The sequence below is a fragment of the Phacochoerus africanus genome, chromosome 10 (assembly GCF_016906955.1).
Source record: "Phacochoerus africanus isolate WHEZ1 chromosome 10, ROS_Pafr_v1, whole genome shotgun sequence".
NCBI lineage: Eukaryota > Metazoa > Chordata > Mammalia > Artiodactyla > Suidae > Phacochoerus > Phacochoerus africanus.
In genome coordinates this window covers 30,673,009-30,817,187 of record NC_062553.1, presented here as the reverse complement: position 1 = coordinate 30,817,187, position 144,179 = coordinate 30,673,009, and the positions used below count along the sequence as shown (strand labels likewise).

The 144,179-nt window shown below is 40.7% G+C and overlaps 2 protein-coding genes, 1 long non-coding RNA gene and 1 pseudogene across 4 annotated transcripts; 2 read left to right on the top strand and 2 right to left on the bottom strand.

Moving 5' to 3' along the window:
- Positions 1–24,439: 24,439 nt before the first annotated feature.
- SMIM14 (small integral membrane protein 14) lies at positions 24,440–99,416 on the top strand. 2 transcript variants are annotated; one of them, XM_047798481.1, is made up of 5 exons: positions 24,440–24,566; positions 54,693–54,802; positions 84,062–84,110; positions 92,893–93,035; positions 96,276–99,416. In XM_047798481.1, the coding sequence occupies exons 2-5, from the start codon at positions 54,728–54,730 to the stop codon at positions 96,306–96,308; spliced, it is 300 nt and encodes a 99-aa protein (XP_047654437.1). In that variant the 5' UTR covers positions 24,440–24,566; positions 54,693–54,727; the 3' UTR covers positions 96,309–99,416. The 2 variants fall into 2 exon arrangements, with proteins under 2 accessions (XP_047654437.1, XP_047654436.1); XM_047798480.1 differs by lacking the exon at positions 24,440–24,566 and adding an exon at positions 35,370–35,485.
- LOC125138099 (60S ribosomal protein L37a-like) lies at positions 38,020–41,207 on the bottom strand (annotated as a pseudogene).
- Positions 99,417–104,630: 5,214 nt separating the features above from the next.
- LOC125137850 (uncharacterized) lies at positions 104,631–105,218 on the bottom strand. The gene is made up of 2 exons (XR_007137522.1): positions 104,924–105,218; positions 104,631–104,746 (listed from the first exon to the last, which is right to left on the bottom strand). It is a non-coding gene; the product is annotated as an uncharacterized LOC125137850 (long non-coding RNA).
- A 17-nt stretch (positions 105,219–105,235) lies between these two features.
- On the top strand, positions 105,236–139,341 carry UGDH (UDP-glucose 6-dehydrogenase). The gene is given in 13 exon segments (XM_047798954.1): positions 105,236–105,541; positions 111,781–111,949; positions 123,019–123,120; positions 124,682–124,882; positions 124,995–125,192; positions 126,324–126,471; positions 130,152–130,246; positions 132,831–132,961; positions 133,190–133,323; positions 133,746–133,837; positions 133,953–134,063; positions 138,204–138,222; positions 138,225–139,341. Coding segments are annotated over 12 exon segments (1,482 nt in total). The 5' UTR covers positions 105,236–105,541; positions 111,781–111,787; the 3' UTR covers positions 138,314–139,341.
- The last annotated feature ends 4,838 nt before the right edge of the window (positions 139,342–144,179 follow it).

Below are 144,179 nucleotides of genomic sequence, written 5' to 3'. Positions count from 1 at the left end.
TTTATTTTCAGAAAGTCTTTCTCCATTGTTGCCCATAGCCGCTCTGCACGGGTCATGAAATAATAGCCTGTAGGTATGAGAGTTTTAGAAAACAGAGATTAAAAGCCCTGGCTCTGAAGTCAAAAAGTTGGAGTGACATTATATTTCTTAGTTTTCTCATCTATAAGAAGGTGATGTTATCTATTGCATTATTATGAGAATTACACGTACCATGAGAACTGGCCCATCAAAAATGCTCAGCTATTGCTGGCTAGTGACTATTAGGTTTTATTTTAGACTGTCCCTGATGACCTATCTACTCTGCTTAAAAGTAATTGGTGGACAGAGTCATCCATAATTTAATGGCAGTTGCTGCTTATGTGATTTCCAGTATTTGGGTGGAGAACTATTCGTCAAAGCCAAGGACTCTGTGTTCCGTTTCTGTGTCATGTTTATTCAGTCATTAAGTAACCACAGTGTCTGTCTTTGACCTTATATTACTCAGTATCTATGATTTAATTGTTGAAAATGATATCTGGTCCCAAATTATGTTTGTAAGTCATGTCAGTCTTCCAGTGGAGAAAGCAGGCCTCCACCCATATAGATCATTCTGTTCAGAAAGCCACATCCTCGATTTTGTCCCTGGTTCAAATACAAATGCCTTGGTTCCTATAATTTTAGGATAAGACTACTTTGTTTTTACATGGAGCTTTCAAACCATTGTCAAACATAATCTCTTTTTCATTCTTATCATCTGGATCTAACTGATCTTATGCTGTCTCAAAACTTTTGCCCTAGCCCTAGTTAGGTTATATTCAAGAACTGAAAATTCTATGGAGGCCTCTGTTTCCAACTTCTTCCCATTTCAACTTATGTTGGATACTATAAAGTATCTCAGCAAACATACCAATCTATTCATGAATAACTCTCCTTAAACATTCCCAGTCTCATTAAATTAATTAATTAATTAGTCTTTTTTGGAGGGTGCACTTGTGGCATATGGAAGTTTCCAAGACAGGTGGCCTAGGCCCCAGCCACAGCAATGCCAGATTCTAACTGTGACCTACGCCACAGTTCATGGCATACTGGATTCTTTAACCCATTGATCGAGGCCAGGGATGGAACCCATGTACTCATGGATATTAGTCGGATTCTTTACCACTGAGCCACAACAGAAACTCCCCAGAGTCTCATTTTAGACATGAACCATGATACCCTTAGCTTGAACTTAGGAGAGACTCTAGGATTGTATGTTTTATATTATTTTTTGTGACCTGAGCCACAGCAGTGACAAACACTGGATCCTTAACCTGCTGACCACCAGGGAATTCCTAGGATTGTATGTTTTAAATATCATAAACTCATTTGTTAGAATCTGATCATACTCTTGGCCACCTACACTGTGAAGATGAAAGTTTAGTCAAGTATTTAATGTAAAGTAATCTAATTTAATTTAATTTAATTTAATTTGCTTTTTAGGGCTGCACCTGCAGCATATGGAAGTTCCCAGGCTAGTGGTCACATTGGAGCTACAGAGGCCTATGCCACAGCCACAGCAGCACAGGATCCTTAACCCACTGAACGAGGCCAGGGATAGAACCTGAATCCTCATGGATCCTAGTCAGGTTTATTAACTGCTGAACCACGAAGGGGACTCCCAAGTTTAGTCAAGTATTTTAATTGAAGATAAACTTCTGGAGTTCCCTTTGTGGCGCAGTGAAAACGAATCTGACTAGGAACCATGAGGTTGTGGGTTCAATCCCTGGCCTCTCTCAGTGGGTTAAGGATCTGGTGTTGCCGTGAGCTGTGGTGTAGGTCGCAGACGAGGCTCAGATCCTGCATTGCTGTGGCTCTGGCGTAGGCCAGTGGCTACAGCTCCGATTGGACCCCTAGCCTGGGAACCTCCATATGCCGCAGGTGCAGCCCCAGAAAAGGCAAAAAAAAAAAAAAAAAAAAGATAAACTTCTATGTGTTGAAAGTGGTTCTAACTAGAATTGGAACAGCCAGTTTTGACTCTCCTCTTAAGTGGCAGTGGGTCTAGAGTCGAAATATTCTATTATTTTTTCTCCTAAATTAGGTAATATTACATCTTTTTCTCATCCTTCTTTACCTTTATTTATTTTTATTTTTTGCTGCTGCTGCTTTTTTTTTTTTTTTCTTTTTTTAAGGGCCACATCTGTGGCATATGGGAGTTCCCAGGCTAGGAGGCAAATTGGAGCTGCAGCTGCCAGCCCACACCACAGCCACAGCAATGTAGGATCCTTAATCCACTAAGTAAGGCCAGGGATGTGGGTTTGTAACCCACTGGCCACAATGCGGACTCCCCTTCCTTACCTTTTAAACAGAGCCCCTGGTGATAACCTTCATGGCCTTATTGTCTTAGACTATTTTATTTAATGTATAATATCTATACATGCAGTAACAGTAGTAGTTAAATAGAGTTTGGTTGCTAAAGAAGACTCGAAGGACTCAAAGTGACAATAAATGTGAGCTTATAAATTTACTGTTTATTATAGGAAAAGAATGTATCGGTGTCATAAAGTAAGGATTGCATCATAGCAAAATCTGCCTCACTGTAAGGGGCCCAGAGAGGCCAAGTTGGGCTGTTTTGTTCACCCGCTCCAAGAGCTGAGGCCAGATGCACTTTCTCTCAGATCAGGAACCACTGACGTAAGCATGGAATACCATGGAAGCTGAAAGTCCAAAACAGGGTCTTAGGTAGAGTGTTTTATATTTGCTTGTCACACTGAGATATTCCTGCTAAATACCCAGTTTCCATAGCAGAGCTGAGACCAGGGGTAGACCATTGATCTCAACGATATTAATAATCTATGTTGACAAAGCGGTACAGAAAACATTCCGCCTGAAACTCCGCAGATCCATGGTTACACAACATCACTGTTCAATATGTTTCATGCCTTGACTGGGGTCAGGGCCATGCAGGAACTTTAGCAAAACAGTTCAGGGTGATTCCTGGCCTGCTGGAATTAACTGTCATACAGTACCATCAGCCACCCTGATTTGTGGTGAAGTTCTTTCTATGACAAAACAATTATTCTTAGATTGGTAGAAATTAACTTGCCTTAAAATTGAAATGCACGCACGGATTCTAAACATTTGCAATAACCAGTGAGTGGGTATAGATTTAAACAGAAACTAAACTGTTCAATATTACCAGCATAATTTTTTTCATATTTTATACTGACTTTATAATTCTTTTGTGTCCCTGATTTATAGCTATCTGAACTTTAAGTTATACATCTGCTGAACCTTTTTTTTTTTTGGTCTTTTTTGTCTTTTTAGGGCTGTACCTGTGGCATATGGAGGTTCCCAGGCTAGGGGTCTAATCGGAGCTGTAGCCACAGGCTTACATCAGAGCCACAACAACATGGGATCCGAGCCATGTCTGCAACCTACACCACAGCTCATAGCAATGCCAGATCCTTAACCCACTGAGCGAGGCCAGGGATCGAACCTAAGTCCTCATGGATGCTAGTTGGATTCGCTAAGCACTGAGCCATGACAGGAACTCCTATTTTTCTATATAGTCATAGTTAGAGCTCCCCCTTTTTTTCATTCATTTTGAGAATGTAGACCCCTCTGGAAGTTTGTTTTTCATTCAGCTCACATCTTGGCTCTTCAAAAGAGGATAAGGTTTTGTAAGTGTCCTTCTTCCCAACAAACATCCAGAGTCCAAGCTAAGACAGAATATTATTCTCTTGTTCTAAGCCTCACCAGAATTGTTGGAGTTCCCTTTCATAAAACCCATTTATTGGCTCCTTTCCTCTCGGCAATAATTTCACCTTTCTCTTTTCTTTTTCATTCTTTCTTTTTCTTTTTATAGCCATACCTGTGGCATGTGGAAGTTCCCAGGGTAGGGGTCGAATGAGAGCTGCAGCTGCCAGCCTATGCCACAGCCACAGCAATGCCAGATCTGAGTTGCATCTGTGACCTGCACTGCAGCTTGTGGCAACACTGGATCCTTAACCTACTGAGTGAGGCCAAGGATTGAAACTATATCCTCGCAGACACTGTGTCGGGTTCTTAACCTGCTGAGCCACAATGGGAACCCCCTCATTTTTTTTTGTCTTTTTGCCTTTTCTAGGACCACTCCCAAGGCATATGGAGGTTCCCCTGCTAGGGGTTTAATTGGAACTGTAGCTGCTGGCCTACACCACAGCTCACAGCAATGCCAGATCCTTAACCCACTGAACAAGGCCAGGGATCAAACCCACAACCTCATGGTTCGTTAACCACTGAGCCACGACGGGAACTCCCCAAATGATTGTCTTGAGCTGAATACTATAAGCAACAAGAGCTCATAAAGCAATGATTAAATAAGATAACTTCTAGACAAACATTTTGAATTAGGGATGGATGTTGCATAGGCCATTTGACTCTCCATTAATTATACCATTAGACTTCTTTTTTGGGCCACATCTGCAGTACATGAAAGCTCCCAGGCCAGGGACTGAATCCCAGCCCAAACTGGTCACAGATGTGGTGATGCTGGATTCTGTAATCCACTGTGCCAGGACAGGGATCAAACCTGCACCTCTACAGTGACCTGAGATGCTGCAGTAGGATTCTCAGCCCATTGCACCACAGTGGGAACTCCTGGACTTCTTATTGATAGGAAGGATTCTCAAAGATTGTGGGTGTGTGAAGGTGTAACAGGATTTCATCCAAGAAACAGTACTACTGGGAATAATAAAGTGTTTGTTGTAGGGATTTGACCTTACACAACTGTGGAAACTGGTTAAATAGTTTATGCATAGTTTTTACTTCTATGTCTAATGCTGGACCCGATGCCAGCATGGCAGGAAGTTGAGAAGGAAGGATGGACATGAAGTGGGGAAGAACAAAGACAAGCTGGAACTTCAGAGATGCAGGTGACTTGCAAGAGAAGCTGGTATCTTTCATTATGAAGCTAAATGTACACCTGGCCAGGGAGCAGAGTTGGAGAAACTGAAGGAGAAGATCCAGCAGGAGATGGATTGCTGTGGACTCAGCTGTTGCCTCACACCTCTAAAGCGAGTCAGAACATCAGCAACAATGTGCATGAACTGCAACAATACCTGATGCCCTGCACTGACCCTTTGAGTGTAAAAAGATGACGACAGTGGTGAGTTGTATGGTATGTGACTTATGTCTCAAAAAAGCTGGGTTTAAAAAAAATTTTTTTAAAAAAACATAGCCACTATTTCACCATTACCTTCTAAATCTTGCACAAAATGTCTTTTATGGCCCAGGCTAAGCTGTAACTATGCAGGATCGGTAATTGCTGGGAATCATAGCTCCTGTTTAATTAAGTCAACACTGCACAAATCTACCACAAATGTTTTCTGTTAGGTTACATAAATGTTAAAAATGTTAACTTTGAAACCAAATGGAGAATTCATATTCTACATCTAATAAAGTCATCACTGAATATAAGTAAAAGATTCCCTATCAATATCTTTGCACTTAAAAAAATGGTGTTTATAAAGAAACTAAAGGATTAAGTAACACTGCAAGAGTTAACTAGTACTAAAAGTTACACTGGTAAATAGTTACACTTTTTTATCTCTAATAATAAAACAAGCTATTTATTACTGACCCGGAATCATTATTTTCCAAAAAGCAAATACAGTTTACATCCTGGAGATCTTTCAGAAGTCAAAGCAAATTAAAACTATGAACATTCAAATTCAGGTCATGAGATAACAAATAATTCTGGTAGATATTAAATAAGTATGATGATAATGAGTTTAGAAATTAAATGATGCATGAATTTTGCATAGATGTATTTCCCAATCAGTTACTTAAATTATTAAAAATATGGGGAGAAATAGCCTTTTCAGCAAATAGTACTGCGGCAACTGGCTTTCCACCTTCAAAGGCATTAACTTGGAACCCTAACTCACACATTATAAAAATTAATTCAAAATGGATCAGAGATCTAAATATAAGAGCTAAAGCTACAAAACGCACCAAAAAATATAGGGGCAAATCTTCATGGCCTCAGATTTTTCAATAGTTTCTTAGGTATAACACCAAAAGCAAAAAAGAAAAAAAAATCATACATAAACAGGACTTCATAAAAATTAAAACACTTTGTGCTTAAAAGGGCACTATCAAGAAAGTGAAAGGACAACCCACTGAACAGGAGAAGATATTTGCAAATCATATATCTGATAAGGAATATTTTATCCAGAATATATGAAGAACTCTTAATTTCAACAATAAAAAGATAATTTGATTAAAAAGTGGGTGAGGAGTTCCCGTCGTGGCGCAGTGGTTAACGAATCCGACTAGGAACCATGAAGTAGCGGGTTCGGTCCCTGCCCTTGCTCAGTGGGTTGATGAGCCGGCGTTGCCATGAGCTGTGGTGTAGGTCGCAGATGCGTCTCGGATCCCACGTTGCTGTGGCTCTGGCGTAGGCCGGTGGCTACAGCTCCGATTCAACCCCTAGCCTGGGAACCTCCATATGCCGTGGGAGCGGCCCAAGAAATAGCAACAATAACAACAACAACAACAACAACAAAGACAAAAGACAAAAAAAAAAAAAAGAAAAGAAAAAGTGGGTGAAAGATACCAATAGACTTTTCTCCAAAGAAGATATATAAATGTCCATAAGCATATGCAAAGATGTCCTGCATAAATAGTCATTAGGGAAAGACAGTCAAAACAACATTGAGATTCCACTGCATATACAACAAGGGGGCTAAAATTGAAAGAAGAAGAAAAGATAGTAACACTTAGTGAGAATGCAGAGAAGTTGGAATTCTCATACGTTGCCAGTGGGATATAAATGTTACAGTCACTTTGGAAAACAGTTTGATAGTTATTAAAAATGTTGAATTTAGGAGTTCCCATTATGGCTCAGAGGTAAAGAACCTGACTAGCATCCATGAGGATGTGGGTTTGATCCCTGGCTTCACTCATTGGGTTAAGGAACTGGCGTTGCTGTGGGGTGTAGTGTAGATTGCAGAGGTGGCTCGGATCCTGCACTGCTGTGGCTGTGGGATAAGTTGGCAGCTGCAGCTCTGATCTGCCCCCTAGCCTGGGAAATTCCATACGCCACAGATGTGGCCCTAAAAAGAAAAAAAAAATGTTGAATTTAGAGTTACCATATGCCCCAGCAATTCTCTGCTAGGTTAGGATAGGCAAATCCACAGATACTAGAAAGTATAGGTTGTGATAGAACATATTAAAAGATAATATGAGAAAAAGAACATAAAAACATATATATATATGACTAGGTCACTTTGCTGTACATCAGAAATTGGCAGGACATTGTAAATCAACTATAATAAGGAGTTCCCGTGGTGGCTCAGTGGTTAACGAATCTGACGGGGAACCATGAGGTTGTGGGTTCAGTCCCTGCCCTTGCTCAGTGGGTTAAGGATCTGGCATTGCCATGAGCTTGGTGTAGGTTGCAGACTCGGCTTGGATCCTGCGTTGCTGTGGCTCTGGTGTAGGCTGGTGGCTACGGCTCCGATTAGACCCCTAGCCTGGGAACCTCCATATGCCGCGGAAGCGGCCCAAATAAATAGCAGAAAGACCAAAAAAAAAATCAACTATAATAAAAAAATTTTAAAAAGAAAGTATAAAGTATATTAGGTTGCCAGGAGCTAAAAGAAGGAAGCGAATGGGAAGTGACTCTTACTGGTTATGCAGGTTCTTTTTGGAGTGATGAAAATGTGCTGAAAGTAGATGGTGGTAATGGTCACAGAAATCTATGGATACACTGAGACAACTGAACTGTACATTTTAAAAGGGTGAATTTTGATGGTGCGTGAATTATAGTTCAATAAAGCTACCAGTTAAACAAACTAGTAGAAAGGGGCAGTTAGAGGAAATAGTAAATACTTAAAAGTATGTTCCTTAGTATAAGAGCCAAAACTGGAAAGCTAAAATTTCATGGATAAACAAATTATGGTATATCCATACAATGGAATGCTACATAGCAATAAAAAGAATGAACTATTCTATTCTATTTATTTATTTACTTACTTACTTACTTTGCTTTCTTTAGGGCTGCGCCTGAGGTATATGGAGGTTCTCAGGCTAGGGGTCTAAGTGGAGCTGTTGCTGCCAGCCCATGCCACAGCCACAGCCATGACAGATCTGAGCCACATCTGTGACCTACACCACAACGGCAATGGTGTTGTCTCATGGCAACGCCAGACCCTTGGCCCACCAAGCAAGGCCAGGGATTGAACCCACAACCTCATGGTTCTTAGTTGGATTCGTTTCCGCTGCATGGACCGGGACTCCAAGAATGAACTATTGATGCATGAAACAACAGGAATTCTTGATACATGCCATGTGAAAGAAGCTAGATAAAAAAAAGAATACATATTGTATGACTCCATTTACATAAAAGCCTAGAAAATGAAAAATAACCTGTAGTTTCAGAAACTAAGATCAGTGATTTCCTGGCCAAGAGGGACTGGGATGAAGGGAGCGATTACAAAAGCAACACTTGGGTGTGCTACATAAACTGGTTTTCTTGGTTGTGATGATAGTTTCGTGAATGTATATATATGTTAATTCTTATCAAATTATACTTTTTAAACACGTGCATTTTAAGTCAATTTTGTCTCACTGAGATTTTGTTGTTGTGGTGGTTGTTTTTGGCCCTGCCCACAGCATGTGGGCGTTCCTGGGCCAGAGCCTGAACCTGTGCCGCGGCAGTAACCCGAGCTATACCAGTGACAACACTGAACACCTAACCTGTTGAGCCATCAGGGAACTCTATCACACTAAGATTATTTTTAAAAAATCTTGGATCTTTTTGCACAGAGATATGGAATTTTTTCAGCATAGTTTGGGAAACTGGTATAGTTTTAGTGAGCCTCACTTGATACAACAGATATATGAAAACTTGTAAGCTAAATATGGATAAACAAAGCAACATTTTTTAAGCGTCAAGGAAGCTCTTTATGCAGAGAATTTTTTTATTTCGAATTTTTAAAAAATTTACTACAAAATTGTGTGTGTCTCTTTGTATATGTACATTTCTATGAGATTTTAGACACACATAGATTCTTGTAACCACCGCCATAGACAGGCTACAAAACAACTGAACACCTGAAAGAATTCCCTCCCGCTGCCCCTTTGTATTTAGATCCTTTGCCACAACCAATCTTGGCTACCAATTACCTCTGTGCATTATATCTGTCCCTATATTTTAGCGTTCTTCAGAAAGCCATATCAAATGGTAATATACATCATGTAAATTTTTTTTGGCTGCACCTGAGGCATGAGGAAGTTCTGAGCCAAAGATCAAACTGCTGTAACCAGAGCCCTGGCAGTGACAATGCCAGATACTTTACTGGATGAGCCACAAGGAAACTCCAATCATATAATTTTTTGATATTGGGTTCTTTCACTTAGCATAATGCATTTGAGATTCATCCATGTTGTTGTATATATCAATAATCCATTCCTGTTTATTGTCGAGTGGTATTCCATTGTGTGAATGAACCACAGTTTATTTATCTGTTTGTCTATTGAACAAGAGGAGAGTTTCCCGTTTTGGACAATTATGTATAATAATGCTTATGCAGAGAATTATTTTACAAATTAAAAACTTTTTGTGAAAATTGTTGTTTCCTTTAATTCTTTGGTAAAGTTTAGCCTTTTTTTTTTTTTTTTTTTTAGGGCTGCACCTGCGTATGGGAGTTCTCAGGCCAGGGGTTGAATCAGAGCTGCAGCAGCCAGCCTATGCCACAGCCACAGAAAGGTAGGCTCTGAGCTGCATCTGCAACCTGCACCATAACTCATGGCAATGCTGGATCCTTTAATGCACTGAGCAAGGTCAGGAATCGAACTGCACCCTCACGGATACTAGTCGGTTTCTTAACCCACTGAGCCACAATAGGAACTCCAAGTTTAGTCTTTAGTATATCAAAATTCCTTTAAAAGGATACCTTTGTGTAAATGACACTATGAATACCTAACAAATATCATAGGGCAAGAAAGGATTTATTGTCAGTGATGTGATGGTAAATGTTTAACAACTGGCTGGGGGTGGGGTGGGGAGATTAGCCCTTGATTTGTAGCATTTGCCAGTTTCCACAGTGTAAATATTACAACTGTGCCAATTTCAAGCTACAGATGTGACATTGCTAAACTTGAATTTGGGAAGAATGGGTATAATTGGCTCTCATAGGGAAGGAGCAAATGCGAGTTGGTTCCAGCAACTTAATCCAGCTAAATCAGTCCATCACCTTTTCAGCTAAGGGTGTTAGCAGCCATTGATAATGATAGCCTAGATCCATGATTTCATTAGGGGCTGCAAAATGGTGATATTCTAACTCCATCATTTCTTCTTTATTTTTTAGCTGGAATTGTTTTGTAAAGATCTTTCCTTCAGCAGCTATTTAGCCTGAGGTGTAGTTCATATAGGATAGACAAGATAAATGCTTGATTCTTTCCAATTACTTAATATTTTCAGAATGAGCTAGTTCTCTAGTATCTTCCAAAGGCAACCAAAGAGGTTTTAAAATTTGTTTTCAGTATTAGGAACACATGGATTTTATTATATTTGATATGTTACAATTCAAAAGATATTTGGCTTTTGGATTCTCGGACTGACAAACCTTTGGTCAATAGGGATTCCCTTCAAGTTGCATCCTAAGTCCTAATATAATTTTGCTAGTTTTGACAGCTTCATGGTGTAACTGGATGTTTCGTGCTCATCTTACACCTTTTCTGCTCCAAACTTGCAGGGAACTGTGGTTCCTATTAGTGTGAAATGGTTTTGCAGAGACTTTAATCTGGGTGTATGGCGTGCTTATTGCCACTGAGTTGGTTATTGTTTCTGAGTCTGAATAGAGAAGGTAGAAATTAGAGATCTGGCTACAAGTGGCAAAATATTAGAGATTATGTTATCTTTTCGCCATGTACTATCATTTTGTCCCTTTAGAGATGCATGAAGTCTTAAGAAAAGCACAAATAATTAAGGAATTTTAATTCCTCAGATTTATTTGGATTTTTAAAATGAATTTAAAAGTATGAAATTATTCAGCTGACACTTTAAATATTTTTAAGCCACTTACAACAAACTTCATGGGTAGCAATTTTTCTATTAAAACATTTCTTAAGTTACTATGGAAATAAATTGTCCTATTGTTAAGCTTCAGGCCACTTCTCAGCTCATAATAGCTACCTTTGCTCCCCTTGTCTTCCTTTTTACAATCTCCAGAGATTCATTCAGCTGTAATTTTCTCTTTAAAGGCATTCCCCCAGGTATTGAATGGGAAAGGGAATGAGGGAGTCTTTGGAAATATTTTCTTTTTTTTTGTCTTCTGTCCTTTTGGGGCCGCACCCACAGCATATGGAGGTTCCCAGGCTAGGGGTCGAATCAGAGCTGTAGCTACCAGCCTTTGCCACAGCAACGCCAGATCCGAGCTGCATCTGTGACCTACACCACAGCTCACGGCAACGCCGGATCCTTAACCCATTGAGTGAGGCCAGGGATTGAACCTGAAACCTCATGGTTCCTAGTCGGATTGGTTAACCACTGAGCCATGACGGGAACTCATACTTAAGTTTTTTTTTTAAACTTTTTTCTTTTTTTTTTTTTTGGTCTTGCCACAGCAGCAACAACACTGGATTGATTATAAACCTGCTGAGCCGTGAGGGAATCCAGAGAACTGTGTGTGTCTGTGTGTGTGTGTGTGTGTGTGTGTGTGTGTGTGTCTGTGTCTGTGTCTGTGTGTCTTTTCCAGGGCTGCTCCCTCTGCATATGGAGGTTCCCAGGCTAGGGGTCGAATTGGAGCTGTAGCCGCCAGCCTTTGCCACAGCGATGCCAGATCCGAGCCGCATCTGTGACCTATACCACAGCTCCTGGCAACGCCAGATCCTTAACCCACTAAGCGAGGCCAGGGATTGAACCCTTAACCTCATGGTTTTGGGGGTTTTTTTTGGTCTTTTTTTGCTATTTCTGGGGCCGCTCCCTCAGCATATGGAGGTTCCCAGGCTAGGGGTCGAATCGGAGCTGTAGCCACCGGCCTACGCCAGAGCCACAGCAACGCGGGATCCGAGCTGTGTCTGCAACCTACACCACAGCTCACGGCAACGCCGGATCGTTAACCCATTGAGCAAGGGCAGGGACCGAACCCACAACCTCATGGTTCTTAGTCGGATTCGTTAACCACTGAGCCACAACGGGAACTCTAATACTTCAGATTTTTAATGTGGATTCCCAGTTGTCCCAACACCAGCACTTCACAAAGTGATTTGCTCATAGAAGACACTCACTTTAATTGAACTGAACCAAGACTGCGCAGCAGGACCTGACCTTCTAAAAGCACTCAAGAGGTGTTTGTTATGTTGCTGACAGTGATGACTATTTGTGGACTGTGACCCTTCCTCCTGGTCCAAGAAACATTTGCCTGGAAGTCAGTTACACAATGATTAAAACTATAATTATTCCAAATGATTACTTTCTCTTTTTGTCCTTGAGATTTTTAACTGAAAATTTTAAATTTGGGCAGGAAATGAAACCTAGTTCTTGTTACGATAGGTTGTATTCATGATTTTGGTGTTATCAAAATACTGGTTGTAGATAACTGTGCCGTGATTTCTCTCATTTCCTTTCCACCCTTTCCGTGCTTTAAAAGAGTTTGCTTGTGTCTTTTCCTCCAAGAATTTGATCACACATGATATTCCCTTTTCAGCCCCCAGCCAACTGGATCAGGAGTGGACTAAGCTGGGCCAACTGGCTTTTCTCCCCCCAGAATTTGGAATTGAGATTTAGAAACCCCAGAAGTCTCTTTTGACTGCTTGAACTGGAGATAATATTTAACTGGCATAGGTATGCATTGCATGTGCATTTGTGCATATATGCAGTAACGGGCCACTGTCTGGGGTTCAGCTATGCCATGTAGTACCACTTGACTCTTGGGAACCTTTTTTTTTTTTAGGACAACACTTGCAGCATATGGAAGTTCCCATGTTAGGGGTTGAATCGGAGCTGCAATTGCTGGCCTACACTGCAGCCACAGCAACACGGGATCCGAGCCGCGTCTGCAAACTATACCACAGCTCAAGGCAATACCAGGTCCTTAATCCACTTAGCGAGGTCAGGGATTGAAACTGTGTCCTCATGGATACAAGTCGGATTTGTGCCACAGTGGGAACTCTGGGAATCTTTTTACCATTCCAAACAGTAGAAATGGGAGCTCCTGTTGTGGTGCAGTGGTTAACGAATCCGACTAGGAACCATGAGGTTGTGGGTTCGGTCCCTGCCCTTGCTCAGTGGGTTAAGGGTCCGGCGTTGCCGTGAGCTGTGGTGTGGGTCACAGATGCGGCTCGGATCCCGAGTTGCTGTGGCTGTGGCGTAGGCGAGTGGCTACAGCTCTGATTGGACCCCTAGCCTGGAAACCTCCATATGCCGTGGGAGCAGCTCAAGAAAAGGCAAAAAGACCAAAAAAAAAACCAAAACCAAAATGCCATAGAAATGCAGAGTGCACCGCTACTCAGCTGACATCGCCCTCTCTGAGCTTTACCTACCCTCTCTCTCATGTCTCTTTTTCTATTCCCTAGCAGCATCAGGTCTATGGTTTGGCAATTTTTAGGCCCGAGGCTATCACTAATTCTCAACTTACTGAATTGGCAATGGTTCAGAGGGTTCAAGTACCCTTACTTTATTAGTGATACTTTTGGTACATTTCTCCCTGGTCTTAGAGAAGGAGAAAATTCTCTACCCTCTCACACAATGTAAGGAGAGAGAATACCTTCTCTTCAGAACACTACATTCCCCCTAAAAGGCAACTTTCACTTGTCTCTGTCTTCCCCTTATATGAGGAAGGGAATAATGGTGAGGGTAGTGATGATTTTCTTAACTGGTACCTCTCACTGGGCCCAGTGGAAGGAATAGACTCCAAAAGCTGATGCTTCTTCAAACATAGAGTGTGTAGTCTTTAGCACAGTGTATTCTTAGCTCTGGGCTCAAAAACAGGGTCTCATTTCTCTTAAAAGGAAAAACATCCCTAAAATAGATGATGATATGAGCTGGACTCCTTTCCAACACTGTTTCATGTAATTAGCAGCATACGTGCATCATTTCTGGTAGGAACTTACAAATATGTGTGTAAGACAAAATTTTACAAACTTCAGTACTGTTTTTTTGTTTTGCTTTGTTTTTATTGTTGTTGTTTTTATGGCCACACCTGTGGCATATAGAATTTCCCAGCCAAGGGTTTGAATTGGAGCTGCAGCTGTAGGTGCCACTGCTAGATGTATAGCTGCAGCTGCATCTATACCACAGCCACAGCCACAGCAACATGGGATCCGAGCCATCTCTCTGACCTATGCTGCAGCTTGCGGCAATGCCAGATCCTTAACCCACTGAGCAAGGCCAGGAATTGAACCCACATCCTCACAGAAACAACGTCCGTCAGGTCTTTAACCCCACTGACACACAACAGGAAATCCCGGTTTTTGTTTTTGTTTGTTTTCTTTTTTGGCTGCTTCTTGGCATATGGAGTTCCCAGGCCAGGGATCAGATCCAAGCTGCAGTTTTGACCCAGGCCACAGCTGTGGTCACACTGGATCCTTAACCCACTGTGCTGAGCCTGAAATCAAACCCGTGTCCTGGCACTGCAGAGATGCTGCTGATCCTGTTACGGCACAGTGGGAACTCCCTGGTTAATTTTGTTTTGTTTTTTCCTTATTAGGGCTGCACATGCAGCATATGGAAGTTCCCAGGCTAGGGGGTCAAATCGGAGCTGCAGCTGCTGGCCCACACAACAGTCACATAGCAATGTGGGATCCGAGCCACATCTGCAAGCCATAGCTGGCAGCAATGTGGGATTCTTAACCCAATGAGCAAGGCCAGGGATTGAACCTGGATTGAATCTGCATCCTTCTGGATACTAGTCAGATTCTTAACCTGCTGAGCTACAATGGGAACTCCTCCCTGGTTGTTTTTTTTTTTTTTTAATAGTTTAGTTCATTACTGTTTACAAAACATTTCATATATTTTGCGCTATTTTCTTAAGTGTTTGGGCTGTTGCTGATCCACAATCCTATCCGGAGAGTACACTGCAACCTCCAGAGCATCCCCATTATCCTAATTTAGTTACCAATTACCTTTCCTCCTCAATTACCTTTCCAGACCCAAGGAATTCTAGGCAGAGCTGACGCTAAATTAAAGCCTGTCTCAGGAAAGGAGTATCCTTGTATCTATTTTAATCTCCCATTAATTTGGCAGTTAGATTATTTTTAGCAATTGCATTTGGAATCCATTACGGGATTTTTGTACATCTGCATGTCTACCTTTATCTTTGTTACAGTATGAGAAAAGAGCATATCTTAGAATTTATTTTTTTGATTTTTTTTAAATTTCTTTTGGTCTTTTTGCTATTTCTTTGGGCCGCTCCCTCGGCATATGGAGGTTCCCAGGTTAGGGGTCGAATCGGAGCTGCCAGAGCCACAGCAACGCGGGATCCAAGCCGCGTCTGCGACCTACACCACAGCTCACGGCAATGCCGGATCGTTAACCCACTGAGCAAGGGCAGGGACTGAACCCGCAATCTTATGGTTCCTAGTCGGATTCGTTAACCACTGTGCCACGACGGGAACTCCCTATATCTTAGAATTTAAAGTGTGCATAATAATTTGTTTCCACTACTAAAGGAAAGTTAAATAGGTAGCCTGTGGTAGGTGCCCAGTAGAATTCCTGCACCTTCTCCCTCCATGATTCTATTTCTTCCTCTTTTTAATTTTTTTTTTTTTTTTGTCTTTTTAGGGCCGCACCCATGGTATATGGAGGTTCCCAGGCTAGGGGTCCAATCGGAACTGTGGCCAGCCTATGCCACAGCCATAGCAATGCCAGATCCAAGTCGAGACTGAGACCTACACCACAGCTCACAGCAATGCTGGAACCCTAACCCACTGAGCGAGGCCAGCGATCGAACCCAAAACCTCATGGTTCCGAGTTAGGTTCATTTCTGCTGCGCCATGACAGGAACTCCTTTTTTTTTTCTTTTTTTTTTTAAACTCTTAATAACCTATGCTAGTATGCCATTTGCATTGTGGCCGAAGGTAAAAGTCTTTGGATTTAGCCATATAAAGAGATAAAATTGTGGTTAGGGATAGGAAGAGGCACTTAAAATCCTGGTGTAATACTTGGAGTTCCTGGAGTGGGTTAAGAATCTGACTGCAGGTGTTCCTGTCATGGCTCAGTGGGTTAAGAACTTGACTGGTATCTATGAGGATGTGGGTTTGGTCCCTGGCCTTGCTAGGCTGGTGAAGCACCCAGCATTGCCACAAGCTGAGTTGTAGGTCTCAGATGTGGCTTGGATCCTGAGATGCTATGGCTGTGGTGTAAGCCAGCAGCTGTAGTTCCGATTCAACCCCTAGCCTGGGAACTTCCATATGCCACAGGTGTGGCCCTAAAAAAAAAAAGAAAGAAAGAAAAAAGAATCTGACTGCAGCAGCTCAGTTCACTGTGGAAATGTGGGTTCAATCCCCCAGCCTGACTCAGTGAGTTAAAGGATCAGGAGTTGTGGGATAGGTCACAGCTACAGTTTGGATTCAGTCCCTGGCCCAAGAACTTCCATATGCTGTGAATGCAGCCTTTAAAAATAAAAAAAAAAAAAATTTTTAAAGTCCATATCACATTAGGAGAAAAAATGTCTTGATAGCAGGTGATATATTTGAAACTTTAGAGAAAAAGATTGGGAGTTCCCCTCACGGTGCAGTGGTTAACAAATCCGACTAGAAACCATGAGGTTGCGGGATCTATCCCTGGCCTTGCTCAGTGGATTAAGGGTCCGGCTTTGCCGTGAGCTGTGGTGTAGGTCTCAGACGTGGCTCGGATCCCGCGTTGCTGTGGCTGTGGTGTAGGCGGGCGGCTGCAGCTCCAATTAGACCCCCAGCCTGGGAACCTCCAAATGTCGCTGGTGCAGCCCTAAAAGGGCAAAAGACAAAAAAAAAAAGTAATAAAATTTTACTTTCAGTACGTTAGAAATTATAATAAAATGAAAAACATAGTGAACTATAAAAGTATTTGAAGGAAATATAAGAAATGAAGGGTAGAATCTTTATTAAAAAGCAATTCCATTTATAATAGCATCAAAGAGAATAAAATATTTAGAAATAAACTTAACCAAGGAGGTGAAAAACTAGTACACTGAAACCCAGAAAATATTGCTAAGAGAATTTAAATATAGAAATAAATGCCAAGACATCCTGTGTTCATGAATAGGAAGATTTTACATTATTAAGATATTGAGGCGTTCCCGTCGTGGCTCAGTGGTTAACAAATCTGATGAGGAACCACAAGGTTGCGGGTTTGATCCCTGGCCTCGATCAATGGGTTAAGGATCCAGCTTTGCCGTGAGTTGTGGTATAAATTGAAGACACGGCTCAGATCCAGGTTGCTGTGGCTGTGGTGTAGGCCGATTAGACCCCTAGCCTGGGAACCTCCATATGTTGAGGGTGCTGCCCTAGAAAAGACAAAAAGACAAAAAAAAAAAAAGATAATGATACTACCCGAAGTAATCTATAGATCAATACAATCTCTATCAAAATCCCAATGATTTTTTTTGTTTTGTTTTGTTTTTTGCTTTACCCATGGCATGTGAAGTTCCCAGGCCAGGGACTGAACAACCATACTGCAGCAGTAACCTGCTACTGCAGTGACAACTCTGGATTCTTAACCCACTGCACCACTCTCCAAAGACATTTTTTGCAAAGCAGAAAAATGTATCCTAAAATTCATATGGAATCTCAAAAGACCTTGAAAAGCCAAGGCAATCTTAAGAATGAAAAGAACAAAGTTGAAAATCTCACATTTCCTGATTTCAAAACTTACTATAGAGCCATGGTAATCTGGCATAAAGATGGAGATATATATATATATATATATATATATATATATATATATATATACATACACACACACACACACAAATGTAATAGAATAAAGTACCTAGAAATAAACACTCACATATATAATAAAATGACCACAATCATTCAATTCTGGGGAAAATGGATATCCAGTTACAAAAGAATGAAGTTGCATCCTTACCTTACACCATATGTAAACACCATATGTAAAGACTAGCTGAAAAAACAAAAAAAGACCTAAATGTAATGGCTAAAACTACAAAAATCTTAGAAGAAAATAGGGGAAAAGCTTCATAATTTTGGATTTGGAAGTAATTTCTTGGCTATGACACCAAAAACACAGGCAACAAAAGAAAAAAATAAATTAAATTGGAGTATGTCAAAATAAAAGATAAATTGAACTTCAAACTTAAAAACTTTTTTTAATGGCTTCCATAGCTCAGTGGAAATGAATCTGACTAGTGTCCATGAGGACGCAGGTTCTATCCCTGGCCTAGCTCAATGGGTTAAGGATCAGGCGTTGCCATGAGCTGTGGTGTAGGTCGCAGATGCAGCTTGGATCTGATGTTGCTGTGGCTGTGGTGTAGGCCGTCAGCTACAGCTCTGATTTGACCTCTAGCCTGGGAACCTCCACATGCTGTCAGTGTGGCCCTAAAAAGACAATAACAACAAAAAATTTAAAACTTTTGTGCAAAGGACATTATCAACAGAGTGAAAATGCAACCAACCCATGGAATGAGAGAAACTAACTGCAAATCATACATTTGATTAGGGATTAATATTCAGAACTCCTGTAACTCAACAACAAAAAAACAAACCATCCAATTAAAAACAGGTAAGGCCTTGGACAATTCTCTGAAGAAGGTACACAAATTGGTAACTAGCAGGTAAAAAGATATTCAACATCACTAATTATAAGGGAAATACAAATCAAAACACAATAAATTAGCAATTCATACCATTAAGATGGCTAATAAAAACAAACAAAACAGAAAACCCCAGAAAGTAACAAATGTTGGTGAAGAAGTAGAGGAATTGGAACCCTCATGCACTGTTGGTGGGAATGTAAAATGGTGCAGCCACATGAAACAATATGACGATTCCTCAAAAAATTAAACACAGAATAACCATATGGTCCAGAAATTTCCCTTCTAGGTATATACCTAAAAGAATTGAAAGCAGGGACACCCATGTTCATAACAGTGTTATGAACAGTAGCCAAAAGGTGGAAGCAAGCCAAATTTTCATCAAAGCATGAATGAATAAACAAAACATGGTACATATATACGCCACAACACTGACGACCTTAAATTATGCTAAGTCAAATACGTCAATCATGTAAGGATAAATACTATCCCACTTATATGAAGTACACAGAGTAGTCAAATTTACAGAGAAAATAGAATGATGGTTGCCAGGCACTGAGAGGAAGGTGCAATGGGGAGTTACCTTATAATAGGCACAGTGCTTTAACTGGTAAAGATGAAAATCTTCTGGAGATAGATGCTGGTGATAATTGCACAAGATGAATGTATTTAATGCCATAAAACTGTGCACTTAAAAATAGGTAAAACAGGCGTTCCCATTGTGGTGCAGCAGAACAAACCCAACTAGTATCCATGAGGATGTGGGTTTGATCCCTGGCCTCACTCACTGGATCAAGGACCTGGTGTTGCTGTGGCTGGTCAAGGCTGGCAGTCGTACCTCCAATTCCACTCCTAGCCTGAGAATTTCCATATGCCGCAGGTATGGCCCTAAAAAAAAAAAGTTAAAATTGTGTATTTTATGTTACATATATTTTAACCACTGTTGACAGGCCGACTTGTGTCCACCCAACTTCATGTGGTGAAACCCTAACCCTCATTGTGACCATTTGCAGATAGGGCCTCTGAGGGGGTAATTAAGTTTAAATGAAGTCATGAGGGTGGGCCCTAATCCACTAGGAATAGTGTCCTTTTACAAGAGGAAGGGACACCAGGAGAGACGCCTGTGCAGAAGAAAGGCCACATGAGGACAAAGCGAGATGGTAATCATTGGCAAGACAGGAAGAGAGGTCTCACTGGAACCCAGCCCTGCGGACACTTTGATCTTGGATATCCTCCGGAACGTCAAGAAAATAAATTTCTGTTGTTGAAGACATCCAAGTCTGTGGTAATGTGTTATGGCAGCCTGAGCAGCCTGATACAACCGCAATTTTTTTCAAAAGGAAAAAACAGGAGTTCCTGTTGTGGCGCAGCAGAAAACGAATCCTACTGGTATCCGTGAGGATGTGGGTTCAATCCCTGGCCTCACTCTGTGGGTTAAAGGATCCGGTGTTGCCATGAGCTGTGGTGTAGGTCGCAGACGTGGCTCAGATCTGAAGTTGCTGTGGCTGTGGTGTAGGCCAGCAGCTGTAGCTCAGATTAGACCCCTAGCCTGGGAACCTCCATATGCTGCAGGTACGGCTCTAGAAGGTAAAAAATAAAATAAAATAAAATAAAACGAAAAGTAAAAAACAAAAATATTAATGATTTTGTGAATTGAAAAAATAATGTACTGATATGAAAAAATTCAGACCATACAAAGGGTAAAACGGCAAAAGGAAGACTCACATCACCTCCACTCGAGGAGTAACCAATGCCAAGAGTTATAGGAATACCTTCCAGAATGCTTTCAGGAATATATAAAGCATACATATATTTATAATATACTTTATTCTTCTATAGCAAGAGTCGAAGTAGGATCTGGTTCAGAAAGGGAAGATACCTTCAAGTTTGTTAATCCCTAAAATGTAATTTAATATATTCATCTATTCCATTACCATTGTATATTTAGATTATTTCTAGATTTTTTTCTCTATCATATAAAATGTGATTAACTTCCTTATGGTCATTTAAAATTATCTATCCTCAAGTTTTTTAGATCCTAACATACAATGCAATATTTGTCCTTTCTATTACATTGGTTATGTCAGTTATTTCCCTATTTTCCTCCCCTCATATAAATGTAATTAATATCTTTACAATATTACTCTCTCTTTTTTTGGCCATATCCACAGCATGTGGAAGTTTCCAGGCTAAGAATCAAACCTGTGCCACAACAGTGACAACGCCAGACCCTTAACCCGCTAGGTCACCAGGGGACTCCTAATCTTACTCTTTTAAATTATTTATTAAAATAAATTCCCAGTAGCAAAAATGGGTCAACAGATATATTTTTATGGAACTTGATATATATTGCCAAATTGATTTCCAGAAAGGTACCTGCCAATTCGCATTTCTACCAGCAGTGTTAACAGTACCAATATCAGGGAGTTCCCGTCGTGGCGCAGTGGTTAACGAATTCGACTAGGAACCATGAGGTTGTGGGTTCGGTCCCTGCCCTTGCTCAGTGGGTTAAGGATCTGGCGTTGCTGTGAGCTGTGGTGTAGGTTGCAGATGCGGCTCGGATCCCGCGTTGCTGTGGCTCTGGTGTAGGCTGGCGGCTACAGCTCCGATTGGACCCCTAGCCCGGGAACCTCCATATGCCGCGGGAGCGGCCCAAGAAAAAGGCAAAAAGACAAAAAAAAAAAGTACCAATATCAGATACTTCTATTTAAAAATATCTTGGAGTTCCCCAATGGCTCAGTGGGTTAAGGATCTTGTGTTTTTCACTGCTGTGGCTTAGGCCACCACTGTGTCGTATGTCCCAGGTTCAATCCTTGGCCTGGGAACTTCCAGTGTTGGCATGGCAAAAAACAAAACAAAAACAAAAACTCCTTAAAGTAGTAGTTTAAGAAGGAAATCTTACTTTACTTTGCATTTTTTATTTCTACGGAGATTGAAGATTTTCAAGTATGTATTAGTCATGTATCTCCTTTTTGTGTGTAAACTATCAACTCATACTCTTCACCTATACATGTATTAGGTATTAATATCTTTCATAATGATTGTATGAGTCCTTCGTATATTGTATTATTCTTTTATCTATCAGTATTTATTCCAAATATTTGTCAGTTGGATTTTGTCTTTTGATTTTATGTGTCCATTCAACAATTATTTATTTACTATCTACAATGTTCCAGATATTCTAGCAGGAATTTTGTTATTCTTTAAATTACTTTATGTAAGAAATTACACACATTTACATTCGTCTATTGTTTAAATTTTGAAAAGCTGAACTTTGACCAGGGCCAAAACCTGTATAAGATCCCACATCACTGTCTGTGGATTAAAGCTGGTTCTTTCTATTGAGCATGAGTTTGCAAAGAGGTGTTGGGCAAGGATGCAGTCATCTAATGCTTGATTGGGGTTGCAGGATAAGCCCAGTCAAGGTAGTTCACTCACATGGCTGGTAAACTGGTGAAGCTCTTGGTGAAGCTCTTTGTTCCTCTTTTCCTGGGCCTCTTCATAGATCTGCTTAAGTAGAGTAGCATGGAGCCTAGCTTTCTCCAAAGCAAGCAATACAAGAGAATGAGGTTGAAAGTTTCAATCAGTGCCTTTATGACCTAGCCTTAGAAGTCACATACCTTTAGCTATATTCTACAAGTCAGAATAGCCCTTTTTCAAAGGGCTGGAGGAGTCTATATTTCCAGAGCCAGGAATCACTGGGGGTTATCTTGGAAGCTAGTAGTTACCAAAGATCCTAACTGATTTTCCTGTAATTTATTTTTAAAGTCTTTTTTTTTTTGTCTTTTTAGGGCCAAACCTGCAGGCTAGGGGTCTAATCGGAGCTGTTGCTGCAGGCGTAGGCCACAGCCACACCAGATCCCAGCCGAATCTGCGAACTACACCACAGCCCACGGCAACGCCGGATCTTTAACCCACTGAGCGAAGCCAGGGGTCGAACCAGAAACCTCATGGTTCCTAGTCGGATTTGTTTCCGCTGCACCATGACGGGAAATCCTAATTTTTAAAGTTTTTAAATTTTTTTCTTTTTATGGCTGCACCTGGAGCATATGGAAATTCCCAGGCTAAGAGCTGCAGCTGCCAGTTTACACCACAGCCACAGCAATGCCAGATCAGAGCTGCATCTGCGACCTACACCACAACTTGTGGCAATGCCAGATTCTTAACCTACAAAAAGAGGCCAGGAATGGAACCTGAATTCTCATGGACACTCTGTCAGTTTTTACCCAGCTAAGCCGCAACTGGAGCTCCCCTGTAATTTACTTTATAAAGCAAGTACTGATAATTTTGTGATATCCTGTACCAGTTCGGTTTTGTACCATACTGTTCTCTTAAATGCAGCTGTATTTTCAAACACTTATATGCACATGGATGCATACAAGACTTTCTATTCCACAAATTAAAGTTCCACAGATTAAAGACCCTCTATTACAAGGTCGGCCCATGAACTTCACTAGGGTACTAGAGTCTACTTCAAACCCTCTCAATTTGAGTAAACAGAGTTCAAGACTGCAGAGTAAGGGCCAAGAAGCTTGACTTCTATCTGTTAAGTGTTAATTACCTAGGAAACACTTTCGGTTTTACCAAAAACCTTTCATTTTCTAGAAACCTTTGCCTGCATTCGACGTCCCCTTTAATTAAAAAGCTCTTGCAGATTATAATAATTTACTGAAGGTGACTCAGCTAGTTGAGGTGATTAACCAAATACTGAGATATAAGTCCAGGTTAGCTGAAAAGGTTGAGTCAGTGAAGTCTAGTTTCCTTCAGCTTTCACCTCTCCCGCAGGCTAGGCAAATAGGCACCTTTGTGAAATCTTCGTTTGGAATTCACACTTTCATTTCCCTCCTAGTCCTGTTTTAAGGTCTGTCTACTCATGGGACTAAGAAAACAGAGTAGCCCTAAGTTTTGCCAAATTGGGAAATTTCTTGGGCCCCAGTGGTTTAGTGGGGAGACTGAAAAGGCCAGAAGTGGAAAGAAGGAAGCACCAATTTGGTTTAAAAAGAAGTGAGGTTCTTACACCACAAATAGTATCCTTATTTCAATCCGTAAAGTCAAAGCAAAAAAGGTTTGCGCTGACTGCCTAACAACAGCGCTCTCCTCCAGGTTCGCCACTATCGCTCCATCCATCATACATTCCATTTAATACTCCCCTTGAACTGAATTTTAGCCAGCTTTCCGAGTGCAATGTTAGGAAGAGTAAAAGGGGTAACTGCCACGTTTGACATACTTTTGTACATAAGACTAAATCCCCATCTTCAATTTTCACCTGGCCTTAGAGATCCAAAACAATCTCCACATGTCTCAGCAGACATCAATTTGCGCCAACGCCTACCACTACTCCCGCTAAACACTCCTGCCCAGGAAAGCCATCAGGTTAGGCAAAGGGAGACACCCAGCAGAGGACATTGTCCACATCAGAAGAAACAGACGCTACGCGGGCCGCTCCAACAGACGCGGGGCTTCGCCCCTCCACCTCATAACGCTCGGCCCCACCCCTCCCAACCGGAACTGCAATACCCGCGCCCAGCGCCCCCACGAACAGCGCAAAGCTTGTTCCCGCTCCGCCTCTCCGGACCCACTGCGCAGGCGCGGGGCGCGCGCGTGCTCAGTAGGCCTGCCGCTGGGGTCTGGAGGCGCTGCTATCTGTTGCGCCGACGTCCGCGGGAGCCGGCAGATCCGGGTCTCGTGGCTAAGAGTGACGTGGTCAATCGAATCAAAACAGAGGAGGGGAGGAAGCCGGCGGTCAGGAGCAGCGGCGGCAGCGGCGGCCCGAGCAGCCGCAGCGTTCCGGAAGCTCCAGGCGGTCTTTCTGCCGAGGCTTGGTCCCGGCCCCCATCCTCCCCGCCCCGTCGGTTGTTGTCTGGGCGGGTGAGTGTCTCCCCTTTCTCCCACCGCCGTTTGCTGGCCCATCTTCCCCTCACCTCGGTGTTTCTTGGGGGCTCCTCAGGTTTTCGCGGACTGCGGCGGCTGCGGCTAAGCAAAGCTGCTTCTCCGGCTTGGTGGTTCCTCGGCGGGGCTGGCGACTCTGCACCGGGAGAAACCCGCTGCTGCCGAGCCCGCGTCCCCCGACGGAGAGCGAGGCGGAGAGCCTGAAATTTGGCTTTCTCTGCAGGAAACCAGAGTCGGGACTTGGCAGGGAAGTGGACGGTAGCCACGGGTGGTTTTATTTTTAGGGCAAGCAGTGAACTCGGGTGGAGGCGTATAATGGAGTAAAAAAGGAGAGAGAGTCGTAGCTGGAAAGAAAACCCCACAGACCCTGAAATCCACGCTGTATCATTTACCTCTGTTCCTTAGCTTTTGCCGGTTTTGATGAAGTCACTAGGTTGCATTCTTTGTTGTGATTGATGAGACAAGAAAGCTGCCATCCAGAAAGCGGGTGCTTTTGGCCCTTCTTGTGTTGTGAATTTCAAGGATTCCTTTTTGCTATTCAGTAAGTGGAACCAGAGCTGACATAAAGAGGTAGCACCCTTTACTGGAACAGATAAAGTGCGATAAACTGGTTACTGGAGTACCTGAAGTCCTATGTTGCGTTTAAAGCCCGTTTTCCAAAGTGGCTGTTACTGTATGTGTTAACGATTTCAGCCAAGATGATGTTTGTTAGCTGTAGAGAGTCAGGATGTTTTCAGTTGTCCTAGTTTGCAAAATCGAAGATGTGGCCTTAAAAAAATGTCTTGGCTTTGGGTAGAGAAAGTCGGATGAGCTTCATGCAATACCTGTGTTTGAAGAGACCGTCCAGTTTTTGTATTCATGTCAAAAGCTGCTGTGCATACAGTAACTTGGACAGCGTACGACCTTTCAGGTGTAGCCTTGAGACCCTTAGGCATTCTCGCCGTCCAGTCTGTTGAGCTGGCAGAAAGCTTGTGTTCCTTTCCACTTCAGATGACCAGCCAAGCAGATTCCTCTGGTGTAGCCTGCTTCGAGCCCTGCCACCCTCCCCGTCGCCTTTCAGAGCATGAAGGAGACCAGAAGACCAAACCTCCTTTTTGTCCTAACTTAGTTTTAAAAACAGGAACATTCCCCCCCACCCCCAGCGAACTCATTAATTGAGGTGTTTCTTTAGCAGATGGCAAATAAAAAAGCAGAACTATGTGCCAATCCATTGCAACTTAGCAAATTGAGAAAGAGTTCTTAGGAATTTAGACTACTCACTTGAAGGATACCCTTGTAAGTATCCTTGTGAGTACCCTTGTGTGATCTAGAATGGACCTCTTCATAACAAATTTCTTCCTTCTGTGTGTGCAGCTGAGATCTTTTTTCTTAGTACCAAGGTTGGAATCCTGCTGATTTAAACAAATGAATTATGTTTTCTTGAAGTTCTTTTTTTGACTTTTATGCTAACCTATAACTCAATATTTTGCTTATATGATATAATTTGTGATAATTGGAGGGAGTGTTAATTAAAATAGATAAGAAGTAATAAATCATAAGTAATTCCTGCCATCGAGATCACCAAAATGTCAGCAGTTTTATATCTTTCCAGACTTCTTTTTTTGCATTTATGTGTTTTATACAAAAATGGTATCATACCATGTAAGCTTTTCTATAACTTGCTTTTCTACATAGTAGTACTTCATTTTTGAGAAACAAAATTTAAATATTTGCAGATAGGGACTTTTGGACCTTTTAAGGAATATTCACTATGTGTTTGCTGCACCATAATTGTTAGAATCGTGGTTTTAAAAGGTTTCCTCACATGTCTCTGATGATATTGTAAGATTTAATTTAATGGATATTAAATTATTTAATATCCGTTGTGTGACAGAATAAGGCTTTGCTTGTTTAACTCTTGGGAGAGCGGGCATAGAATAGCCTGAGTTGACAATATGGAAATTTAAAAAGTTTTGCTAATTTATTGATTTGATTCAAGTAAAGGTTTAGTTCTATTCAGTAGCTACCATGTGCTTGAAATGCTGACCAGCTGTCCAGGCCTCTGTCCATAAGGTCCTAAAATATTTTACTTTATAAATCACACAATCTGCTGTGTTAACATTGAGACTTGGATATATGCCCATTCAGTCCAGTGCTTTATCTGTGGTGCCAGAGGAGAAGGAAGTGTCCCTGTCAATTCAGCTTCAAAGGATAAGTACATTCTGTGAAATATCTTAAATACGCTAATAACCCATTTGGGTCCATTAGTCATAAACTTACCTAAAACCCTTAAGTTTTTGGAGTTCCCGTAATGGCTCAGTGGAAATGAGCCATGGAAATGAATCTAACTAGTAACCATGAGGACACAGGTCGGATCCCTGGCCTCAATCAGTGGGTTAAGGATCTGGCATTGCCGTGAGCTGTGGTGTAGGCCTGCAGCTACAGCTCTGATCCAACTCCTAACCAGGGAACCTCCATATGCCACAGGTGCAGCCCTAAAAAGACAAAAAAATAAAACCTTTAAATTTCTGTTTTCTTTTTTAATCTTATGGTTGAACCCACAGCATATAGAAGTTCCTGGGCCAGAACAGGGGCTGAATCTGATCCACAGCTGGGACCTACGCCACAGCTCTAGAAACTGATGGAACCCACATCTCCACAGCTATCTGAGCTGCTGCAGTTGGATTCTTAACCCACTGTGCCACAGTAGGAACTCCTAAATCTCTATTTTCATTCTTCATCTCTTGGGTAATTAGTCCCAGATGCTTACTAATGTGATTTAGTTCATATTCTTTGATTTGCGTTAAATAACAGTATTCAGTATATATTCTAGATTTGTCCACTTCTTCTCGTCTCTACTGCCACCACCTTTGCCAGCTATCACCTAGCCTACTGCAGTAACCTCCTGCTTCCACTTGCTACAGTTTAAGAGATCCTTTACAGTGTAAATCAGGTCGTGTCATCCCTTTGTTGAAAGCCTCTTATCACATTCAGAATAAAACCCAAACTTTTTTTTTTTTTGGTTTTGGTCTTTTTGCCTTTTCCAGGGCCGCTTCTGTGGCACATGGAGGTTCTCAGGGTAGGGGTCTAATCGGAGCTGTAGCCACCAGTCTACGCCAGGGCCACAGCAACTCAGGATCTGAGCTGCGTCTGCGACCTTCACCACAGCTCACAGCAACGCCAGATCCTTAACCTACTGAGCAAGGCCAGGGATCGAACCCACAACCTCATGGTTTTTAGTCGGGATTCGTTAACCACTGAGCCAGGACGGGAACTCCAAATCCAGACTCTTTAACAAAGTTTTCCAGGCACTCCATGTTTTGGTCCTGCCTTCTTGTCTTGTCTTACCTTGTATCTGAATGCCTAGATGAGTACCCATGAACTGGGTCAGTTTCTTCCTGTGTTCCAGGCCCACTAGCATTGTCCCAGGAATTTGCCAGGCTTGTTCCTGCCTCAAGGCATTTGTGCTTGGTCTACCCTATGGTTTCAGTCTTCTCCTAGATCTTCCTGTGGTTCATCCCACCTGTAGTTGAGGTCTCAGTTCAGCTGTTGCCTCTTCAAGGAAATTGTCTCCACAATTATCATTCTCTCATTTCTTTTTTTATCACATCACTGTCTTGAATTTATTTTTTATATCCCATCCCCTATACTAGAAATTAAACTCTGGGAAGATGGGGACCTTGTCTGTCCTTTTCAGTGCATAGTAGGTGCTCAGTGAATGTTGGTTGAATGCATAAACTTGAACACATCTGTATTACTCTCTTTTTTGGCTGCACCCAAGACATACAGAAGTTCCTGGGCCAGGGATCGAACCCAGGCCACTACCATGACAATGCGGGATCCTTAACCACTAGGCCATCAGGGAACTCCCAGATCTGTATTTCTGTATTACTCTTGAACATACTATTTTTTTTGGCTTTTTTTTTTTTTTATTACATAAAGAAATGTTGGGAGTTCCCGTTGTGGCGCAGTGGTTAACGAATCTGACTAGGAACCATGAGGTTGCAGGTTCTATCCCTGCCCTTGCTCAGTGGGTTAAGGATCCGGCGTTGCTGTGAGCTGTGGTGTAGGTCGAAGACACGGCTCGGATCTGGCGTTGCTGTGGCTCTGGCATAGGCTGGCAGCTACAGCTCCGATTAGACCCCTAGCCTGGGAATCTCCATATGCCGCGGGAGTGGCCCAAGAAATGGCAAAAAAGACAAAAAAAAATTATGAATGCTCATGAGGTATCTGAAGATACTAGGAGCTAAAATATAATTATACAAAGTTGTGGAAGATACTAAGATCAAACATAGCAGTCTAGTGCGAACAAGTGCTTAAGTGCTGAAAAATTCATGTGCTAAAATAGGTTTGTCTGAACCTCTGAGAGCCCTTATAAATATATGTTTTTGTTTTCTTTTTTGCCTTTTTAGGGTTGTACCCGCAGCATATGGAGGTTCCCAGGCTAGGGGTCCAATCGGAGCTATAGCTGCTGGCCTACACCACAGCCACCGCAATGCCAGATCCTTAACCCACTGATTGAGGCCAGGGATTGAACCTGCCACCTCATGGTTCCTGGTCGGATTTGTTTCTGCTGTGCCACGATGGGAACTCCAAACATACTGTTTTAAATCAGTTTTTTCTGTGGAAGAACCCTAATTTTCAGCTTTTTATAGGGCTGTACTTTGATTCTCTAACTTCAGTCATTCTTGCTGTTTGAGCCAGAGAACAGTCACATTCTACTTTAGAGCTATAGAATTAATCCCTGGGAAGAATTCACCCCATGTATCTGCATTTTCAACGAGCGCTTTAGGTGATCTGAATGCTTGTTAAAGTTTGAGAATGTGTTAATATTTTAATAGCTTTTCTCTCGGACATTTCTTCTTACTTTATAGTAATGATGGCTGTCATTTTGGGGAACACTGTCAGATACTATGCTAAAAACTCTTACATGTTTTTCACTGAACTGTAGAACAATGCAGATGCAGGCATTCCTACTCTCATTTTACAAATGAAAAAATTGAGGCATAATAAGTAGCAGAAAGCTTAATTTGAACCCAAGTCTCTTTTTTAAATCACTGTTCCCTTCACCACCTCTGAACCACAGGGTTTTAGAACTGTACTCAGTACTTTGGTTTTGATAGGCTGTGTTTTTTTAAGGGCAAAATAATGTTTTCTTTCCCACTTCCAGTTGTGTCCTTAATGCAGTCCATTGTTTTGTTGGTCTTTTTGCCTGAAGTTGCACAGCTGGTGGATGACCTCAAGAAACATTCTGCAGACTCCCAGGTCTTCTTGCTCTGTTGTGTTGTGTTTCAGATCCTACCAGGTTAAAAGTAACGTTGGAGTATTTTCTCCCTTCTGTGCTTTACCTTGCCTTCCACAAGCAAAAACCCATCTGTCACTTTCTGCCGGCTCGTATAGTCATTTTAATTCTTCCTACATTTTCTCCATTGATTTGGGTGTTTTAATATTTGGACTACCATTGAATCATCATGAATTGAATAGATTTCTCACTGCAAGACCTCTTTCCAAATGAGTTAAAAAAAAGTTGAATTTGGTTGATGCATTGATTTGGGGTGGAGAGGGGACTTAATCCAGGGAAACACTGGTTGTCTACTCTCTTCCTAATCTTGAAGCCTGGCTAACTGTTGAAGTTCAGGTCACACGTGACCTTTACCAGAGCTGTCTTGTCTACCTCAGTCTTCTGTAAATAGTCTGTGTGGCTCCCATCCCTCACCTTCAGTATTTAATCATCTGTGGCTGGCCTGTTTGATTGGGAGGCCCATGAGCTCAGGGCAAACCAATTAAGCAATCGGTAGGCTTGTTGATAGAATAAATAAATGAAGGAAAATCTCAACTTTAACTGTGTCTTTAAAAAGCAGTACATTGCTAAAAGGTAGTATTTGTAATGATTTTTTCCATAAAATTTAATAAGACTTAGAACAACACTTTCAATAAAAGACACTAAGTTGTCTAAATTGATGGTAATTAATAGCACATGGGTTCTAAAGATTTTGAGTACTCCCGACTATTTTATTGTGGCTTGTATTAGGACTTTTTAAGATTGTAAAACTTCTTAGAAAAATGCTACTACAGGCTTATAAGTAAAGGTATTCTTTGGGTGTGTGTGTGCGTATTCATATTTTGGCCGACATAGCGGGGTACTAATCATCTGAATGGTTGTTTTTGGGCACGTGTCAATAAATCCTGCATTTAGGCACTTTCGAAGCTATTTTAAGAGTGCTGCAAATTGCGTCTGAAATTTAAAAAAAGTTACTTGTCTAAATATGTAATAATGGCATTTACTATTCACGGAGCATATATGCCAGTCCCTTGACTTTCTTTACATATTTTATGTTTAGCTGAGACATCAGCCCTCCACCTCAGATATTATTATTCCTCATTTACACTTGAGGAAACAGACTTTGGTTAGGTCAGTGGCGCAAGGTAAAGCCACTAGGACAGTTGCAATTAAAACACAATTTTCCCTTGACCCTGAGTTTATATGCTCTGTATTACAACAATGCTGGCTAGATTGGATATGCATGTGTTTTTTGGCCACACCCACAGCATGTGGAAGTTACTGAGGCAGGGATCCAATCCTCGTTATAGCGGTAGCAATGCCATATCCTTAACCCACTAGGCCACCAGGGAGCTCCTGAATATGCATTTTTAATAGTGCCTCCTTTTTTTTTTAAACACAAGTTATGCTTGTTACAAAAAGCCAAAAAGGATAGTAATATTTAAAGCTAACAACAAAAGCTATAATCCTCTTATTCACAAGTTATCTCTGATGTGTATTTCCTTCCAATCTTAATTTTTTGGCTGAGCCTGCAGCATGTGGAAGTTCCTGGGCCAGGGATCGAACCCACATTGTAGCAGTGACCCAAGCCACTGCAGTGACAATGCTGGGTCCTTACTCAATGCACCACAAGGGAACTCCAGTCTTTTACTTTCTAAATTATCTTTGGTAGAAATGAGATGTAAAACTCACATAAGCTTGTACCCTGTTTTGGTGGAGGGGTAGGGCTTTGACATAGTGAGCTTTTTATCTTGCCCTTAGAAACTTTCTAAACTATTTTAACTGGTTGCATTTTGTAAGATATTTTGAGGAGTTCCCTTGGTGGCGGTGCAATGAGATCAGCAGCGTCTTGACAGCGCTGGGACGTAGGTTCGATCCAGCCTGGCACAGTGGGTTAAGGATCTGGCATTGCCACAGCTTTGTCTTAGGTCACAACCGTGGCTCATATCTAATCCCTGGCTTGGGAACTCCGTATGCTGCAGGGCAGCCAAAAAGAAAAAAAAAAAAAGAAATGCTATTTTGAATAAAGTGGTTTACCTTAAGTTTTCATTTAATTTTGGGCATGAATGTAGTTTCCAGTATTATAAGTAATATTGTGGTGAACTATGGCTTTAAATAGTTAACCAGCCAGTCTAATTATTTAAAAAGTCATGTTGAGAAGAACAAAATTAAGTGCTTTTAGCATCTTGTGGTTACAAAAAGACATACTTTGGAGTTCCCATTGTGGCTCAGCGGAAACCAATCTGACTAGTATCCATGAGGACGCAGGTTTGGTCCCTGGCCTTGCTCAGTGGGTTAAGGATCCAGTGTTGCCATGAGCTGTGGTGTAGCTCGTAGATTCAGCTTGCATTGCTGTAGCTGTGGTGTAGGCTGGCAGCTACAGCTCCGATTCAACCCCTAGCCTGGAAATTCCATGTGTCTCGGGTGTGGCCCTAAAAAAAAAAGGACATGATTATGTTTTAATGATTTGCAATGTGATTTTAATCATTGTTTAACAAGTATGTATAGCATACATTTACTTGCAGTCCCAAAAAATTTACATGAAAGTTTTTAATAGAGATTACCTTTAAGGAGAAGAGAGTACCTTTTACTTTTGGGTTGTTTTTTTTTTTTAACTTTCTATATTTGAACTTTAAAACTATAAATGTATATTGCTTTTAAAATAAAAAAAGTTCAGTATTTTGGAAAAAAATATACTTTTCTAAACTGTAACCCATTTTTAGGTGAATAGTAAGGCTTATATGCTTTTATAACATTTTACACTTCAGTGCTTTTGTTTTGAAGAAAGTTTCCTTCTTGTTGCTTATTTTCATAGTTTTCATTTCCTTTTTTAAATTTAGGTCAAAGCACAGATGTGAGTCTCAGCTTTGTAAATATACAAATAAAGCTGTCTTTTTGCTTGAATGCACTCATTGACCAGTTTTACAGGTGCAGCACTTTCACATTTTAACAGCTAAAAAAGATGCTTCACATCAAGTTAGTGTACAGGGTAAGCATCTTGGTAAACCAACCAGACTTAGTGTTATAGTTGTTATCTTGTTTTATCTTACACTTAAAAAAAAAAGGCTTTCTCTTTACGTAGTTTGTATTTTGTGGCTTTGTTACTCTTAGCAAAGTTAATGTAGAGTAAACTGACCTACCTGATGTATTTTTTTTTTTCTTTTTAGGTCTGTATTTGCAGCGCATGGAGGTTCCCAGGCTAGGGGCCTAATCGGAGCTATAGCTGCTGGCCACAGCCACAGCAACGCAGGATCCGAGCTGCGTCTTCGGATCCTTAATCCACTGAGTGAGGCCAGGGATTGAACCTGCAACCTCATCCTTCCTAGTTGGATTTGTTTCTGCTGCACCACGACGGGAACTCCCAATCTGCTTGAAATTTTAAAGACTTTTTTTCCTATGGTGCTTATTCAAGTTTCATTTATCAATAACATTGCTTTTTTTTTTTTAATCATAGTGGTTCTAAGCATTTTTCCAGTCATCATGAATGGCATTCACGTGAATCTTATGCGCAGATATGTCGTCTAGGCTGTAGCATAAATGAGAGAAGCTGTGAGTCACCTGAGTTGGGAGAGCAGTTGCCATAATTCCTTTCTGCTCAAAAAAATATATGGGCAAGGAAGTGAATGGGGATGATAAAAAGTCTTGATTCTGTTCTAGTTTATTTGAATGATCATTCACTGTGAAATCAATCACAAATTTGTAACATTACCTGTGATGTAACTCATAGTTTTCAGAACATACTAGTACTTTGTAATACAGCTATTGAAAACTGGTTTCTTAACATTTGTAAGTATCTTATATCCATTGTGATTTGGGGTCACATAATATGGAATTTTTACATCATCTATTGAATTTTTCTGTTTCTTACTTATGAAACACAGCCTTTTTTCCTGAGTTTAAAAAATTTTATTCAGGAAAAAAAAAAAGCAAAGTTGGGAGACACTGCTTGGATCCCGAATTGCTATGGCTGTGGCACAGGTCAGCAGCTGTAGCTCTTATTCAGCCCCTAGCCTGGGAACTTCTATATGCTGCACCTGCAGCCCTACCAAAAAACAATTTTTTTTTAAAATTCAGAATATGGCTAAATAGTACTGGAGTAGAAATTTCAGAAAACATTTTCAGGATATGAAACTTTTAAGATATTGAATATAAACAAAGATGATTCAATTGGAAAGTTTTCCTTTGTTTGACCATTTATAATAAATATACCCTGGACTTTGAGAGAACCTTTGAGATTGCGTAAGATTAAAGGACAGAGGGGGAGGAGGGGGAAGTGGGATGGACTGTGAGTTTGGGTTTACTAGATGCAAACTATAGCACTTGGAGTAGATGAGCAATGAGATCCTGCTGTATAGCGCAGGGAACTGTATCTAATCACTTGTGATGCAGCATGATGGCTGATAATGTGAGAAAAAGAATGTGTATACATATGTATAACTGGGTCACTTTATTGTACTGCAGAAATTGACAGAACATTGTAAATCAACTATAATTTTAAAAAGTAAAGGACAGGGAGTTTTCTGATGGACTAGTGACTAGGATTCAGTGCTTTCACCTCTATGGCCCAGGTTCAAACCCTGGTCTGGGAACCGAGATTGCACATCAAGCTGCTGCACACTGTGGCTAGAAAAATAATAAAATGAAAAACAAAATTTCAACCTTAAAAAAAAAGAGTAAAAGACAGCTAGGGAAGGACAGGAAATTCTAGGTGAGGGTCCGAGATTCAGAACAGAAGACTTCTTTCTTCCCTTTCGCTTTTATGTGAAAAGAGTGATAGTTAAGCCCCAGGGGAATGCAAACACTCCAAAGCAGTGTCCCCGAGGACTTGGGCTGAGGATTAAAGATACGTTTCAAATCTAAGGACTTAGAGGTGAATTGGCCCAGAACATCTTACAGTTTATAAAGCACTCATTTCAAATTCTTACTCAGTCCTTGGGACAATCCTTTAAAATGAGTAGTTTCAGTTATCTCTCCTGTTTTATACACAGAGAACCTGAAGTCACAGGGAGGCTAATTTATCCATTTCTCAGTAGTGCCATAACTTACATCATCTAAGATGTATTCTCTCTGCTATCCCATGCTGTTTTTAGCAAGTGTTGCCAAAGATGATTCCTACAATGTAGTCAAATACAGGTAAAGAAAAAAAGGGCCATGAAGGAAAGAGAAGGTAATAACTAAGATATAGGAAACACATTAACTGAGAATTTCCAGAAAAGTAGTGGCAGCCCTGGGGTGGACCTTTAACACAGTCCTGTGCTGCAGAGACATGGGGCAGTGGAGGAGATAAATTCTTGATAACCTTGAAGAGTTCACTTTCTAATAAAAATGGGATAGAAGTTAGGTAGTTCTCCTTTTGAGCTTTCTCCAGAGAGATTATCACAGAAGTTGTTTATCTATGACATTTTTTTGGTCTGTTGTTTATATATTGGTGTGTAATTATATGAATGAATTGTAATTAATAATTAACTTGATTACAAACTCTCGGAGGTAGGCCCTGCCTTTTATTTTTTCTGTATCCTCCTCTGAACTCTTCTGCCGGTGACTTAGACCCTGGGGACTTAGCTATAGATCCTTTTCAGGGAAAGGAGAAGTGAGAGAAGACATGGGTTTGAAGCCCACCTCTACTGCATGACTTTGGGTAAGTCACTGATGCTCTCTGGGCCTCAGTTCTTTCCTCTTTAAATGAATGGTTGTGAACTGCTGCATCTCCAAAGTTTTAATAGCACCACTTGTAAAGCCGTGATTTGTTGAATCTGAACAAATGAAGACTTAGCATCCTCTAATCTGTACTTTATCTCTACAGTGATGTCTCGCACAGGCCTCCTGGTCTTTCTGACCTTGTTTCTTCTGTAATTTCCCAATTCACTGTATGAAAAATGAATGTTTTCTTGTCACTCTAACCTGCTTTAGTCTCTTACTTTTGAAGAGTATGCCCTCTGAAAGAATATCTTTTAAGCTTTTTGTTATCCTATAAAAACATTTTATGACAAGATTTTCAGAGAGGGTTTTTATTGTATTTTCTCTCATAAATAAATAGCTAATTCTAGATGGGACTTGAAAAAAAAAAGCACAATGTAAGAGCTATGAGTTGAGTTGATTCAGTGTCTTACTGAGGACTATAGCATAGGAGATAGAGTCCCAGATAGCTCTGAGGATCTGTTCCAAAGAGGTAAGGGAGGAGCTGGTATATACATATGTGCAGTTGGGTAAAAGGTTATTGCTGGTTACAAGGATCAGATACCTCAAATATCTCAATTTTAGTGCTTTTCTGTGCATGGGAAGATGCAAAAATCTGAGGTTGTTGGAATTCTTCCTTAGATAAGTATTTTAACTATCTAGGGGCCCATAAATTCAAAACACAGAATACTTCATCCTAAATTCTTTCAGAGTTTACCTGTAGGTCAGCAACTGCTGTGGCTAATGACTTGATCCTTAGAAAACTGGAATGGTGGGTAACCTTCTTTATTTACAAGCAACATAGGGTCATCCTGTTGGATCAATACAGCAAGTATTAGAAGGAATTTGTAACTATAATTGCTTGGCTGTTAGTGTGAATTTTTAAAATTTGTCATAGAATTCAGGAATTATTACCTCCTGAGCACAGAGAATTATGGTATTTAGAGTATATAATGGAGTTTGTTTCAACATTTAAATTTTTATTTATTTATTTTTTGCCTTTTAGGGCTGCCCCTGCGGCATATGGAAGTTTCCAGGCTAGGTGTCGAATCGGAGCTGCAGCTGCCAGCCAGTGCCAGGAGGGATCTGAGCTGCATCTGAGATCTACACTATAGCTCGCAGCAATGCTGGATCCTCAGTCCACTGAGTGAGGCCAGGGATTGAACCTGCATCCTCATGGATACTAGTCGGATTTGTTCTTGCTGTGCCACAAGGGGAACTCCAACATTTAAAATGACTTTATGGGATGGGTGGGCATTTTGGGGGTCTTAGGGATGCAAACTGTTATATTTGAAATGGAAGAGCAGTGGGATCTTATTGTACAGCACAGGGAAATGTGTGTGATTGGGTCACTTCGTTATACAACAGAACTTGATGAAACATTGTAAATAAGGTATCCTTTAATAATAAAAATAAAATAAATAAAATGACTTCTTCTCCCAGGCATAGCTTTAGCATGGTTTTTGACAAATGATGATTGATTTGAACTTGAGCCTGTATCCTTTCCTTGCCCACTTCCCATTATAGAATCAGAGATGCAAATGTAGTTAAGGGAAAAATATGTCATTAGAAGTATTAGGAAGTCAGTTGATGGTTGTCTAATTTCTGTACTACTCGAAAGTTGTCTTGGTAAGAATGAAATAGTGAAACAAGTATACCTAGTATGATTGGTCATATCTGACAGATGTGGAAGGAGTCTTGGTCAGAGATTTACCAAGACCTTGTGACTTCCTGTCTAAGGTCTGTCTCATAGTGGGTGGATATGTGATCATGGTCAAATCGTTAGCTTATCTGAACCTGTTTTCCTCATTTCAACAGGGATAGGGAATTCCCTGTGGTGCAGCAGGTTAAGAATCTGGCATTGTCACTGCAGCGACTTGGGTTGCAGCTGCAGCTCAGATTCCATCCCTGGCCCAGGAACTTCCACAAGCTACAGGCACAGCCAAAGAAACAAAACAAAACAAAAAACCCCAAAACAAACAAACACACAATCCCCCCAAAAAAACAACAGGGGTAATTTTCCTGCTTTGACTTTGTGAGAAGGGCTGCTGTTAAAATATGAAAGTAGTTAGAAAGCTACAGGCAAAGGTAAAGTTTATTAGATACGGCTCTGTTTGATTGAAATCCTTTTTTTTTTTCTTTCTTTTTTTTTTGGCTGCACCCATGGCATGTGAAAGTTCCAGGGCCAGGGATGGAAACTGCGTGCCAGCTGCAACCTGTGCCACAGCTGCGGCAACGCCAGATCCCTGCTGGCCACAAGGGAATATCCTGAGATCCATTTCTGATAAAAGAATAAAGCAAATGAATATGTTAGAAAAAGTGTGTGTGTAAATTTGAACACCTTATTACATTAAGATATTGGGTCATCTAAAAAGTAATCCCAACTACTAATTGTAGCATGTTAGTATATAGTATAGTAAATGATAATATTACTAAAATTGATAGACAAATATTTGTTTAATATGAAAGGTAGCCAAAGTTTTGGGATAGCTCTGCTTATTTAGTTGACTGGTTTTCTGATTGGCTACTGGGTAAAAACTTGGGATCAGAAAGCTCTTTCTAGGGGAAAAGAACATTTATAGAGGTGAGTGATTACCTTTATAAAGGGAATAGTTAAAAGTAGAGAGAGCAAATTCAAATGTGGTCTCCCTGAATGCCTTGAGGGCAGTTCTAGCAGCTTCTGGCATGTGTTTCACTTTCTTGATTTTATAACTTTGGAGCTTTAATCAATAGCATAGATGCTTTTAAGATAAAGATGCATAAAATGCTTCTTCTGAGGTTCCCATTTCATTGACCAGCATCCCTATCTTCTGTCTTGTGAAAACAGATTGCGTGCATTCTAAATTGTCATTTTGTATTTTACTCTTGCTGTGTGTTTTATTTTTAATTTTTAAATGGAAAGAATTTTGGTATCATTCTTGATCAATATAACTATTTGGCTACTTGAAAAGGTGATTTTAGGAGTTCCTGTTGTGGCTCAGTGGAAATGAATCTGACTGGCATCCATGAGGACACATGTTCAATCTCTGACCTTGCTCAGTGGGTTAAGGATCCGGCATTGCTGTGAGCTGTGGAGTAGATCACAGACGCAGCTTGGATCCTTTGTTGCTGTGGCTATGGAGTAGGCCTGTGGCTATAGCTCTGATTTGACCCCTAGCCTTCGAAACTCCATGTGCCGCAGGAGCAGCCATAAAAAGACAAAAAAAAAAAAAGAGTTTTCATCCTCTGACCTTGAATTAGGCTTGGTTATCCTTCCTTTCTCAAGAAGAGCCCTCTATTTGCATGGGGAGGAGGTAGAGTAGTTTTTTGTTTTTCTACAAATATATATATGTCTTTTTGTTTTAGGGCCTCACCCACGGCATATGGCTAGGGGTCGAATTGGAGCTACAGCTGCTGGCCTACACCACAACCACAGCAACTCCAGATCCCAGATCTGAGCTGCATCTGTGATCTGCATCATGGCCCACAGCAACTCTGGATCCTTAATCCACTGAGCAGGGCCAGGTATCGAACCCATATCCTCATGGGTAATAGTTGGGTTCATTACAGCTGAGTCACAATGGGAACTCCTTAAATTAAATTTCTTAAACTGTAACCATATCTCTGCCATTTCTTAAAGTTTTATTTATTAACTTTTTACCATTTATTTATTGATAAATCTGAGGTAATTTTCCTTATTTTTGTTGCACCCAACATTTTTTCCTGATTTATGCGTTAATATATGATACTGAAAGATAAAATATATAAAATGCTGATACCCAGAGATTGCCGATGTTAGTTTTCGTGTGTTTTCTGTCAACTTATTTATTTATTTATTTTGTCTTTTCTAGGGCTGCTCCTGCGGCATATGGAGGTTCCCAGGCTAGGAGTCTAATTGGTGCTGTTGCAGCTGCCCTATGCCAGAGCCACAGCAACATGGGATCTGAGCTGCGTCTGCAACCTACACCATAGTTCACGGCAGTGGCTAATCCTTAACCCACTGAACAAGGCCAGGGATCGAACCCACAACCTCATGGTTCCTAGTCAGATTCGTTAACCACTGAGCCACAATGGGGACTCCAGATGGCTTTGATTTTTAACATGCCTTGAGAAAACACCTGAAACAAAGCTAGTCTAGTCTTTGTCTTTTTTCCTGTATTTTTCTTGTTTTATGTGTTTTGTTTTTGTTTTTGTTTGTTTGTTTTGCTTTTTAGGTCCGCACTCGCAGCATATGGAGGTTCCCAGGCTAGGGCTCAAATTGGAGCTATAGCTGCCGGCCTACACCACAGCCAGAGCAATGTGGGATCCAAGCCGTGTCTGCGACCTACACCATAGCTCATGAGAATACTAGATCCTTGAACCACTGGGCGAGGCCAGGGATCAAACCCACAACCTCATGGTTCCTAGTTGGATTCATTTCCACTGCACCATGACAGGAACTCCATTTTATGTGTGTTTTTAAAAATGAATTTTAAAATGAATTCCCATTTGTCTTTATTTTAAATTTACCAAACATTACCATAATATTATACCAACATTAGTAATTTGTGCTATATACTTTGTTGTTTGAGTATTTTGATTCTCTTAGTTTTTTTTTTTTTTGTCTTTTTACCATTTCTTGGGCCGCTCCCACAGCATATGGAGGTTCCCAGGCTAGGGGTCAAATTGGAGCTGTAGCCACCGGCCTACACCAGAGCCACAGCAACGTGGGATCCGAGCTGTGTCTGCAACCTACACCACAGCTCATGGCAACGCCGGATCCTTAACCCACTGAGCAAGGCCAGGGATTGAACCTGCAACCTCATGGTTCCTAGTCAGATTCGTTAACCACTGAGCCAAAACGGGAACTCCAGTTCTGTTAATTGTATAGCTTCCACCAGAGAAATGGAGTAAGGAAGGATAGACATTGAAAACTCATTTTATAAAGAATGATTACCTCAGATTTAGGGCAAAGGCTGACTTTAGATGTATCCATTGTATAGTCTGTTTATATATTTGGTCATTTCTCATTGTTAGTTGAACTTGGTTTATTTTATAGCACAGTTGCAGAGTTTCGAATCCCTTTTTTAATGTATTAACTCTAGCCAACAAATTCAGTGTTGATGGAAGGTCACATCGAGGGTTAAGGTAATTTAGCATGTTCAGTTCAAAAGAAAAATTGAGATGTAATTATTTGTCCTTAGAGCTAATGGTTCAGGTAAGAGAAGAATAAAAAAGCTATTGTAAGGTTATTCTTTTTGAAAGTTCATATATTTTGAATAGTTGAGAAGACACAAAACGGTATACAATGAAAAGATACCTTACTACTTGTCTCTTAGCCTCTTAGGCTCACTTTCCAGAAGCAATCTGTTATATAATTATTTTTAATTTTTGTTGTTATTTTTTATTACATAAATTAACCCATCTGTTATAGGCTAGCAGCACTTTAAATGGCCCTTCCTTCAGTTCCCTCAGTCTAATGGCAGGCTTTACTGTGATGGCAGAAGTGGTGTTGTAGGTCCAGGCACCACCAGCTACTGTTTTCTTGTAGGAACCACAGTGCCAGATGCCCACAGCTCGTTTCTTCACCTTGTTTTGCTGTGGAAGGAGCACATGTGCTTAGTATGCTGACTGATTTCAGCTTCCCTCACCATTTCCCTGTGGGAGGCAGCATGAAGGATTCCCTATTTGCCTGAGATTCTGACGTTCTTGTTGCGTTTATCCATGTCACCACAAATTTGTCTGAGCCCAGAGAGGAGGAGGAGGCCCGTAATTATTTTTAAATTCTAAATTCTTAAGGTTTTGAATCATTTGCAAACATCTCCCCATAGATGAGAATTTATATTTATTAATGCAAGGAAGTTAAGCATCAACCTTTAATATTTTTTTTTCCTCCATACGCATGGCATACCAGAAGTTCCTGGGCCAGGGGTTGAACCTGTGCTATAGCAGTGACAATGCCAAATCCTTCACACTAGGCCACCAGGAAACTCCTTTAGTATTTATTTTGGATAGAATCATTTATTTACATATGTATATATGTAATTTGATTTAAAAACTAAAATGTAACATAGAAAATTAGGAGAGCAAGAAAAAAGCATCTGATCACCTCAACAGAACCAGTATCCGTAGGTTAAGATTCTGGGCAGATAGTAATTCTACATACTTTTTTCTTTAACCACAAGAATTTCATGTTGCGCATACTGGATTTCTGATTGATTTCTTATGAAGGAAATTAATTTCTTGATAATATTGCTCTTGGAAGCAGAAGTAGGGAACTAACCTTTATTGAAGAAGAGGAGAAAGTAGAGATTGGCAAGAGTCAGAAAGTTAAATAAGAGTGTTTTTATAATTCAGCCTTGAGAAAAATAAAAGAAAAATTAAGTTGAGGTAATTCTGGGTGCTTAGAACTGATTGCTCTTCTTTTTTCTTCTGTTTTCTTTTCTCTTTTCTTTTCTTTTCTTTTCTTTCTGCCATTTCTTGGGCCGCTCCCATGGCATGTGGAGGTTCCCAGGCTAGGGGTCGAATCGGAGCTGTAGCCACTGTAGCTGCCGGCCTACGCCAGAGGAACAGCAACGCGGGATCCAAGCCGTGTCTGCAATCTACACCACAGCTCACGGCAACGCCAGATCCTTAACCCACTGAGCAAGGCCAGGGATCGAACCCACAACCTCATGGTTCCTAGTTGGATTCGTTAACCACTGAGCCACGACAGGAACTCCTCTGTTTTCTTTTTTAAATGGAGGTGTGGATTTGAGATGTATAGAAGATAAGTTTACATTTTGTTATGTTTTGAATGCTTACGTGAAAGGACAGAAATGTTTAATACACAGTACTCTGCTTCAAATCATAATTAATTTATAAACTTGGTGAAATTACAGGGAGGGCAATCCCAAAAATTTCTGGAGAACAATGAATGACATATGACATACGAACAGTGGAAGTAGTGTTAGCCTGCTTTGTCTCCTCTGGCCTGTGACAGTTTTGTCGGCTTTCCTTCTTCTTTGTCTGCGTCATCTTTGTCTTTTTTTTTTCTTTTTTTAGGACCACACCTGTGACATATGGAGGTTCCCAGGCTAGGGGTCGAATCGGAGCTGTAGCCGCCGGCTTACACCAGAGCCACAGCAACGCAGGATCCAAGCCGTGTCTGTGACCTACACCACAGCTCACTGCAACGCCGGATCCTTAACCCACTAAACAAGGCCAGGGATCAAACCCACGTCCTCATGGATGCCATTTGGGTTCATTAACCAATGAGCCACAACTGGAACTCTTTTCTTCATTTAATTTTTTAATGCTTTTGACAGTTTTGAGGAGTATTGATTAGATATTTTGTAACCCCTCCATTTGGGTTAGACGATTTTTCTCAGGATTAGACTTGGTGTCAAGGTTTTGGGAAAGAAGACCACAGAGGTGAAGTGCCCTTCTCGTCACATCATATCAAAGTGTACATGAGAGTAACACGACTTACCAGTGATGGTGTTTACCTGGACCTTTTGGTTAAGGGAGTGTTTGCTAGGTTTCTCTATTATAAAGTTACCTTCTCTTTCTCAATGCTGTCCTTTAGAAGTGAGTCACTAAGTCTAGTCCACATTCAAGGCCAGGGGAGGGTTAACTTCACCTTCCAAGAAGGATCCATCTATTCCTGTTACTTAGGATTCTGTAAGGGAGATTTGTCCTTTTCCCTCCTTCTACCTTTCCCTCCCTCTGCTGGAGTATTGGAAAGCAAAGCGCAGATGATGTACATCATTGATAACATTTGTATCGTTCTTAATACATAGTGCCAAATTACATTCCAAAAGGATGGTAGCTGTTAAGGGCTAAGACTAGCAGTTATGGAGTTCCCGTCGTGGTGCAGTGGTTAACGAATCCTACTAGGAACCATGAGGTTGTGGGTTCGATCCCTGGCCTTGCTCAGTGGGTTAAGGATCTGGCGTTGCCGTGAGCTGTGGTGTAGGTTGCAGATGCGGCTCAAATCCCTCATTACTGTGGCTCTGGCGTAGGCCGATGGCTACAGCTCCGATTGGACCCCTAGCCTGGGAATCTCCATATGCAGTGAGAGCGGCCCTGGAAAAGGCAAAAATGACCAAAAAAAAAAAAAATACTAGCAGTTATGACTCAATTTTCATGGTACTTTTTTGGTATAAGTTTGCCTCCCCCCCCCCTTTTTTTTTTTCTTTTTTGGCCTCCCTATGGCATGTGGAGTTCCCAGACCAGGAATCAGATCTGAATCACAGTTGTGATCTACACTGCAGCTGCAGTGACACTGGATCCTTAACCCACAGTGCCGAGCCGGTGAGCCAGGGATTGAACTTGGATCCCAGCACAGCAGAGACGCTGCCAATCCTATTGTGCCACAGCAGCAACTCCAAACATTCTTATATTAATTTGTATTTATTTGATTACTTAGTTAAGATGACCTTTTAAAAAGGTTTAATAATTAGCTGTAGCACCTTTTGGTAATTATCTTTTCCTTTGGGCTTTATCTGTTTCAGATATATTTTAGAGACTTGCTATTTTAACTCTTTGATCTCTTAGGGACTTAAGAGATTTATTTTCTCTTTTGCTTATTGACTCTTAATTTTTACTTATCTTCAGAGTTTTGTCTTTTATTCAGATCTCATGACCACATCATTCTTAGTCGTCTTGTATTCTTTTATTTTTTAGCATATGAAAGTTCCCAGGCTAGGGGTGGAATTGGAACTGCAGCTGCCTCCTACACCACAGCCATAGCAACTTGGGATTGGAGCTGCAACTGTGACCTACACCACAGCTCACAGCAATGCCAGATCCCAGGCCTACCCACTGAGCAAGGCCAGGGATTGAACCGGCGTCCTTATGGATACTAGTCAGGTTCGTTACCTCTGAGCCACAACAGGAACTCTTTCTTGTATTCTTTTAAATTTGTTTCCTGCTTCTGTTAACATTTACCACTGATAATGAAATTTGCTAGCCATTGGTAAAGCAAGAAGTTAACAAGTAAGGCCATTTTAGGTTAGAGTCATTTAATGGGAGTTTCATTCAAAATGAATGTGAGAATTCTTGTGTGTTAATTTAGCATATGACTGGATTATTTGCTTTAAGAATTCATAACTGATTATCCCAAACCTTTTATGTTAAAAATACTTTTAAAATGTTTACTATTTTGCAATGTGTTACAAAAATAATTAACCCATTTGAAAATTACTTTTATAGTCTTGAAACCTATGTTGAAATTTTGTATTTTGGATATTTTTGTTACTCATATGTATTTGTGTATACCTTTTTAAAAAAAGAATAGTTTTGAGATTCCTGTCTTGGCTCAGTGGTAATGAACCCAACTAGTATCCATGAGGATGGGGGTCTGATCCCTGGCCTTGCTCAGTGGGTTAAGGATCCAGCATTGCCATGAGCTGTAGTGTAGGTTGCAGACGCAGCTGGGATCTGGTCTGGCTGTGGCTGTGGTGTTGGAGCAGCTGCAGCTCCGATTGGACCCCTGGCCTGAGAACTGCCATGTGCTGCAAGTGTGGCCATTTAAAAAAGAATAAATAAACAAAAAGAAAAAAGTCATAACTCCTCACATTAGTTCCTCAAAGAGTTTGAAAAAAGAGTTTGAAAAGAGTTTGAAAAAAAAAAAAAAGAAATGTAAGTGCTAATAAATTGGAAAAGATGTGCAGTCTCATTAGAATTAGGAAAGCAATGAGACATATTTTGGGGGCCTACATTCTGGCAAAAAAATTTTAAATTGAGTATATCATATATTATGTAGTATTAATGATAGTAATAATATTGTATGTAATTACTATGCTGTGCAATTAGTAATAAGTACTATGTGCTATTGATAAAATTAAAATTGGTTAAGTTTTTTTGTGACTGCCCTTAGACCTAAGATTTTGTACTTAGTCCTACAAAAAGTACAGGCACAAAAATATATGTTGCAACATTATATTAACAAAAAAAATTGGGAGGGCCCTAAGTTATCTTCGCTAAAGAAATTCTAAAATTGTTAATATTTTGGAATATTATGTCGCCATTAAGAAAGAATGAAATAGAGGGAATTTGCTTGTGATGCAGCGGGTTAAGGATGTGCCATTGTCACTGCAGCAGCTTGGGTCGCTGCTCTGGTGCAGGTTCAGTTCCAGGCCTGGGAACTTCTACATGCCATGGGTGCTGCCAAAATGATAATGAAATAGAGCTTTATATATTGAAAGGTCTCCAGGGCTTTTTATGTTACAAAAAAGCAAGTTGCAGAACATGTGTAGTATGATCTCATACAGCCCACCAAAGTGATATGTGTGTATATATATTTATAAGGGTATAAGTACCTATAAAAGGCTTGGAAGTATTTACACCTGACTATTAACTGTGTTACCTCTGGGAGAAGGGAGGAGCATTGGGCAGAGAAGAATGGGAAGGTTGACATTTGCCACTTTATATGCTTCCAGGGGGTACTGCCACTGATGCCAAATACATAATACATAATCGTGCTGTTTAACAAATATTTGCTACTAACAGTGCTTGGCTTAATCAAGAAACACTTTGGTTTTTTTGGGGGGTGGAGGTTTGGTCTTTTTAGAGCAGTACCTGCAGCATATGGAGGTTCCCAGGCTAGGAGTAAAGTCGGAGCTGCATCTGCTGGCCTACACCACAGCCACAGCAATGCCAGATCTGAGCTGCATCTGTGGCCTATACCACAGCTTATGGCAACTCCAGATCCTTAACCCACTGAGCAGGGCCAGGGATCAAACCCTTGTCCTCATGGATACTGGTTGGGTTCATTACATCTGCGCCACAATGGGAACTCCAATAACCACTTTTAATTAATTAATTTTGGAGTTCCGTCGTGGCGCAATGGAAACAAATCTATGAACCATGAGGTTTCGGTTCGATCCCTCGCCTTGCTCATTGGGTTAAGGATCTGGAGTTGCCGTGAGCTATGGTGTAGATTGAATTCTCGGCTCGAATCCAGCGTTGCTGTGGCTGTGGCGTAGGCCAGTGGTTAATAGCTCTGATTAGGCTCCTAGCCTGAGAACCTCCATGTGCCTTGGGTGCAGCCCTTAAAAAAAAAAAAAAAAAAAAAATTATTTATTTGCCTTTTAGGGCTGCACCCACAGCACATGGAGGTTCCCAGGCTAGGGCTCAAATTGGAGCTACAACTGCCGGCCTACACCACAGCCTCAGCAACACAGGATCCAAGCCACATCTGCCACCTACACCACAGCTCATGGCAATGCCAGATCCTTAACCCGCTGAGTGAGGCCAGGGACCAAATCCACAACCTCATGGTTCCTAGTTAGATTTGTTTCCGCTGTGCCACGATAGGAACTCCACGAACCACTTGTAAGAAGTTTATTTCTTAAGGAATCAATCCTGTATATAAGCATGTAACTCCGTGGCACGATTCTAGAAAACACAGTAGTAGAACAACAGTATCTACTTTTCTACCTTTTCCAAAGTTATAAACAGTTCAGTTTGACTCCCCAGAGGTGAAATAAGGTAAATTAAACCCACCCAGCATGAGCTGGCGTGTTTAAGGTTCTAACAGCAGATAATAAATTGGTTAACAGCACTGGAAAACTCCCTCAGCACACATAGAAACGGAATGACTCAACTGATTTATTATAGCTGAATTCTACTTGGAAAGTTTTGTTGGTTGTTGCTGAAGGAGGAAATGATCCGGATCTGAGGGGAATTGCGTTTGCCCTCCTAACATACAGAGTGGGTTCTTTTGTTGCTTTTTCGTCCTAAGAGCTGCTTAGGAGTGGATAGTATGAGAACTTTAGATATGTTTTGCCCTTTGTGCTGCATGAAAAGTCATCTGTAAACTGTTGCTTACTTTATGCCCAAAGTCAGATTGCTCTCACAAATATTAATTATAGTCGGAAAAATACTGATATATAAAGTAAACTTATTATTAAAAAACCTTAAAATAGAGAAAAGTAAAAATGTGTAAAAAACTCTCCAGTACCAGTTTCACTAATTACCAGCTCATGGCCAGTTTTATTTCTTCTGTGTCCGTATTTACTTCCCTCTCTCTTCTGAATTATTTAGAACTTCTTCAGTGCACTGTTATTTTTATGACTTAGGCCTTTTGTGACCAGTTGGAGTAAAGCTGGCTGTCTTTAAGGTTCAAGCACATTATTTTGATCTCATTTAGCATTATTCTCATATTAGGGATATATATTGAGGAAGTGTGCAGCTCCTCTGAAACACGAAAGGCAAAAGCACGGTTTTAAATTGCTTTCTAGAGTTCCCGTCGTGGCGCAATGGTTAACGAATCCGACTAGGAACCATGAGGTTGCAGGTTCGGTCCCTGCCCTTGCTCAGTGGGTTAACGATCCGGCGTTGCCGTGAGCTGTGGTGTAGGTTGCAGACGCGGCTCGGATCCCGCGTTGCTGTGGCTCTGGCGTAGGCCGGTGGCTACAGCTCCGATTCGACCCCTAACCTGGGAACCTCCACATACCACAGGAGCGGCCCAAGAAATAGCAAAAATAAATAAAATAAATTGCTTTCTATCAAAGTTGTCTTCTATGCTGATTTACCAGAATTGTGAGTTAGTAACCCAGTTTTGTCTTGTCCAGAATAGAGCACTTTCTTTTTTTTTTTTTTTTGGTCTTTTTGCCTTTTCTAGGGCCGCTCCTGCGGCATATGGAGGGTCCCAAGCTGGGGGTCGAATGGGAGCTGCGCCACAGCAACTCGGGATCCGAGCTGCGTCCGAGACCTACACCACAGCTCACGGCAACACTGGATCCTTAACCCACTGAGCAAGGCCAGGGGTCAAACCCGTAACCTCATGGTTCCTAGTTGGATTTGTTAACCACTGAACCACAACGGGAACTCCTAGAGTACTTTCTTAATGTCTTTGGGCACCAAGGGATTTAAATGTGGGGTGGTGGGTAAGTTTCTTGCTCCAGTGCTTAGCTGCTGGTGTGCAGTGACACACGTTCTGAGTCCTAGCCAAAAGAGAACTGGTTCCATTCTATTTAAGTTATTTTATTTTTTATTTTTTAATTTTTTTGTCCTTTCTGTTTTTTTAGGGTTGCACCTGCGGCATATGGAGGTTCCCAGGCTAGGGGTCTAATCAGAGCTGTTGCTGCCGGCCTACACCACAGCCATAGCAGTGCAGGATCCAAGCCGTGTCTTCGACCTACATCACAGCTCATGACAACGCCAGATCCTTAATCCACTGAGCGAGGCCAGGGATTGAACCCGTGTCCTAATGAATGCTAGTCGGGTTCGTTAATCACTGAGCCACGACGGGAACTCTCTAAGTAATTTTAAAGAGGATACTATTAACTGAAATTTGAATAGTACTTATAACGCCTCAAGTTTATATGTAGAAAGTTACACAGAAGCATAGCACTCTTGAGGAATGTCCTATTTATAAATACATTTTCTCATTTTACTGAGGCTCATTAAGACCAACAGATACTTAGAAATTGTAGTTGATTTACATGTTCTGGCATATATAGATACAGAGAAAATAAACATCGTCCAGAATTCAAAAATCTTTATTCATGGCTAAGGCTTAAGCAGTGAAGAAGTGTTTAGAGATAGAGTGATGACTAAGTTAGGTTTCTGCTGCCAAGCTTTGTTTTTTTGTTTTTTAAGGAGGGGGTAGTGGTGGAATCTTGTTTTTAAGTTAAATGGATTAAAAAGATACTTAAAAATAGTGGCTTAACAATTTTTATTAATGATTAAAAACAACTCTCCCTCTTTCTTTCTTTCCTTTTCTTTTTCTATTTTTTTTTTTTTTTTTTTTTTTTTGCTTTTTAGGGCCAAACCTGGGGCATATCGAGGTTCTCAGGGAAGGGTCTAATTGGAGCTGTAGCTGTCGGCCTATGCCACAGCCTCAGCCACACCAGATCCGACCTGTGGCTGCAACCTACACCACAGCTCATGGCAACTCTGGATCCTTAACCTACTGAGCGAGGCCAGGGAGGGAACCTGCAACCTCATGGTTCCTAGTTGGATTCGTTTCCACTGCACCATGAGGGGAACTCCAAATCTCCCTTTCTTTATAAAAGTCAGTTTGGTAGTATTTTCTTAGCATTTCTGTGTTCAGGGGCTACAGAACTGGATAGATTTTGTACATTTTAGTATTTGAAATTATTATGACATGGAAATTTGACTCTTTTCAACTGCTGTATAGGATTTCATGTCCTCATTATTTATTTAATTAGAGCCACACAGTTAAACACTTTGAATTACCTTTTTTTTTTTTTTTGCGCTCTTACGGAATGTGTTGCAGGAGTTCTTGCTGTGGTGCAACGGGTTAAGAATCCAACTGCAGTGGCTTGGGTCGCTGGGGAGGCACGGGTTTGAGCCCTGGCCCCATGCAGCGGGTTAAAGGATCTGGTGTTGCTGCAGATGTGGGGAAGGTTGCAGCTGTGGCTCAGATTCATTCTCTGGCCCAGGAATTTCCATATGCCTCAGGGACAGCCATGAAAAAAAAAAGAGAGTTAGAGTGAACATCCTTATACAAATAATTTGCATGCTTGTTTGGATATAGATATCTAAGTTACTTAGATAAATTTTCCAATTTTCTGATTAAAGTGATATTTAGATTTGTACTTCTTCCATTTTGTGTTTGCTTATTGGCTCTGTTTTCCTGCGAACATGCTATTTGCTTCTTTTTTCTGTTAGATTGCCATTTTCATATTGACTTTTCAGAATCATCTGTAAATTAAGGAAATTAACCCTGATAGGTGTTATGTTCTTTTAAAAGGTTGTTCTTTGTGTTTTTATTTTATGGTATATTTTTGGCTTATAGAAACTGATATTATTTTTGATTGTCAGAATTATTTATCCTTTATAGTTTCCTATATTTCTGTTCTTCTACACATATCCCAGTAGTCTTCTTGTAGTTACACATTTGTGACTTTTTAGGTTAAATTTTTTCTATATTTTACAAGTTTTAATACATAAAGGTACATATTCACTATAAGAAATGCTTAAAGGAGTTCCCGTCGTGCTCAGTGGTTAACAAATCTGACTAGGAACCATGAGGTTGTGGGTTCGATCCCTGGCCTTGCTCAGTGGCTTAACAATCTGGCGTTGTAGTGAGCTGTGTTGTAGGTCGCAGACGCAGCTGGGATCTGGCATTGCTGTGGCTGTGGCATAGGCCGGCATCTACAGCTCTGATTGGACCCCTAGCCTGGGAACCTCCATATGCCTTGGGTGCAGCCCTAGAAAATACAAAAAAAAAAAAAATGCTTAAAAATTGACAAAATGAAAGTCTGTCCCCCAAATTATATTCTCTTCCCCAATGCCAACCACTCATTAATTTCGAAGTGTTTTCGTTCAGTCCTTCATGTATGCGTCACAGTTAAAAAAAAAAAAAGGCAGTTATCCTACCATTTCTAAATAGTCCATGGTTTAAAATGGCACCTTTATCATATTCTAAATTCTGATAAAATCATGGGTCAGTTTGTCAACATTCTGTTCTGATCCATTGCTCTAGTAGACTATTTCTTGTGTGTGGCCTCATTTTAGAAAGTTAAATCACTCATGCATTTGAATTTGTTTTGGAATAAGGAATGAGAATAGGGAGTCAGCTATCCCCAACACCATTTGTAGAATAACTGTGTCACCCCCAGTGATTTGATGTGCTACCATCAACCTATGTGTTTCTATAATGGGTGTCATTGAAAGAGCATTTTGACTAGGCTCTCTTTTGATTCTAGGTTCTCTGCTATTAGTTTTCCATAGTGCGACCTAGGTGACCTTTTGAAAGCACTCAGGCTTACAGCCCTTGTGGACTTCACATTACTCTTTGGATGAAGACTTAATCTCACATGGCCTAGAAGACCCTGTGGAGCCTGGCGCCTTGACCTCTCGGTCTCATTTCAGACCATCCTTGCTGTCTGGATTCCAGCACCTCACAGCCTTCAGTCCCTTCATTGGGCCGTCCTCTTACTCACTGCAGGGTCTTCACACTGCTCTTTCCTTTGTGTCTAGAAGGCCTCCAGCTCTCAATCCCTGTGCCTCCACCCCGCCGCTTGCCCTGCCGTAGTCCCGTATGTCCTCCCACTTTCAACTCAGCTCATTCCCTAGATAAGTCTAGAACCTGTGTATACTTTCCAGGCATCATTTATCTTTTTTTTTTAATTAACAACTTTATTGAAATATAATTCACATACTACACAATACACCACTTAAAGTGTGCAATCCAGTGGTTTTTCATATATTCATGGAGTCATGTGACCATCACCATAACCAACTTAAGAACATTTTCTTCACCTGAAGAGAAAGCCTCTACCAGTTAGCAGTCACTCCCCATTTCTCCCCAAGCTTCCCAGTCCCTTGTAACCACAATGATTTTTTTTTTTAATTGTGAAATATACATAACAAATTTTGCCATTTTAACTTTTTTTTTTTGGTCATTTTAGGGCTGTTCCGGCGGCATGTGGAGGTTCCCAGGCTAGGGGTTGAATCCTACGCCACAGCCACAGCAACACAGGATCCATAACCCACTGAGCAGGGCCAGGGATTGAACCTGCATTCTCATGGATGCTAGTCAGATTCATTTCCACTGAGCCACGATGGGAACTCCAGTCATTTTTTTAATAAAGTGTCCAGTCTATTGGCATTACATTCACAGTGTTGTGCAACCATCTCTACTATCTTTGCTTTTTAGGGCCACTTCTGCGGCATGTGGAGGTTCCCAGGCTAAGGGTTAAATTGGAGCTGAGGCCACTGGCCTACACCACAGCCACAGCAATACCAATTCCAAGCCGCATCTGTGACCTACACCACAGCTCTTGGCAACGCCAGAGTCTTAACCCATTGAACTGGGCCAGGGATTGAACCCACATCTCATGGATACTAGTTGGGTCCATTACCACTAAGCCAAGACAGATCTACTTCTAAAACTTTATCATAGCAAACATACTCTACTCATTAAGCAGTAACTCACATTCAGTCTCCCCCAGGTCTTGGCAGCCACCATTCTACTTTCCGTTTGTGTGAATTTGCCTGTTCTGGAGATTTCATATAAGTAGTCCTTTTGTGTCTGCTTATTTCACTTAGCATAATATTTTCAAGGTTCATCTATATGTCAGAACTTCATTACTTTTTATGACCAAGTGATGTTCTATTGTATGTATATACCGCCTTTTGTTTAACCATCCATCAGTTAATAGACACCTGGGTTGTTTTCACTTTTTGGCTATTGCGAATTATACTCTTATAAATATTTAGCGTATGAGTATCTGTTGGAGTCTATTTTCACATCTTTGAAGATAAACACCTAGAAGTGGATTAGCTGAGTCACTGATAATTCTCATGTTTAATTTGAGGACCCATCAGATTGTTTTCCAGAGGAGTCATATTGGAGGTTTCTAATTTCTCCACATCATTTATTTCCATTTTTTATTGTAGTCACCCTAATAGATATGAAGTGGTATCTTATTGTGGTTTTGATTTGTATTTCACTAATAACTAATGACATTGAACATTTTTTCATATCCTTATTGACTCTCTTTGGAGAAATGTCTGTTCAAGTCCTTTGTCCATTTTTATTTTTTTTTGCCTTTTGTCTTTTTAAAAGGGCTGTGCCTGCAGCATATGGAGCTTCCCAGGCTAGGGGGTCTAATCAGAGCTACAGCTGCTGGCCTATGCCACAGCCACAGCCATGCCAGATCCAATCCGCGTCTGCGACCTGCACTGCAGCTCTCAGCAACGTCGGATCCTTAACCCACTGAGCAAGGCCAGGAATTGAGCCCGAAACCTCATGGTTCCTAGTTGGATTCATCTTTTGCTGCACCATGACAGGAACTCCCCTTTGTCCATTTTTAAATTGAGTTGTTTTGTTATTGAGTTAGAGGCATTCCTTGTTTAGTCGGGCTGTTTAAACCATTTTCAGATAAATGATTTACAAATATTTTCTGTATGTTGGCCTTTTCAGTCTTCTGGTCCATTTATCTTTTATAGTACTCAAAAGTTTGTACTTATTAGTTTTAAATATTCAGGTTTTTTTTTTTTGGGGGGGGTCTTTTTAGGGCCTCACCTGCCTCATATGGAGGTTCCCAGGCTAGGGGCCTCATTGGAGCCAGGCCACAGCAACGCCAGATCCGAGCCTCGTCTGCGACCCCCACCACATCTCACGGCAACGCCGGATCCTTAACCCACTGAGCGAGGCCAGGGATCAAACCTGCAACCTAGTCAGATTCGTTTTTTGCTGCACCAGGACAGGAACTCCTTAAATATTCAGATTTTTGTCTGTCTCCACCAATAGAAAGTGAGCCCTGTTAGGTGAGGACTAAGTTTTTGCTCACTTTTATATTGCTGATGCCTAGCAGAGGTGCTAAATATTTTTCAAATGAAGTTCCTTTAAGTTAAGTTATGAGTACCATTGTTTGTTCAGTCTTAAAAAAATATCAATAGTACTCCCTCTGGTTACTTGTTACTCTTGTTTTTCAAGATCTTCCTAGCTGTTTCCTGGCTATTGTTATGTTAACTCATGTTAATTAATAGGATCCTGCCCCATCCCACATTGGTGTCATTTTACATAACTCATTTTTTCTTTGAGAGGGCTTTCTTGGTAGGATAAAAGCTGCAAAGTTGTGATAGTCAGCTTGGGCTGCAATAGTCAAATAGCAGTAGAATACAACAAACATTTGTTTCTCATAGTTGTGGATTCCGCTAGACCTCTGATCAAGGTGCTGACAGATTCGGTGTCCAGTGAGGACCCTCTTTCTGGTTTGTAGATGGATGCCTTCTTGCTCTGTCTTCACATGTTAAAGAGAGCTATATTGTTTCTTCTTTAAGGACACTCACCCCAATTATAAGGGCTTCACTCTCATGACCTAATTACCTCCCAAAGACCCTACCTCTAAATACCATCACTTAGGGAGGACTTCATTCTGTAGTAGTACTGAGGCTAACAGAGTTAAAGGATTAGGTAATTAATCAGACTTAACAGATTTAAAGGGTTGGGTAGGGTTCTAGTATCATCACTTTCAAAAGTGGGGCCAGTATAGAGTATCTGAAGGCATTTGCATTTATGGGAAATCAGTCTGATAGTAGAAGTGGTTTTACTTTTGTATAGATCATTTGTATAGATTCATAATTCATATAAGATTGGTAATAAATTCATACATATGTCATTAATAAATATGAACTAAGCTTAAGAGAACTATTATGAATCTATACATATATGAATTTTTCATAGCTGAAGAGAAAGAGTAACTCTGAATCGTAGTCTTACGATATTTTTTCCTTCCTCCTAGATTTAAACAGTCAAGTTAAATCAAGCTGGGTAATCATGGCAGAAGGTGGATTCGATCCCTGTGAATGTGTTTGCTCTCATGAACATGCGATGAGAAGGCTGATCAATCTGGTGAGATGAACAGAACAGTCCTATTCAGAACTGAACTGTACCCACTCTGTCTTGTTTTTGGGAGAATGGCGGTTATTGGAAGAGGTTCATCTGATGGGCACTAAAAATTATTTATAATTGAAATTCCACATTGGTTAAGTCATAATGGCTAAAATGCTTGCCAGCAGTTCTTTTTTTTTAGGGCCACACTCGCAGCATATGGAAATTCCCAGGCTAGGGGTCGAATCGGAGCTGCAGCTTCCAGCCTGCACCAGGGCCACAGCAACGCAGGATCCTTAACTCACTGAGTGAGGCCAAGGACCGAACCCACCACCTCTTGGTTCCTAATCAGATTCATTTCCACTGTGCCACAATGGGAACTCCTACCCGCAGTTCTTTTATTAAAGATACAAGCAGGTTGCTGTCTTCATGTATGATAGATTTATGTTGGCAGAATTCACCATCATGGGTCCGTAACATACATTTGTGTACAGACTTTGTTTTTTTTGGATTTTTTCTTTGGTCTTTTTGTCTTTTAGGGCCACACCCACAGCATATGGAGGTTCCTAGGCTAGGAGTCCAACTGGAACTATAGCCGCTGGCCTACACCAGAGCCACCGCAGCTCAGGATCCAAGCCACGTTTGTGACTTACACCACAGCTCACAGCAACACCAAATCCTTAACCCTCTGATCGAGGCTGGGGATCAAACCTGTGTTTCATGGATGCTAGTCGGGTTTGTTAACCGCTGAGCTGGGGGACCTCCCAGACCTTTTTAATGAGTATAGTTTTTGGCTAAACAGAGCTTGTTTAGCTAATAAACTGCTGTGAAGTCACACTTCCTACTCCAACAAACAGCATGATGAAAATCTCTGTATAGATCATTTCCAAATTCAAATGAATTAGTGACAGAGGTAAATTTCTGAACAAAAGACTTTGGATAGTTTTATTTAATTGAGTATAATGAGATTGAAATTATAGATTTTTAAAGACTTTCAGAGTCTATAAGTTTAAATACAGGGCTGTTTATATGTCATACTTTATACTTTTTATGTACAAGAGGAGAGATTTGACCATTATTAACAATAAAATGCAGTTGACCTTTGAACAACACAGGTTTGACTCTGAAGGATTATATGTGGATTTTTTTCAAGAGTTGATAAATACTATAGTTCTGTACAATCTGCCTTTGGTTGAATCCAAGGATGTAGAACTGCTTATGTGGAGGAACAGTATGCAGAGGGCCGACTATAAATCACTTGTGGATTTTCACCTGTGTGAAGGGTTGACATCCCCAACGCCCTCATTGTTCAAGGGTCAACTGTGTGTTATTATTATCTTACATACTATAACAACATTTTGTTGTTTTAAATTACTCTTGTACTGGGGTTTAGTTTTATTATAGACCAGTTAATAAAGGCAGGTACAAACATTTGCTGACATATTTCAATTGTTGATAGTGAATAAGCAGGTTATTTTTTTCTTTTTGGCTGGGCCCACAGCATGTGGAATTTCCCAGGCCAGGAATTAAACATGCATCACAGCAGAGACCAGAGTCACGGCAGCGACAAAGCTAGATCCTTAACCCGCTGAGCCATGGAGGAACTCCTAGGTTTTCTGCTCACTCAGTGTCTATATACAGTGATCAGAAGTGGGTTGATTGTGAATGACATTTCTTTGAGACTCGGTCTATGCTAGGACTTTAGGTTCTTAAAAATGCCTTGGAGGGATGGCAATAACCTGAGAACTTATAAATGAAATCAGACTATTTAGAAATAGGATATTGATGGAGTTCCCATCAGGGCTCAGTGGTTAATGAATCTGACTAGGAACCATGAGGTTGCAGGTTCGATCCCTGACCTCGCTCAGTGGGTTAAGGATCCAGCGTTGCTGTGAGCTGTGGTGTAGGTCGCAGATGCGCTCGGATCTGGCATTGCTGTGGCTCTGGTGTAGGCCAGGGGTACAGCTCCAATTAGACTCCTAGCCTGGGAACCTCCGTATGCTGGGAGTGGCCTTAGAAAAGACAAAAAAAAAGAAATAGAATATTGAAATATAATAGGAATGTCATATAGCTGATGACTTGAGGTAAAAATAGATTAATTTGAGGAAAGAATAGTTTAAAAAATATTTTCTCCTGTTTATGAGGTTAGAACTGAGAGTTTTTAATGTGTTAATTCAATCAAACGTAGGCAAAATTTTTTCCAAATTACTGTGATTTTTTTCGGAATAAAAAGACAGTCTCATAGGAGTTTCTGCTGTGGTGCAATGGGTTAAGAATCCAACTGCAGTGACTCAGGTCACTGCGAAGGTATGGGTTCCATCCCCAGCCTGGCACAGTGAGTTAATTAAAGGATCTGACATTGCTGTGTCTGCAGTAGAGGTCACAGCTGTGGCTCAGATTCAGTCCCTGGCCTGGGAGCTTCCATACGCTGTGGGTATGGGCATAAAAAAATACAATTTAACTGTGGTAAAATTTCCCAGGAGATTTTTTTTTTTTTTTGTCTTTTTACGGCCCCACCTGCGGCATATGGAAGTTTCTAGGCAAGAGATCAAATTGGAGCTGTAGCTGCCAGTCTACACCACAGCCACAGCAACGCCATATCAGCAGAGCCACATCTGGACCTACACCATGGTTCATGGCAACCCTGGATCTTTAACCCACTGAGTGATGCCAGGGAGATATTAGTTTTGAGTAAGGGTTACTACCATGTTTTATTTTTTAAGTGTAGTATTTTTTATTTTTTAACAGTATCATGCTTTATTCTATTAGCTTTATTATTTTTAAGAGATGACTAAAAATAAGCCATACTTTTTTATGATTCTCTGTACACTTATTTCTTTTTTTTTTTTTTCTTCTTTGGCCACATCCTGGGCGTATGGAAGTTCCCAGGCTGGCTCTCGAATCTGAGCCATAGCTGTAACCTACGCAGCAATGCCGGATTCTTTAACCCACTGTGTTGGGCCGGGGATGAAACCCACACCTCTGCAGCAACCCAAGGTGATGCAGTTGGATTCTTAACCTACTGTGCTATGGCGGGAGCTCCTTTTTTTTTTTTAATGGGCGCATTAATTCATGCTTAATGGGACATTAGTTATAGCAATTTTGGTTGAAGTACTTCACAATTATGTGAAAATAGACTTTAGATTATTGCATATCCTTTAAGAGTCTATGTTTTTTAGTGTATGCTGCATATTTCACACAGTATAAATTACTAATGGGTGATCTTGTGTAGAACGTGCTGATAGTAGTTCTGGAGATTGCAGAGGGAAGAGAAATTCATTTGATTCATTAAGGAAACTTGCTGGTTAAGTTTGACAAATGTTTGAATTGAACTGTGATTTTTAATTTTTATTTTATGTGTATTTCTTTTTCTTTTATTTAAATTCAGAATCAAGCAGCATTTTGGATCATATCTGCTTTGTTGATATTTAAGTGCCTTCTAAACATTTTTTTTTTTTTCTTTTTAGGGCCGCACCTGCGGCGCATGGAGGTTCCCAGGCTAGGGGTCCAATCAGAGTTACAGCTGCCAGCCTACACCACAGCCATAGCAGCACTATACCTGAGTTGTGTCTGCCACTACACTACAGCTCCCAGCAACGCCAGATCCTTAACCCACTGAGCAAAGCCAGGGATCAAACCCGCAACGTCATGGTTCCTAGTCGGATTCGTCTCTGCTGTGCTACAAGGGGAACTCCCCTTTCTAAACATCTTTTTTCTTAAGAAGTATCTTTTGAAATACAGCCTCTAAATTCAGAATTTTGAAGATTTATGAATAAAACTATTTACTATAGCATTATTTATTAGTAATAAAAAGTTTTAAGCAACCTAAATGTCAGCTAGTGCAGTGGTTATGACATGGAAATTCATATGACATAATCTTATACAGATTTAAAATAGTTGCCAGAGTTCCTGTGTAGCTTAGCAGTAATGAACCCAACTAGTATCCATGAGGATGCAGGTTTGATCCTTGGCCTTGTTCAGTTGTTTAAGGATCTGGCATTGCTGTGAGCTGTGGTGTAGATTGAAGACATAGCTCACATCTGGCATTGCTGTGGCTGTGGTGTAGGCCAGTAGCTGTAGCTCCAATTCGACCTCTAGCCTGAGAACTTCCATGTACTGTAAGTGCTGTCCTAAAAAAGCAAAAAATTTATTTTTGTTTTTTGTTTTTGATTTTTAGGACTGCAGTATATGGAGCGTCCCAGTCTAGGGGTCTAATCAGAGCTACAGCTGCCAGCCACAGCCACAGCCACAGCAGTGGCAGATCCGGAGCCATGTCTGTGACCTACATCAAAGCCCACGGCAACGCTGGATCCTTAACCCACTGAGTGAGGCCAGGGATTGAACCTGCAACCTCATGGTTCCTAGTCAGATTCATTTCCGCTGCACCATGATGGGAACTCCAAAAAGCAAAATTGAGATACCTACATCGCATTTAGTATGATCTTCCTTTTGTGTACAACAAACACACCCCCATATATAGGAAAAAAGACTAGAAGAGAATACACCAAAATGTTAAGAGTGCTTATCTTTGGATTGCAGAATATGGAGTGAGACATCTTTTATAGTTTCCTGTGTTTTCTGTAATATTAAATCTTATAATCAGAAAAAGATTATCTACCAAAAACTATCATTTTTTTCATTTAAATATCATCAGTATTCTTTTATAATACACTAGACTTTTCCATCTCTTATGCTATTGTCTACTCTTATACTTCAGAGAATCTTTTTCCTCAGAACCTGTTATCTTATTACTCTGTGGAACTCCTAACTCCACAGCCTATATTTTAAAAGCAATTTATCTGAGGATATAATTTTTCTATATTAATTATAACTCTCAGAATTTAGATATCTGCATACTCAGGAAATTCGTAGATGTAATAATGCTGTTATAGTATAATGACAGGGCAGAGAGTTATTTTCATCTTTTAAAAATGGATGTTCAATTCATATTTGTAATAGAGTAACATCTCATTAATTTAAAGTTATAGTTTGGAATTTTTATAATTATTGACCTCACATAGTAAAATTGGGTTTTCTTGGAGTTCTCATCATGGCACAGAGGAAACGAATCCAACTAGGAACCGTGAGGTTGTGGGTTCGATCCCTGGCCTCGCTCAGTGAGTTGAGGATCCAGTGTTGTGGTGAGCTGTGTCTGGCGTTGGTGTGGCTGTGGTGTAGGTCAGCAGCTGTAGCTCCGATTCAACCCCTAGCCTGGGAACCTCCATATGCTGTGGGTGTGGCCCTAAAAAAGCAAAAATGAAATAAAATAAAATTGAGTTTTCTCGTAGGTTAGAGTGTTATTGATTCCTGGGAATTTAAAGTGCTAATGCAAGTAAAAACCTGGGGAAACTTCAAAATTTTGATGATTAGGAGTTCCTGTCGTGGCGCAGCGGTTAACGAATCCGACTAGGAACCATGAGGGTGCGGGTTCGATCCCTGCCCCTGCTCAGTGGGTTAACGATCCAGCGTTGCCGTGAGCTGTGGTGTAGGTTGCAGACGCGGCTCGGATCCCGCGTTGCTGTGGCTCTGGCGTAGGCCAGCGGCTACAGCTGCGATTCGACCCCTAGCCTGGGAACCTCCATATGCCACGGAAGTGGTCCAAAAAAATAGCAAAAAGACAAAAAAAAAAGTTTGATGATTATTTGTGTTTTGGGTTTTTTGGTTTTTTTTTTTTTTTTTTTGTCTACACTGCCACATGTGAAAGTTCCTGCGCCAAGGACTGAACCAGTGCCATAGCAGCAACAATGCTGGATCTTAACCTATATGCCACAAGAGAACTCCCAAGATTTTAATGATTATTTATGGCTACCTCATTAGTTGTATGCTGGGTTGTAGTTTTGTTTTGACTATTTTGTGGAAATAGGCAGGCCTTGCCAAGGGATATATTCAGCTTAAGAGCAGTTAAGATTTTACTATTTGTTCCTTTCCATTTTAATAAAGTTCTGTTCATACACAATTTAAAACTAATTTCTTTCCCTGATTTAGTCATGATATCAGTTAAGGTTCTTCATTATGAGTAATAGACGTTCTAGCTGATTTAAGCAGAAAAGGACATATTAAAAAGTTATATGGCTCACATTGGGCAGCCTGGCATGGAAAATGAATAGGATCAAAGGAAATTTAAATGCCAAAATGAGCCCATGCTGCAAAACTAGCCCAGCCAAGATGCTGCTGCTCCTGAATTCCAGACATTGTATATCCAACTGTTGGTGCAACATTTCCATTTGGACAAATAGGAGACATTTTATTCTTGATACGTACATAACTGAACTTCTAATCTTGTCCCCGACCTTACGCGTTTGTCTTCCACTCCATTATTCTGGTTGCTCAGGCAACAACTTTTGAGTCATTTTTAACCCCATAGCTAATGTAGAAACAATACCTCTGGCTCAGCCTTAAAAATATATACCCCAGAGTTCCCATCGTGGCTCAGTGGAAATAAATCTGACTAGTATCCATGAGGACGAAGGTTCAATCCCTGGCCTTGCTCAGTGGGTTAAGGATCTGGCATTGCCATGAGCTGTGGTATAGGTTGCAGATGCTACAGCTCTGATTCAACCCATAGCCTGGGAACCTCCCTATGCCACGGGTACAGCCTCAAAATCTCTCTCTGACTGTTTCTTTCTCTCTCTCTCTCTCTCTCTCTCTCTCTCTCTCAAGAGTCCAGCCATTTCTCACACCTGTAATGCAACTCTCTGATCTAACCTACCATCCATCATCTCTTGCCTCAATTATTGATATTAGCCTCCTTGTCAGTCTCCTTGCTTCTATCCTCTTGCCAATGCTGCGTTCTTTTCAAGTTTAGTTTTATTGCAGCAGCTGAAGTGATCTATTTATAGTAAGTAAGGTAACATTCCTCCTTTTGTGGAGTTCTGTGTGGCTCAGTGGGTTAAGTATTTGGCATTGTCACTTCTGTGACATGGGTTCCATCCCGGGCCTGGGAACTTCCACATGCTGTAGGCCGCAGCCAGAAAAACAGGGGAAAAAAATAAAAGTTCCTGGAGTTCCTGCTGTAGTGCAGTGGGTTAAGAATCCAACTGTAGCAGCCTAGGTCACTGTGGACATGCAAATTCCATCCCAGCCCTGTGCAGTGGGTTAAAGGATCCAGTGTTGCCGTAGCCCTGGTAGAGGTTGCAATTGAGGCTTGAATTCAGTCTCTGGCCAGAGAACTTCCACATGCCACGGGTGTAGCCATTAAAAAATAATAATATTAATAAATAAATTCCTCCTTTTCTCAAAATTTTGCAGTAGCTCCCCATGACACTCAGGTGACATAAATTTTGGATTTTTTTCACTCTGCCTCATCTGTCCCCCTCCACCCCACTGGTTTCCCTTTGTTCACTTTGTTCTAACAGTTCTGGCCTTCTTGCTGATTTTGGAAAATACAGGTCACATACAAAGGATCAAAAGTCTAAATGACTTGAGATGTTTGAACAGCAAACTGCAAGGCTCTGACACAGTGACTTTAAATTCTGAAGGGAAATTATTACTAATCCATCATTCTATATCCAACCAAACCAGCAGGTAGGAGAGTCTTCAAAAACTTTGGAGTTTCCGCTGTGGTGCAGTGGGATTGGCGGAGTCTCTGGAGTGCCAGCTTGCAGGTTAGATCCCTGGTCTAGAACAGTGGGTTAAAAATCTGGTGTTGCCACAGCTGCAGCTTAGGTTACAAATGTCACTCAGATCTAATCCCTGGCCTGGATTCCATATGCCAAGGGCTGGGAATAAAAGGAAAAAAAATTTATCTCATGTACCCTTTCTTAGATAGTTACTAGAAAATGAACTTTTTTTTTTTTTTTGGTCTTTTTGCCATTTCTTGGGCCGCTCCTGAAGGCATATGGAGGTTCCCAGGCTAGGGGGTCGAATAGGAGCTGTAGCTGCCGGCCTACACAGCAACTCGGGGTTCAAGCCGCATCTGCGACCTACACTACAGCTCTCAGCCCACTGAGCGAGGCCAGGGATCGAACCCGAAACCTCATGGTTCCTAGTTGGATTTGTTAACCACTGAGCCACGGTGGGAACTCCCAAGATGAATGTTTTTCACCAAAATGTAGGCATAAACCAAGAAAGACAAGATTTGGAATAGAAAAGCAGGGGATCTAGAACATGAAAGAGGTACAAGTCATTTCTAGGGTGATGGTGAAGGGACATCCTGGGGTGATAGCTGCTGCCGGCCACAAGACAGTGCCACCAGGCCACAAGACAGCTGGTTTAGTTGGGGAGGGGATTACACAGCTCGATGACTTTTTCAGAAAGATGAATTGGTAAAAGATCTGGTGCGTATATTGTAGATATTGGTAGAATATCTGGTGAGTGTAGTTACTTTGCGATCGGGATGATGACAAAGCAAATGGTGAAAAGTCATAGGAAAACAAGTAAATGGGAAAAAATTACTAAGGAAACAGAAAATAGTACAAAAAAGAAGTAATTATAGTTTACTACATGGCTAAGTTCTGAAGAGCATATATAGTTTGTAATCATGTTAAAACTGACTACTGAACTAAATAGATGTTATGATGCAAGTTGTTATTAGAGGATGGAAAAGGTGTACCTATGAGGTGGGGGTCAGGGAAAGAGAGAACTAGCTCTTCATCTTCTGTACTGATGCATTCATACTGGAAAAAATCAAGAAGTAGCAATAATTTGCTACTATAATATTATATTACAGTATTTATATATTTTAGTAGTTTATATTATATTAAAATATATTTACAGTATTTATGTTATAGTATTTTATAGTATTAGAGCAAATATACTTAAGTTGCTATATAATATTATATATATTTATAAATAAAGACATGGAGATATAACTACTAAGATAATCAGCTAAAAGTTGAAATGGTTGCTTCTGGAGTTCTCGTTGTGGTGCACAGGAAACGAATCCGACCAGTAACCATGAGGTTGTGGGTTTGGTCCCTGGCCTTGCTCAGTGGGTTAAGGATCCGGCCTTGCCATGAGCTGTGGTATAGGTCGTCAACGCAGCTGGGATCTGGCATTGCTGTGGCTGTGGTGTAGACCAGCAGCTGTAGCTCTGATTTGACCCCTAGCCTGGGAACCTCCATATGCCGCCAGTGCAGCCCTAAAAAGCAAAAAAGAAAAGAAAGGAAATGGTTGCCTCTGTGGAAGGGAAAATAGGAAAGGATGAGAAACTGTTTTTGGAGAACAAACTTGTAGAAGTGTTTAAATTGTATACATGAATGACTAATAAAAATTAAAACAGAGCAAAAGACTTCTATGCTAATGGATACAAAGAGGAGTTGTGACTCTTTTGGATGGGTGGCTAAGTTGTGCATCTTTTCCCCTCTATGTGCTATGAAGTAATCGACTAAAGCCTTTGCTACCAGGCTTAAAACCAGGAGTACTGCTTTTTTTTTTTTTCTTCTTTTTTTGTCTTTTTGTCTTATTAGGGCTGCACCCGTGGCATATGGAGATTCTCAGGCTAGGGGTCCAATCGGAGCTGTAGCTGCAGGCCTACACCACAGCCACAGCAATGCTAGATCCGAGCTGCGTCTGCAACCTACACCACAGCTCCTGCAACGCCGGATCCTTAACCCACTGAGCGAGGCCAGGGATCAAACTCGGGAACCATAGTTCCTAGGCGGATTCGTTTCCGCTGTACCACAACAAGAACTCCAGATTACTTCCATTTTAAAGCAAATGGAAGATATTCATGGTAGGGCTCCTAAATGGGTTAAGGATTGATTAAGAGGGAAGCCAAGATAACCCCAAACCTATTAGAGTAGATGTAAAGTAGGAAGGAAAAAGAATGCCTGGTCCAGGAATGAAATACACCAGTAAACGTTAGAATGAAGCCTTTTCTACTTGGAGCGTTAGGAGGTTTTCTAGCCTGCCTTCATGCGTCCTTGATAAGGGAACTTGTTTGTATTCCCTAACTGCTCACTCGACCTAGTCCTTCATTATTAGTAAATATGAACAGAAAAAACAAGTTGAAGAAGATAGGAGGACTACAGTGTGGTTGAAGGTAGAGCTACATTAGAAGGCAAGATGAAATAGATCCTTCTAATATGAAAAGTCTTTATGAATGTATAGCTAGCTATAAATGTGGACCAATACGAGTATGTTAATGTTAGTCTTAACGTACCACTGGCAACATGGTTTTTTAAAATGGTGAAGTTTCAAGTTCACCATATTCTTGGTAAAGTTGTAAGACAAAACTATATATAATCTTGCTTTGATTTAACTGGGAAACTACAGTTAAATTCCTTGATAATTCATTGTTGAGCAAAATCATCCAAAAAATGCTTCATGTGGAGTTCCCGTCGTGACGCAGTGGTTAACGAATCCAACTAGGAACCATGAGGTTGCGGGTTCAGTCCCTGCCCCTGCTCAGTGGGTTAACGATCCGGCGTTGCCGTGAGCTGTGGTGTGGGTCGCAGACGCGGCTCCTGCGTTGCTGTGGCTCTGGCGTAGGCCAGTGGCTACAGCTCCGATTCGACCCCTAGCCTGGGAACCTCCATATGCCGCGGGAGCGGCCCAAAGAAATAGCAAAAAAGACAAAAAAAAAAAAAGCTTCATGTTTTTCTTTGCAATGGACTCAGATTGTAGGCTCAGATTTTTCAATAATGTGAATGGGCGGTAGGCCATTTGAAAGTTAGGGGGGATGGCAAGCCAAGCACAACAACCAAAGGTCTGCTTCTCAGGTATCCAGCTTCCTAGTACTCTCACATTTGAAAGCCTTTGAATGGGAGGAGAATTAGGGTTTTAAAAAAGCAAAGCCAAATAAGCTGAAGGCAGGCAAGAAGAAAGCAGTGGGAGTTCCCATTGTGGCGCAGTAGGAGAGAATCCAACTAGAATCCATGAGGATGCAGGTTCAATCCCTGACCTTGCTCAGTGGGTTGGGGATCCGATGTTGCCGTGAGCTGTGGTGTAGGTTGCAGACATGGCTTAGCTCCCGAATTGCTGTGACTGTGTCTATGGCTTAGGCCAGCAGCTGTAGCTCCTATTCAACCCCTAGTCTGGGAACTTCCATATGCCTTGGGTGCAGCCCTAAAAGGCAAAAAAAAAAAAAAAAAAAAGCAAAGATGAAAGAAGCATAGTAATAAAAAACATTAAGTAAAATGTTATGTGTTAGTAGATAATCCTCTATTAAATAAACGAGACAGATCAGAATTTTTAAGTACTATTTACAAGGGAGAGAGATGCTGAAAACAAAATATCAGGTAAGTGATAAAAGGAGTAGGGAAAAGACTGTCCCATAAGAATGTGATACTCTTTTTAAAAAAAGTGTATTGAAGTATAGTTGATTTACATTCTTGTGTTAATTTCTACTCTACAGCAAAATGATTTAGTTACACATATATACATTCATTTTTATATGTTTTCCATTGTAGTTTATCACAGATATTGAATATAGTTTCCTGTGCCATGTAGTAGGATCTTGTTGATTTTTTTTTTTTTTACAGCCACACCTATGGCGTATGGAAGTTCCTGGGCCAGGGCTCGTCGAATCAGAGCTGCAGCTGGTGCCTGTGCCACAGCCACGGCAATACCAAATCCTTAACCGACTGAATGAGGCCAGGGATCGAACCCACATCCTCACAGAGGCAATGTTGGGTCCTTAACCCTGAGCCACAGTGGGAACTCCAGGACTTTGTTCTTTGTCTATCCTGTATATAGTAGTTTGCCTCTGCTACCTAAACTCCCAATCTATCCTTCCTCCACCGCACTCTGCTTGGCAACCATAAGTCTGTTCTTTGTGAGCCTGTTTCTGTTTAATGGATAAGTTCATTTGTGCCATGTTTTAGATTCCACATATAAGTGATATCATATAGCATTTGTCTTTTCTTTCTGACTTCACATAGTGTGATATCCCTAGGTCCATCCATGTTACTGCAAATGGCATTATTCAAGGAATATGATACCCTTTAATCTCAGACAAAATATAATTCAAAGCCAAAACCTTTGAACACAGGAATTAACTGACAAAGATAGAATCCATCAAAAGATAGAATAAACTGACAAAAGATACAGTCGTTTGCATTCTCCCAGACAGACAATGCAAAAACTGTTGGAAATAAAGAAGCATATTTTAGAAGTAGCTGAGAAATGCTCATGATAGATGCCTTTGCAGGTTAAGTTTAGAGCATGTGTAGGTCCGGAACCCATTTTAAATGCATAGAAGAGGTTCCCAGAAATATATCTCAGACTCATAACAATGGTTATATTGGGGAGAGTTTGAAGGGGGTCTAGGCGCTATTTTAAGCATGTAGAAAACCTCTGGTGTTGGTCCTTCTTTTACAAATGAGGACTCCAAGGTACAGTGAGGTTCAGTCACTTTCCCCAGGTATTGGAGCTGACCAGAGAGTGGCAGAGGCACATTCAAGCTTGGCACTTTGCACCAAGCCCTGTGCTGTTTCTTTAGTATGAAGATCTACCCTGCTCCCTATGGGTTTCCTTCAGGTACCCTAAAAATCACTATTTGCAATCAGGATAGCGGTAGAGGGATAGGAAAAAGCAGTGGGAGAGAGCCTCTTCACTGTATCTTTACCTTTTAAAAACTATGTGGGAGTTCCTGTCATGGCTCAGTGGTTAACGAATCCGACTAGGAACCATGAGGTTGTGGGTTTGATCCCTGGCCTTGCTCAGTGGGTTAAGGATCTGGTATTGCTGTGAGCTGTGGTGTAGGTTGCAGACACGGCTCGATCCCACGTTGCTGTGGCTCCGGCATAGGCCAGTGGCTACAGCTCTGATTGGACCCCTAGCCTGGGAACCTCCATGTGCCACAGGAGCGGCCCAAGAAAATGACAAAAAGGCAAAACAAACAAACAAACAAAAAACCTGAATATCTTACTTATTCAAATAATTAACTCAAAAATAAATATTTGTAAGCATATTGAAAGGCATTATAAACAGTATAGTTACATACAGAACTTAGTAATTACAGGCTTTTTTCACTGAGGAATAAAATTTTTGAATGCACTGTTATATAATTTGCAAAGAAAACATATTCTACCATGTTAGCTTTTTAAAATAATTTTAATGAGACTGTCTTCTTTTAAGTGTTGATTTCTAAGTTGGTGGAATTTTTCCTCATGTTAAAAAATATGTATATAGGTGTTCCCTTGTGGCACAGCAAGTTAAGGATCTGGTGTTGTCACTGCAATAGCCCCATTCACTGCTGTGGCACAGGTCCAGCCTCTGGTGCAGAAACTTTCACATGCCCTGAGTATGACATATATATATGAAACTTATGTGTTTCCTAAGGCTCAAATTGACATAAACAGCAATTCAAACTCTTTCCTAATGCCTCATCAGTGCGCTATGTAAATTTTGATTGTTTAACTGCTAAGCTGTACTAGTACAAAGAATGTAAATCTGCTTTTTATTTAATTGTATATCTGCAATATGGACTTTTTATGTCATTCCCCTCCTGCACCCGCAGCATGTGGAAATTCCTGGGTGAGAGATTGAACCCATGCCACAGCAGTGATCCAAGCCTCTGCAATGACTGTGCTGGAATCTGCTTTCTTTTTTTTTTTTTTTTTTGCCATTTCTTGGGCCGCTCCCGCTGCATATGGAGGTTCCCAGGCTAGGGGTCCAATCGGAGCTGTAGCCACCGGCCTACGCCAGAGCCACAGCAACGCGGGATCCGAGCTGCGTCTGCGACCTACACCACAGCTCACGGCAACGCCGGATCATTAACCCACTGAGCAAGGCCAGGGATCGAACCTGCAACCTCTTGGTTCCTAGTCGGATTCGTTAACCACTAAGCCACGACGGGAACTCCTGGAATCTGCTTTAACACAAGAGAACTCCTGCAATATGGATTTTTAAAGCAAATGATTATATCTCTGACTGTATTATTATAGGAGTGTTTTAAATTATATATTGTAAACTGTTTCAGTTAAGGTTGATAAGACTGCAATACAAAGAATGCCCATTTTGTGGTGCTCATGACAAAGCTTTACTTACTCTATTGGCAAATGTCTCCTTCAGTGATTTAACTACATCCTTAGGTTACACAAGTATTAGACGGTTCTTAATGTGGATGTATTTTGCCAGGTGTGTACTTTGCCAGATTTTGTTTGCCAGGCTTTGTGTTTGCCAGATTGTTTGTTTCAAGAATGTTCAGAAACATTAGAAAATGGAGGCATTATCTGACATTATAGACATTTTTCTATCCTACTTAATATTATAATTAGAATTTTAATGCTTAACTTATTAGATAGACTAATAAGAGTTAGAGAGGTGAACAAGGGAGTTCCTGCTGTGGCACAGTGGGCTGAGGATCTGGTGTTGGCTGCAGCTGTGGCATAGCTGTGGCTGCTGCTCAGATTCAGTCCCTGGCCCTGGAAATTCCATATGCCACAGGCACAACTGGAAAAGGAAAAAAAAAAAAAAAAGAATTGGGTAAGAATATACAGTGAGACCTTTTCAATTAAGATCAAGTATCTTTATTATGTTATATATAATTGTTTCATTACTTGATTTAACAGGGGAGTATTCCCATTGATAAATAATGGATTTTTACTTAGGTCAGAGGAAGATGCTGCTTCATATGTAGAAAGATGCCAACACAAAATTATGATCTAGTTATAAATCATTCTTTTAAGTTGTATAGTTTTTGTGTGTGTGTCTTCTCTGAGGTTAGTTTTTTTCTATTTTATTTTATTTTATTTTACTTTAATTTTATTTTTTGTCTTTTTAGGGCTACACCTGCAGCATATGGAGGTTGCCAGGGGTCCGTTCCGAGCCACAGCCGCTGGCCTACACCACAGCCACAGCAACACAGGATCCAAGCCCTGTCTGCAACCTACACCACAGCTCATGGCAACGCTGGGTCCTTAACCCTTTGAGCAAGGTCAGGGATCGAACCTGTGTCCTTATGGATGCTGTTCGGTTTGTTAACCACTGAGCCATGACAGGAACTCCAGTTTTCTCTTTTTTAAAAAGGAGGTATTTCCTTGTAACTAATACATCTAGTTGTTTTGAGTTTTTATTTAATCACTCATATTTCCTTGCAGCCATAAAGATGGCGTGGAGAGGGGCTTTTTCATTTCTCATTGAAGCCCTTTGCAGAAAAATTCTGTTTTTATTCTTTTCTGCTTTCTTGCCACCTCCTCCTCCTGTTCTTGACTGGCTCTTTCTTGGTATACAGTTTCTTCTGTTTATTTTAGGAGTTCCAGAAAGAGAAAACAGATGGATTTAGAAATGTGAACTTAGATTAGGCCTTGTGTTTCCCTTGTTCTCTGTTGTAACCTAAGATTTGGAATGCAGATAATCCATTTTTTGTTTGTGTGTTGAGCTCTGTATTTTCAGCTCTAATCTGAACAGTATAACTGAAATGCCTGCATCTTTAATTTACTTAAGTTTGTTTCCATATTAAAGTACTACAAGCATCTGATCTGGGAGATCATTGGTCAGATTTCCTTTACAGGGCTGAAGGCCTTGTAAATTGTGGCTAATGTCTGCTATACTTAAATGCGTCACATTAAGTAAAATCTATTATTGGCCTTTTCCTGGAAGATGTATGCTTGAAAAGTTTCTTGAGAAACTTCTCTGCCCAGCAAATATATCTATTGCTGGGATCTTTTCCTATTAATTTATAGTTTTGTAAAATGTCTACTTACTAGTATAAATAATACATTAATATTCTTTCAAAAACAATCAGTACATTAAAAACAAGACTAAACTATATCTGCTGTATTTCTGCTTCCCCCAATGAATTTGGTATGCACCTTCCCAGATCCTTCTAACAAACATTTAGATACTATGTTATATATTTTTCCCCCAGTTTAATAATAGTATTTTCCATGTTGCTCCAAAGCCATTTTGGTCATATGGTTAACTTTTGGTTTTTTATTTTAGTCAATAAAGGACATTTTAGTCAATGTCCTTCTTTCAAGTCTTAATACTTTTTATCAGTATCATCTAGGCACTAGAAGAGTAGATAGTCCTTGTGTGATTACTGATACAATTGATTTTACCAGCTAGGAACTGTTGACCTTGAAAGTAAGAGAGTCACTGATTTTGCCAGTAAAAATGGATTTATTTGGGAATAACAAAGAATTGTAGTTCAGGACAAGCAAGCCACAGCAAAAACCGTAGGCAAGACCAACAAACAAAGAAAAAGGAGGAAGCTAGAGGGGTTGTTTTGAACAAAAGCCAACTGGAGAAAAGAGAGTTCAGGGTGCTAATGTTTTCTCATTGGCTGAATTGCTGGGGTAGTCAAGTTCTTGCAGGAGATGCAGTGTACATTTTTTCCTGTTGGAGCCTGTAATTGATGGTGCTTCTCTTAGGTCTGTTAATTGACATCAAGTGGTATTGTGTGAGAGCTCCCCCTTCTGGCTTTGTGGTTTTCCTTTATTTTCACCAAAGTGAGGTTGTGTTTTATAGAAAAGATAAAGTAACTGTTGCCTGTCCTCATTGCACAAAATCCAAGCAGTGCTAAGGTAGAAAGGGAAAAGTAAATATCTCCCTATGTTCCCCAGCCTCTCATTGCCACTTTACTGATTATAAGCTATTCACAGTTTCTTTTATATTCCTATTATTATGGCTGTATAATAAATTACCCACAAAATTTGGTGGCATAAAACAACTTTTTAATTAAGTTGACAGTTAAGTTGACAGAACTGTGTGTCTGGAGTTATACAGAGCACAGTGGAGATGACTTGTCTACTGTATAACGTCTGAGTTGTTAGCTGGAAGACTGAGAGGCTGGGAGCAGAAAGCATCTGGAGGCCTGCTCTCTCACTCTCGCAGTTGATGCTGGCTGGTGGTTGAAACCCCACCTAGCACTCTCAGCCGGAACACCTTCATATGGCCTTTCATGTGGCTGCTTCGCTTCCTCAGAGTACAGTGGCTTGGTTCCAAGGGCGAGGATCCATCCCAAGAGAGGATGAGTGAGGGACAGAACCAGATAGCAGCTGGATACTGTTTATGACTTGGCTAAGAAGTCGCTTGCAACATTTCTGCTATATTTTGGGTGGAAGCATTACTAAGCCTTGCTCAGCTTCAAGAGGAGGGGCAGTAGACCACCTTTTTAAAAAATTGAGATATAATTGACAAATAACATGAATTTCAGGTGTACAATTTATATATATATATTGGGAAATGATCACCATAATAAGTCTAGGTAACACTTGTCACCATACAGTTAAAATTTTTTTCTAGTGATGAGAACTTTTAAGATCTACTCTCAGCAACTTTCAAATATGCAATATGGTATTAACTGTAGTCACTGTGCTGTACATTATGTCCTCACGACTTTAATAACTAGAAGTTTATACATTTGACCTTCAACCTTTTCGCTTATTCCCCAACTCCCTGCCTCTAGCAACCACCAGTCTGTTCTCTGTATCTTTGAGCATGATCTGTTGTTGTTTTAAATTCCACATATGAATGAGATCATATTTGTTTCCCTTAGCATAATTCCCTCAAAGTCTATCCAGGTTGTTGCAAAAGGCAATTTTTTTTCTTTTTTAAAGCTGAATAATAATTCCATTGTATGTGTATACACACATGCAGCTACACACACACGCACACACACACACACACACACACACACACACACACACACACTATCTTTATCCATTTATCCATCAGCGGACATTTAGGTTATTTCTGTATCTTGGCTATTGAAAATAATGCTGCACTGAATATGTATCTTTTCAAATTCATGTTTTTGCTTTCAGGTAAGTACCTAGAAGTGAAATTGCTGGATCATACAACAGCTCTATTTGTAATTTTTTGAGGAACCTCCATGTTGTTTGCTGAAGTGACTACACCAATTTACATTTCTCCCAACACTGCTCAAAGATTCCCTCCTCTCCACATCCATGCCAACACTTATCTCTTGTCTTTTTTTTTTAAATTCAAGCCAGTTAAAACATAATTAAATTTATTGGACAGGGAGAAAGTATTTGGTAAATAAGCAAAATATTGGGGGTTCCTGTTGCACCTCAGTGGAAACGAATCCCATGAGTATCCATGAAGATGCGGGTTTGATCCCCTTGCTCAGTGGGTTAAGGATCCTACGTTGCTGTGGCTGTAGTGCAGGCCGGCGGCAACAGCTCTGATTAGACCCCTAGCCTGGGACCCTTCATATGCCATGGGTGCAGCCCTAAAAAGACAAAAAAAAAATTATGGAGGTGTAGTTGATTTACAATGTTGTGGTAATTTCTGCTGTGATGCAGTTACGTATACATACATACCCATTCTTTTTCAGGTTCTTTTCCTCCAAAGGTTATCACAGAATATTGAGTAGAGTTCTGTTTGCTCTATAGCGGGTCAGTCCTGACCATCCATTCCACATACAATAGTGTGCATATGCCAATCCCCAAACTCCCAAACCCTGCCCCCGCCAACTTTCCCCTTTGGTAATCATAAGTTTGTTTTCAAAGTCTTTGAGTCTGTTTCTGTTTTGTAAATAGGTTCATTTGCATCATTTTTTTTTAGATTCCACGCATAAGTGATATAATGTTTGTCTTTGTTTAACTTCACTTGGTTATGGTAATCTTAGGTCCATCCATATTGTTGCAAATGGTACTATTTCATTATTTTTATGGCTAATATTCCATTGTATATATGTGCATCTTCTTTATCCATTCCACTCTTGATGGCCATTTAGATTGCTTCCATGCCTTGGCTATTGTAAATAGTGCTGCAGTGAGCATTGGGTGCATGTATCTTTTTGGATTATGGTTTTTTTCCAGATATATGCCTAGGAGTGGGATTGTTGGGTCATATGGTAGTTCTGTTTTTAGTTTTTTAAGGAACCCCCATACTGTTTGCCATAGTGGTCATACTAATTTACATTCCCACCAATAATGTAGGAGGGTTCCCTCTTTGCTCTACATCCTCACCATTTGTTCTTTTTGATGCTAGCCGTTCTGACAGGTATGAGGTGATACCTCATTGTAGTTTTGATTTGCATTTCTCTAATAATTAGTGATATTTCTTGTATTTTTCATAGTAGTCATTCTAACAGGTGTGAGGTGATAACTTATTGTGGTTTTGATTTGCATTTCCCTGATAATTAGTGATGTTGAGCATCTTTTTGTGTACCTCTTGGCCATCTGTATGTCTGCTTTTGAAAGACAAACGGATCCTATGCCTGTTTTTAAATCAGATTTGTTTGGGGTTTTTTTTTGGCTATTGACTTATATGAGTTCTTTATATATTTTTGGATATTAACCTCTTATCTGATATATGACTTGCAAATATCTCTTCCCATTCAGTAAGTTGCCTTTTCATTTTGATGATGGTTTCCTTTACTATGCAGAAGTTTTGTTGTTTTTTTTTTGTCTTTTTGCCATTTCTTGGGCTGCTCCCTTGACATATGGAGGTTCCCAGGCTAGGGGTCCAATTGGAGCTGTAGCCGCTGGCCTATGCCAGAGCCATAGCAATGCAGGATCTGAGCTGAGTCTTCGACCTACACCACAGCTCACGGCAGTGCCGGATCCTTAACCCACTGAGCCAGGCCAGGGATCGAATCCCCAACCTCATGGTTCCTGTTCGGATTCGTTAACCACTGAGCCACGATGGGAACTCCTGCAGACGTTTTTTAGCTTGATGTAATCCCACATATTTGTTTTTGCTTTTGTTGTTTTTGTTTTTTGGAGTCAGATCCAAAAACTCATCACCAAGTCTTATGTCAAGGAGCTTACCGCCTATGTTTTCTTCTAGAATTTTTATAATTTCAGGTCTTTATTTTGAGTTATTTTTGATTAAGTCATATATATATATATGTGTGTGTGTGTATATATATATATATATATATATATATATACACACACACACACACACACACACACACATTTTTAAAAATATTATTTTCCATCATGGTCTATCCCAGGAGATTGGATATAGTTCCCTGTGCTACATGGTAGACCTTGTTGTTTACCCATTCTAAATGTAATAGTTTACACCTACTAACCCCAAGCTCCCAGTCCATCTCATTCCCTTCCCCATTGACAACCGTAAGTCTATTCTTTATGTGGATGAGTATGTTTGTTTTGCAGGTAGATTCATTTGTACTGTATTTTAGATGCCACATGTAAGTGATATCATATGGTATTTGTATCTCTCTTTCTGACTTACTTCATTTAGTATGGTAATCTCAAGCTGCACCCATGTTGTTGTGAATGGCATTATTTTGTTCTTCTTTATGGCTGAGTAGTTTTCCAATGTTGATGGACATTTAGGTTGTTCCCATATCTTGGCTATTGTGAATAGTGCTGCTGTGAACACAGAGCTTGCATGCATCTTGTGGCTCCACTTTCACAACCTCTTCTAGACCTAATCACCTCCCAGAGGCTCCTGCACCACCCCCAATTCCATCACGTTAGGGATTATGGCTTCAACATATGAATTTGGAGGGGTAGGGGAAACACAAACATCCATAGCAGATATTTTTAAAAGAAATTTTATTGGAGTATAGTTGACTTGCAATGTTGTATTAGGTTCAGGTGTATAGCAAAGTGAATTAGATATATGTATACACATATCCACACACACATCCATTCTTTTTTCTATATAGGTTATTATTGATGAGTAGATTTCCCTGTGCTATTCATTAGGTTCTTGTTAATTACCTGTTTTATACAGTTGTGTGTATATGTTATTCCTATCTTCCTAACTCCTCCCTCCCTGCCATGGTTTCCCCTATGGTGTACCCATAAGTTTGGTTTTGAAATCTGTGTGTTTCTGTTTTAAAAGTTCTTTTGTATCAGATTTTTTAGATTCCACATATAAGTGATACCATAGGATATTTATCTTTCTCTGATTTACTTCCCTTTTTTTTTTTTCTTTTTAGGGCCGCACTCATGGCATATGGAGGTTCCAAGGCTAGAGACTGAACTGGAGCTACATAATACTGGATCCTTACCCCACTGAGCAAGGCCAGGGATCGAACCCACAACCTCATGGTTCCTAGTTGGATTTGTTTCCACTGCGCCACTACGGGAACTCCCTTACTTATTTTGATAACCTCTGGGTCCATCTATGTTTCTGCAAATGTCATTATTTTGTTCTTTTTTATGGTTTAGTAAATATATATATACCACATCTTCTGGTACATTTTGATAGCTCCAAAGAGAGACCTTTTTTTTTTTATGATTTTTTTTTTTCCTGAAAAATTTTACCAAGGTAAGATTCTTCATAGAAGTTACATTTATTTGCTTTTTGTCATTAGACTCTTTTCCTTGATGTATGTTTTTCCCACAACCTTTGACAGCTAAGGTTCTATACTAGACTTCCCAGATTTCCTAAGAGACTTTTTTTTTTTTTCTTTTTGGCCGTACTTGCAGCATATGGAAGTTCCTGGGCCAGGGATCCAGTCCAAGCCACAGTTGAGACCTATGCCACAGCTGCAGCAATGCCAGATCCTTAACCTACTGCCTTGGGCTGGGTATCAAACCCACACCTCAGCAGCGACCCAAGCCACTGCAGAGACAATGCCAGACCCTTTGTCTGCTGCACCACAGCAAGAACTCCCTAAATTCTGCATTTTCCCCGGCATGAGATCTCTGTGCCAAGACTCTAATATTCTTTTAATCTGTTTTCTGTCTTTTTCCCCAATGAAGAAAAACATTTATTCTACTCATACCATGTTGTCCCTGCAGTTCTGAAACTAACCCATCTAAGGAACTTTCCATGACCATCCTGGTTACATGGGGAAATCTGAATGTACTCTTAGGAATTCCCAGGGGGTTAAGGATCTGGCCTTGTCACTGCTCTGGCTCAGGTCTGATTTCCTGGCTCAGGAACTTACCCATGCTGCAGGCTGGGTCAAAAAAACTCCAAAAAAACAAAAACAGAAACAGAACTACTGTTACTTCTTCCCTGGAATCCTGGGGTCAGTGTTAGCATGAAAGTTTACCCACACAGCAGCCATTGGCTATAGGGAGGCCACCTGTGGTTCCCCCCACTCCACTGTGATACAGAAAATATTCGAAATTTCTGGCTCAATCCTATAAATACTGTCATGCTTGTTTCCTTCATATATTATCCTTGGTTTTGTTTAAATTATATTTGTTTTCACAAGTGGTTTCCTTCTGGAGTAGCCAGAATTAGCATCAATTGTCTCATTGTATCCTCCAAATCAGAGAAAACTGAGAAGATGCACTGTGAGTTGGGCCTCTATGTTTAAAGAGTTCCATCAAAATAGTGGATTCTCTTGTTTTACAAAGCATGTTTTTCAAATTCTTTAAAGACTGTAATTTACCCATCATAAGTGTTTGAATCTGACATATCGAATAAAACACTGGTTTGGATGAGGAATGTGGTCATGATACTTTGGCACCCTATTATTCAGAGCCTGAGGCATTGCTTGCTTGTGAACATGTGGAGTGTAGCCAGGAACCCTTAGAAGACCAGCCAGAAGAGCGGGATCCAACTCCAGCTCTTGGTGAAATGCCCCAAAGACTTGCTGCATCTTGGGCTAGAAATGAAGTGCTTCAATCAGCTGGGCTCCCCAGTGAATTATTTCTTCTCATTCTTGGGGTTTTGTGGGTACAGACGTGTGTGTGTGTGTTTGTGTGTGTGTGTGTGTGCAGGCAGTTTTTCAATTTTTCTCAAGGCTAAAAGAGCTTCTGCTTGCATGGCGTGAAATGTAATTTGACCTGCCACTCACTGGCTCCCCTTACCTAGAAAAAAAACCATTTATGAACACAGCTATCACATTAAACTGACATAATTTCTATATTTACCAATTGTGTGTGAATGAATTTTCTAGAAACTTGTGTAACAGGAGGAATTGCACATTGCAGTTTTTTATCATGTTCCCACAGTGAAGCCTACTCCTTGTGGTGACTCCTAAAGGAAAAGAACTCTCTCTGTCTCTCTCTCTTTTTTTTTTTTTTAATTTTATGGCCTCATCCATGATATATGGAAGTTCCTGGGCCAGGGACTAAATCTGAGCCACAGCTGCAACTGTGGCAACGCCAGATCCTTTAACTCACTGCACCAGGCCAGGGATTGAACCTCCACCTCTGCTCGGATTGAATCTGATCCTCTGCAGTCGGATTCTTAACCCACTGCACCATAGCAGGAACTCAGAAAAGAGATGTCTTTTGTCTTTTAGTGCTGAAGGAAAACATGGACTGTTTTAATCCTAGAGACTATTAGGTAACTGTATCTGTGGTCATTTTCACTTTCCTCTGAATTTGTTTCCATTCAGTTGTATTTCAGTTGTATATCAACTCACTGGAGTATTTTGTAACCATTCAAAATTGTGGTTGTTTACACAATGTTTCATGTTAATGTTAACTAAAATTATGATGCACAATTTTGTGCATTGTAAAGTCGAATGGAATTGTGATTAAAATTTTAGACTTTAGAGTTAATACTGGATGTGATAGCTAACCTTCTGCAAACCCAATTTTCTTCATCCGTGAAGTAGAAATAATAGCACCTTCCTCCTGCTAGTGGATGTGAGGATTAAATAAAGTTCTTAGTATAATCCCTATGCACTTACAAGTTCCCAGTAAATATTTGTTATGGTAATTGTAAGTATGTGAAAGTGTGTGTATTTTAAGACTAGAAAAGAAATCACAATAGTGATCATTATATTAGGGAAGTGAATTAATCCACATTAATTTCTAAGTATTCTGTAAGGTTATTTTTATTATAACATATTAAATTATTAAAGTTATAATTAAAAGTAATAAAATTTACAAATTTATATCATTAAAGAATATTTGTATTTAAGTGTATTTCTAATATGATAATAATAAGAAAGTGTTCCTAGTCCTCGTTAATAAAACGTATCTGTTCTATGTCTTAGAGTTGGAGGTAGACTAATGCCGTTACTGGCAGACTGTGCCTACCTGAGCATATGTCGAGAGCCTTTGGTTCTGAGGTGAGCTACATACAGCAGCCAAGGAATGTGGCTGCTGTGCCCCAGGCACAGTGACCTTTTGGTTCCTCAGCACCAACCCACAGGCACCTTTTTGTCGAGGGGCCTTTCCTAGTTGTTGGCTCTGCCTGCAAGGCTCATCTCCTTGATCTTTACTGTTACTGTCCTGTAGATAGTCCCTTAAGTGTTACTGTCTCTGTCTGCCTATTTAAAGTGGCTACTGGACTGTATTTTCATTCTTTGTGTGGCTGACATTTTTATATTTGTTATTTGTCTGATTTCCTCAACAAGACTATATGATCCATCAGTAGAAACTTAGTCCTACACCAAATTCTTAGTACATAGAACTGTACTTGGCATATAGAAGGGATTCAGTAAGCATTTTGAATGAATAAGTAAGTGATTATTGCCTTTTAACTAGGAATAATTAATGAGCATCTCACATTTTTTTTTTGTCTTTTCTAGGGCCGCTCCTGCGGCATATGGAGGGGTCAAATCGGAGCTATAGCCGCCAGCATAGGCCACAGCCACAGCAATGTGGGATCAAAGCCGCGTCTTTGACCTACACCACAGCTCACGGCAACGCCAGATCCTTAACTCACTGAGCAAGGGCAGGGATTGAATCCGCAACCTCATGGTTCCTAGTTGGACTCGTTAACCACTGCGCCACAACAGGAACTCCCGCATCTCACATTTCTGAATGAACATTTTTATATAGCTATATGTAAATATTTGTTTTTTCCCTTATTTCATGTGTATTTCTAGGTTATCTTTAACTGTTGATATTATCAGTAGTGTTGAGTGATTTAAGGGCCAGGTAGTAAGTATTTTAGGCTTGGAGTCTCTATGGCAACTACTAAACTCAGCTGTTGTAATGAAAGCATCCATGGACAATGTGTAAACAAATGGGTATGTATGACTATGTTTTAGTAAAAGTATATATAAAAATAGACCTCTTGGGAGTTCCTATTGTGGCGAAGCAGAAAGGAATCTTGACTAGGAACCATGAGGTCACGGGTTCTATCCCTGGCCTCGATCAGTGGATTAAGGATCTGGCATTGCCATGAGCTGTGGTGAGGTCGCAGACGCGGCTCAGATCCCTAGTTGCTGTGGCTGTGGTGTAGGCCAGCAGCAACAGCTCCGATTAGACCCCTAGCCTGGGAACCTCCATATGCCGCAGGTGCGGCCCTAAAAAGACAAAAAAGAAAAAGAAAAAAATAGACCTCTTGCCTGTAGGTTTTAGTTTGGTGTTGACCCTTGCTATAGTTCACAAACCCACTCCAAGGGTGTAGGGTGAAACCAAGACCTGCCAGAGCCGCCGAGGCACAGGGAGGAGAAAAAAAAGAACATAGTGAGCATCTCATCTGGTAGGCCCGCACTACAAAAGGATGGTAAAACTGAGGCGTGAGGAAGAAGCCTAGAACTGGTGATGTGGCCCCGTGTGGAAGTAGATTTAATGAGGGAACGAATGTACAATAATTTGGGGGCTTTTCATCTGAAAATCATGTGATTTGTAGTTGTCATTGAACTTCAGATAGCAAGTCAGAACTCAAGACAAGGCGAGCACTTCATGTAGAGATAAACCCAAAAGCCAAGGCTGACATTTGAGTTAAACAATGTGCAATGAATTGATAATTCATTGGTTTTTTTATTTTTTATTTTTAAATTTTTTTTGCTTTTGTGGGCCACATCAGAGGCATATGGTGATTCCCAGGCTAGGGGTCTAATCGGAGCTACAGCTGCCGGCCTACAGCACAGCCACAGCAACGCCAGATCCGAGCCTCATCTGCAACCTACACCACAGCTCACGGCAACCCCAGGTCCTTAATCCACTGAGCAAGGCCAGGGCTCAAACCTGCAACCTCATGGTTCGTAGTAGGATTTGTTTCTGTTGTACCATGCAGGAACTCCTCATTGGTGTTTGTAATCACAGCTGTAGATTTTGGGATATGTATGTCATTGCTAAATATTAAACTCAGGAAAGTTATTTGTACTCCTTTCTTGATAGCTGAAGTGATTATATAGTCCTTGTGTTTGATCCAATAACCCTTTTTACCTAATCTGTTTTTGTTTTACATTCTCTACCATGATACTTAGACGTGGAGGATGGGGAAAGATATATATGCTTATCAAAAAAGGTCGCAGAGAAAAGGGAAACTTCTTACACTTTTGGCGGGAATGTAAATTGATGCAACCCCTATGGAAAACAGTATGGAGGTTCTCAAAAAACTAAAAATAGAACTACCATATGATCTTGCAGTCCCAGTCCTGAGCATCTATAGGGAGAAAACCATAATTCAAAAAGATACATGTACCCCAATATTCATTGCAGCTCTAGTTACAGTAGCCAAGACATGGAAGAAACTTAAATCAACAGAGGAATGGATAAAGAAGATGTGGTACATATATACAGTGGAGTATTACTCAGCCATAAAAAAGAATGAAATAATGCCATTTGCAGCAACGTGGATGGATTAAGATTATCATACTAAGTGAAGTTAGTGAAAGACAAACATCATATGATATCACTTATATGTGCAATCTAAAAAAGGATACAAATAGGATTTCCCATTGTGGCACAGTGGTTAACAAATCTGACTAGGAACCATGAGGTTTCAGGTTCAATCCCTGGCCTTGCTCAGTGGGTTAAGGATCCGGCATTGCTATGAGATGTGGTGTAGGTCGCAGACGTGACTCGAATCCCGCATTGCTGTGGCTCTGGTGTAGGCTGGTGGCTATAGCTCCAATTAGACCCCTAGCCTGGGAACTTCCATATGCTGCAGGAGTGGCCCTAGAAAAGGCAAAAAGATTAAAGAAATAAAAATAAAAAAGGATACAAATAAATGTATTTGCAGAACAGAAGGAGACTCACAGACCCTGAGAAACGTAGGGTTACCAAAAGGGACAGTTGGGAAGGATGGACTGGGGGTTTGAGACTGGCATATGCATACTGAGGTATATGGAATGATTGGCCAGTGGGGCCCTGCCATATAACACAGAGAACTATGTGATAATACTCTGTGATATTCTATGTGGGGAAAGAATCTGAAAGAGAATGGATGTATGTACATGTATAGCTGAATCACTTTGTTGTACAGAAGTTATCACAGCATTGTAAATCAACTATACTCTGATAAAAATTTTTAAAAATGAAAAAAACTTCAAGGACATTTCTGAAGCGATTGATTAAAAAAAAAAAAAAACACTGGTGTGGAGGCTGAAGGACAGGAGAGAGCAAGAAATTTGCCTTGCATAAAGAATCCTTTTGTACTATTGAATTTTGTATTTATACATACTACTTAATGGAAAAAAATTAATAAATTTAAAATATGTGCATATAGGTTCTTTAGGTCTGATTTGTGACCCAAGGGTCTAGTAGTCTTTTTTCATTTTCTTTAGAATGTATAATTTTTTAAAAATGATTTTTATTTTTTCTATTATAGTTGATTTACAGTGTTCTGTCAGTTTTCTACTGTACAGCAAAGTGACCCAGTCACACATACATTATACATTCTTTTTCTTGCATTATCCTCCATCATGGTCCATTGTAAGTGATAGAATGTACAGTTTTTTTAAGTATTATTTTTTTAATGTATTCTTTTTTATTGTTTTTCTTTTTACAGCTGCACCTGCATATGGAAGTTCCTGGGCTAGGGCTCACATTGGGGCTGCAGCTGCTGGCCTGCACCACAGTCACCACAATGCCTGATCCAAGCTACATCTGCAGACTACACCTCAGCTTGTGGCAACACTGAATCCTTAACCCACTGAGTGAGGCCTGTGATTGAACACACAACCTCGCGGACACTATGTTGGGTTCTTAACCCAGCTGAGCCACAACAGGAACTCCTACAGTATTATTAACTGTAGTCTCCATGCTATGCGTTACATTCCCATAACATTCATTTTTAACTGGAAATTTGTACCTTTTGACCCCCTTTTCCCATTTTGCCCATCTTCCTCCTCTGCCTCAGGCTGTCATTAGTCTATTCTCTATATCCCTGAGGTTTTTGTTTTCTATTTTTAGATTCCCCATGTAAGTGAGATGATACAGCATTTATCTTTTTCTGACTTATTTAGCATAATGCCCTTAGGGTCCATCCATGTTGTCGCAAATGGCAAGATTTCATTGTTTTTTTTTTTATAGCTGAATAATACTCCAGTGTGTATACGTGCATGTGTGTGTTTTTCTTTTTCTTTGTCCATTCATCCATCAGTGGACACTGAAGTTATTTCCATATTTGGCTATTGTAAAGAATGCTATGAAAAACATAGGGTTGCATATATCTTTTTGAGTTAGTGTTTTTGTTTTCTTTGGGTAAATACCCAGAAGTGGAATTGCTAGATCATATGGTAACTCTGCTTTTAATTTTTTGAGGAACCTCCGTATGATCTTCTATAGTGGCTACAACCAATTTCTCTTCCCACCAGAGTGCACAAGAGTTCTTTTTTCTCCATATCCTCATCAACAATTGCTATTTATTGTCTTTTTGGTAATAGCCATAGAATGTATACTTTTTTAAGAGTTCTTGGATTATTTTCATACTTAGGAATGGTTAAAATATCAAGCATATTTTTATATTAATTAAGGTCTGTTTTCCTCTTTTAATTCAAATGGAACTACCTTGTATGATAGATGCCAAAGCAAGTCTGATCATCTTAAAGAACAGCTTACAAGATGGTTTGTTCTATTGATAATTCCAATACTTTTATATAAGGTCATAATTTGTATGGCACAATAATAGCTAACTTCTTTCTTCAGTTGTTACTGCATTTCATATGTGTTACATATTTTAATTCTGTAGTACTCGGGTATAAGTATTATCCCCATTTTACCAGATGTGGGAACTAAAGCTTAGAGGTTGTAAAGAACGTGCCCAAGGTCTTAAAACTAGAAAGTTGCAGAGCCTGACTTTAAATTGAGCTCTGCCTTTCAGCTAAGCTCGGCTGCTCTGTCATTGTTTCCCCAACCAGTTGCAAGTTATAAATTAACCTGGGCCACGGCTGCAGCAACACCCGATCCTTAGCCCCCTGTGCCAGCAGAAACGCCAATAGAGCCTATTTTTTTTCTCTCTCTGCTTCTAATTTTCATTGAGGAAAAAACAGTCTTTAAGTCTACCCTCTTTCTGGTAGCTCTCCTTAACAGTTAAGTGCTTTTCCTCTGGGAAGTCTGATAACATATGGCGGAAGGAGTTTCTGCACATGTGATTTTTTTAAATTCCTAATTTAAATAGCTGAAATGCATAGATCACAGTATATTTGAATATTATTTTGAGTAGCAAGAAATCCCCCCAATCTGAGCAACCTCTCAATGTGTTCTGTTTTTATCTGATTTTTGAAGATACGATATATACTATGGTGGTAGTCATTTAAAAAAAAAAAAGCCATGATCTTTCTAATAAATAGTATCCTTTTTTGGTTAAATCCAATGGCTAACTTTCCTTTCTTCTTATTCATTGTAGTTGAGGCAGTCCCAGTCCTACTGCACAGACACAGAATGTCTTCAGGAATGTAAGTAATAATGGGACAGGAGAAGGCTTGGCATTGGGGGCAGAATTAGAGACCAGAATATGACTGAATATTTGCCGGAAGTTATTTTTACAGTTTGCCTTTTAAGGACATGGTTTTCAGTATTCAGTATTGTATTTCCTACTTAAATCTTTAATTTTTTTTTTTTTTTTGGTTTTTAGGGCCACATTTGCAGCATATGGAGGTTCCCAGGCTAGGGGTCATATCTCAAATCGGAGCTACGGCTGCCGGCCTACACCACAACCACAGCAACATCAGATCCAAGCCACATCTGCGACCTACACCACAGTTCACAGCAATGCTGGATCCTTAATCCACTGAGCGAGGCCAGGGATGAAACCCACAACCTCATGGTTCCTAGTCGAGTTTGTTTCCGCTGCGCCACGATGGGAGCTCCAATTTTTAAAAATTTTTTGGCCTCACCCATGGCATAAAAATGGGTTCCCAGGCCAGGGATTGAATCCAAGCTACAGTTGAGACCTACATAGCAGCTGTGCCACACTGGATCCTTGAACCCACTGCCCCAGGCCAGAGATCGAACCCACACCCCTGCAATGACCTGAGCCACTGCAGTCAGATTCTTAACCCACTGTGCCAAAGCCAAACTCCTTTAATTTAAAATTAAAATTTGAGCGTTTTTTGGTCCTGCCTCAAAAATAAAACCCATTCATTGAATAAAATTATAAAATCACAGATAAGGAAAAAAAAAAAGGAAAATCTTGCAGAATTCTAAAAGATGACCACTGTTGGCAGCTTGGTATAAACCCTTCTAGACTTTTTGGGGGGCAGATATGTGTGGAACGGCATTTGTGGTTGATTGAACTGAACACCGAGGCTGTTAGCACAACCTCTCACTCTTTCTCTAGCATTTCTTTGGGTCCATTGGCAGATTTGAGAATTTGTGGGCAAAGGCAGGAGGCCATTTTTTCCTAGGCTTGGAAGCTTTGGAAGCAACTGGAGTCATTCCTTTGGCCCTGCCTTTAGCATTCTCAAGAGGGCATGGGCAGTAAGGGCGGCTTCTCCTTGGCTTTATAGGCAGCAGTGATGGTAAAGTGAGAATCAGCACAGGAAGATGGATCCCACATGGTGAATGTAATAGAGTGGTGGCCATTATATGGAGGCATCTTTTTTCAGTACAGAAATAACTTGAGGTATACTTTGCAGTGAAATAATAACCAATCCAGTCTTGTACCATAGTAATTTGACTGAAAGAATAGAAGTATGACATTTCACAGGATGATGAAGCCTGGCGCAATTCAATTTCATATTTACTTACAAAAATGGAGTAGGGAGTTCCTGTCACAGCGCAGCAGAAACAAATCCGACTAGGAACCATGGGGTTGCGGGTTTGATACCTGGCCTCGCTCAGTGGGTTAAGGATCCAGCATTGCCGTGAGCTGTGGTATACGTCGAAGACGTGGCTTGGATCTGGCGTTTCTGTGGTTGTGGCTTAGGCCGGCAGGAACAGCTCCGATTAGACCCCTAGCCTGGGAACCTCCATATGCCACAAGTGTGGCCCAAAAAAAAAAAGACAAAAGTCAAAAAAAAAAAAATGGGATTAGTTCGTGTTGTTTTTCACTGCTGTATTGTGAATGTATCAGCATGTATTTACCTTAAAAATATTTATTGACGGAGTTCCTGTTGTGGCTCAGTGGAAACAAATCTGACTAGTATCCATGAGGATGTGGGTTCAATCCCTGGCCTTGCTTAGTGGCTCAGGGATCCAGTATTGCCGTCAGCTGTGGTAGGTTGCTGATGCAGCTCAGATCCCAAGTTACTGTGGCTATGGTGTAGGCCGGCAGCTGTAGCTCCGATTTGACCCCTAGCCTGGGAACCTACATATGTCACGAGTGTGGCCCTAAACAGCAAAAAAAAAAAAAAATTTACTCACTAAATAATAAATCATTACTGGGATGCACCAGCATTTAAATAATTCCCTTTTGTTGGAATCTTAGGTTGCTGATATATTTTTGCTGTTACAAATAATACTTGAACAAACATCCTTTTGCATATTTTGAGGCTCTTAACATATTGCCAGATTAGATTTTTTAATAGGCTAGTTGCTTTTATACCTCACATCTCTGAAGCTGAGCACCACTTTTTTATGTATATGAAACCAAAACAAAACACAACACAATGAATTATCATTATAAAAGGGCTTATTTTTACATTATTAATTACTGTTATTATGGTTTGAATTATGCATCTCATCAAATTCTGTATATATAACAGTGTAGAGAAATAGGAGCTAGTGCCTGGCCAAAGTAGGAATTTTGTCAGAATGTAGTCCATTGGTACAGCAGAGTAATAATTATATGCCTCTGGACAAGAAAGTAATGGGCAGATGATGTGTTCAGGTTTTGGGCTGATAGTTCCCCTGCTGCAGATTCATTTATGTTGCCTTTTCAGTATTGTTCATTAATCTATAGCATGCCCTCTGATAAGTAGCTCAAATTTTTGCCTCAGCAGTAAAAGCTAAAACTTGTTCTTCTAGTTGAAAGTAATCTTGTTGAACGCCTTATGGAAAACAAGTGTTTATTATATTTGTGGTTTTTGTGACCTTTGAGCCAGCCCCACCTATAAACTAAATATATTCTTATTTCTGTGAGTGAAATTTCACTTCTTTAATCCAAATATAAAGGCAAAACTCTAGAGCTTGAATAGTACTTTAATTCTGTTGGTCAGTTCCCCTCTTCCTGCCTGTTTTTTTTTTTTTTGGATTTGGCTGTCCCAGTTCTTTTAGCATTTGGTGGAAATCCTTTCTGACAGTCATGTCTTTAAATGGTTAGCAGTTGTTTCCTCTGAGTGATATGATTACTTTTCTGTGAATTCTAAATTATTACCAATGAGCTTATGCTGTTTTCATAAAATATATTAATCAGGAGTCTACACAACCCCCTACTCTTTTTCAGTAATTTGTAAGGATGGCTCACAGCGCTCAGGAAAACAGTGTAATTACTATTTTCAGTATATTATAAAGGATACAACTCAGGAACAGCCAAATAGAAGAGATGTGTAGAGCAAGGTATGAGGGAAGGGGAACAGCTTAGCCCTGTGTTCCCGGGGTGTGCCACCCTCCCAGCTCTTCATGTGTTTACCTGCCAGGAAGCTCTGTGAACCCCATTATTTAGGATTTTTGTGGTGGTTCCATTCCATCGATTCCAGTCATTGGCCCTTGGTGAATAACTCGATCTCCAGCTCCTCTACTTGCCCTGGAGGTTGAGGAGCAGAACTCAAAGTTCTAACCCTTTAAAATCACTTGGTCAGGAGTTCCCGTCGTGGCGCAGTGGTTAACGAATCCGACTAGGGGCCATGAGGTTGCGGGTTCGGTCCCTGCCCTTGCTCAGTGGGTTAACGATCCGGCGTTGCCGTGAGCTGTGGTGTAGGTCGAAGACGCGGCTCAGATCCCGAGTTGCTGTGGCTCTGGCGTAGGCCGGTGGCTACAGCTCCGATTCAACCCCTAGTCTGGGAACCTCCTTGTGCCGCGGGAGCGGCCCAAGAAACAGCAACAACAACAACAACAACAAAAAAGACAAAAGACAAAAAAAAAATCACTTGGTCAGACTCTGGCAACCAGTCCCCACCCTGAAGCTTTCTAGGGGACCCACTGAGAGTCATCTCATTAGCGTAACTCACTTATGGTTGAATGGAGGTTTATTATGAGTAACAAAAAACTTCACATTCTCCTCACCCGTATCACTCAGGAAATTCTAAGTGTTTTAGCAGTATGAAGCCAGGAACCAGAAGACTGAAAACGAAATATGTATTCTTTACTATATCCCAATATCACAGTACCCATTTTGCCTGCCATGGTGTGCTCCATGTATTCGAGATGATTTTATAGACTGTGGAGCACTCTGCTTCATGTGGTAGCAGAATCTAGTATCAGTCTGTCAGCAGATCTCATTACTACATCATTCTTTATATTGATCTATAGTCCACTTCATTGGGATATTCACCCCCAGTTTTGTTCTCTAGAGCTGCATAGAACTCTTCTGTAAGACTGTCTTTCAGATTAAGAGCTGTATGGAAACTAGCTTTATTGCTAATTTAATTGTGAAGTAAATCTAAAGATGGGTAGATGTTCTGAGGATATTGTAATTACTGTTAACAACCCTAAAATTACAGGGTTAAAGCCTCCTGGTGCATTGTCCACTTTCACTGCTCTTCCGTTTCTACTTCTCTGGAAACCTATATAAGTTTGTAGAAATTATCCCTCAGGATCAGCCAGCCCTTAGAGCTTCCCTCTTTTCATCTTCCTGGTGTCCAGCCAAGTTAATTAACTTCATTGTGAATATTCCATTTGATACCTTCCATATGCCTCAGGTGCAGCCATAAAAAGACAAATAAATATAAAAGATAAACAGGTAAATAAATAAGTAAATATGCTATACTAGTTTCAGAAGAAAGGAAAGAGTGGGTGGAGGAAATGGAGGTTTTTTTTTTTTTTAACAGAAGAGAGAGGGTCGTAGGATATAGTTAAATAAATGGAGGTTAGTTGTAATTTTTCCCTGCCGGACAGAAGGACTGAGTTGGCAGAGCTGGCACATGCTGTCGGCCAAACTAGCATCGAACTATTGCATCAGATTCATTTAGAAAGCCTTAAAAAATATTGTTGGTTCCTGACGCCACCCTTGAGCTGCTCCTGAATTGGATGATAGGAGGCAGGGCCTTAGATACTGTGGTGCTGATATTGTCACAGGCTATTCTGATGGGCAGACAGGCCCGGGAACCCTTGGCTAAAGAAGCAAGAAGGCATGGGGTTGATTGGAACAGAGGATGCTTTTTCAGAGAAATGCTAAGAGGTAATATTGATGAGTAGAGCTAGATCAGATGAGGAAAGGCCAGGCTGAAGGGTTCAGAGTTGAGCAATAGCCAGTAATGAGTCACACGGTTAGTCAGAGATGTGTTAAGAGCAGTGGTTTTTTTTGTTCTTTTTTTTTTTTTTTTTTGTCTTTTTGCTATTTCTTTGGGCCGCTCCTGCGGCATATGGAGGTTCCCAGGCTAGGGGTTGAATCGGAGCTGTAGCCGCCGGCCTACGCCAGGGCCACAGCAACGCGGGATCCGAGCCATGTCTGCAACCTACACCACAGCTCACAGCAACGCCGGCTCGTCAACCCACTGAGCAAGGGCAGGGACCGAACCCACAAGCTCATGGTTCCTAGTCGGATTCGCTAACCACTGCGCCACGACGGGAACTCCAAGAGCAGTGTTTTAAGCAGACTTTTTTGGCAGCAATATGAAAGAAGGAAAGGCTGCAGTAGGAACCAGGCTAGGAGACAGTTATAGGGAACTAGGAGTCATCACTATGAAAGTCTTAAAACAGAGTACGCATTTTATCAGGGTTGCTCTGTCTGGAAATATGCATTAGTAAATTTGTTATTTGAAGTTTAACTCTCTGAAGCATCACAATCTTACTTAGGAAGAATATCAAAAAGTAAGGGACCTAAGAGTTCTCTTGTGGCCTGATGGTTAAGGGTCGGGCGTTGTCACCTCAGTGGCTTGAGTCGCCACTCTGTTGCAAGTTGGATTCCTGGTCCAGGAATTTCCACATGCCGCAGGCGTGGCCAAAAATAAAAGGGGGTTGGGTGGGGGGAGAATGGTCATGGAAAATGAGGACTGGGAGTTCCTGTCGTGGCTCAGTGGTTAACGAATCTGACTAGGAACCACGAGGGTTCTATCCCTGGCCTCTCTCAGTGGGTTAAGGATCTGGTGTTGCTGTGAGCTGTGGTGTAGGTTGCAGACACAGCTTGGATCCTGAGGTTGCTGTGGCTGTGGTGTAGGCCGTTGGCTACAGCTCTGATTACACCCCTAGCCTGGGAACCTCCATATGCCGTGGGGGCGCCCCCAGAAAAGACCAAAAAAAAAAAAAAAGAAAGGAAAATGAGGACTAAAATTACTGATTAGGCTTAGCAGCATGGAGATGTCATAGGTGACCTTCTAAAGAGCTCTTTGGATGTTGATGGAGGTGGATGCCAACCTGAGCAGTGAGTGGGAGGTAGTGAAGTGTAAGTATAAATGTAGATCACTCTCAGCTTTGATAGCAGCTGGACAGAGAATGAGGTTGAGAGAGGGCTTTTTTTTTTTTTTTTTGGTCTTTTGTTGTTGTTGTTGTTGTTGTTGCTATTTCTTGGGCCGCTCCCACGGCATATGGAGGTTCCCAGGCTAGGGGTTGAATCGGAGCTGTAGCCGCCGGCCTACGCCAGAGCCACAGCAACACAGGATCTGAGCCGCGTCTTCGACCTACACCACAGCTCACGGTAACACCGGATTGTTAACCCACTGAGCAAGGGCAGGGACCGAACCCGCAACCTCATGGCCCCTAGTCGGATTCGTTAACCACTGCGCCACGACGGGAACTCCTGGAGGGCTTTTTTTTTTTTTTTTTTTTCCAAAGATGGTAGAAACTTTATCACATTTAAGTGATTCTGTGATACAGTAGAGAGAGGATAATGGATAGATTCCTGTGAGAGCTGTGGGATCCAAAGCTTAAGTGAAGAAACTGGTCTTTAGTTAAGGGAGGCACATTTAATATAATAGGAGGGAACAAAGAAAGGAAAGGATATGGATATAAAGGTGGGGAGATGCTGATTCATTGTGTGATAAGCAATGCAAATTTGGTGACCCCATTACTGTGTATGTTGTTTCCGGGGAAGTGGTTGGATTGGAACCGAGTCTAGGTTCCTAGCCATTCTGCTTTTGGAATAGCTTGGCTCTTTGCTTGACTTTGTCCCCTTTGGTCATTCACCCTTTGGCCTCAACAGTGCCACCTGGGCTCTGGGCCCATGTACCTCAGTGCAGTGCATCCACTTAGTTTCAAAATCTTGTCTGGATTTCTTTTAGTTTTTCCTGAGGCCAGGAGACCAAAACCAAACATTTATACATAGTCTTGACAGGCTCTCTTTACAGTAACCACCAAGAGATACTCTTTTCTTTGGAGATCTAGTCTTCTGTAATCTTCGTTGCTGACAAATTGAGTTCTCTTGTATACTTTAATAAAAAATCTGGGGATCCCCATTCCCTTGCTCATCAGGTTAAGGATCTGGCATTGTCACCACTGTGGTGGGGGGGTTGATCCCAGGCCTTGGAAATTCCACATCGATTTCATTTATTAGAAATTTGTTGGAGTTCCTGTCATGGCGCAGTGGTTAGCGAATCCAACTAGGAACCATGAGGTTGCGGGTTCTGTCCCTCCCCTTGCTCAGTGGGTTAACGATCTGGTGTTGCCGTGAGCTGTGGTGTAGGTTGCAGATGCGGCTCGGATCCCGCGTTGCTGTGGCTCTGGTGTAGGCCGGTGGCTACAGCTCCGATTCGACCCCTAGCCTGGGAACCTCCATATGCCGTGGGAGCGGCCCAAAGAAATAGCAAAAAGACAAAAAAAAAAAAAAAGAAAAAAAGAAAAGAAATTTGTTAAGTTTGGGGAGTTCTCGTCGTGGCGCAGTGGTTAACGAATCCGACTGAGAACCATGAGGTTGTGGGTTCGATCCCTGGCCTTGCTCAGTGGGTTGAGGATCCGGCCTTGCCATGAGCTATGGTGTGGGTTGCAAATGAGGCTTGGATCCCGTGTTGCTCTGGCTGTGGTGTAGGCCGGTGGCTACAGCTCCGGGAACCTCCACATTCTGCAAGATCGGCCCAAGAAATGGCAAAAAGACAAAAAAAAAAAGAAAGAAATTTGTTAAGTTTAGAACCATGATCCAAGCACTGTGCTGGGTATTTTTAGTCTGAATTAGATAGGATATGACTGCCTTGAGTTGCTGGAAAGACTGATACCTACACAGACACTTGATTTTTTTTCTCTTGGGGAATGCATATGTTTATCTTTTTGTTTTGTTTTTGCATAGACTTTAAAATATCTAGATCTGAATCCAAATTCTTTTTGCAAAAAGAAGGCCAAATTAATATCTGTTTGAGAATGTCATTTAAGGGATCTTTAATTTATATATTAAACAACCTGATGTTCCCTTTTCCTTAAGCTCTGTTATTTTTTTTTTCATGCCACTTCTGCAATTGAAATGCATAATCCCCTCTCCCCTAGAGTGTCTTTACTGTATATCAGAGTGGTCTTAGCCTTATTCTGAAGATCTCGTATATCTGTGGATTGGTGGCTTTGTGGGTCCGTGAATCTTCTGCAGTCATATGTAAAATTGTTGTATGTATATCCATGGATTATTATAGTGGAAAGAGTCCTTTTTATCAAATTAACAAAGGATTCTATTACCCAAAAATATTAAGAACTACTGTAGTGTTAAAAATCTTTATTTAGGGAGTTCCTGTTGTGGCTCAGCTACAGGAAACGAATCTGACTAGTGTCCATGAGGATTCATGTTCGAGCCTTAGCCTTACTTAGTGGGCTAAGGATCCGGCGTTGCAGCTCTGGTGTAGGTCACAGATGCAGCTTGGATCTGGTGAGGTTGTGGCTGTGGTGTAGGCCAGTGGCTACAGCTCCCATTGGACCCCTAGCCTGGGAACCTCCATATGCCATGGGTGCAGCCCTAAAAAGCAAAAAAAAAAAAAAAAATCTTTATTTAATAGGCTCTGGCTTATGACTGTCTTATACCATTTACCATTTAGATTTTCTCACAGGAGGAAAGGAAAATTGAAGCTGCAATACTAAGTAATTCTTAAAATTATTAATACAATTTTTTATATTAATACAGTTTTTGGAATTGACATTTAAACATTAGAACTTGTTTTTACATTTGTCGAACGATATTATAGTTTTTCTACCGTTTTTGTTGCAAATACTTTTTCTTTTCGTCTTTAGTACCAGGACCCTCCAGTGATAATGGCATCAGTATCACCATGATCTTGATGGCCTGGATGGTTATTGCAGTGATCCTGTTTCTGTTGAGACCTCCTAATCTAAGAGGTTCCAACCTAACTGGAAAACCAACCAGTCCTCATAATGTAAGTGTGGTGGATTAGAAATCCATTTGAGTGGGGAAATGGGTGTGGCCTGAGAAAGGGGAGGGGTTTGTTTTGACTGAAGCATGTGAATTAGCAAAAGGAGAATTTAACTCATGGAGTCAGTTCTTCCTGTATAATCTTATTAGTCAAATTTGCAACCCCAAATGGTCTTTGTGAGTTACATTTAGAGAGAAGTACAGAGCAGTAGCCCTAACATCATTTAAGATGAACTCCAATCTTTACGCACATGAGAAACATAAAAACTGATCCAGTTCATAATAACCCACAGCAGAATTTCTCAAATCTCAGTCCTCCACTATCCAGTTCTATCCCTCTCACAGTTAATTGCTTGCCTTTCATGCTTCCAGCTCTCTCAGTTCTCAGCTACAGTTCAAGTGTTCCTCCCACACACACACATCATTTTCTCCCCTTCTGTCCTAGCTATCAAATACAGGGACACTGGCTAAACTGGTTATCCTCTTGTTTTCCCATCCTATTTCTCTCAAATTCATTCTTCCATTTTTGCATCACAAAAGGTCAAGTGATCTGACAGAAGGAGAGGTAATGTCAGCAAATCTTGATAGTCATGATTACAACTATTTTTAGAATCTTCTAAATAAAAAATATGATAAAGTAATCTAACAGTTTTCGATACTGTCTTTAATAGAGTTTCCATTAAAGCGTTCCTTTGAATCATTTCCAGAACCAGTATTCATAATTTTTTTCTTTCCCATTTGATTTGGATATTATCTCTTTAAAAATATTTCCATGATTGGGAGTTCCTGATGTGGCTCAGCAGTAATGAACCTGATTAGTATCCATGAGGACTCAGGTTTGATCCCTGGCTTCTCTCAGTGGATTGAAGATCTGGCATTGCTGTGAGCTGTGGTGTAGGTCACAGATGAGGCTCAGATCTGGTATTGGCCGTGGCTGTAGCATAGGCCCGAAGCTACAGCTCCGATTCGACCACTAAACTGGGAAGTTCAATGTGCCTCAGGTGCCACCCTAAAAATAAAGGGGAAAAAAAAATTTCCGTGATGGATTCACTTGTTTAACACCAAATTGTCCCACTATTTCTCTTCCCAACCTAAAATAATTGCTTCTTTTCCCAATCCTGAATTGTTAATGTTAGGAGTTGGGTTAGACTAATTGCTTATATAAGAGAAAGCAAATATGCAGTGTTAGTTGGTCAGTGCTTTGGGTTTTTTTTTTAGGATTAGAACATTTAGATATGCAGCATTAAGAAAGAAGGCGGCGTTCCCCTCGTGGCTCAGTGGCTAACAAACTCAGCTAGTATCCATGAGGATGTGGGTTCGATCCCTGGCCTTGCTCAGTGGGTTAAGAATCTGGAGTTGCCACAGCTCCGAATGGACATCCATATACTGTGGGTGCAGCCCTAAAAAAAAGAAGGCATTACAAAAAGAAAGAAGGCATCATTAGCATTGTACGAAATGCCTTAATTTTTTAATTTTTCTGAGAGAGGAGGGTATCCATAAAATAGCTTTATATTGTCTTGACAGTGTTTTCTCCTTAGCTTTTTATTTTCTTTTTTCTTTTCTTTTTTGACTGCCCCACGGCATATGGAATTCCTAGGCCAGGGATCAGATCTGAGTTACAGTTGTGACCTTCACTGTAGCTGCAGCAACACTAGATCCTTAACCACTGTGCCAGGCCATGGATGGAACCTGCCTCCCAGTGCTCCAGAGACACTGCCAATCCCATTGCACCACAGTGGGAACTCCCTTAGCCTTTTTAGCCTTTTTTTTTTTTTAACTTTCTGTGTTTTATTACTTTCATATCAAAGAGCAAGATCCTCAATGTTTGGAGCTAAAGAAACCCAACTTAATAAACTGATTTAGAAGCCATTTAAAGGAGTTCCCGTTGTGGCACAGTGGAAATGAATCCAACTAGGAACCATGAGGTTGTGGGTTTGATCCCTGGCCTCGTTCAGTGGGTTAAGGATCCGGTGTTGCCATGAGCTGTGGTGTAGGTCGCAGATATCAGCTTGGATCTGACGTTGCTATGGCTGTGGCATAGGCCAGCAGCTGTAGCTCTGATTTGACCCCTACCCTGGGAACTTCCATATGCGATGGGTGCGGCCCTAAAAGCAAAATAAATAAGTAAATAAATAAAATAAAATAGAAGCCATTTAAAAAATGACAAAAATGCAAGATTGCAGTCCCTTAACCTTTTAATTCATTATAGACCAGCAGTTTTAGGAATATAGTCCCACTGCTCTAGGAATAAGCATGAGAACATATTGACTAATTGCAGGTAGACAAATTGATCATCCTCAACTTGGGCCCCATAGAGCATGTCAGAGTAAATAAATGGAATCTTCCTGAAGATTCCTAAAAGCTCTGATCTTTCCTTTACATTTCAGATGCTTTCTATAACAAGTAACAAAAATCAGTTCAGCCTAGGAGTTCCCGTCATGGCGCAGTGGTTAAGGAATCCAGCTAGGAACCATGAGGTTGCAGGTTCGATCCCTGGCCTTGCTCAGTGGGTTAAGGATCCGGCATTGCCGTGAGCTGTGGTGTAGGTTGCAGACAAGTCTCAGATCCCACGTTGCTGTGGCTCTGGTGCAGGCTGGCGGCAACAGCTCCAATTAGACCCCTGGCCTGGGAACCTCCATATGCTGTGGGAGCAGCCCTAGAAAAGGCAAAAAAAAAAAAAAAAATCCGTTCAGCCTGGTTTAAGTAATTGGCTTTCTTGGTTCACACATCAAAACATCCAGAAGTAGGGTCAGTGTTGAGAAAGTTTAGCAGTGTCGTCAAAAACCCAATTTCTTTCCTCAGACCATTAGCTTTATTCCAAGGTAGACTCCCTTTCTGAGGATAGGATGGCTGCCAGTAGCGACTGGCTCCCTGTGCTTCCTCATTGACTGATGTTTTGTTGTCAGAAACATGTCTCTTGCTTCACTTTGACTGAACTCCCTTTTGATGGGTTTAAATATGACTGTGGGAGCTGTCAGGGAGAGCGCCTTCACCCAGGTCGTGTCACTGTTACGCGGTTTTCCGCTCTTGCGCACTGCAAGGGGAAAGAGCCAAACAGTGGTGCATCAGAGTGTTCCTCTAGCAGCCCTTGCGCAGAAACAGGAGACGCGCAGATGAGTGTGTGATGAGGGATGGGAGGGTGAGGAGCACAGCTGCTGCTGCTCGGTTCTTACTGTAGGTGTTAGATTGCTTGCACTGGGATTTATGAAGTCAGTTCCCTAATTTCTGTCTTTTCTAACGCCAGGGACAAGACCCACCAGCCCCTCCTGTGGACTAACTTTGTGACATGGGAAGTGAAAATAGTTAACACCTTGCACGACGACCAAATGAACGAAGATGACCAGAGTACTCTTTACCCTGTTTAGAACTGTTTTCCTCTTGCATCTGCAATATGGGATGGTATTGTTTTCATGAGCTTCTAGAAATTTCACTTGCGAGCTTATTTTGCTTCCTGTGTTAACACCTTTCCTATATTTGAGTAAATGACTACATTAAAAAGTTACATGGGGCTTTTTTGGTTATCCTAAACGTACACATTCCATTCATTCTCTTTGTAAATGTGATCATCCTTTTTGTGATAATTTCTGGCCTGATTGAAGGAAATCTGAGATCTCGGCATTTAAATATTTTAAATAGTTTTGATGGGTTTAAAAGTTTTTATAAGGTATTTATAAAGTTATTTGGGGTTATCTGAGATTGTATGAAAGAAAATTAGAACCACACTGTATTTACACTTACCTTGGTAGTTTATTTGTGGGTGGCAGTTTTCTCTAGTTCTTGGGACTGTGACAGCCTTGAGAATATTTTACACATTACAGCTGAAATCTGTGTCATCCACTACAACTGGCTTATGTGGCTAGAAAAGGAGGAAAGAAGAAATGAAATAATTGTTTACTAAGTTTTTTATTCCCTTACAAATACCTAATATTAAGAAAACTTTAAATAAATATGATTTAAATGTGGTGGACAATTTATAGTCCATTGTATGACATTTGTAAGCCACTGTACACTAGCCTTACATGGTTCATGAAGAGGAAAAAATGTAATTCTTTCTGCCTTTGCCAGGTATAATCTATACAGTAATAATTTAAGCTATAATTTATTAAAATAGGTGCCTCTCAGGAAGCTGCTTTTCTGTTGTAACACTTTCCTGTTAAATGAAACTATCTTAAAGCTGTATTGGGGGCCTGTTTGGTTACTGACATTTGAATGCTATTTACTTATTTACTCTGTTATTTTCTTTAAAGAAAACATTTTGAGTCTTGTTATCTTTCTGACTTTAAAAAAAAAATGTTTAATGAATTCTTGGTTTACTCCAAGGAAAAAGAGGAAAATGAGAAACAATCAAGGATCTTTTCCTCAACCCCTGTCTCATTCTCGTTTAGTAATAGGATGGATTGGGGTGGGGAGGAGCATTAATATAAGTAAAATTTTTGAAATGTATAAAAATGTAAAAAGTTGCATAGTTTTTGTTCAGTTTGAAAGAAAAGGAATACAAATGGCATAAAAAAAATCTACATGACCTGTGGGTTATGGAATTTTTGCCTAGCAAGTGATTGCAGATGATTTATGGGGATTAGAAGATATTTTGCTATCAATGTAAGGATTTTTTCCCCCTAGATAAGTCTAGCTTTTCACTGTATAGATCCAACAAATTACTTGTATGAATTGAATAAACTTCTCTATATCATTGTACTGTTTAATAGAGTCTCTGATACAATTATATGGCGCTTGTAGGGTATTTTTCCTCCTTTATTCTGATTATATTCTAGGCCATAAACACTGGAAGGGCTTCATTTCATTATATAATGCAGTATTGATTGCTTGCATTCCTCCTGTGCATCTTAGCTTTGTGCTCAACTTCTACCCGTAATTATTTGTATTAATCGAGGGGTACCAAACACAGGTAAGTCAAATTCTGGATAAATGAACACCACAGATGTAAGGTTTTTCCTCTCGGCATGGCCTATGAGAAGCCTTTCCAGCTCTGTAAAACATTTAAAGCAGAAAGGGCAGGAGTGGCCTAAGATGGAGCTAAATCCCTTATGAGCATTCCTTTTTCTGCCCTTGCCCCTGAACTTAAGAGGCTAGTACACATATCCTAGTGGTCTGCTCTCTAAGCTGCTAGAAAGCCAATCTCTGGCACAGTTACTGATGTGTTCACTGAATCTATGGCTCACAAATAACTGAGAATTGACTTTGGTTGAAGAAGTGATTGTGACATGGAAACAGAATGGTTAATGTTAGCTAGAGACCTGGAAATCTGGGTTCTTATTCCTAGTTCTTCATTTCTGTCACATATACTTAATTGACATGACATTAGAACATTAACCTTTTCCTGTTATATAGACCATCTTTTTAACTAGTAACTTTTAACTTAAAAGTTCTTAGTGAAGTGTTTAGTCTTGGTTTTTTTGCTTGTAAAATTTCTCTGCACTCCTGACAAAGACAGTATGCAATAGCACATAAAGTATTCCTGTTAATCTAACTAGTAATTTATATTATTCTATTTAATTCCTAAAGCCTCTACACGTGGCCTTTTTATTGAGCACACTCTTACTCATTAACTTGGCTTATAAACATTCACCTGAACTGTGGCTACAATATTTTTAAAATAATCCAGAAAGAAGAAAGATAAAGCTTCACATTTTAATCACTTGTGGCTCTTAAACATTCCACAAATGCCATTAAGAGTTTATTTTAGAGTTATTTAATGTTCTTTTATGCAAAATAATGGTTTTTTTTTTTTTGCTTTCCACATGGAAAAAGTTAGCATTGGAACTGTGTATAGTGGAAGATTTTTATCACATATCTATTCAAGCACTATCCCATGTCAGCAAGTCATATTTTAAACTACCTGGAGAAAGTTTCAGAAGTAACTATCAAGTACAGCTGTTCCTAGTTACTTTTAGTGTGTTCGTGGTATGCAATGTGATAGTGTTTATAGAATTATTTACATCCTACATTTTCCAAGGAACCTTAGAAGTCTCTCACCCTGAATCAAAGTCTGTCACTCTAAATGAATATGTGCTAAAATTTGACCAGCTCAGCTTAAGACACAAAACAGCAACTTGAAGGGGAAATAGAGTTTAAATTAATGGGTCAAATTTTTGTTGTTGCAATAGTAGGCTTAGTCTTAACATTATAATATTTCTAAATGAAAATATGTATGTTACCATGTCCGATGATTACTTTGTTAAGAGCAGAAGTGGTCGTGTGATGTACTAAATGTTAATTGCTGTTTTTAAATGTTTAAATCATGCCAAACAAATCATATCTGTGCCATCCAGGGTTTATTGTAATCTTTTACTGAGTACTTGGATTGGGATAAAGGGCTTGTACTATGCACTTTTTATTAATGAATAAATAGAAAACATTAGTAACACTCACTTTTCTGTTTGGCTTTTGTGGGAAGAGGAGCAAGCATCTTTTTGCTTAGTAAAATGTTAACGTCCTTGATTAAACAGTTTCTTTGTAAGACTTTTTATCCCTGAGACATTTCTAAGAATGAATTTTGAGTTCTAAGAATATTTATAGGAGTTCCTGTCATGGCTCAGCGGAAACTAATCTGACTAGCATCCATGAGGATGTAGGTTTGATCCCTGGCCTTGCTCAGTGAGTTAAGGATCTGGCGTTGCTGTGAGCTGTGGTGTAAATCGCAGACATGGCTTGGATCTGGCGTTACTGAGGCTATAATGTAGGCCGGCAGCTGCAGCTCCAATTCAACCCCTAGCCTGGGAACCTCCATATGCTGCAGGTACAGCCCTAAAAAGACCAAAAAAAAAGAAAAGAAAAAAAGAATATTTATACAGTAGCGGTATGGGGCCAGTATTCAGAAGCAAGGATTCTAAAACCTTCTAGGAAATAGACTGTGATTGCATTTCTTTTGTTACTCTTTTTTTAAAATAATAAAATAGAATACAGGGTCTTAGAATACAGGGTCAATAGACATTTGCTTTGAGAGTACAATATCCAATAGTGTTAATTATTTGAGCAGATGTATGTTACCCCAAAGGAGCTAGACATGTAACTGTACTGAAACACACAAAAGTGAAAATTTGCTTTTCCTCTGTGATGTGGAATGCATCCAGATGCTAAAGATTATTAATACCCATAAAATGATATAATTTCGCTGGCATTGTTACCATATCAAGGTCTCTGTGATACTTAGGTGTTGTTTAAAATAGCAAAATTTGTGAAATAATAACTTCCTGGAAATGATTTCAATCTAAGTTCCCATGTGGCACAGTGGGTTAATGACCCGATATTGCTGCAGCTGTGGTGCAGGTCGAAACTATAGCTCAGGTTTGACCCCTGGCCCAGGAACTTTTGCATGCTGTGGGCATGGCCAAAAAAAGAAAAGTATTATGGTGAGCTTGATAAAAAAGATGTTTTGTTGGAGTGATGAGGATGAAAACCCAGCTGGAGTAGTTAAGGGAAAAAATGGCGGTAAAGAAGGAGAGACAGAACAAGCAACTTTTTGGAGGGGTTTTATATAAGGAATAGGAGCAGAGAAATATGGTGGTAACTTGAGTGGGATATGGGTCTAGAATGAGAGGGAGAGGGTTTTTCTGCTGCTGTTGTTTCATTAAGATGGGAGAAAAAGAGTAGGTGCAGACTTATCAAGGGATACCCTCAGAGCCCCTTTCATAGTGATGTCACCCCTTTATTGGCCCCGGCACCAGTACCATTATTCTGACAGGAAGACTCACTAATGTTTTTGCCAAGGCTACTTCAAGCCTCCCTTCCCACTCCCCGCACTCAAGGCCTCACTGTGATAACTGGCCTTAGAGACGATCTTGATTAATCGTCTGATGTCCTTTATCCCTGTTTGTATAAGTCCAAGACTCCAGGCCATCACTCAGCCATTCCCCCTTAGCTGATTCAATCCCAGACCTTTCCACATGCCCCAAACCATGTAAACTTAAGGGTTAGCATCAGCAAAAGTACCATGTCTCTCTCTCTCTCTTTTTTTTTTTCCTGGACATTCCCTTTACCAAAATGTGGCATCTCCTTAGGGGCGCTGACTCTCCCGTTGCCTTCTCAAATGGGGGCTGTTTTCTTTTCAGACCTTATAACTAAAGAATATAAGTGAACTTCTTTCCAGTTCCTTATTTGGCTGCTAGGCTATCACTCTCTCCTCTCTAGAATGCTCCAACTTTTTGAAGCTCCTGCTGTCAGTATTCCACTTGATACCCTATCTTTCAGTCATTTATAGACCTCTGGATCACACCTCATTCCTTGAAGAATTTAAGCACTGAACTTCATGCCTGTCTTTTTAAAACTCTCCCTGTGGGGATTCTTGGTGATAGCAATGTCCAAGTAGACAATCCTTTGAATATTCAGTCCCCTAACCTCTCCTCTAATAATTTGTTTTTCATACAACTACAGCCATCCACTCCCACTGGCAAACCCTGGACCTGTAATTTTTAACTTTAGTGTTTGTATATTCCTAAAAGAATTGTGAAAAAAGTGACATACTATTATCTTAGACATCTTTTTTCCTTTTAGAAGTGCAAAGCCAAGCCACCTGGGAACTCCCCAGATCGTCTCTTTAATCTGTTCATTATTCTAAATTTCCGTGGCTACTGCCCTGGACATGCTGCTTCTAATTCTTGATGACTGTAATGAGCTCTGAATTGTTCTCCATCCAATTACCCTTTTTATCCCCCTAACCATCCTCTTTGTTTTCCCTATTTAATGCCTATATTTCCATTAGGAGCTCAGTTATCAACACTTGAGGACGCATCCCTGACCTATACTATGTTAGGTACTTGTATTCCCACAAGACTATGCATCTCTCCTTAATAAAGTTGTAATTTTACATGTATCTGTGTGGTGTTTGATGTTTCCCCATAGGTAATAAAATTGAAGAAGGCAGGGAATGTATCATTTTTTTTTTTTCTTTTTAGGGCCACACCCATGGCATATGGAGGTTCCCAGGCTAGGGGTCGAATCGGAGCTGTAGCTGCCGGCCCCCACCATGTCTCACAGCAATGCCAGATCCCCAACCCACTGAGCGAGGCCAGGGATCAAACCCAAAACCTCATGATTCCTAGTCAGATTAATTTCCTCTGTGCCACAACAGGAACTCCTGGAATGTATCATTCTTTACTCACAATTATACTCCTAGTTACTACCACAGTCTTATCACATAGTAAACATTTGGAGGAAATTCTTAATGAATACCTGAATCAGTAGTTTCCAAATTTTAGGAGGAACCTGTTTATAAATTGAAATCCTACATGACATGTTCATATATAACAGCAGATAAAAGTAGAGCCACTTTGATGTGGAGGAGAAGGCAGTAGGAAACACAAAGCCCAGTGTGTTTTAATCTCCCACTCCTTCTCTTAGACTCTGACACACCACTAGGGAAATTTAAAGCTCCATGAAACATAATCTGAAATAACTGGCATACATCAAGCAGTTCTCAAACTTTTTGTTTGCAGAATCCCTTTACACTTGGAGGTCTTTTCAGGGCTCAGCGGTTAATGACTAGGATCTATGAGGATGCAGGTTCGATCCCTGGCCTAACTCAGTGGGTTAAGGATCCGGCCTTGCCACGAGCTATGGTGTAGGTCGCAGACGTGGCTCAGATCTGGCATTGCTGTGGCTGTGGTGTAGGCCGGTGGCTGCAGCCCCGATTCGACCCCTAGCTGGGGAACCTCCATATGCCAAGGGTGCGGCCCTGAAGAGACAAAAGACAGGAAAAAAGAAAAAAAAAGAAAAAGAAGAATACACTGATTCCTTAAAAATAACTATAATAAATCATTACATGTTAATATAAATAGCATATTTTATGAAAAATTACTTCTAAACCAAAAATTAGGAGGATTGGCATTGCTTTACATTTTTGTAAATCTATGGTATCTGCATTGACCTGTTGTAACATTACATGTCATACAGCCTTTGGAGGATTCCATTGTATGCTTGTGAGGATGAGTGAAAATAGTAAGTGACATACTAGTATTATCATAAAAATGTTTTAACCTTCTGGATCCCCCCGAAAGGGTCTCAGAGACTGTCAACACATTTTGAGAAAAGTTGTCCTATATCCAAAGGTCCATTCTAGATAATATTGATATTCTGATTTAATGTCTGAGATCCTGTTGACTGTTTTGAAGATTATGATTATTATCGAAATACAAAGAATATGAGGCAAACACTAGGTAGAAAAATGTCAATTCCAAGATAAAGGGAAGAGGGACAACATTGTAAATGAACGGTTTCAATAAAATTTAAAAAAATGAAAAAAGATAAAGGGAAGAATAATAGAAAAGTGGCTTTTATTAGAAAGCCAATTATAATAGGAAACTTAAACCTATGCATATACCAAGTCCAAAAAGATACATTTGCCACATGAACTGCAATCACTTGTTCATTTTTCCCTCCCACTAGCCCATAAGCTTTGTCTTTTATTATTATTATTTTTTTTTTTATTAAGGGCCGACCCCGAGGCATACGGAGGTTCCCAGGGTAGGGGTCAAATCAGAGCTGTAGCTGCTGGCCTACGCTGTGCTCCTGGCAATGCCGGGATCCTTAACCCACTGAGCGAGGCCAGGGATTGAACCTGAATCCTCATGGATGGTAGAAAGGTACATTTCCACTGACCTACGGCGGGAACTCCTTAGCCTGTAAGCTTTGGAAAAAGGAATCGGTTTTTCATCTTTGGTCTCTAGGGTACTGTTTAACACAATAGGCACTAAATACTTATTGGATGAATTAATTTAACTGCATAGAATGTACAATGCCTACATATCTCATCACATTTTCTACAATCCACAACAAACTCTGCTCAATCAACATTCCAAATAGGGTATTTTAATACTCCTTTATATGCTGATAACCACTTTCCTCACGACATTTTTCAAAATGGTATTTGACTTTGACTGTATATCACTTGATGTAATTTTTTTTTTTTTGCCCCTGCCCGGGGCCTGTGGAAGTTCCAGGGCCAGGAATGGAACCTGGGTCACAGCAGCGACCCCAGCTGCTGCAGTGATAACGCTGCTGGATCCTTAAACCACTGTACCACAGGGAACTCTGATATAATTTCTAACTTAATGAGAGGGGGGAAAAGTCATGATTTTTAAAATTTATTTATTCTTATAATGATTTTTATTTTTTCTATTATAGTTGGTTTACAATGTTCTGCCTTTTTTTACATTTGAGGTTTAAAATGACCTTGGAGTGGGGAAACAGGAACAGAACTGTTTTCATTAAAAGTGGGAGGCTCCATCAAGAGTTCTTCTATGGAACAGCGGGGTTAGGTACCAAGAGTTATCACTGCAGCGGCTTGGGCCACTGCTGTGGCGCAGCTTCCATCCTTGGCCAGGGAACTTAAACATGCCCCAGCCGCCGCCCCATTTCCCCCCAAAAAGTGGGAGGCTCCATGCGTCAATTTTACTCTTCCTCATACGCGACATTTCTATCTTCCATGCTCTCCGCTATATATCATGCACAGACAGCTCAAATCCCGAATTGGCAGGAGTATCTGGAAAAATGTGCCTGGAGGGCGTGGCTGCCCCGCTTGTCTACCCAAGGATCAGGGCGAGGGTACGAACTCGTCCAGTCATGATCGGATTCAGCATCATCCTTCAGACATGAGGCGCCTCCTTCCCAGAAGGGGCGAGGAGGCCGTAATCTGACGAAACCCTGGGCTGCGAGCCTGGAGGGTGCGGCGGGCCTGAAGGGTGCGGCAGACCCACGAGCCTGTAAAGCGTGGAGATGGAGTAAGCCGCTGGATACTTCTGACCCGCAGGGTCTAGGGGCCCTAAAGACCAGGCCAGCCCGCTAGGCTGATGGGGAGACCGGAAAGGGGGCTGGTCCTTCCGGTCCCCTTGGGCCGCAGCCCGCCCAATACCCCCCCAGCTCCAGAATATGGCTGACCTGGCGCGCACGCGGCACCATCTCAGTCCCGACAGTGAGCCAGGACAGGCACAATGGGAGAGAAGCGGGAGCCGGAGGGCAAGAGCTGGCCTCAGACTACCCGGGAACTAGAACCTGAGCTAGACTCTCCCGAGGCCTTAGCCCTGGAGCGCCGACCCGCCGCACACGCAGCTCCTCCCAGCGCCGCCCCCGGCAGGGGCGGGGCCGCTGAGCTGGTCCGAGGGGATTTGCCCAGGCTCGGCTGGGGGCGGGGAATGCCCCCCTCCCAGCCCCTACTAGCCCCGCCCCGTCCCCCGCCCCTGGGCCCCGCAGGAAATAGGGGTGGGTCCCGGGCCTAACGTGGCGGTGGGGGGAGTAAGGATGCGGTGGAGGGCAGAGTCCGGGAGGGCCTGGCTGCCGGGGAATGAAGCCTCCGCCTTCTCGGGTGGAAGCCTTTAAATACGGGCTCCGGCTGGGCACTCGGGGTGAGGCGTCTGGCAGCCTGAGAGGGGTGTGCGGTGAACAGGGATCAGACCGAGCAGGGCGCGAGTGCAGAAGCTGCGGCTGCGCGGCCCAGAGCGAGGAGCTGTCCGAGCGGTCAAGATAGGAGCGGTCGCCGTGCTTGGTGCTTGGAAGTGGGTAAGCGCCTTTCCCGGGCTGGCCCCGCAGCCCGGTGGGCATGTCCCCGGGTCGGGGCGGCGTGTGGAAGGAGCCGGCAGGGTGTGCGTGCTGTTTCCAGTCCCGAGCGTCCAGTGTCACGACCCTTGTCTCTTCTTTTGGGTTCTGGGCGGGAATCGTCTTTTGGATCTGCTGCTCTGGAGGAGGGATATCTTGGGCTTTTTAAGACTCGTGAGTCTTTCAACCGCCTCTTTTTCTGCTTTCTCCTACTTTCCGACGTAAAATAAATGAGATTTCCCTGGCCTCTGAAAGCCAAACATCCGCCAAAAAAAAAGCGGTCCTCTGGTTAGGGACCCCATTTTGGTCTCAGAATCCTAGTCTTTTGTTTGTGTCTACAGTCTGCTCACAGGTTAGGACGCTGCTTTCCTATGTCACTGGCTGCCCTTCTTAAGAGAGTAAAGAGAAAAAGAACCAGAGAGTCCTTTCGAGGACGAGATCCTAAGACATTCATTCCATCTTGATCTTTGTATGGGCTGCCCTGGGATCTATTGTTGGCCGCCACACCGTGTAATGGCTTTGTTTCATGTTAGGGAAGGCCTTTCTTGGAATATCAGGTTTGTGTGGGACCTTGAAAAACTGTGTACCTCTTTATATATAGGAAAATAACTGAGTAAGGTCAAGAATTCTGGTATGTAGAAAAGAGGGATTCACTAGTAGTGAACTTTTCAGAGATATACAGAGGAGTAGCTGTTCATTGACTGCTCTCAAAGACACAGTGACTCTTTGAGATTCTTCAAATCCCCTAAGAAATGGGCAACAGTAGTCTGGTCTGTTCCTTGGGAGGTGTGGAGGGCAGTTCTGGAAATGAAAGAGCTTACTGTCTGCTCTGAGATGTGTTTGTTAGTGCCTAGCATCTAGTAAGGTAAGTGGTCGAGAACCCTGATTGAAAGGATGTCTTCTATTGCTGTACTCCTTTCTCTAACATAAAATCTGAAACTAAGAAGCATACTTCATCTTCTCTCTGGCTATATCCACGGCTTTACATGATATTATTTAGATATAAGGTTAAAAATCTTTCTCACTGATTAAATATTTTTCCCAGGTCAGGCATCTGTTAGTATTTAATTTTTGGAAATGTCTAAGATGATGTGTGAAGTGATGTATCCAGTTATAACATCCATTGCCTTTGCTGCAAGAGTGTACTGAAGAGGGGTGGGGGATGGAGGGATGATTAAGTTTAGATTGTAATAGGACCTTCTCTATTCCTTAGCCACATTTTCCAGATTGAAATATTGATCCGAATTTATAAAATTTTAGATGAAAAGTAGTACAGCCTGGTTTGCTGTAACTTTCTCAAAAATACAGAGGTAAAAACTCATTTCATACTGACTCATTCAATAAGCAAACATTCCCATTTCCCTGACAGCACAATAGAGGGTCAGAAGATACATAAGATTAGAAATAGAAAATGGAGTCAGGAGTTCCCTGGTGGCCTAGCAGTTAAGGATCCAGCATTACAATTGTTGTGGCTCAAATCAGTGCTGTGGCGCAGGTTTGATCCCTGGCCTGGGAACTTCTGCATGCTGCAGTGCTCCTCCCGCCCCCACCAAAAAAAGGGGAGGAGAAAATGGAAATGGAAGACATCTGTGTCAGGCAAAGTATATCACTAAGCTCCACATCAAAGCTTGTTGAAGATTTTGTTGAAACTTCCAAGTGATACTTTTTTTGGACTTACACAGATGGTACTATAAGCTTCTTCAGTGACTTTCCCATTGTCATCTGTGAGCCATACTTCATAAAAAATAGTTAAGCAAGGATACCCCAAAACATGCAGTTCTATAATATGGGCCCACCTGTTATCAATAGTTTATCCCAACTGCTGTATGGAAGGCAAGCTGAATAAGACCTGGCAACCAAGGTGGATAAGCAGTAACTCTGAGAAGACATATTGAAGTTCTACCTTAAGAAGAAAGGAGGATCAGATTGTGGACAGCCTGCAAACATACTGTGATCAGCCATCTGAACTGAAGATATTCCGATAACAGTTTTTATCCCTCAAAGAGGACCTTATTGAGAATTACTATTATTTATTGAAAGCCTAAATTTCTAGGTGCCAAGGTGAACAGCAGCAGGTAAGAACTGTTAATCTAAGAGCACCTTATTAAACTATGAACTCCTTGAGTCCAAGAATTCATCATGTAGATAGTCAAGCCATGTTTCTTATAAAAATCTTAGCAGAACCTGTTCTGGTCGAGACTGAGGGCATAGGCTGCCCTTATAACCTCTTGGCTATGGGATTAAGCGGTAATGCTCTCCGTCCAGAAATCTTTTGAGACACCACTTTTTGGAATCTCAAAAGATTTTATTCCTACATATACTGATATGCTGGTTTTGATTAGAGAGGCCACCTATCCAGTAAGGGTGTTTCTGTGTGTAGTAGTTCTTCAAGTTCATCACAGATTAGGACTCTTTCTTCATCACTGTGGATCTGAAAGTTCTTTTTTTTGTGTTTTGAGGGCTACACCCACAGCGTATGGAAGTTCCTAGGCTAAAGGTTGAATCAGCGCTACAGCTGCCAGCCACAGCCACAGCAACTCAAGATCAAAGGCGTGTCTGCAACCTGTACCACACTTCACAGCCATGCTGGATCCCCAACCCACTGAGCAAGGTCAGGATCAAACCCTCATTTTCATGGATTCTAGTCAGATTCATTTCCGCTGTGCCACAATGGGAACTCCAAGGTCTTTTTTTTTTTTTTTAATTTCTCTCATGGACACAGGGTTAATGAGACTTTAGATATTAACTTACCATGACTAAGCTCATAAAAGACTGATGGAAACACTAGAATGGAACCTTGCTATTACAGCAAGGAAGTTTTATTCCCTGCCTGGAATACTTATACCTCAAATCTAGGCTATCCCTTTCTAGTATTTTTTTTTTTTGTCTTTTGTCTTTGTTGTTGTTGTTGTTGTTGCTATTTCTTGGGCCACTCCCGTGGCATATGGAGGTTCCCAGCCTAGGGGTCGAATCAGAGCTGTAGCCACCCGCCTATGCCAGAGCCACAGCAACATGGGATCCGAGCCGCGTCTGCAACCTACACCACAGCTCATGGCAATGCCGGATCGTTAACCCACTGAGCAAGGGCAGGGACTGAACCTACAACCTCATGGTTCCTAGTCGGATTCGTTAACCACTGCGCCACGACGGGAACTCCCCTTTCTAGTATTATGATTCCTGGCAATCTGAATTCATAAGGCAGGGTAGAGTCAGAATAAAGCATTTGGGGAGAATCAGCCATCCAGTCATTGGGAAAGCCTTTTCTTGTCCCACTTCTCTGAAACCAGAACATTTCTGACTTCCAGATTCTGTGTCACTCTTTAGACAGTGAAGAATTAAACACTGTGTAATTCTTGTTCTTAATGCCCCAAAGGCTGATGACACCCTTTGCTCCTGCACTTTTTTTTTCCTTCTTTGGAGTTTAGCAGATTTCAGCTATGTTGATTTCATCGGTTGTTATATTTACTCTCAGCTGTGTTACCTTAAAAGTTATTAAATTATAGCCTCATGGATTGTTACGCTTTCCTAAAAGGGGCATTGAAAACCCACTTTCAGAAAAGTTTAAAAAAAAAAAAAAGGGAGTTCCTGTCGTGGCGCAGTGGTTAACGAATCCGACTAGGAACCATGAGGTTGCGGGTTCAGTCCCTGCCCTTGCTCAGTGGGTTAACGATCCCACGTTGCCGTGAGCTGTGGTGTAGGTTGCAGGCGCGGCTCAGATCCCGCGTTGCTGTGGCTCTGGCGTAGGCCTGTGGCTACAGCTCCAATTCGACCCCTAGCCTGGGAACCTCCACATGCCGCGGGAGCAGCCCAAGAAATGGCAAAAAGACAAAAAAGAAAAAAGAAAAAAAGAAAATTACAATGTATATCCATATTTACTGAAATAAAGATATTCATGTTTATTATGTCATAAGAGTGGATAAGAATGGGATATATATGTGACTTCTGAGTGTTTACCTTGTTAGATTTAATTTTTGAATCATAATTTATTACCTGTTCAAAAAAATTAAATGTCTTTGTATGTATATTGCTAAGAATATTGCTTTCTTTCATGGAATCATTAGATTCCAAATTCTGCTTATATTTACTGTTTTACTAAAATTCTGTTTCTTTTTGGAAGTAGTTATTCCAGTAGTTATTAAAAAGTCATTGGACCGTGAACCAGCTATAATGGAAAAAATAAAAATCATTATTAAAAAAAGCTATCAGAGAAGTTCCCATTTCGACTCAGTGGTTTTAGAACGCAACCAGTATCCCTGAGGATGCAGGTTTGATCCCTGGCCTTGCTCGGTGGGTTAAGGATCCAGCATTGCAGCAAGCCACAGCTCGGATAGATCCCCTGTTGCAGTGGCTGTGGTACAGACTGGCAGCTGCGGCTCTGATTCCATATCTCTTTTGGGAACTTCCATATGCCCCAGGCAGGGCCCTAAAAAGAAAATTTATAAGACACATTACTGGTTGATTAACACAGACCAGGATACTTGCATGCGTTGGTCAGCTCCTTTCTCTTCCAGTAGGAAGAGAACTGATGAAGATAAGAACATTATTTGGGAGTTCCCTTGTAGTAAAGGATCCCTGCTATGGGGCAGATTCGTTCCCCAACCTGGGAACTTCCACATGCTGCGCCTGTGGCCAAAACAAAAACAAAAACTTTCATTAGTACAGATGCAGACCAAAGGGAATTGGATCATCTTAATTATGTGCTTTGTGTATCTTTTTTCATAGCATGCTTATACTTGGTAGGCATTGTAATTAGATCAACCCTCCACGGTACTGTCTCGATTCCACACGATTATCCTAACAGATCCTGAACTCTCTGATTACCATTTTCCTTCTCTTTGGAATCCATGAATGGGTTAGATCAAAGGATACCTAAGATTACATTTAGTCCTTGATAATGACTACAATTCTAAGAATCTGATCCGTTTGACAGTTGATTCTCATTACTGAATAAATTGACGTTCTTACAATATAACCCAGTCCCTTGTCATTTTGATTAGCGTGAATCTTGTTCACCTAATTGCTTTTGAAAACCCATCCAACCTGTGTCACAGCTGCAGAAATTACTTTCCTTTAACTATCTCATGGTTTCTCCTTCAAGTTGAAATAGAGTTTAAGATCATTGTGAAGTACCTAAAAAGAAATTTTGCAGGGAATATAATTGACGTATTAAGATTAGTTCCAAAATTCAGAATTGGCTTCTAAAATCCTGGATTTTGGAACTCATCTTAATATGTCATTTTAATCTAAACCTGTCAGAAAGTTGACCTTTGTACACAGGCATTTAGTTAAGAATTATGCTGGTGTGTTCACTCTTGAACTTTCCCTCAGCAGTCAAAGTTACTTAGGGTGTAAGCCTAAGTAAGCTTTTATTTTGATTCTTAACTTTCTAAATGAGTTCATTATAATCTTTGTAACTCTTCTCCAGTAATATCACTTACTATAATTTTTTTTCCATGTTTCATGCCATTACAGCTGAGCACAGGCTAGGTCATTCAAATGGGATGTTGTTTGGTTTTTTTTTTGTCTTTTTTTTTGGTGTTTTTCTTGAGCCGTTCCTGCGGCATATGGAGGTTCCCAGGCTAGGGGTTGAATCGGAGCTGTAGCCACCGGCCTACGCCAGAGCCACAGCAACTCGGGATCTGAGCCGCGTCTGCAACCTACACCACAGCTCATGGCAATGCCGGATCATTAACCCACTGAGCAAGGCCAGGGATCGAACCCGAAACTTCATGGTTCCTAGTCGGATTCGTTAACCACTGCGCCATGACGGGAACTCCTGTTATTTTTTTTAATCATCGTATTCATAGTCCTTCCTTCCTTTCTTGTCTTCTTTTTTTTTTTTTCATCTTCTTGCCTTTTTTAGGGCCGCACCCGTGGCATCTGGAGGTTCCCAGGCTAGAGGTCTAATGGGAGCTGTTGCTGCCAGCCACAGCCACAGCCACAGCAGTGCCGGATCTGAGCCGTGTCTGCGACCTACACCACAGCTCATGGCAACGCTAGATCTTTAACCCACTGAGTGAGGCCAGGGATCAAACTGTGTCCTCATGGACACTCCTGTTTTCATAGTTCTTAATGAGTGTGAATGTAGGAAATCTTTCCAGATATCTGTCACCTTGACAGTTTTCATAAAGTGTGATGAATGTGTAATACGAGTGCCTTAAATTTTCTGATCTCAATAGTTGAACGGTCTGTTTCCCTTCTAGTACAATCATGTTTGAAATTAAGAAGATCTGCTGCATCGGTGCAGGCTATGTTGGAGGACCCACATGTAGTGTCATTGCTCTTAAGTGCCCTGAAATCAGGGTAACAGTTGTTGATGTCAATGAATCAAGAATCAGTGCATGGAACTCTCCTACACTTCCTATTTACGAGGTAAACCACATTAAACACTTTGTTCTTATGCTCTTTGTTTTCTTGCTATTTTTGCTAAATAACTTACTTTTTTTTTTGTCTTTTTCCCTTTTCTAGGGCCACTCCTTCGGCATATGGAGGTTCCCAGGCTAGGGGTCCAATCGGAGCTGAAGCCGCTGGCCTACACCAGAGCCAGAGCAAAGTGGAATCTGAGCCACGTCTGCAACCTACACCACAGCTCACAGCAATGCCGGATCCTTAACCCACTGAGCAAGGCCAGGGATCGAACCTGAAGCCTCATGGTTCCTAGCTGGATTCATTAACCACTGAGCCAGGACGGTAACTCCAATAACTCACTTTTAGTGTAAAAATTTATGACTGTAACTGATAAGAAATTAAATGAAAAAAATCTAAATACACAATATTATGGACATAATGATTATGTCAAATATACCTAGGGAAAATGCTTGGAAAGGAGTATGTTGAATGTTAATCATGGTTGTATTAGTGTAGTAAGATTATGGGTAATTTTCTTCTATTTTTCTGGGGGTTTTATTTATTTGTTTCTTTGGGTTTTTTTTTTTTTTCTTCTTTTTTTTTGGCTGAGCTTCCAGCATGTAGAAGATCAAACCCATGCCGCAGCATTGACCCAAGCCACTGCAGTAACAACACTGGATCCTTAACTCGCTAAACTACAAGAGAACTCCTCTATTTTCTAATTTTGTCTGTTACTATGATTGCTGTATTGTAATAATACAGCTATAAGTGGTATTTGGAATTCCTGTTGTGGCTCATCGGGTTAAGGATCTGACATTGTCTCTGCGAGGATGAGGGTTTGATCCCTGGCCTTGCTCAATGGGTTAAGGATCTGGCGTTGCCACAAGCTATGGTGTGGGTCACAGATGTGGCTGGGATCCGGTGTTGCTGTGGCTGTGGTGTAGGCCTCAGCCTCAGCTGCAGCTCTGATTCGACCGCTAGCCTGGGAACTTCCATATGCTGCAGGTAGAATGGTAAAAAGAAAAAAAAGTGATATTCTGTAAAAAAATAAATAAAACTGGATGTTTATGATATTAATTCATGTAAGCCTATTATATTTATAGATTATTGTATTTATATCAAGTAAACCTTGGATGAATAAATGGTGTCTTTCATATTTAGTATTTAGTGTGTCACTAATTTGTTTCATTGGAATTTCAAAATTTCTGTGAATTTAGATAATTTATAGTTAGGAAAATATACCTCTCAATAAATCAGTATTCCATTTAAAAAATTTTTCAGTGTAAAATGAGTGCATGATATTATACCTTTGAAGCTCAGCAAAGAAATTTGAAGATTTGAGGGTAGCGTTTTCTCTCCAACATTGATATATTCTTTTTTTTTCCAGAAATGTTTTGTTATTTATAAGACTCTTATCAACCATAGTTTTTAGGTTGCCTTTGGAAGAAGTCTCTGTGGGATAAATCTGACTGCTGTTTATAAGCATATGAATAGAAATCCAGGAAGGAGCACTCATAGATTAGTAGCACTCAACCTTACAGATTTACTAATATCTGAATCAGATTTAAAATTAAAAAAGAAATGCCCTTTATGTATGTGGTAGCTTATGTTTGTGCTTCACCCTTTCTTTTTCTAGCAGGTTAACTTCCCATAATAATTCTTTAAGTTCTTTAGTGTTATAGCATTATCTTCCCGGATATAAACATTACTGCTATATTTGGTTTTGGGGAATTTTAAAAAACATTTTGGAAAGATAACTTGATAAAGAGTTTTATAATTTTGATATCCATAAAATGGCTACAAGTCTTCTGAAACCCTCTGAGCAGTACTTATATCCAGTCATTTAATAATTAGTTCTCCCACGGAGTTCCCATCGTGGCGCAGTGGTTAACGAATCTGACTAGGAACCATGAGGTTGCGGGTTCGGTCCCTGCCCTTGCTCAGTGGGTTAACGATCCGGCGTTGCCGTGAGCTGGGGTGTAGGTTGCAGACGCGGCTCGGATCCCGCGTTGCTGTGGCTCTGGCGTAGGCCGATGGCTACAGCTCCGATTCAACCCCTAGTCTGGGAACCTCCATGTGCCGCGGGAGCGGCCCAAGAAATAGCAAAAAAAAAAATAATAATAATAATTAGTTCTCCCACCAGTATACTCTAGTTTTCAAACACAAAGTGTACCAGAATGGCTAAAATTATTACTATGGACAATACCAAGTGTTGACAAGGATTTAGAACAATTGGAATTTTATACAATGTTCTGCTTGTCAGAACATAAATTGGTACAGCCATTTTGCAGAACTGTTCAGCATTATTTACTAAAGCCAAAAATTTGCATAGTCTTACCCAGAAATTCCAGTCTCAGATGCATATTAAACAGAAAGGCATTGCATATGTGCACCAAAAGGCAGGTATTAACAGAGCTATTTGTAATAACCTAAATAGGAAACTATCTAAATGTTAATCAGCAATAGAGTAGATACATAAATTATAGTATAATACTGCAATAAAATATTATGCTGCAGTGATGGAAGTTCCCATGTAGCCCAGCAGGTTAAGGATCCCGTATTGCTGCAGCTGTGGCAAAGGCTACAACTTCAGTGTGGATTCGATCCCTGGCCCGTGCCCCAGATGTGGTCAAAACAAACAAACTAACAAAACCCCTGGGGTTCCTACTCTGGCACAGTGGTTAAGAATCCCACTATATAGCAGCTTGGGTCACTCCAGAGGCTTGGGTTCAACCCCCGACTTGGCGCAGCGGGTTAAAGGATTCAGTGTTGTGGCAGCTATGCTGCAGCTCAGATTCGGACCCTGGCCTGGGAATGTCCATATGCTGTGGGAGCAGCCATGGGGAAAAAACCAAACCAAACCAAACCATATTTCATTGAAAATCAATGACACTACTCCTGCATGAAAGCACATGGTTAAATTCTCACAAAAGTAATGTATCGTCAGACACAAAGTAGTCCATACTGTTTAACGTTCAAATACAGGCAAAATAATCTCTGATGATAGAATTTAGCGTGATGGTAGTTTGAGGGGTTATAGTGACCAGGAGAGGGCATATTGCAGGTTCTGGTTTACTGTTGGTGTTCTTCTAATTCTGGGTGTGGGTATAGTTACACAGGTGTGTTCACTTGTGAAAACTGAGCTATACACTTTTCTATACTAAAGTATATACACTTTTATGTCTTTTTGTTTTCCTTCAATACAAATTTTTACTTAAAAACAAAATAAAAAGGTCATCTTGGGAATTCTCATGTGGCACAGCAGGTTAAGGATTCAGTGTTTTCACTGCAGCAGCTCAGGTCACTGCTGTAGCTTAGGTTCAATCCCTGGCCCAGGAACATCCACATGCTGTGGGCATAGCCTCCCCCCAAAAGGGGGGGAGTTATCTTGAACTAGAAGAAAGTATAAGCTATCTATAATATATTGGATTTAGACATTTTTCTTGGAGAAAACAAAAAAAATCAGCTGGCCAAGCATTGTTCCCTGGCCAGATTCTTATCAGTACTATTTCTGTTATTTGAAGTTTGAAACTCTTTTTCCTATAACTTCAGTGCTTTAAATTAAAGAGAGTGTATTCTACAGATATAGAAAACCATCCCATCATTACCAAAGGAGAGGGGAAAGGGAGGAAGGACAAATTAGGCGTTTGGGATTAATAGATACAAACTACTGTATATAAAATAGATAAGCTACAAGGATAGTATGTACAGCACAGGGATTTATACCCATCATCTTGTAATAACCTATAATGCAACATAATCTGCAAAAATACTGAATCTCTATGCTATAGACCTGAAACTAATACAATATTGTAAATCAGATCTACTTCAATGAAAATAAATAAATAACAAAAAAACCCCAAATAAAAACAACAGTAAGCCACAAAAGAAATGTGAGGATGATCTGAATTTGCCATGTTATACTCTAGTTGCTTTTTTAAAAATTAAAAGTTAAATTCCTTAAAAAAATAGTGTGTTGACACTGATATTGAATCCAGTCGGAATATAGAGTTAGGTTAAAAGAGTTAAGATTTGAAACTTTTTTTTTTTTTTTCTTTTGTCTTTTGACGGCCACAACTGTAGTATATGGAATTTTCCAGGCTAGGGGGTTGAATCAGAGCTGCAGCTGCCAGCCTACACCACAACCACAGCAACACCAGATCCAAGTTGAGTCTGTGACCTACACCACATATCACGTTAATGGCAGATCCTTAACCCACTGAGTGGGGCCAGGGTCCTCATGGATACTAGTCAGGTTTGTTACTGCTGAGCCACAGCCAGAACTCCTGAAATGATTTTTTCCCCATATCTTACTTGTTTTTTCTCAATAACTTATCTTTTATCACCAAAAAAACCCGAAGTATTTCTTGTTGTTTCACATTTTGTCTTCATAAATAAATTTTTTCTTCTTTAAATCTCTTTAAATAGGAGTTCCTGTTGTGGCTCAGGGGAAATGAATCCAACTAGTATCCATGAGGCTGTGGTTGAAACAGTCTTTATTTTTTATTTTTTATTTATTTATTTTTGTCTTTTTGCTATTTCTTGGGCCACTCCCGCGGCATATGGAGGTTCCCAGGCTAGGGGTCAAATTGGAGCTGTAGCCTCCAGCCTACACCAAAGCTACAGCCACTCCGGATCCGAGCCGAGTCTGCAACCTACACCACAGCTCACAGCAATGCCGGATCCTTAACCCACTGAGCAAGGCCAGGGATCGAACCTGCAGCCTCATGGTTCCTAGTTGGATTCGTTAACCACTGCGCCACGACGGGAACTCCCAGTCTTTATTTTAATATTATTTTCCATCCTGGTCTATCCCAGGGGATTGTAGTTCCCTGTGCTATACATACAGTAAGACCTTATTGCCCATCCATTCTAAATGTAATAGTTTGTATCTACTAACTCCAAACTCCCAGTCCATCCTACTCCCTCTTCCCTCCCCTTTGGCAGCCACAAGTCTGTTCTCTATGTCTATGAGTCTGTTTCTGTTTTGTAGGTTTAATTTGTGCCATATTTTAGATTCCACATGTAAGTGATATCATAAGGTATTTTGTCTTTCTCTTTCTGACTTGACTTAGTATGAGAATCTCTAGTTGCATCCATGTTGCTTCAAATGGCATTGTTTCATCTTTTACGGCTGAGTAGTATTCCATTGTATAAGTACCACATCTTCTTAATCCATTTATCTGTTGATATTTATTTATTTATTTATTTACTTATTTATTTGATGGACATTTAGGTTGTTTCCATGTCTTGGCTATTGTGAATAGTGCTGCAGTGAACATAGGGGTGCATGTATCAATTTTGAATTATATGCCCAGATATATGCCCAGGAGTGGGATTGCTGCTTCATATGGTAATTCTATACTTAGTTTTCTGAGGAACCTCCATACTGTTTTCCATAGTGGTTGTACTAATTTACATTCCCACCAACAGTGCAGGAGGGTTCCCTTTTCTCCACACCCTCTCCAGCATTTGTCATTTATAGACTTATTAATGATGGCTGTTCTGACTGGTGTGAGGTGGTATCTCATGGGAGTTTTGATTTGCATTTCTCTAATAATCAGTGATGTTGAGCATTTTTTTTTTTTTTGTCTTTTTGCTATTTCTTGGGCCGCTCCCGCGGCATATGGAGGTTCCCAGGCTAGAGGTCAAATCCGGCCTACACCAGAGCCACAGCAATGCGGGATCCGAGCCGCGTCTGTAACCTACACCACAGCTCACGGCAACGCCGGCTCGTCAACTCACTGAGCAAGGGCAGGGACCGAACCCACAAGCTCATGGTTCCTAGTCGGATTCTTTAACCACTGCGCCACGACGGGAACGCCAATGTTGAGCATTTTTTCATGTGCTTGCTGGCCATGGGTACTTTCTTAGATATCAATTATTAAAAAGTACCTGCTTAAGAAATTTATAAATCAGAAGAAATAAATGATTTCTGTAGGGTTGTGTATTTAAAAAACAACAACTTGGGGGAATGAACTGTGCAACCAATTATCCATTTTCAAGGATATGTTAGGCCTTCATTCCATTTTTATTTCTTTATTTTAGGTTGTTAAACTAACTATTCCTGCATATTTACTCGGCCATAGTGGAGATGTGAAGTGTTAGGTGAAATGTCAAACAGGAAGAGCTATAAAAGAAGAAAAAGAAAGGGCAGTTTCACCTGGAGGTCACACTGCTCTCGAATTCCTTTATGGAGTAGCTTATATATATTGTTACTATTTGTAATTTTATACCGACCTACCTTGGACAAGGCAAAGAAACATTTTTGATTTCCAGAGAAGCCTTACATACCTTTGCAATCAACATCTTCCTTAAATCTGTATCCCATGATACATTTTAAAAGATACAGCCATGGGACTTCCCTGGTGGTCTGGTGGTTAGGACTTGGAGCTTTCTCCCCTGCGGCCCAGGTTCACTCCCTGGTCTGGGAACTGAGATTCCACATCAAGCTGCTGTGCCCTGCAGCCAAAGCAAATAAATTAATAAAAATAAAAATAAAATATCCAGTCAAGTAGATATTTGTTTTCAATGATATAAAAATCAAATTTTCATGGTAAATACCAACTTTTCATATCAGAAAGTCTTTTTTGGTGACTAATGATAATATCTAATGCCCTCTTTTGAATACACAGCCTCCTCGAGAGTTGTTTGACCCTCACTCTGAGGCTCATTAGACATTTTACAAAAATATATAGGAGTTCCTGGAGTTCCCATCATGGCTCAGTGGTTAACAAATCTGACTGGGAACCATGAGATTGTGGGTTCGAACCCTGGCCTTGCTCAGTGGGTTAAGGATCCGGCGCTGCTGTGAGCTGTGGTGTAGGTTGCAGACGCAGCTCGGATCCTGAGTTGCTGTGGCTCTGGCATAGGCCGGTGGCTATAGCTCTGATTTGACCCCTAGCCTGGGAGCCTCCATATGCCATGGGAACGGCTCTAGAAATGACAAAAAGCCAATATATATATATGAGTTCCTGTTGTGGCACAGTGGGTTAAGAATCCAACTGCAGTGGCTCAGGTTGCTGTGGAGGTGTGGGTTCAATCCCCAGCCCAGTGCAGTGGGTTAAAGGATCTGACATTGCTGCCGCTGTGGCATAGGTTGCAGCTGTGGCTTGCATTCGATCCATGGGGCAGGACTGCCCATATGCCACACTGGCCATTAAGAAAGAAAATTTAGAGGGAAAAATGATTGGACTTGATTATTGATTATATAAGAAGGATGAAGGAGAGGAAGGAATCTAGAATGATATCGAAGAGTTCAGGATTCAAGATATAAAGTTAAGATTATGCAGGTAGTAAAAAAAAATGATTATGCAGGTAGTAGTTAAAATTCGAGTAGGTGAGGTCTCCCAAGAAGAGCCTGTAGAGAATAGAACATTGGTCAAGGACAGAACCCTGGAAAATGCTAATGTTTGATGGTGGGTGGAGGAACAGATGCCATAGAGAAGCAATAAAGAGTTGTTTAGAGAAGGTAAACCAAAAACCAGAAGAGTTTTAGTGGTACAATTGCCATGAAGATGTGTATGTCTTGATTATGAGTGACGAACACAGGGACAGATATTTGCCAAATGAATAAGCTGTCAATTATGCCAAATACAGGAGAAATAAGAACTGAGACAGAGTCATGAAATTCGATATTATCGGGGGCCATTGAAACTTTTATAAGAATAAGCACAAATGGTAGGAGATTGAAGAAGTGAGAGAGTATAGAAAAGGAGCAAGACTTTTTTAAAACTTTAATTAGGAGGAAATAAAAGGGGTGGTCACTGGAGAGTGACACAGGGGAGAGATAGTGATTGTGTAATTTATATTTTTTCCTATGGCTGATAAAGGATCAAGCATGTTAATAAACTAAGGTAGGCTAATCACATAGAGAAGGAAAGGTCAAAAGCATAAGAAGAGGCGTTCACACTGTGGTGCAGCAGGTTAAGGATCCAGTGCTGTTGGAGCTGCGGCTTGTATTTGATCCCAGGGCCAGGAACTTCCATGTGCCACGGGTGCAGCCAAAAAAAAAAGAAGAAGAAAAAATGCATAAGTAGAAAGGGGCTAACTGATGAAATAAAGTCTAAAAAGACAGCAAAGATGATGTGCTCAAAAGCACAAGTAGAGGGGTGACCTTGAAAGCCTCTTTCTCAGGGACTTGAGGGAAGTAAACCGGGAACGATAAAGACGGTTTTGTTGGTGGAGCCCGGAAAAAAAAGTGACTGACAAGTTGATCATCTCAATTGTCTGAAAGTGGGAGGAAAGATACTCTGAAGAAGATGTAGTAGAGGTTGGAGCAGGAATCCCAGAAGGAGAGGACAAGTGTAAAGATTACCAGGCTACATTGAAAACCCAGCTAAATGTCCTTAGGGTCCATGATCTATGTTCGTTGTGGTTCCTTCTAGTCTTACAGGCTTACATTTTGTGGGTCAAAAGTATTTAATAAAAAAGTAGTTTTTACTGCCTAGGAAGGAAATAGTAATGACCATCAGGTGAAATATGGTAATAAGATATTTAAGTTTTTACTCAGAGAACAACATATTTGTTAATATGTAACAATGAAAATATTTTGTGTTACCATATTTGTTGAAGTCATTGCTTTTTTTGTTATCTTTGTTCATTAAAAAAAAACCCAATTTAATAACTACTTCTAAAAAGCCAAAATGGATAATTTGCTTTGTTTTTTCTGAGTAAAATGAAAGCTAATTTTACCCTGTCAAAGGATTTGAGTTCTTGCAGTAAAAGTATCATATAAATTCTAAATATTAATTATGAAAATTACATAATGAATCTAATAAGAGGTAGAACCTATTTATTAACTGCTTCTGCATCCATTTTGGAGATCTACAAATATCCCATTGCCTTTTTTTTTTTTTTTTAATCTTTTTTTGGCCACCCCGAGGCAATGGAGTTCCTGGGCCGGGGATCAGATTCGAGTCGCAGTTGCAACCTATGCTGCAGCTGCGGCAATGGCAGATCCTTTACCCACTGTGCCAGGCTGGGGATTGAACCTGTGACTCAGCATTCTAGAAAGGCCACCAATCCTGTTGTGCCACAGCAGGAACTCCAATATCCCATTGATTTGAACAGAATGATGTAGTTGTTCATTTTGAGGTCTTACTAAGACTTAGTATAAATTCTGTATTGCTCTGATTTTAGGTTACTTTAAATATTAAGAGATTATATATAAGATTGAATGAAATCTTCTCTGTAAAATTCCAACTCCATAACCTTTTACTTTCATCTTCTAGAACCTAGTCAAAATAACCAAGGAAACCGTTGTTATAATTGGTGGTACCATATTCATGGTAGAATGATTCATATATATTTTATTGGTTTTGTTATAAATTTTGGTTAAACTAATAGAAATTTGAATTTACATTTATGCTTTCTCTGATCGCTTATGTTAAAGTCCTCAGGACCATAAAAAAAAAACTGAATTACATTTGGATATAATTCTAGACCTATAGCCCATGAGTTAGTTGACTTTTTACGTTGCTATATACTTTTTACTTTTCTATACATCCATCATACACTATGGATATTGTTTGAACCTTCTTCCTCAGGAGAGAAGGTCTGTTTTGTTTTAGTTTTTAAGCATTCTTACAGATGTCCTGGAAACAACCTAAATGTCCAGCAACATAGGATTGGATAAAGAAAATGTGGTACATATACACAATGGAATATTACTCAGCCATTAAAACAGAAGAAGTAACGGCCTTTGTGGCAACATGGGTGGACCCAGAAATTATTTTACTAAGTGAAATCAGTCAGACAGTGAGACACCGACATCAAATGCTATCACTTAACATGTGGAATCCAAAAAAAGGACACAATGAACTTCTTTGCAGAACAGATACTGACTCACAGACTTTGAAAAACTCATGTTTCTCAAATGAGACAGGTTGAGGAGTGGGGGATGCTCTGAGGGTTTGGGACGGAAATGCTGTAAAATTGGGTTGTGATGATCATTGTACAACTATAAATGTAATAAAATTCATTGAGTAGTAAAAAAAAAAAAGAGGAAAAAAATAAATTACTCTAAAGCTAAAAAAAAAAAAAAGAACTCTTATACATGTCCTTCCTCCCACGGTTTATTTGAATCAGAATCCAAGTATGACCCATACATTACAATAGATTTTATCACTTAAGTGTCTTTTTTTTTTTCTTTTTTTAATTTTATGGCCGCAATCATAGCATATATAAGGTCCTGGGCCAGAGATTAAATCCAAACCACAGCTGCGGCAATGCTGGATCCTTTAACCCACTGCGCTGGGCTGGGAATCGAACCTGCACCTCTGCAGCCACATGAGCTGCTACAGATTCTTAACCCACTGCACCACAGTAGGAGCTCCTTAAGTGTCTTTGAAGACCACAATATTTTAATCTCTCCTTCTTTCTCTGTTTTTCTCTTTATTTGTTGAGAAAACCAGATGTTTATCCTATAGGAATCTTCAGTCAGGATTTTACTGATTGGACTGGTCTAATCAGATTTTCACCTGGTATTTGGAGGTAGAGGAGGGCAAGAATATTTGTTAGGTGGTGGTATATAGCTCAATTCTTAACTACATCTCCTTTTAAATTGTATGGGGAAAGTAACACATTTTTTAATAGAAGTGTTTCTTATAATAGGACTTAAGAAAAATGCATGTTTATGTATGTATTGAATAAATATTGACTGTTTCACAACCAGCGTGAATAGCCTGTGTTTTATGCCTGAATTCTTGGGAGTAAAAACTTGGATTCATAATGATGCTGCAGAATCAAATGTTTGCTTGGGATCACAAAAGACTTTGACTTTCCTGATAATTGTGTTGATACTTGGAGTTAATTGTTAACTCTTACGAAACAGATACAAGGTAAACAATGACAATGCATTAAATTGACCTGCTGCTTCAGTTGTGACAAGTTCAGTTTTGATTTATGCTACATAATGTACACTTAATGGCCTTAGGTACCAGTGTGATTTTTCTGAGGTGTTATTTGAGTGCAAATCTAGAGCTTTAAGTTATAACATGACCTTCCCCTTAACAAATATAATTATATACTATTGGATTATCTTGTATGACTGGTAAGATGTGTGTACAATTTCTATGCTATTTTCTTTTTAGCCAGGACTTAAAGAAGTGGTAGAATCTTGTCGAGGAAAAAATCTCTTTTTTTCTACCAATATTGATGATGCCATTAAAGAAGCTGATCTCGTATTTATTTCTGTAAGTATTTTCTTTTGCTCTCTGAGTTCTAATGTATTCTTATCTACAAAGAAGCTTCATTGTGTATTAATAGTAAATCACTTGGTATTAAGCCACAGCATTACTTAGTATAGAGTTGTCCAGTTGATTTTTTTTTCTTTTTTTGTCTTTTTAGGACTGCACCCGAGGCATATGGAAGTTCCCAGGCTAGGGGTTGAATCAGAGCTGTAGCTGCTGGCCTTTGCCACAGCCACAGCAATGCCAGATCTGAGCCTTGTCTGCAACCTACACCATGGCTCACGGCACTGCTGGATCCTTAACTCACTGAACAAGGCCAGGAATCGAACCTGTATCCTCATGGATACTAGTTGGATTCATTACTACTGAGCCATGACGGGAACGCCTATCCAGTTGAATTTTGGTTATCACTACCTATAGCCAACATTTCACCAAACCCTATAATCATCTGGTCATTTCAGATCATTGAACAAAAAAATTCAGAGAAAGTTCTAGTCTGAGATCTAGAATTAGGAAGTGCTGGTAACATGTGAGCACATGTGGTGGTAGTATGTATATTTCATCATTTCTTGTTTCCACTGCTTGGTGGAGGTGAGGTAAAAAGAATCAGGTCAAGCTTGCCTGCAAACTTACAGGTGTCTCCTATCTAGATGAATTTATGTTCCAAAAGTCATTTTAAATTAATTGTTTCGACCTTGGCATATATTGGTTAGGTTATTGGGCTAGTTGAGAGATACCTTCAAAGTCATATATGGCTAAACTGTTGTACCTTTGTAATGAAGAAATAGGATCGATGCTTAGGAATACATGCTGGTAATCCAGTATTTGAACCACAGTAACTTTTTTCTTGCTGTCCTGGTAACCATCCACTCAGTTATTGTGTGTGTGATGGTATGGTTATCACCAATTGGTGGCTGCACTAGGGTTTCACATAACTCGAGACCTTTAGGGCCTTACAGAATAAAGGGAAAGCCAAGGGAGTTCCCGTCGTGGCCCTGCGGTAACAAGCCTGTATCCATGAGGATTCGGGTTTGATCCCTGGCCTCACCCAGTGGGTTAAGGATCCATCGTTGTTGTGAGCTGTGGTGTAGGCCGGCAGCTGTAGCTCTGATTGGACCCCTAGCCTGGGAACTTCCATGGGCTGCACATGCGGCCCTAAAAAGGAAAAAGAAAAGTTTAAAGACCAGGGTAACATATTTAATACAATCAAGAGAAGAAGAAAGAGAAAACTTCCATTTCATTTCAGACGGCGAACTCCTTTCAGAGTCTCTTTCATCTTTAATCTAAAGGCCTGGCTTGGAATTTGCCTGGCCTGGTTCTGATAGATATATAGTAGCTTCTCAGAAGAAATTTATTGAATGAGTTTTCCAGGTGCTTCCAGCCATCCCCTCCGGTGTTATGTTTATAAAATATATTATTTCCATGGAGCTAATAGCAAGTGAAATCAGGGCTACTGATGGTGCTAACCTCCCATTTGATTAGTCAGTTGACGGTCCAGGGTGTATCTTGAAATCAGTAAACATCATAAGGATGCTCTGTTCTTAATCCCATATGCTTTCACCAGGTGAACACGCCAACAAAAACCTACGGAATGGGGAAAGGCCGTGCAGCAGATCTGAAGTACATTGAAGCCTGTGCTAGACGCATTGTGCAAAACTCACATGGGTACAAAATTGTGACTGAGAAAAGCACAGTCCCGGTGCGGGCAGCAGAAAGTATTCGTCGAATATTTGATGCAAACACAAAACCCAACTTGAATTTACAGGTATGAAAGTGGGAAGCCTTAGAATCTGGTTCTTTTTATGAAAATATCGATGCTTTAAAGTTGTCCATAATTGATTCTAGATTAATGCTTTCCTCTGCATTGGGATTCCAAGGTGCTGTCCAACCCTGAGTTCTTGGCAGAAGGAACAGCCATCCAGGACCTGAAGTACCCAGACAGAGTACTGATTGGAGGGGATGAAACCCCAGAGGGCCAGAGAGCTGTGCAGGCGCTGTGTGCTGTATATGAGCACTGGGTTCCCAAGGAAAAGATCCTCACCACTAATACCTGGTCTTCAGAACTTTCCAAACTGGTTGGTACATAGCACTCAACTCTATTAAAATAAAGCCAAGGACCTATGTCTTTTAAACCTGATAAACTGCTTATAGTACTTTCTTAATTTTTTTTTTTTTTGTCTTTTGTCTTGTCTTTTTAGGGCCACACCCGCGGCACATGGAGGTTCCCAGGCTAGGGGTCCAATCAGAGCTGTTGCTGCTGGCCTACACGACAGCCACAACAATGCAGGATCCGAGCCAGGTCTGCGACCTACACCACAGCTCATGGCAACGCTGGATCCTTCACCCACTGAATAAGGCCAGGGATCAAACCCGCAACCTCATGGTTCCTAGTTGAATTCGTTTCCACCACACCACGATGGGAACTCCGTACTTTCTTTCTTTCTTTTTTTTTTTGTGTGTTTTTGCCATTTCTTGGGCCGCTCCAGCGGCATATGGAGGTTCCCAGGCTAGGGGTCCAATCAGAGCGGTAGCCGCCGGCCTATGCCAGAGCCACAGCAATGCAAGATCCGAGCCACGTCTGCAACCTACACCACAGCTCACGGCAACGCTGGATCATTAACCCACTGAGCAAGGGCAGGGATCGAACCCGCAACCTCATGGTTCCTAGTCGGATTTGTTAACCACTGTGCCATGACGGGAACTCCACTCCGTACTTTCTTAATATTAACAAAAAGGTGGAGTTCCCATTATGTTTCCCACAGCAACTCAGTGGGTTAAGGAACCAGCATTGCCACGGACTGTGGTATAGGTTGCAGGTGCAGCTCGGATCCCGAGTTGCTGTGAATGTGGGGTAGGCTGGCAGCTGCAGTTCTGATTTGACTCCTAGGCCTGGGAAATTCCCTATGCCCCCCATGTGGCCCTAAAAAGAAAAAAAAAATTCTGGAATATGTAAAAGAAAATAGAATATTCATTAAAATAGTAATTTAAAAATCACTCTTTTCCCTTCTTTTATTCTTTCTTAATCATCTTTCCTTTCTAATTTCTAACCTTTTTTCCCTTACCCACCCCATCCTTTGCCTCAAATTGAGCCCATCAGTGACATTATATCTCCGTCAGTAATTTGCATGAACTCAATGAAATATAATGCAGATTTATAAGATTCCTATTTTAGTTCATTGTGTCTTTCCTCTTTTATTTTTTTTAAGGCAGCAAATGCTTTTCTTGCCCAGAGAATCAGCAGCATTAACTCTATAAGTGCCCTCTGTGAAGCAACAGGAGCTGATGTGGAAGAGGTGGCAACAGCCATTGGAATGGACCAGAGAATTGGAAATAAGTTTCTGAAAGCCAGTGTTGGTAAGCTGAAAATTTTCTGTAGGTTTATTTAGCTAGGTCTCTAACTTTTTTTTTTTTTGGTCTTTTTGCCTTTTTTAAGGGCTGCACCTTCGGCACATGGAGGTTCCCAGGCTAGGGGTCTAATTGGAGCTGTAGCTGCCGGCCCACACCACAGCCACAGCAACACCGGATCCTTAACCCACTGAGCGAGGCCCAGGATCGAACCCGCAACCTCATGGTTCCTAGTCAGATTTGATAAACACAGCCACGACAGGAACTCCAGCTAGGTCTCTAACTTTAAGAAAGCCTTTGCTTAGCTTAGCACCCTTAAAATAATGATTCTATTATGCATATAGCCTCAGCCTATAAGGAATTTTTTTTTTTTTTAAAGGCTGCACCTATGGCATATGGAAACTCCCAGGCTAGGGGTCAAATCGGAGCTGCAGCTGCTGGCCTGCGCCACAGCTGCAGCAGCTTCAGGATCGGAGCCACATCTGTAGCCTGTGCTGCAGCTTACAGCAGAGCTAGATCCTTAAACCACTGAGTGAGGCCAGGGATCGATCCCGACCCCTCACAGACCCTACATCAGGTTCTTAGCCCACCGAGCTATGACTTACAGAGAGCTCTAGCCTATAAGAAACTTTCTAAGTGAGGCAACAGTTAACTTATATTGTTTAATAATTACTGTCTGATTAGTAGGATAAACATAGTTCAGAGTTTTGTTTGTTCGTTTGCTTTGGGTTTTTTTGGCCTCACCTGAGGCATCTGGAAGTTCCTGAACCAGGGATCAAATCCATGCCACAGCAGTGACTTGAGCCACTGCAGTGTCAACACCAGATCCTCAGTAGCTGTACCACAAGGGAAGTCCTGTAGTTCAGTGTTTTAACAGGGATATATTAGAATTTAGTTAGCACATTTAGGAAAAATAAGTTTGGGACCACATAGGAAATCATATAGCCAAGTGTACTGAAACAAGTAGGAAAAAATTCCCTATCATTTGCTTTTCCTACTAGTGCACTTTAGGAAATGAGGCCTTAGTGAAGTACAGTTGATCCTCATTATAAGTGGATTCCATATTTGTGAATTAGCCTACTTGCTAAAATTGATTTGTAACCCCAGCATCAATACTCAATGTTTTTGTCATCATTTGCAGACATGAAGTAAAAAAAAAAATTTGAGTCACCCAATACATACATTCTCAGCTAAAGATGAATAAGACTATATACGCTTACCATCTTGTTTCAGCTTTCATACTGCAAGTGAGCTCTTTTTGTGGTTTATTTAGTGCCACATGTTCTGCAGTTTTGTGCTTTTTTGTGTGATTTCACTGCATATTACTGAAGTTTTGTCTAGAGTTCCAAAGCACCAGAAGGCTGGGATGTGCCTTACAGTGAAATTACATGTGGTTTGATAAGCTTTGTCCATTCAGGTATGAGTTACGATGCTGTTGGCTGTGAGTTCAGTGTTAATGAATCAACACTTTGTTTTCTTGCTTTTTTTTTTTTTTGTCTTTTTAGGGCTGCACTCATGGCACATGGAGATTCCCAGGCTAAGGGTCGAATCAGAGCTGCAGCTGCCAGCCTACACCACAGCCACAGAAACATGGGATCCAAGCCGCGTCTATGACTTACACCACAGCTCATGGCAACACCAGATACCCGACCCACTGAATGAGGCCAGGGATCGAACCCGCAACCGCATGGATACTGTTTGGATTCATTTCTGCTGCGCCACAATAGGAATTCTGAACCAACACTATTTATTTATTTATTTATTTTTATAGCTGTGAATATGTTTAATATTCATTCACTTGTGTTACCATTTAGAGTCCACATATAAGTGAAAACATACAAGTATCTGTCTTTCTCTGACCTCACAAAGCATAAAACCCTCCAGCTCCTTCCCTGTTGTTGTAAATGGCAAATTTTCAACACTATTTTTATTTTTATTTATTTATTTATTTATTTTTGTCTTTTTGCCATTTCTTGGGCCTCTCCCATGGCACATGGAGGTTCCCAGGCTAGGGGTCGAATTGGAGCTATAGCTGCCGGCCTACACCAGAGCCACAGCAACGCTGGATCCGAGCCGCGTCTGCGACCTACACCACAGCTCACGGCAACGCCAGATCCTTAACTCACTGAGCAAGGGCAGAGATCGAACCTTTAACCCCATGGTTCCTAATCGGATTCGTTAACCACTGAGCCACGACGGGAACTCCTCAACACTATTTTTAAATAAATTGTTTTTAATCAGAAACACACACATAACAAGATCATGTGTCAACAGTTGACAAATGTGACCAAGAAGTTCCCAGGAGACTAATGCTGTATTTCACCTAGGAACAGCGCTTCAGTATTTGCTAATTCAGCATTTGTGGCAAAGTTTTAGACCATAACTACTGGATTTAATGAGAACTGACTGTACTTTTGGATATACGTTCATAAGGGTGATGTAAAGGCAAATAGAGTCTTTTACAGATTGGGCAATAGGCAGAGCTTCCTATATTTCTGGGCCCTTCTGCCATTTCCTAGTTTTTTAAATCTTCTTGACATTTTTTTCTAGCAACCATTTAATAAAAATAGCTACTATTGGAGTTCTCTGGTGGCCTAGCAGTTAAGGATCTGGCATTGTCACTGCTGTGGCACAGGTGTGGGAACTTCTGCATGCCACTGGCGTGGCCAAAAAAAATACGACTATTTACTGAAGGCGTGTTAGGCCCCATGTTCTGAACCATCACTTTATATATCTTATTTTTTAATCCTTATAACCTGTTACAGAGGTGCTGGTATTTACTCTGTAGAGATGATTAAGGATCAGGAGGAATTTTCGTAGCTTGCTCAAAGTTGTATAACTAATGAGTGCTTGGGTGTTTTTTTTTTTTTTTTTCCTTAGGGCTGCATCTGTGACATATGGAAGTTCCCAGGCTACGGGTCAAATCAGAGCTACAGCTGCCAGCCTACGCTACAGCCACAGGAATGCGGGATCCGAGCTGCTTCTTCAGCCTACACCACAGCTCACTGCAATGCCAGATCCTTAACCCACAGAGCAAGGCCAGGGATGGAACCCAAGTCCTCATGGATACTAGTTGGGTTCGTTAACCACTGAGCCAGGATGGGAACTCCGGCTTTAACTCCATGCCAACCCTCACTGTATACTGTGATGCATGAGAACACAAATGGGCAGACTGCAGCCCTCAGGCTAAATGCAGCCCACAGCTGGTTTTTGTAAATATAAAGTTTTATTAGAACATGGCTATGCCCCTTTGATTGCATATTGTCTATGACTGCTTTTGAGTGCCAAAGGTAGAGTAATTGTGCCAGAGACTGTATGGCCCACAAAGGCTAAAATATTTATTATCTGGCCTGCAAAAGTTTGCCAGCTCTTACGTTTCCTCATTCATCTGGCATTACTGCCCCACACTGAGTTAGAGATGTGAGGCAGTAATGCCAGATGAATGAGGAAAAAATAGAAAATACAGCCATAATAAAACTTTAGCTAGAAAATTTGGAAATGTTTTATAGAGTTGATTAGTTACTTGCAAATTTCACACAGTTTATAAACCTACTTATTTTCCAGCATCCAAATTTTATCGTTAAAATCTTAGCGTAGGCCCTTTGATTAGTATGACAAAGAAATTTGTTACATGATTCATTTGTGTGGTTCCTAAATGAAAATATTATCATTTTTTTTTCTCTCTTCAGGTTTTGGTGGGAGCTGCTTCCAAAAGGATGTTCTAAATTTGGTTTATCTCTGTGAGGCTCTAAATTTGCCTGAAGTAGCTCGTTATTGGCAGCAGGTATTAATCTTTATAATCAGCAAGTTATGAATCACCTCTAATTAAAACAAGCCATCCCTTGTTAATTTTTTTTTTTTTTTTTTTTGCTTTATAGGGCCGTACTTGAAGCATATGGAGGTTCCCAGGCCGGGGTCTAATCAGAGCTACAACCGCCGGCCTACACCACAGCCATAGCAACGTCAGATCCGAGCCCCATCTGCGACCCACACCACAGCTCACGACAATGCCAGATTCTTAACCCACTGAGTGGGGCCAGGGATCCAACCTGCAACCTCATAGTTCCTAGGTGGATTTGTTTCTGCTGCGCCACGACAGGAACTCCCCTTGTCAAATGTTTTTGACAGGATTAATTTTGTCCCAGAACTCAGTTATTATTACTATATTCAATTTGTTCATTTTAGGTTAATTTATTGGGCTTCTATGTTTATAATTTGTAGTTTCCGGTAATCGCTGTAATGGAAATTTATGATAAAGTAGTTATCTTTCTAGTTTTATAACTAAATTTGCTCCTAGAGTAAAGCAAGAACTACTACTTTAATTCTTCTGTCTTGAAAGGCATTAGGGGACAGTAAAGGAAGAACCTATATGCTAATGCTTCCAAGTAGTTTTTATATTTATTTATTTATTTATTTTTTGGTCTTTTTTGCTATTTCTTTGGGCCGCTCCCGCGGCATATGGAGGTTCCCAGGCTAGGGGTCCAGTCGGAGCTGCAGCCACCGGCCTACGCCAGAGCCACAGCAACGCGGGACCCGAGCCGCGTCTGCAACCTACACCACAGCTCACGGCAACGCCGGATCGTTAACCCACTGAGCAAGGGCAGGGACCTAACCCGCAACCTCATGGTTCCTAGTCGGATTCGTTAACCACTGCGCCACGACGGGAACTCCAGTTTTTATATGTTGATATATGTTTTGTCCCTTTGAGATTCACAGAGCTAAAATTGGAGATCCTTCTCAAGCTGGAAGTAGAATTAACATTTACTGAGTGCTTACTCTGTGCCAGGCACTCTTTCAAGCACTTTACATGTAGAATCTTAGTTCTCATAGTTAATATTATCCCCTCAGTTAGAGATGAGGAAGCTGAGGCATAGCAATGTTAAGTAATTTGTCCAAGATACCAGCCAGTGTACATACCTTTCTCAAATATTTTTCCCCAAGTTTATAGTTTTTCAGATTTCAGCAGTGAGTGAGAGTGTAAGGAAATGCATATTTTTAGGGAAATGAACACTTCCACTAAACCACCAGGGAACTCCTGAAATGTATACTTTGAAGTTGATTTCATTCAGTCCAGTATGATGGCTTTGTCTCATTGTCTATTGTGGAGGAAATGCAGATAAAGACTTGATCTTCTAACACTGGGCTCATTTTTCAAGCTTTCAGGCTCTGAGACGCCTAGAGCCTTTTAAAAAAGTCTTTCTTTATATGCATCTGTTCATCTATGTGATGTCATGTTTATAAACTCTTAGGAGAGTAACAGATTAGGCCATCAGAAACTTTTACTTAAAACTTTTAGTTAAAAACTTCACCAGATTGGAGTTCCCATCCTGGCTCAGTGGTTAACGAACCAACTAATATTCATAAGGATGTGTGTTCAATCCCTGGCCTTGCTCAGTGGGTTAAGGATCTGGTGGTGCCATGAGCTGTGGTGTAGGTCACGGACAAGGCTCAGATCCCAAGTTGCTGTCGCTGTGGCCTAGGCCATCGGCTACAGCTCCAATTGGACCCCTAGCCTGGGAACCTCCATATGCCATGGATGTGGCCCTAAAAGGCAAAAAAAAAAAAACAAAAACTTCACCAGATGTAGCTGGTGTTATGGTTCATCCAGAGGCAGCTATGATTCTGCACATTGTTCTCTCTTCACTTTCTACTCACAGTAAGTTTTTGTGAGGGGTCAAGGGTTATTCCTATGAGGGATACTTTGGAATCTAATTGCTTCCATAGGGTTTGGAGAACTTGGCTAAGGAGAACACCATTTTCTTTTTTCCCTAATGATTGTTATTTTTTCCATTATAGTTGGTTTACAGTGTTTCTGTCAATTTCTACTGTAAAGTGACCCAGTCACACATATATATACATTCTTTTTCTCACATTATCCCGCCATCATATTCCATCGTAAGTGACTAGATATAGTTGCCTGTGCTATACAACAGGATCTCATTGCCTACCCTCTCCAAATGCAATAGTTTGCATCTATTAAACCCAAACTCCCAGTCCCTCCCCCTTGGCAACCACAAGTCTGAAAGAACATTGTTTTTTGTGTGCCATTTTTAGGCTGGCCTCATGGCTGGACCTTAAATGGGGTCAAAATTTAGCTGTGCTCCCCACCCCACCCCCTTATATCCATCCTAGCCTGATACATGGAAAGTTAAGCCAAATGAAAATGAAAATTTTCAGCATGGATATAAGAAGCAGGGGGGAATGGGAGATAATTTTTTTTTTTAAATCATTCTGTAGATACTAAAGAGGCTGGTTCATATTGCCTCTTGTTAATTTACAAGGCTCTTATCCATAAAGCTGTGAGCAGTATGTGGCACAGGCTGCACCACTTTTAACTGATCCTTGCATAATTGCACATGTCATTTCAGGTCATAGACATGAATGACTACCAGAGAAGGAGGTTTGCATCCCGGATTATAGACAGTCTGTTTAATACAGTGACTGATAAGAAGATAGCTATTTTGGGGTTTGCATTCAAAAAGGACACCGGTGATACAAGGTATCAGTTCTTTAAAGTATTTCAACCTTTTTCAGAATTAACTCATCTTATTCTTGATTTTTTTGATGGTGGTTATGTATGTGGAATACATATATGCATATAGTCTAAATAAAAAAAGTGAACATACATATCCTTCAAGAAATAGAATCTCACCCATATATTAACCTTAGGCATTAGAATATATGCTATTTAAAAGCAATCAGCAATACTGATTCTTTTTCCCTTCAGAGAGTCTTCTAGTATATACATTAGCAAATATTTAATGGATGAAGGCGCACACCTCCATATATATGATCCTAAAGTACCAAGGGAACAAATAGTTGTGGATCTTTCTCATCCAGGAGTGTCCGAGGATGACCAAGGTAAGTAAGACTCCGGGTCTTATATGTATCACTTTGAGTTTTGCCCCCAAACTTGTTTGTTCTCCAGAAACCTTTGGTTGTTCAGTTTTTATCATTTATGTCGTTAGGAGGAGTCTCTTTTCAACCTCATTCTCTAAAATTAGACTTTTAGACATTGCTTCATCAACTTTGGCTTGAAGTAATCAGCTGTGGGTCAGTCTAATGATTTTTCTGACATATTCTAAAAAGCCCCAGAGATTCCGAGGAGAAGCTTCTGGGTAAAGATTGGGGTACTCCAGGCCCCTCACTGTTATCCCCACTTATACTTCAACCAGACCATTCCACTTCTGCCAGACGCTCATCTCCTGCTGCAATCCTAGTGTTAAAATGCATACCTTCAAATCACTCCTTTCTTATTCCGATTTTTCATTGGGTTGTTATAGTGGCCCGGCTCGTGACCATTTCCAAGGACCCCTATGAAGCGTGTGATGGTGCCCATGCGGTTGTTATTTGCACTGAGTGGGACATGTTTAAGGTGAGGTGACAGAAATGAGATTAAGGAACATTTTAGAGGTGTTCTAATATCAGTTTGGGGTTAAGTATGTGTTCACACATATGCACTAATTCTTTCTTTGGTTCTGTCTTTACAGGAACTGGATTATGAACGCATTCATAAGAAAATGCTAAAGCCAGCCTTTATCTTTGATGGACGACGTGTCCTGGATGGGCTCCACAATGAACTACAAACCATTGGCTTCCAGGTAAGCACAATCCTGGATTGGTTGCTTTGATTGTTTGGTCATTTGCTTTTTAATGGCTTTAAGTTTTAGAATTTTTATATTTTCTCACTTAACAGTTGCCTAACTCTTGGGAAACCTATCAATCAATTCTCTGGGAAGTCTCTGGTATTTGTAAATCACTCTACTCCCTCCTTAAATTTGTGATCTAAAGATCATTTGATGTTGGTCTCCCTTCCATAGTATTTGAAGCGTCATCAGTTGCCTATCATATAGGGCCAAGATGTACCTTGTTTTATCTCATATAAACATCAACTAAGAGAATATACACATTAAATTCTTTTTTCCTAGAGCCTCCAAAGCTGCTCTGCTGAACTCTCTGCATCACACTGACCCTCTCAGATCACTTATTCTTTTATGAATGTTTAGAAAACTGCAGTATACAACATAGTGTCACATGTTGGTATAGGATCCTGCACCTCTGAGTGCTCCGTCCTGTGCTGGTGCTGTGAGAGGTCTGAATGAAAAGTAAAGGAGTTTCCATCCCGGCACAGTGGAAACGAATCCAACTAGGAACCATGACGTTTCGGGTTCAATCCCTGGCCTTGCTCAGGGGGTTAAGGATCTGGCATTGCTGTGATCTGTGGTGTAGGCCGCAGATGCGTCTCAGATCCTGTGTTGCTGTGGCTCTGGTGTAGGCTGGCAGCTTTAGCTCCAATTGGACCTCTAGCCTGGGAACCTCCATATGCCGCAGTTGCAGCCCTAAAAAGAAAAAGAAAAAAAGGGAGGAGTTGCCATTGTAGCTCAGCAGAAATAAACCCAACTAGTATCTGTGAGGATGTGGTTTCGATCCCTGGCCCTGCTTTCTCAGTGGATTAAGGATCTGGCGTTGCCATGAGCCGCGGCGTAGGTTGCAAACGTGGCTTGGATCCTTTGTTACTGTGGCTATGGTGTAGGCTGGCAGCTACAGCTCTGATTTGACCCCTAGTCTAGGAACTTACATATGCTGCCTAAAAAAGAAAAAAGAAAAGGGAGCTGCAGTGGTGCTGGCCCTCTTTTAATTCAGTTTGTCAGTTTATTATGGAAAGTTTAGATAACTGACAGAAACCCAAACAGTACCTTTTTAAAAATTATAGTTGAGAGTTCCTGTCGTGGCGTAGTGGAAACGAATCCAACTAGGGACCAGGGGGTTGTGGGTTTGATCCCTGGCCTCGCTTGGTGGGTTAAGGATCCGGTGTTGCCATGAGCTGTGGTGTAGTTTGTAGATGTGGCTCAGATCTGGCATTGCTGCAGCTGTGGCGTAGGCCGGTGGCTACAGCTCCAATTAGACCCCTAGCCTGGGAACCTCCATATACCACGGCTGTGGCCGTAAACACACACACACACACACACACAAAAGACAAAAAAATTATAGTTTACGTGTTGTGCTGATTTCTGTTATGTAGCAAAGTGATTTGTTATACACACATATGCATTCTTTTTATATTCCTTTCCAATATGGTTTATCCTAGGAAATTGGATATAGTTTTCTGTGCTATACAGTAGGACCTCGTTGTCTATCCACTCTAAATGTAATAGTTTGCATCTTCTAACCCCAAACTCCCAGTCCATCCCACTCCCTCCCCATCTCCCCCCTTGGCAACTATGAGTCTCTGAACAGTACATTTTATGTTGCATCTTTCAGTTCTACTAAGGGCCCCAAAAGTATTAATAAGAAGGAGGCACTTTACATTTCTTCAGAGCAGAACATGGAGTGGGAGGTCGGAGGGGAGGTTGAGGAGGATAAAGAAATCTGCCAGGAGACTGCTGTCAGCATAGTCCTGGAGCTGAGCTGAGCAGGGCCAGGTTAGGGCTGGTGGTGTGTCTGCTTAGCACCAGCTATCTTGGAGAAGTACTGATAAGGCCTCATCCACTGTTCAAAATATCTGATCTGTCACTGACTTGTTGAAGATCCTTCTCATTCAGAATTCAGAGCCCACTTGCCATTCATGAGAGATTAACTTGCAACAAAAATCAGATGGCATCCATGTCTGTTCACACTCCACCAATGACCCTGGGGGCCTTTCTGTCCTGTGCTCCCTTAATAACAGGACTGTTTTTCCCAGTCATGACTTAAACTCAGCAGTGTTATTTTTTAAAGATTATTCACAGGCACACATCATCTCTCATTGGTGTCTTACATCTAAAGGAGAAGATACGGGAGTTCCCACTGTTGTGCAGTGGGATCAGTGGCATCTCTGTAATGCCAGGATGCAGGTTCAATCTGGGCACCAAGGACTAAAGAATCTAGTGTTGCTAAGCTGTGGCTCAGATCTGATCCTTGGCCTGGGAATCCCATATGCCTCAGGGCAGCCATAAAAGGGGAGAATTAATAATAATAATAAGATGTGTAGAGACATGTACGTTTAAAAAGAGTTTGAGTTCTTCTAAAAGTTAACTTTTCCTAGTAAGGATTTAAAAAGCAATTAAAATTGAATCACTAAGTAAAGAGAATGTCTAAGACACTAGGACAAGTGACTAATACAAAACAGAAGCCCTTTGTGATGTGTCAGCATTAAATATTCTTTTTTTTTTGTCTTTTGTCTTTTTTGGTTGTTGTTGTTGTTGTTGTTGCTATTTCTTGGGCCACTCCCACGGCATATGGAGGTTCCCAGGCTAGGGGTTGAATCGGAGCTGTAGCCACCAGCCTACGCCAGAGGCACAGCAACTCGGGATCCGAGCCGCGTCTGCAACCTACACCACAGCTCACGGCAACGCCGGATCGTTAACCCACTGAGCAAGGGAAGGGACCGAACCCGCAACCTCATGGTTCCTAGTCGGATTCATTAACCACTGCGCCACGACGGGAACTCCTAAATATTCATTTTTAATGAAAAAGAACATTCATGAAAATTGTATAGTATATTTCTCTCTGCTGTAGAAAAGAGATAAACTTATGACTATTACAGAAGCAGTATCTTTAAAGATAAATGATTTTGGATGGAGGGGGAAAAATTTAAAGTGTAATATGTAAAATGAAGTTGACTAGCACAGACTTATTGCAAGCTGACTTTGTTGTATGCCAGGCACTATGCTGATCACTTCACCTAATTGAATCATTACTGCAACCCTTTGAGATGGGTGTGTAACACCAATGACAAATGAGGAAGGATCTTAGAGACTTGAAGTAACATAGCAGTTTACAGTTTGGATTCTTACGGGAGCCTTTTAGACTCTGAAGAATGAACTTCTAAAAACTATGCTTTATAGCTTAAACAAGTTTTCTAGAATAAGGAAAATAGACATTAGAATAGAGTTTGAAAGATTGTGAACTGGAATTTGGAACTGAGTTGGAAAGATTGTGAACTGGAATTCTCTTTATTTACCTTCATATATGTTACAGTATGCTTTCATACATTTCATGTATGTTATAAACAATAGTGACATATGATTCCCTACTCTGTCTGAGGGGGTCTGGTGTTGAGAATGACAGAAGTGAGAGTGTCGAGATATGAATATGAGAAGTGGAGTGTAGACTGACTCTAGAATCATTAAAAACCAGCAAGGAACCAAAGATCTTTTATAGCAACCCAGACAACTTAAGAAACTCTCTCTGCTTTTAAAAAGAAAAAATCCTGGTGTGTAGGATTTGCTTTGTAGCACAGGGAACTATATCCAGTCACTCATGATGGAACATGATGGAGAATAACGTGAGAAAAAGAATGTACATAGGAGTTCCCGTCGTGGCTCAGTGGTTAACGAATCTGACTAGGAACCATGAGGTTGCGGGTTTGATCCCTGGCCTTGCTCAGTGGGTTGAGGATCTGGCATTGCCATGAGCTGTGGTGTAGGTTGCAGATGCGGCTCAGATCCTGCGTTGCCGTGGCTGTGGTGTAGGCTGGCGGCTACAGCTCCGATTAGACCCCTAGCCTGGGAACCTTCATATGCTGTGGGTGCGGCCCTAGAAAAAAGGCAAAAAGACAAAAAAAAAAAAGTATATAAATGTATGACTCAGTCACCGTGCTGTACAGCAGAAATTGACAGAACACTGCAAATCAGCTACAATGGAAAAAAATGAAAATCTTAAAAAAAATCATCTAGGTTTTCCCCCTTACATATACATTTTTTATATTTATATATTTAATTACTATAATTTTCTAAAAATCTTTTTCTCCCCGCCTCTAGATTGAAACAATTGGCAAAAAGTGTCTTCAAAGAGAATTCCATATGCTCCTTCTGGTGAAATTCCAAAGTTTAGTCTTCAGGATCTACCTAACAAGAAACCCAGAGTGTAGACACTGCCATTTTTTTTGGGTACTTAAGGATAGGAAATAGCTGATATTAAATGGTGAATGAACCAAGTGCTTTTAAGGAAACAAATTATTTTTTTAATAATCAAATTTATACTAGCTGTATGGGAATTAGCATATGTGGTAATTATGAAATGAATATTTTTACATATTTTTATAATACTGTTACCATCAGTGACTGGATGGGTGGCAAATAATCATGTTGGTTTTAATGATGTCGATTTTTGTAAAATTAAACTTCAAACACTTTTTACTTTATAAAATGGTCTTTAGGCAGCAACTTTAATATTACACTGTAATGAGAATAGGACTCTTCACTTTTTCTGATCATCAATTTATTTACCTGTCATTAAATATGAATTTTAAACCATGAAATTGCTACGTGAAATACTGGGCTAAACCTGTTAACCTTTCTAAAAGTGTCATGGAGATTTAACGGTTTCTGGATTAATTTGGTAAGGTGTTTGCCCTGCCGTTTCTTGTCTCTCTGAACTGAGGAGAATGCAGTGGACAGAATGGGGGCCTTTTGTGCTCCCCCCTCCCTTTCCTTTCGTGTTAGAAGTAACCCTGCAAATATGGTTTGGTTATTGTTCTTTTGCTCATTTTGCTTTAATGAGCTTTATTGTTGGGGTTTTAGTCCAAAAAGATCATCATTATCTATTTCCAATCAATCCAATAAGCCTAAAAAGGCAAATTTTTTTTTAACATGAAGAGAAAATCAGTGTAGTGAAGTGAAAATCTGTTTCACTCCTCTTCACTTAGTGTTTTTCCTCATTGATCATTATTTTTTTAGTCCCAGAGGCAAAAATATGTTACTTTTACTTTGCATTTTATTCCTGTATCTCATTGCAATTTCTCCCCCTTTTTAAGGTAATAAAACCAATAAAATCTCATATATAAACTTAAAGTAGATTTTATAAGTTATGTACAGCATAATCCTAAAATAAAAAATTTGGGGGGAGTTCCTGTTGTGGCTCAGAGGTAACAAACCCGACTAGTATCCATGAGGGCTTGGGTTTGATCTCTGGGCTTGCTCAGTGGGTTAAGGATCCAGCATTGCCATGAGCTGTGGCACAAGGTCAGACATGGCTTGGATCCCACATTGCTGTGGCTGTGGTGTAGGCTGACAGCTGTAGCTCCAATTTGACCCCTGGTCTGGGAACTTACATAAGCCATGGGTGTGGTCCTAAAAAGCAAAAAAAAAAAAAAAAGGGGGGGAGAAAAGAAAAAAAGAAAGAATTTTTTGTTTTCATCTGCTTTTTGCTTGTGTCTCTCGTTGATTTATATTTGATTTTCTCTTCTGTTTATCATTATTGAAATATGTCAGATGTTCATTTGATGCTTGTTTCTCTGCTAAGAGTGTACAAATTGAGTTAAACAGATACAGGTCTCATCATTTCAGAATTTTGTGTTTCAGAGAATACGGAGATAAAGATGAGGACAGAAACATCTGTACAGATATCAAATAGCTAAATAAAATACTCTGCATAAACTACTGTGTGAGTGTATTTTTTTGTCTGGTGCAAAAAACTAATGAGTCATGACAGTCTGACATTAGAAAGGAAAATATCACTCCTTACTTTTTTGAGAAGGGGCATTACAGTGCTCTTTCAATGATGCCAGAAAGGGAGGGAATTTAACAAATAGACCAGGTATCTGCAAACTCAATCCCATGGGCCAAATCTGGCCCGCCATCTGTGAGCTAAGAATGTCTTTTACGCTTTTACATGACTGGCATTGCCGTGACCTACGGTGTAGGTCGCAGATGTGGCTCAGATCCTGTGTTGCTGTGGCTGTGGTGTAGGCTGGCAGCTGTAGCTCTGATTCAACCCCTAGCCTGAGAACCTCCATATGCCACAAGTTCGGCCCTAAAAAGCAAATGAATAAATAATAAATGGTTAGATAGATGCTCTCTGGCCCTTTAAGAAAAAATTTTCAGACCGCAGCGAAAGAAACAAAACACTAGAAAGAGACAAACACCAGAATATTTGAACATAACATGAGCCCTTACTCATAAGACTTTGTAGTGAGGATGAACTATTAATTAGAATTTGCCTTACATTTATGCTTGAAAATATTCTCGTATTCTGCTTAATAATCTTATATTCAACTACAGGGATTATAACCCAAAGATGTCTTGCAAAAGTGGATAGAATTAGGCACTCATTTTAAGTTTCAAGATGCTTCAATGCCTCGATTAGATAAGTAATAGTTATGTTTAAAATATAGTTACTGAATCTGGCCCCATCCATCGGGGCTGAGAAGTCCTAGGCCAAACAATAAACAGGGTAGGAACACAGCCCTACCCATCAGCAAACAGGCTGCCTAAAGTCCTCCTAGGCACACAGCTGCCTCTATTCACACCTCAGAGACAAAGCCCCAGCCATCAGAGGGACAAGACTCAGCTCCACCTACCAGTGGGCAGGCACCAGTACCTCCCATCAGGGAAATAGCCAGAAGCCCCTGTATCAACTTTACCCACAAGGGAGTAGACATCAGAAGCAAGAGAGAATACAACCCTATTGCCTGCAAAAAGGAAACCACACAAAAATCTATACAAAATGAAAAGGAAGAGAATTATATCCCAGATGAAGGAACAAGGGAGAAAAAAAAAAACAAAAAACAGAAAAACAGCTAAGTGAGCTAGAGATCAGCAGCCTCCATGAAAAAGACTTTAGACTAATGATAGCAAAGATGATTCAAGATTTTGGAAGTAACCTGGAGGCAAAGATTGATAAATTACAAGAAACACTGAACAAAGAAATTCATTTAAAGATTAAGCAAGTAGAGATGCAAAATACAATAGCTGAAAGAAAAAATTCCCTAGAAGAAACCAAGAGCAGAATACAAGAGGCAGAAGAACAAATAAACAAGATGGAAGACAGGCTGGTGTATAATCACTGATGCAGAACAGAATTAGGCCCTGGTTAAAATAAAGAAAAAAGAATGAAAAGAAATGAAAACGGTCCAAGAGAACTCTGGGACAGCTTTAAACACGTCAGCATTCACATTATAGGGGTGCTAGGAGAAGAGAGAAAGGGGCCAGAGAAAATATTTGAAGAGATAATAACACTTCCCTAACATGGGAAAGGACTCTCACTGAAGTCCAGGAAGCACAATACCATATAAAATAAACCCAAGGGGAAACACCCTGAAACATATTAATCAAACCGACCAAAATTACAGACAAAAAATATTGAAAGCAGTTGGAAAAGTAACAAATAGCATATAAGGGAACCCCAATAAAGGTATCAGCTGATTTTTCAGCAGAAACTGCAGGGCAGAAGGGATTGGCATGATATACATAAAATGATGAAAAAAACCTACAACCAAGAATACTCTACCCCGACGAGGCTCTTAAAGGAGAAATCAAAGTTTTACAGACAAGCTAGAGAATTGAACACCACCAAACCAGCTTTACAATAAATACTAAACAAACTTCTCTAGGAGAAAAGAAAAGGCCACAATTAGAGACAAGAAAAATTACAAATGAGAAGGCTCACTGGTAAAGGCAAACATATAGTTAAGGTAGGAAGTCACCCACCAATATATCAAAATCAGCAATCATAAAAAGAGGTACAAATGCAGGATGCTGGAGATGCATTTACTATTAAGAGACCAACAACTTAAAACAATTTTGCATTTACTATTGAGACCAACAATCTTTGATATAGAAATATATACACAGGAGTTCCCGTCGTGGCGCAGTGGGTGTAACGAATCCGACTAGGAACCATGAGGTTGCGGGTTCAGTCCCTGCCCTTGCTCAGTGGGTTAATGATCTGGCGTTGCCGTGAGCTGTGGGTAGGTTGCAGACACGGCTCGGATCCAAGTTGCTGTGGCTCTGGCGTAGGCCGGTGGCTTCGGCTCCGATTAGACCCCTAGCCTGGGAACTTCCATATGCCGTGGAGCGGCCCAAGAAATAGCAACAACAACAACAACAAAAAAGAAATATATACACATATATTTCTATATCAAAATCTCATAGTAACGGCAAACCAAAAATCTACAAAGGATACACTCTCAAATAAGAAAAGCACAACACTAAAAAAAACACCAAAAAACCCCCCAAAAAACACAACACTAAAGAGTCATCAAACCACAAAAGAATAAAAGAAAAAAGACCAACAAACAAAATCCAAAGCAATTAACAAAATGGCAATAAGAACACACTTACCAATAATTACCTTAAACGTAAATGGACTAAATGCTCCAACCAAAAGACATAGACTGGCTGAATGGATACGAAAACAAAATCCATATACATGCTGTATAAAGAAGATATGGTACATGTATAGAACTGAATATTACTCAGCCATAAAAAAGAATGAAATAATGCTATTTGCAGCAACGTGAATGGACTTAGAGATTATCAGTCTAGTGAAGTTAGTAAAAAACAAACATGTGATATCACTTATATGTAGAATCTTAAAAAAGGATACAAATAAAATTATTGCAGAACAGAAACACTCATAGACTGATGGCAAACTTACAGTTACCAAAGGGGACAGGTTGGGGAGGGGGAGAGATGGACTGGGGGTTTGGGACTGGTATATGCATACTGTGGTATATGGAAAGACTGACCACCAGGAACCTGCTGTATAGCACAGTAAACTCTATCCAATAGTCTGTTATAATCTATATAGGAAAAGAATCTGAAAAAGAATGGACATGTGAAATACATATAACTGAATTGCTATGATGTACAGCAAAAATTATCACAACATTCTAAGTCAATCATACTTCAAAAAAAATTTGGGGAGTTCCCATTGTGGTTCAGTGGGTTAAGAACCCAACTAATATCCATAAGGATATGGGTTCGATCTCTGGCCTTGCTCAGGGGGTTAAGGATCTGGTGTTGCTGCAAGCTGTGGCATAGGTTGCAGATGTGGCTTGGATCCTGCACTGCAGTGGCTGTGGCTTAGGCCAGCAGCTGTAGCTCCCATTGAATCCCTAACCCAGGAACTTCCATATGCCACAGGTGTGGCCCTAGAAAGAAGAAGAAGAAAAAAAAAAGGTATTAATCATGTTACTTTAGTGACTCATCCCACCTTTCCAGAGCTTGTGTCCCAAACTAGATGTCACCGTCTAGTTGACTGATATGCTGACACTGTATCCAAGTTTTAGATCATAACCCGGCAAGAAATATATATTTAGTGCCAGCTTTGCAAAATAATACTTACAAAGCTCCCTTCCTTTTTTCCTGAATACTAAGAGATTGTTCATTGTATTTATTTATTTATTTATTTATTTTGGTCTTTTTGCCTTTTCTAGGGCTGCTCCCATGGCATATGGATGTTCCCAGGCTGGGGTCTAATCAGAGCTATAGCTGCTGGCTTACACCATAGCCACAGCAACTGGGGATCCGAGCCATGTCTGCAACCTACACCACAGCTCACGGCAATGCCGGATCCTTAACCCACTGAGCAAGGCCATGGATTGAACCCGCAACCTCATGGTTCCTAGTTGGATTCGATAATCACTGAGCCACAACGGGAACTCCGAGATTGTTCATTGTAGATCTGTATTTACAATATACCACCAGCAACATGGGAGATTATTTTAGGTGAATATATGGTCTTCTTAATTTTTATTTATTTATTTTTGCCCCACCACCCACTTCTTAATTCTTAATTTTAATAGTTAGGCATTTATTTTAAAGGCATTGGAATTCCCTTGTGGCACAGTGGATTAAGGATCTGGCACTGTCACTGCAGCAGCTCAGCTCACTGCTGTGGCATGGTTCCATCCCTGGCCTAGAAATTTCCACATGCCCCAGATGTGACAAAAAAAAAAAAGCATTAAACATCACTTATAAAATATATTAGTGTATAAACTTGTTAGAGCAGAG

What these genes read in the sequence shown, in the direction of transcription:
- SMIM14 (XM_047798480.1), top strand. An exon ending in TGAGAAGGCTGATCAATCTG is followed by an intron (nt 54,803 to 84,061) that starts GTGAGATGAACA and finishes TATTCATTGTAG; the next exon opens with TTGAGGCAGTCCCAGTCCTA. An exon ending in AACCAACCAGTCCTCATAAT is followed by an intron (nt 93,036 to 96,275) that starts GTAAGTGTGGTG and finishes TTCTAACGCCAG; the next exon opens with GGACAAGACCCACCAGCCCC.